The sequence below is a fragment of the Oncorhynchus nerka genome, linkage group LG15, assembly GCF_034236695.1.
Source record: "Oncorhynchus nerka isolate Pitt River linkage group LG15, Oner_Uvic_2.0, whole genome shotgun sequence".
NCBI classification, from domain to species: Eukaryota; Metazoa; Chordata; class Actinopteri; order Salmoniformes; family Salmonidae; genus Oncorhynchus; species Oncorhynchus nerka.
Genome location: NC_088410.1, coordinates 69,669,636 through 69,794,398, shown reverse-complemented (window position 1 = coordinate 69,794,398; position 124,763 = coordinate 69,669,636). Strand labels below are relative to the sequence as shown.

Genomic DNA, 124,763 nt, shown 5'->3' with positions numbered 1-124,763 from the left:
TAGCTGTGCTTTAGAAACCTCTCTACTCATTCAAGATCTAGAGTGTAAAAGAAGCAGAAGAGAGATTAGTGGGTAGAACGACAGCCTCAGAGACAGCTACAGGCTAATGAGCACCCTGTTCAAGGCCTACGCTTTTCTGTTTCTAAAATAACATGAAAATGTTGTCTTCATGCCATTTACATTCTCCATTCCAAGCAGCATGGTTGGACTGCGGACTGAGGTAGTGACAGCATACTGCCCGAGTGAACGTGAGAATCAGAGATGAGGAAGAAGACCGGTTGGAATAATCATGAGCTGAAGTTCACCCAGTGAGACAGACCGAGCTCTGACAGTCACTATCACACATCTCTTCCATGGGGTCTTCTGACCATCTCCCTCCATTTCTCTACTCACACACAACCGCTCTCAATACACATGCAGGTGTGTCATGTACACACACTACCCTCTCCTCTCCCTGTCATTACACACTTGCTCATTACATAAACCATGCTTTCATTACACACGCCATCCAGCCAGAGAGACCACATCACAGTTCAGTGAAAGAGAAGTGTTGGTTAAGAGGTGCAACAGTGACTACAGTCAACACCCAGACACATCTCCTGTTCCATAGCTGATTGACACAGGCCTGGTCTGTAAAACAACCTCTTGCCTGCCCCAAACCCTTCCGCATTACGGGGATTTCTTCAATAGATGACAGATGGGTTGAATAGAGAGTCAGGAATATTTCTAATCCACTCATCCCATTCTTTTAGATCTGAGGCGATAGGAGGAGACAGGGGCCTGTTCTGTAACTACACCTCCAGAAACGACCCTAATGGAGAAAACTATAGACAGAGGGAAGGACATTTGGGTCATTTAAATAGTAGTGTCATTCACACAAACAAGGCATGGCTGTGCAGGGTCACACATACAGCAGAGCTGGGCTGCTGGCATGGAGAAATGGGCTCCATCAGTGAGGAGAACACTGGGTTTTGTGATGCTACGGAATACACACCTCACACTGATCTTCACTTTACCCATCTACTACCCGTAGAACAAGCAAGACCAAGGTCGCAATAACGCAGAAATGGTCCGTTTTACTAGGGGGAAATCAGTAACCACAGAGAGGAAGTGGGAAGAAACCAACAAGCAGACAGGCAGACAAAGATCTGATTGGCTGACCTGGAAGAAGAGGGTGGCATACTTTCAATTGCAGCTATACATGTTTTGGGATAGATAAATATAAACGGATCAAACTGACCCAAGACACTGATTTGACAGCGAGGCCTAAATGCTTTATCATTAGCACAGCAACATCTAGTAGCAAATCAATAACCCATATCCACGCACAGTACTAGACAATGGCAGATGTTATTGGCACAACACATTTGAAATCAGCCTAAATAAAAATAAAACATTGTCTGTATACACACATCATTTACCATATTATTTCATGATAATATAGTGACGTCAGTCCCCAGCCACTGCAGGCCACTCACACAGACAACCAGGCCTGGAATTTTGTGATCTCAGGGGCATTTGGTCTTCAAGAGATTCCCAATCTGCCAGGGCACCAAGGCCATTAAACAAAATAGCCAAATAAATTGATTAGAAAACCGAAACACAGTAAAAATTCAGTTAAGAAAAGACAAGTCTATATAAAATGTTAAGGCTGACTCCAATTAGTCGACTGTTTGATCGTTAGGCTGTTGGTCGACCGAGATTGACTAAAACAAGCAGTAACAAATATACAGTACCAGTCAAAGGTTTGGACACCTCCTCATGCAAGGGGTTTTGTTTATTTTTTACTAGAAACCCCCCCAAAAAGTTCAATTAAAATATATTTTATAGGAGATTCTTCAAAGTAGCCACCCTTTGCCTTGATGACAGCTTTGCACACTCTTGGCATTCTCTCAACCAGCTTAGTGAGTTTGTCACCTAGAATGCATTTCAACTGACAGGTGTGCCTTGTTAAAAGTTAATAAGGAAAGAAATTCTGCAAATTATGGCAAGGACAGATCAATTAAGCAAAGAAAACGACAGTCCATCATTACATTATGACATGGTCAGTCAATGCGGAACATTGCCTTGAAGAAACTTGCAAGGTTCTTGAAGTCGCAAAAACCAAGTGCTATGATGAAACGGACTCTCATGAGGACCGCCACAGGAAAGGAAGACCCAGAGTTAGCTCTGCTGTAGAGGCTAAGTTCATTAGAGTTAACTGCACCTCAGAAATTGCAGTCCAAATAAATGCTTAAAAGTTCAAGTAACAGACAACATCAACTGTTTAGAGGAGACTACATGAATCAAGCATTCATGGTCTAATTGCTGCAAAGAAACCACTACTAAAGGAGACCAATAATAAGAAGAAACTTGCTTGGTCCAAGAAACACAAATAATGGACATTAGACCAATGGAAATCTGTCCTTTGGTCTGATGAGTCCAAATTTGAGATGTTTGGTTCCACTGCCGTGACTTTGTGAGACACAGAGTAGGTGAACGGATGATCTCTGCATGTGTGGTTCCCACCGTGAAGCATGGAGGAGGTGGGGTGATGGTGTTGAAGTGCTTTGCTGGTGACACTGTCAGTGATTTATTTAGGATTCAATGCACACTTAACCAGCATGGCTACCACAGTATTCTGCAGCAATAAGCAATCCCATCTGGTTTGGGCTTAGTGGGACTAACATTTGTTTTTCAACAGGACAATGACCCAATACACCTCCAGATTGTGTAAGGGCTATTTGACCAAGGAGAGTGATGGAGTGCTACATCAGATGACCTGGCCTCCACAATCACCTGACCTCAACCCAATTGGGATGGTTTGGGATGGGTTGGACCACATAGTGATGGAAAAGCAGCCAACAAGGGCTCAGCATGTGTGGGAACTCCTTCAAGATTGTTGGGAAAGCATTCCAGGTAAAGCTGGTTGAGAAAATGCCAAGAGTGTGCAAAGCTGTCATCAAGGCAAACGGTGGCTACTTTGAAGAATCCCAAATATAAAATATATTTTGATTCTTTAACACTCTGGGTTACTACATGATTCCATATGTGCTCTTTCATCGTTTTGATGTCCTCACTATTATTCTACAACATAGAAAAGAGTCAAAATAAAAACCCTTGAATGAAATGGCTACCCATACTATTTGCATCGTGTGAATTTTTGCTTTGATTCTTAGTGTATATCAATTATCCATAACATATACCCCAGGTTGTACATTTACCGTTAATTCCTAATCTACAATGTGTGTTACTTTGGTAATGCATTTCAATATTATTATTCCAGTCCTCCCATTTTCATTGTCTGAGAGGACACATTGTTTGCAGAGTTCACAACCTATGCTACAGTTGTGAGCAACAAGTTTGTTTATTTCATTCCATTTACGAGTTTCAACAATTTAGTCACCGTCTTTGGTTTGGAGTTCTCCTGTCAATGTTGAGTAAGGACGCGCACACATAGAAGTAAGCCTACATATAAACATATAAATGTTCCCTTATGGGGATCTGATACTATTTCTGATTGGCTTAACGCACCACCACTAATGACATTTAGAGCTTTTCAAGGAAACGTTTTCTTCACCCCAAACAGCAAGTAAATGAAGTCTTTTTTACATCCATTGAGAATTACAATAGTTCCACAATGTATTTTTTAAATCTTTCCAGCCCTCTCCCTTTTGATAACCACTCTGCGAAAAATCTCATGCTCTGACCCAGTGGAAACGTCATAAAATAGCCACACCCGATTACTTATCAGTGCTCGACTTGGCCTGAAATAGGTTCCGATACTGTTTTTGGGTGCTGCTACCGTTTATATTTAGGTGCAGGAGTTCCACAATACTTTTGAGCTAATATTCTAGAAGAGAAACAGGAGCTCAAGCAGTAGAACGTTTGAGGTGCCAGTACTCAGCTCTGGTGAGCTCCGGCCCAAGTCAAACACTGCTTCTTAAACCCTTGCGCAAATAGCCTACTGCTGCTTCTGTACGAAGCTCACTGGCGCTGGAAACTGAGCACCCAGAATATTTTATACAATGTTGCAAGTTTGCTAGCACAAGCTTCAGGCCAGACCCAAGTTAATAATTGATCATGTTTCAAGAAAAGTTCATCACAGAGTTCAAACTGCTGCATATACAGACACTGCTTGCACTGAATGCAAGAGAAGTTACAATTTCCCTAGTTAATATTGCCTGCTAACATTCATTTATTTTAACTAAATATGCAGTTCTTTATGTACTACTGTGCATTGATTTTAAGAAAGGCTTTGATGTTTATGATCAAGTACATTTGCGCAACGATCGTGCTTTTTTCGCAAATGCACTTTTCTTAAATCCTCACCCATTTGCGGAGTTGAAGTAGGCTGTAATTTGATGATAATTGAACAGGCATCGCATTGATTATATGCAACGCAGGACAAGCTAGTTAACCTGGTAATATCAACCATGTGTAGTTAACTAGTGATTATGAAAATATCCATTGTTTTTTTATAAGAGAAGTTTAATGCAAGCTAGCAACTTACCTTGGCTCCTTGCACCCACATGTACCACTAAGTAACAAAATATGGAAAAAGTCAAGGGGTGTGAATACTTTGAAGGCCAAACACCAGTCATGTTTGACAAATAATGTAGGATAATTCATTTTGATGCTGCACTCGTGTAACAGGTGTTCAGTCTGCCACGCAGTCTCCTTGTGGATTGCAATGTAATCGGCCATAATTGGCGCCCAAAAAGGCAGATTACAGATTGTTACGGGAAAAAATGTTTTATAAAAATCAGTCAACCTCTAATAGGAGATTTTACTAAAAAACACATAGGGTGTGTCTATGTATGGAAGAATATACGTTTAGAAATTGACCAATTGATTGGTCTAAAGAACAGACAACTTTCAGTCGACCAACATGTTGTTGTGGACAGCCCTAACAAATGTATATAAATAATTAGCCTACATGTCAAAGTGTAGGTGATAGACTATATGTATTGGCTACAGCTGACATGAGGGAGGCGCCAGAAACTACAGCCAAACTTGAACGAGACTTTTAATTACATATACAGTACCTTCAGAAAGTACTCACACCCCTTGAATTTTTACAATGTTGTTGTTACAGCCTGAATTTAAAATGTTCAAACACAATACCCCATAATGTCAAAGTGGAATATTTTTTTTTTAAATGATACTAGTTAATAATCTCAAATGTCTCAAGTCAATAAATATTTGACGCCTTTGTTATGGCAAGCCTAAATATGTTCAGGAGTCAAAATTTGCTTAAGTCACATAATACACAACATGACCAAAAGTACGTGGACATCTGCTTGAACATCTCATTCCAAAATCTTTGGCATTAATATGGAGTTGGTCCACCCTTTACTGCTATAACAGCCTCCACAATTATGGATATGATTTCCACTAGATGTTGGAACGGGGGAGTTGCTTCCATTCAGTCACAAGAACATTAGGGATGTCGGGCAGTAATATTGGGCGATTAGGCCTGGCTTGCAGTTCCAATTCATTCCAAAGGTGTTCAACGGGGTTGAGGTTAGGGCTAGTGCAAGCCAGTCAAGTTCTTCCACACCTATCGACAAAAACATTTCTGTATGGTTCTTGCTTTGTGGGCATTGTCATGCTGAAACAGGAAAGGGCCTTCCCCAAACTGTTACCACGAAGTTGAAAGCACAGAAACGTCTAGAATGTTTTTCTATGCTGTAGAGCTTGCAGAACTTAGAAAATAATAAATGGGTGTCGAAAGCTCATAGACTTAAGGCATCAGCATGATTCAGTTTGGCTAGCCGACCCCAACAAGTGTGCTCATACTCTTAAAAGACCTTTGCTTGATTTAAAAATAAAAAATAAAAGCAGTAATAGTACTGTTAGTCTGAATTAATCAAACATAAATCGGAAATGAATTACATTTCTTGAGATCTTAGTTGTGCAATTTTACAACTAAGATGTTTGTATTTCTCAATGAAAAAATGTGCAGGAAAACAAGTCGTCTCTTGTTGAACGACAACATCATTTATTGAAGAATATCTACTGTTGACCAATCACCGACGAAGGGACATAGACTCCGCTACAGAATAATGTGCCCGAAAAGCCTTCAAAATCTGTACCTTAGTCCAAACCAAACATGAAACATCACAGAAAGGAGTCATAATATGCAAACTCTTCTGAACAGTTTTGGCTGGAGAGCATGCCAAAAAGACTCACAGCTGTAATCGCTGTCAAAGGTCATTCTAACATACATTGACACAGGGGGTTGAATACTTATCTAAATCAAGATAGTGTTTAATTTTCCTAAAATGTTAACATTTTTCTTCCACTTGGACAGAGTATCATGTAGATCGTTGACAGAAAATGACAATTAGATTTATTTTAATACCAGATTTATTTTAATACCACTGCAAATGCGAGTGGTTTCACGGCAGAGACGGAAAGAGCTAAAGACTTAAAACATGTTCAAGTGACCAGGATTGTGTCTTTGGCTGGTGGACAACAAAAGAAAATTGAAAACATGAGAAATACTTGTTTCAATGGCATATGTGGACAAGTTTATAAAACAATCCCCTTACTATTCCTATGGTCGGAACTAGTCTAGGGAGGTAAAATAAATAAAAACATGTATTTGGAAAAAGCCACTGGATGATTTTTCAACACTGCCAATACTGTTGAAACTAATTCTTAAGTGTTTTTTATTATAAATTTGAATACGTGTAGCTACTTTAAGTAAAATACCTGCAGTCAACTTGTGCAATGGTTCAGGAGATAAAAAAAAACATTGGGTTCTTCATGTCACCCGTTACATTATTATGGCGCTTACTGTAGTCCCCAGTCACGTGATGTTTGATTCCAAGCACACAAAGATGAGACCCGAGCCTTGTGAATCACTAACTGTAGTGCAGCATGCGCCATGTGATCCAATTACAGTACGGAATACACAGCTAAATATCTTCAAACTATTCAAAGTTGACTGTCTAAAAATGTGCTAAATGCTCTGCAGTTGTGCATTTGGTTTGCTAATTTAGTAGCTAGTTAGCTATCTAGCTAAGTGGTTAACTCTTCCACAATCAACCATTCACTTGATACCAGCAGAAAATCCCCTCCTGGATCAAGAGCCTTGCTGGCTAGTATTTGTTTTGTGCGTGCAGCAAACCGAGTTGCATTTGAGTTACTTGTACAGATTCTGACCAAAAATATACAAAAAGTTCGTAGTGCGTTCATTAGCATTAAGTTAGCATGCTCTATGAGATTTTACATGTACTTGTTAGCATTGCTAACCTTTGGATTACAGAGTATCATTGGGGTTTGAAAACAACGCCCCTTGTGTTCAATGCAGGTATTACATATTACCTTTAGCACTTACACTGAACAAAAAAAAAAAAAATGAAATGCAACAAAGATTTTACTGAGGTACAGTTCATATAAGGAAATTAGTTCATTGAAATAAATTAATTAGGCCCTAATATATGGATTTCACATGACTGGGCAGGGGTGCAGCCATGGGTGGACATAGACCCAACCACTGGGGAGCAAGGCCAAGTCAATCAAAATGAGTACTCCTCAGATTCATCAGTCGGACAGCTGCAGTCAGCATACCAATTGCACACTCCCTCAAAACTTGACACATTTGTGGCATTGTGTTGTATGACTGAACTACACATTTTTAAAGTGGCCTTTTTACTGTCCCCAGCACAAGGTGCACCTGTGTAATGATCGTGCCGTTTAATCAGCTTCTTGATATGCCACACCTGTTTATTTCAGCTCATATATATAAGAGCGAGAGCGAGAAATGTGTGAGTACACAAACAGTCAAAAGAGGTCAAATGCCAATCCCCAGTACAGATAACTCATCCAGAGCTCTTTGACTTCTGGCAGAAAGCAATTCAAAGATATGATGGCAATCATTTAGTTGTGAATTGCATACAAATGTAGCGAGGAAGAGAGAGAAAGCAAGACTGCAAGTCATATTTCAAGTGAGCAAGAGAGCGTAGGAGTGAAAGAAACAGCGTGTGCAAACAAACTGGTCATGCACAGATGGACCCCATCCTTCCATACCACAACACCCTAAGGATGTGGTGCTGACCATCGTTCTGGCCCAGTAGGACACACAGCAGATTGATCAGGGTGTTCTCTTTCTACAGTGACTCCAGGCAGCTGGACACTGGCTGGGGTGAGTTGATGCAGATGCCAAGTTATGAGTGATAGCACTGTTTAGGTGGTCTGCACGAGAAGAACCCACAGACGTCCAAACTAGAGGTTGACCGATTAATCGGAATGGCTGATTAATTAGGGCCGATTTCAAGTTTTCATAACAATCGGAAATCGGTATTTTTGGGCGCCGATTTTTAAAAATTAAAAAAAAAAAAATTTTTATGCCTTTATTTAACTAGGCAAGTCAGTTAAGAACACATTCTTATTTTCAATGACGGCCTAGGAACGGTGGGTTAACTGCCTTGTTCAGGGGCAGAGCAACAGATTTTCACCTTGTCAGCTCAGGGGATTCAATCTCGCAACCTTACAGATAACTAGTCCAACGCAATAACGACCTGCCTCTCTCGTTGCACTCCACAAGGAGACTGCCTGTTACGCGAATGCAGTAAGCCAAGGTAAGTTGCTAGCTAGCATTAAACTTATCTTATAAAAAAACAATCAATCAAAATCACTAGTTAACTACACATGGTTGATGATATTACTAGATATTATCTAGCGTGTCCTGCTTTGCATATAATCTGACTGAGCATACAAGCATACAAGTATCTGACTGAGCGGTGGTAGGCAGAAGCAGGCGTGTAAACATTCATTCAAACAGCACTTTCATGCGTTTTGCCAGCAGCTCTTCGTTGTGCGTCAAGCATTGCGCTGTTTATGACTTCAAGCCTATCAACTCCCGAGATGAGGCTGGTGTAACCGAAGTGAAATGGCTAACTAGGGGGACGGAAGCTATACTGTTACAGTGGAAATACTAAAGTGCCTATAAGAACATCCAATAGTCAAAGGTTAATGAAATACAAATGGTATAGAGGGAAATAGTGCTATAATTCCTATAACAACTACAACCTAAAACTTATTACCTGGGAATATTGAAGACTCATGTTAAAAGGAACCACCAGCTTTCATGTGTTCTCATGTTCTGAGCAAGGAACTGAAACATTAGCTTTCTTACATAGCACATATTGCACTTTTACATTCTTCTCCAACACTTTGTTTTTGCATTATTTAAACCAAATTGAACATGTTTCATTATTTACTTGAGGGTAAATTGATTTTATTTATGTATTATATTAAGTTAAAATAAGTGTTCATTCAGTATTGTTGTAATTGTCATTATTACAAATAAATAAAAATAAATAGGCTGTTTAATCGGTATCGGCTTCTTGGGTCCTCCAATAATCGGTATCGGTATTGAAAAATCATAATCGTTCTACCTCTAGTCCAAACGTTGCCACATCTAGCCCCTCCACCCTGAGCGGTTTACCAGACAAAACTGGGACCCATTAAAGCCTATTGCTGCCCCCTGCTAGATTAATGAGCATGTTCAACCCACAGCCTGCAAAATGTTTTCTCACCTTGTCTGTCTAGTAGCACTGACAGTCTATCTGTCTACCCATATTTTACCCTGCACTGACACTGTCTATTTTTAACTAATCAACACTGTTAATAGCTAATACAATCATCATACTTCCAGAAGGGTGACCTGCATGACCAAAGCAGATGTCATGAGACGGCTACAGCTAATTCTGCCAAGGCCAAGTCAAAACGGATGGACTCAAAGTAGGCACAACAGCCTGGGGTTTGGGCCATCTAGTGGTTACAGACACCATCTTTGGTGCACGTAGACCCATGAGAGCATAGGATCCTATCCCGATCCCGGCGTTCCAAACACACACACACTTCTGTTCATCATTTGATATAGGCCAATAAAATGTACTGTTAAAAGGAAACTCCAATAGTTGCCAACCAACACCAAGCAATGTGGACTTTTCACCTGTGGACTCAAGACTACACTGAATCTGTCTGACTGTCAATACTGATTCTGTGGGTTTATCTATAAGCTTATTTCACTGATCTGGCTGAACTTGCTTCCGAGTGCTGGCTGGCCTACAAATACAAATGAGTGGATAAAGGCTGATGCAGTCATTACTACAACTGTAAAGTGTCTCCATCGCCACACACGCATCTAATGTTGAACTAATACTAGCGGGTGTTCGGCTATTCCAAGAATGTCTAAAGAGAAGATTCTCCATCCCACTCCTTTGTATTTGCAAGGGTTCACTGTAATAAAAATTCTGCAAGAAACTCAGTAGAAATGTGAAATTAGGCTACCCTTCCTAGCAAACCAATATGTCGTCTCATATCTATGGCACTTCTACAGTACGAAAAAAGTATTCAAATGTATGCACTCACTACTGTAATTTGCTCTGTGTAAGAGTGTCTGCTAAATGACTCATATTTTAAAATGTAGAGAGCAGGGGACACAGAATGTAGTTGTACAATTGTTTTCAGGGACTTCCTCCTCTTGGCTTACAGTTAAATGCTGTGCAGTAATAGGCTACCAAAACAAGCTCTATCTGCAAGGCGGTGTCTGGTATTACGCGGGGTTTGCTCACCCTGAAAGGCTTTAGTGATCATTCACAGCCTCCCTGTTTCCTTCCTACTGGCTATGTAGAAAAACACAGACTCACATACTGCTAACCAGCCCTTCAATCAAAGGTCCATGTTAGTAAAGACAGCCAAATTACTATTACTGCACACCACTGTACTGTCTGGTACACCAAGCAAATTAAATCAACGTACTACAGAAAGTCAATCATGTTCAGTTGGATCCCGTTTCTATTAGCACTGACTATATAGGGCACTGTGTAATAGGGGAAATCAGCTCTACACAAGACAATTTACCACACACACTTTCCTATGGCATGGATCAAGTTCAACTACCTTGATTAGAATTAGTCTGGGTAATTAGCATGGAAGGCCAGTCGTCGTCTGTTTTATTGCAACATCCAACATTATTGGATTATTTAGCTATGCAATCAATTTTAGTGCGGATTCAACATCCGGACTTCACAGGAATGCAGCATCATCAAAACATTGGCCGAATGTCAACCGTAACTTCTTAGCTGGGTAAATGATGAATAATGTCCTGGTAATAACATACGAGCTAAATAACGTAACGGATCGTACTAGTCGATGGCCTAATCTGTTTGGTGACAATTTTATCACATTGATAGGGAAATGTTCGACAATCACAACAATTTGCAAAATAATAACACGCCTAGGTAATATTAACGTTACATTTACAAACTACATTGTCTTGAAATAATTAAACATTGTGTGTTCTGGCTACCATCGTTTAGTTTCCCTTCCCGGCTCTCAGTAACGTTACTCTCCCTGGCAGTTTTCAGCAGTGAGCAACCATCGCCATTCGAGCTACTTAGTTATCCAAGTTCACAGTTAGCAACAGTGCGATCGGTCAATGATGAATAAATACATAATAACGTGATTTGTTTTCATATGAACCCTGTCATACCGGTTAGCTCATTTAGATATAATATTTAATTGAAAATGAATGATTACCGTTGACCTAGCTTGCTCTCAACTTCCTCTGCTGCTAGCTAGTAACGTTAGTTTGCAGTAGACTGGCTGGCAAGCGGATGCTGTTGTTAAATGAGATTGACAAAATGAAGCATTTTATCTCCAATTAAGTAAACAACCAGATACATACGTTGATAGTGACATGCTAGTAATAACAGTTTTTAACCACTCTTCGGGGGAAAATTATTGATGAAAAAGTGATTTTCCGTACCGTCTCCTCTCTGTCTCTGCGCGGGCGTTGGCAGGTTCGCGCTTGGGGGTTTCTAGTCCAAATTGCAGGGGCACGTTGCGTATGACGTAATGCGTGACATGCTAATCACAAATCACTTGTAGCTAAATGTATTGATTTACTACAAATTATTTACATTTCAATAACAGTGTACATTGATGTTTTCCGTAGTAAGACTAGTATAGTACAATACTGGATTTATCTTACCATGTGGTAATGAAAGTTATGAAAACACCTGCCTTTTCGCAGTCACCTGTATATTATAAGTAGATGGAGAGAATCTCATTCGGTTTCCAACGGAAACATTCGCACAAAAGATCATTATTTTGACCATGATTATTATTTTAACTCCACTCCACTCAATCAAAGAGACTAATGTAGTCTGATTGTATCTTTGTGAAGTGTCACAGGAAATATATGGCTACATTTGCATTGGCTACTATTTGCACATTGCTACAACACTATAGATAGCCATAAAATGAGAGTTGAAATGTCGCTATTTCTTTGGAACTTTTCTGAGTGTACTGTTTACTGTTCATTGTTTATTAATGAGAGTTGAAATGTCGCTATTTCTTTGGAACTTTTCTGAGTGTACTGTTTACTGTTCATTGTTTATTTCACGTTTGTTTATTATCTATTTCACTCCTTTAACAGTGGTGGTTGTTTAGATATTTGAGGCATTGGAGAAAACAATAAACAGAGTACGAAGAATACATTTCCAGTTCGTAAAAGGAGAGCAAATGTCCACAAAGGCTACTGGACTTGGTTTTCAAACCCAATATAAAGTTACATAAAGCACTTTTGTTGGTCGCTAATTTTGTGCCTCTCCCAACTACGGATTCATTAGTTTGTCTGTGTGTATATGTGTACCATTGGTTGCTTGTTTTCTTATAAGATAAATTGGGGCTAGTACAAGAAGAACCTGAACTAGTGCAATGATTGCGAAGAATGTGGCAAAACCTTCACTCTTGAGGCCTTTATGAGTCCAAAAACTCGGACCGGTTCCGAAATGGACCTGGGGCTTTCCCACCCGGACCCGATATGCATAAATTCATGTAAAAAAATATAGAGGCCCGTTCTGAACGAATCCAAGGACAACAAGACCCGATCAGTATAGACCTGCACTGTAAAAACAAACTAAATATATATATATATATATATATATATATATATATATATATAGAGAGAGAGAGAGAGAGAGAATCCGACAACTAGACCCGATCAGTATAGACCTGCACTGTAAAAACATATCTGTCATTTTACTGGACATGTAAACATGTTTCCCATGCCAATAAAACCCTTGAATTGAGTTGAGTGGTGGTGTCCTGTCGGCCAGGCAGTTGGCATGGTGCAGGAGCAGATAAGGTCAAAGTAGTGGAATGGGGTAGTGGGTAGGGTAATTAAAAATATATTTGTATTTTATTTTTCTCGTTTCCCGTTTTGTATCACAAAGGGTAATGGATTTATATTATAGTTCAGTTGGTGGCAGTAATGCAACATATTGTATGTTAAACTCCACCGAATAATCTGCTGAGTGTGGAGACGCGCAGGTTGGATAGATAGTGCTGTTTGTGGGATTGGAGAGGATTGGAGTGGTGGTAGCTTTTGCTGGGTTCCCGCCCATGTGGGTGTGTAGGGTAATGAGAAGGCTGATGTGGTGGCTAAGAGTGCGGTGAGGAGAGAGGGGGTAGATATTCAGGTCCCGCTGGGCCGCAGGGAAGTCAAGTCCTTGATCCGGGCTCAATCTTTGGCAAAGGGAGTGGGATGCTAGAAGTAAGGGGAGGCAATTTTATAATGTGCAGTTAAGGAAGAGGTGGGGAGTATGGGATGTAGGAGAGAGGAAGTTGTGTGGAGTAAACTACGGTTTGGGCACACAGGTTTGAATGCCACATTGTGGATGATGGGGAGACATGAAACAGGTCTGTGTGATGAGATGTTCTTAATGTTTGGTAAACTCAGTGCAGTACCAGTCAAATGTTTGGACTCAACTACTCGTTCAAGGGTTTTTCTTTATTTTTACTATTTTCTACATTGTAGAATAATAGTGAACACATCAAAACTATGAAATAACACACATGGAATCATGTAGTATCAAAAAAGTGTTTAACAAATCAAATATATATATTTTTTGAGATTCTTCAAATTAGCCAAATAGGGCTATCTTCTGTATAACAACCCTACCTTGTCACAACACAACTTATTGGCTCAAACGGAAATAAATTCCACAAATTAACTTTTAACAAGGCCCACCTGTTAATTGAAATGCATTCCAGGTGACTACCTCATGAAGCTGGTTGAGAGAATGCAAATAGTTTGCAAAGCTGTCATCAAGGCAAAGGGTGGCTACTTTGAGGAATCTAAAATCTAAAATATATTTTGATTTCGTTAACACTTTTTTGGTTACTACATGTGTTATTATTATGTCATAGTTTTGATGTCTTCACTGTTATTTTATTAGAAAATAGTAAATATAAAGAACCCCTCTTTAGTATTCAGACCCTTTACTCTGTACTTTGTTGAAGCCCCTTTGATAGCGATTACAGCCTTGATTCTTCTTGGGTATGATGCTATAAGCTTGACACACCTGTATTTGGAGACTTTCTTCCATTCTTTTCTGCAGATCCTCTCAAGCTCGGTCAGGTTGGATGGAGAGCGTCGCTGCACAGCTATTTTCAGGTGTCCCCAGAGATGTTTGATCGGGTTCAACTCCGGGCTGAGACTGGGCCACTTAAGGACATTCAGAGACTTGTCTCGAAGCCACTCACCTCTGTCATCATGAAGTGCTTTGAGAGACTAGTCAAGGATCATATCACCTCTACACTACCTGTCATCCTAGACCCACTTCAATTTGCTTACCGCCCCAATAGATCCACAGACGATGCTATCGCCATCACTTTGCACAGTGCACTCTGCACTATCCCATCTAGACAAGAGGTAATACCTATGTAAGAATGCTGTTTATTGACTATACAGTAGCTCTGCATTCAACACCATAGTACCCTCCAAGCTCATCATTAAGTTGAAGGCCCTGGGTCTGAACCCCGCTCTGTGCAACTGGGTCCTGGATTTCCTGACGGGCCGCCCCAGATGGTGAAGGTAGGAAACACCTCCACTCCGCTGATCCTCAACACTGGGGCCTCACAAGGGTGTGTGCTCAGCACCCTCCTGTACTCCCTGTTCATCCATGACTGCGTGGCCAAGCACGCCTCCAACTCAATCATCAAGTTTGCAGACGGCACAACATTAGTAGGCTGGATTACCAAAGATGACGATACACCCTACAGGGAGGAGGTAAGGACTCTGGGAGTGTGGTGCCTGGAAACAACCTATCACTCAACGTCAACAAAACAAAGGAGATGATCGTGGACTTCAGGAAACAGCAGAGGGTGCACCCCCTTATCTCATCGACGGGACTGCAGTGGAGAAGGTGGAAAGCTTCAAATTCCTGGCCGTACACATCACTGACAAACTGAAATGTACCACCCACACAGAAAGTGTGGTGAAGAAGGCGTAACAGAGCCACTTCAACCTCAGGAGGCTAAAGAAATGTGTCTTGTCACCTAAAACCCTGACAAACTTTTACAGATGCACAATTGAAAGCATCCTGTCAGGCTGTATCACCGCCTGGTACGGCAATTGCACTGCCCGCAACTGTAAGGTTCTCTAGAGCAGGGCTGCCCAACCCTCTTCCTGGAGATCTACCGTGCTGTAGGTTTTTAACAATTTAACACACCTGATTCTACTAATTAGCTGCTCAACAAGACCTTAACTAGCTGAATCAGATATGCTAAATTAGGGTTGGACTGAAAACCTACAGGACATTAGATCTCCATGAAGAGGGTTGGGCAGCCTTGCTCTAGAGCAGGGGTGTCAAACATACGGCCCGCGGGCCGGAACCGGCCCCCAAGGAGGTTCGATCAGGCCCGCAGGATAATTTGAAAGTGGAAAAAATGCATAAAAGACATGGAATTAATATTTTTAATTCGCTGCAATTCATGGATTATCCGCTAAGGGGCGCACTCTTTCCATCAGAGTAGAAGACAAGCCGCATCACTGAGACAGACTGAAAACAGCAGACGGTATCAATGCGCCATCTGCTGCTTGTTACGACGTTGTTAATACCTTGGTCTCTACCTCTCCGCTACACCCTCATTAGCCAAAATGTCGTTATCCAAACGGAGAAAAGTAGATAAGGAGTGTAGAATTTTCAAAGAAAAATGGACCACGTCCTATTTATTTACAGAGATGCACGGAAAACCTTCGTGCTTGGTGTGTTTGCAACAAGTTTCGGTATTGAAGGAATATAATATTCGACGCCACTACGAGACTCATCACAGCGAAAAATATGACGGCTTGCAAGGACAACTGAGAAGAGATAAGATTAACGAATTGCTGGCGGGTCTGAGGAAACAGCAGTCAACTTTCATCCAGAGCCGAGAAGTCAGTGAAGCAGCGGTAAAAGCCAGCTACCTAATTGCTAGCGAAATAGCATTAGCATCGAAGCCGTATTCCGACGGTGACTTTGTTAAACGATGCATGATGAAGGCGGCTGAACTTGTATGTCCCGAGAAGCGACAAGCTTTTGCCAATATTAGCCTGACGAGGAATACTATAGCAGAGAGGATTTCGGAACTATCGGCAGATTTAGACAGTCAATTGAAACAGAGAGTCAAGTCATTTATTGCATTTTCCGTGGCAATTGACGAGAGCACTGACATCACAGACGTGGCCCAACTGGCCATATTTATTCGAGGAGTTGATGAGACATTGACTGTTACTGAAGAGTTTCTTGAGTTGGTGCCAATGATGGACACCACAACAGCCGAGGACATTTTCGGCTCTGTCGTTGCTGCATTGGACAGAGTTGGAGTGGACTGGTCCCGCGCTGTCAGCCTGGCTACAGACGGCGCGCCATCCATGGTCGGAAAGAAAGCAGGTGTCGCGACAAAGTTCAAAGACAAAGTACAAGCCCTTAATGGAGGAGATCGTTTCTGGACATTTCACTGTATTTTGCACCAGGAGGCATTGTGTTGCAAGTCGCTGAAAATGGACCACGTCATGGAGGTGGTTGTTCGCACTGTAAATTTCATCCGGTCCAGAGGTCTGAACCATCGTCAGTTTGACAAACTTCTCAGCGACAGCAACATTACCCACAGCCTGCCATACCACACTGAAGTGAGATGGTTAAGCCGAGGCGCTGTGCTGAGGCATTTCTTTGATCTACGAGAGGAAATCGGACAGTTCATGGAGAAAAAAGGAAAACCGGTGTTGGAATTACAATCTCAGGAATGGCTACGGGACCTTGCATTCTTGGTTGATATTACTGAACACTTGAACAATCTGAACAAAATGTTGCAAGCTGACTTTGTGGGAGATGCAACTGGCAAATGGCAACCCTGCTCATTTCCCCTGTCTGAGAGATGTGTGTGTGACCAGACCTGATGCGGACATGAAACGGTACAAAGACAAAATTGCAGGACTACTGCGGGAGTTTGAGAAACGTTTTCAGGTATTTGGTGAACTTGAGACAGAATTTTCAGTTTTCGCTCACCTTTCACAGTTAAAGCTTCTGATCTGCCGGTCGAAATTCAGCTAGAGATAATTGATTTGCAGTGTGATGCAGATTTGAAGGGCAAATTTGCCTCTGTAGGTCTGGACAGATTTTATCAGTATCTACTACCAGGGTACCCCAAATTAACAGCCCTGGCTGCTAAAATTTTGTGCATGTTTGGGACAACCTACCTTTGTGAACAAATTTTCTCAGTGATGAATATCAATAAAACAAAAATGCGTTCAAGGCTCACAAACAAGCACTTAAATGACATTCTGAAAGTGACAGCTAGTCAGGACATGACACCTGGTGTTGATGCACTTGTACAGGCCAAAAGATGCCAAGTTTCAGGAACAAATACAAGTCCAGACTAGACTAACACCTTTAAAATGCTGCCTTAGATACTGTTTGCATTGAAAGAATACAGCTCTGTGAAGATGAATCCTTACTGTGGTGATTTAAAAAATGTGCACTTTAATGTTAGTCAGCAGCTTCAAAACAAAAGTTGTGTGATGGAATTCTACTGTTCATACAACTCCATAAATTTTCAATTTCGTGGAGCAGTGTAGCAGAGTATGGTATAATTTTAATGGTCCGGCCCACTTGACATCTCCCTAGGCCGTATGTGGCCCACGATGCGAAATGAGTTTGACACCCCTGCTCTAGAGGGTGGTGCGGTCTGCCCAACTCATTACCAGGGCAAGTAACCAGGGGCCAACTACCCGCCCTCCAGGACACCTACAGCACTCGATGTTACAGTAAGGCCAAAAAGATCATCAAGGACATCAACCACCCGAGCCACTGCCTGTTCACCCAGTTATCATCCAGAAGGTGAGGTCAGTACAGGTGCATCAAAGCTGGGACCGAGAGAATGAAAAACATCTTGTATCTCAAGGCCATCAGACTGTTAAACAGCCATCACTAGCACATTAGAGGCTGATGCTTATAGGCATAGACTAGAAAACACTGGCCACTTTAAGGAATGGAACACTAGTCACTTAATAATGTTTACATATCTGGAATTACTCATCTCATATGTATATACTGTATTCTATACTATTCTACTGTATCTTACTCCGTTCTGCTCTGACATCGCTCGTCCATATATATATAGTCTTAATTCATTCCTACTTAGATTTGTGTGTATTGGCTAAATGTTGTAAAATGTGTTAGATATTACTTGCTAAATACTACTGCACTGTCGGAGCTAGAAGCACAAGCATTTCCCTACACCCGCAATAACATCTGCTAATGCTAATCACGTGTATGTGACCAATTAAAGTTGATTTGATTTGCACATTGCTCCGTTCATATTTGCCTCGATCCTGACTAGTCTCCCAGTCCCTGCTGCTGAAAACCATCCCCACAGCATGATGCTGATACCACCGTGCTTCACCGTAGGGATCATGTCAGGTTCCACCAGACATGATGCTTGGCATTCATGCCAAAGAGTTCAATCTTACTTTAATCAGACCAGAGAATCCTGTTTCTCATGGTCTGAGAGTTGTTTAGGTGCCATTTGGCAAATTCCAAGCGGGCTGTCATGTGCCTTATTACAGAGGCTTCTGTCCACTCTACCATAAAGGTCTGATTGGTGGAGTGCTGCAGAGATGGTTGTCCTTCTGGAAGGTTCTCCCATCTCCACAGATGAACTCTGGAGCTTTATCAGAGTGACCCTCAGGTTCTTGGTCATCTCCCTGACAAAGGCCCTTCTCCCCCGATTGATCAGTTTGGCCGGGTGGCCAGCTCTAGGAAGAGTCTTGGTGGTTCCAAACTTCTTCAATTTAAGAATAATAGAAGCCACTGTGTTCTTGGGGACCTTCAATGCTGCAGAACGTTTTTGGTACCCTTCCCCAGATCTGTGCCTCGACACAATCCTGTGTTGGAGCTCTATGGAAAATTCCTTCAATCTAAAGGCTTGGTTTTTGCTCTGACATGCACTGTCAACTGTGGGACTTTATATAGACAGGGGTGTGCCTTTCCAAATCATGTCCAATTAATTCAATTTACCACAGGTGATCAAGTTCTAGAAACATCTCAAGAATGATCAATGGAAACAGGATGCACCTGAGCTCAATTTTGAGTCTCATAGCAAAGGGTCTGAATACTTATGTAAATGTGATATTTCAGTTTTTTTTTATATACATTTGCAAAAAATCTAAAAACCTGTTGTTGCTTTGTCATTATGTGGTATTGTGTGCAGATAGATGAGGGGGAAAACGATTTAATGCATTTTAGAATAAAAGTGTAACGTAACAACATGTGGAAAAAGTCATAGGGGTCTGAATACTCTCCGCATGCACTGTATTATACTGTATATACACTAAACGCTTGTTGTCACTTTTATCCTAATTGTTTGATATTTTTTTGTGGTCTACTTAAAGGATTGCTTTAGATCATGAGTAATTATTTTTCCTATTGCCTGTATTTAGTTTCTTTTCCATGGTAATTCTATATCCTGAGATTTTAGATTATTCTTAAAATATTTTTTTCAAGGGGAGCATTACGTTTTCAGTGTTGGTGAGGTATATCAGGAGATCATCTGCCAATAAGTTTATATGAGTTTATATTCATTTTTACCTGTTACGTTTGGGTCTTGTCTAATTCTTTCTGCAAGAGATTCGATTGCCAGTGCAAACAGGAGTGGGGAGAGAAGACATCCCTGTCTTGTGCCCCTTTCTAAAGCAATAATGTATTATTATCAGATAATGTATTATTTCTGTATATTTTTGCTTTAAGACATTTTATACAATATTTTTATGAAATGTATTACACTACATGCCCAAAAGTATGTGGACACCGGCTCGTCGAACATCTCATTCCAAAATTATGGGCATTCATATAGAGTTTGCTGCTATTACAGCCTTCACTCTTCTGGGAAGGCTTTTCACTAGATGTTGGAACATTGCTGAGGGGTCTTGCTTCAATTCAGCGACAAGATCATTAAAGAGGTCGGGCACTGATGGCCGATTAGGCCTGGCTCTCAGCCGGTATTCCAATTCATCCCAATGGTGTTTGATGGGTTTGAGGTCAGGGCTCTGTGCAGGCCAGTCTATGATCCAAGCCACAGACCACATTAAGCCTGACAAGCAGAGTCCTCCATCCCTCCACACACATACACTGTCTGCTACTCCTACAGATATGTTGTGCAGCTTGGTTTTATTTGGTCCTAATAGAATAAAGTAGTGATTAACTAATCTGCGTTGCCTTGGCCTCCACTTAAACTTAAGCTCTACACTGTAAAAAATAAACCCAAAGCATAATTTTACCACAGATACGGTACTATCTTTGATTTTACTTATGAAAAACTCACTCACACTGGACATTATGAGCTAACACGCTAGGTGGCAGTATTGCACAAACCTTCAGGCTCCAGCCTGCACAGGTGGACGAAAAGAGAATGGGTGCTTCGCCAAATATTTCCTAGTATGACTTCAATAGCTGCTTGCAACCATGAACTTATTCACCAAAATGGCTCGATTGGAATCTCTTAAGGTGTTTCTAGCCTTATGGAACCTTATTCTAGCCTTATGTTTCAAGCAGGAGAACGACGTGCACCTACCGAGCATGTTGGACGTTGCGGTGAACACTGAAACACTAATCTCAGGCCTGGAACTAGCTAGACTGGTAGCTAATTTGAAGTTTATGTACAATTTTCTAAAGTATACTCTGGACCTATCTTGTTCCTGGCAACAGTACCACAGTACCTAACCTATGTATTACTGTCTCTAACAAATCCATATCTGTCTACCACAGCTACTAAGTAGCTATAATTTGTCACTGTTGTGCACTTGAATAATGGTACGGTATCATCAACATAAGGTGTAGTTTGCTTTGATGAGGTGGATGCCTCTTAGATATTTTGTTCTATCTATTACTATTACCAATAGGTTGTGGGTCATTTTCACTATTTTATGCCCGATGGTCATTTGAACCAATAATATAATCTGTCTTTTCAGATTCTCGGATGCTCGCACTCTCAGGCTCCATAGAGGATCCCCATGACCAGCCGCAGGAGTGGAGCCACTGTCTGGGACAGGAGGGCAAGACCAGCCATGAAAGACGCACCTCAGTTGTCACATGCATACCGAACTGTACACTCATCGGCACTCGCTGACACAGCCTTCCTCAGAGGAAAACACAGACAGCTCCCCAGCATGGAGTGAAAGCCCCAGTGAGAGTGAGAGCCAAGGAAGTGATGATGAGTACCAACAACTGCAGACGGAAAACTCACGCAGGAGAGGAAGTGGAAAGGGCGGAGAGTAAGGGGTCAAAAGAGTCAAAGGTAAGCGGGAGGAACGGGGCAGAGACCTCCCAGGAGTCTCCATCCTCCATCCAGAGCCAACAACCCTCCTTCCCCTGTAAGGTCTGCAAGTCCTTCAGGCACATGGGAAATGTCAACGTGCATGTAAGAGTGCACACGCAGGAGGAGCTGTACCTCTGCAGTGTGTGTGGTAAACAGTGCCGGTCCTCAGAGGAACTGACAGGAAACTATGAGATCCACATCGGAGAGAAGCCCTACCGCTGCCACTCCTGTGGAAAGGGCTTCAGACAGGCAGGAGAGCTGAGGGTCCACACAGGAGAGAAGTCCTACAAGTGTTCTGAGTGTGGGAAAATGTTCATCTCGCCACTACACTCAGAATCCATCAGAAGATCCACACAGGAGAGAAGTCCTACAAGTGTTCTGAGTGTGGGAAAATGTTCATCTCGCCACTACACTCAGAATCCATCAGAAGATCCACGTAGGAAAGAAGTCCTACAAGTGTTCTGAGTGTGGGAAAATGTTCATCTCGCCACTACACTCAGAATCCATCAGTGGGAAAAGTCCTACAAGTGTTCTGAGTGTGGGAAAATGTTCATCTCGCCCCTACACTCAGAATCCATCAGAAGATCCACGCAGGAGAGAAGTCCTACAAGTGTTCTGAGTGTGGGAAAATGGTCATCTCGCCACTACACTCAGAATCCATCAGAAGATCCACGCAGGAGAGAAGTCCTACAAGTGTTCTGAGTGTGGGAAAATGTTAATCTCGCCACTACACTCAGAATCCATCAGAAGATCCACACAGGAGAGAAGTCCTACAAGTGTTCTGAGTGTGGGAAAATGTTCATGCCCCAGGACTACCTGACATGATGACTCTTTGCTGTCCCCAGTCCACCTGGCCATGCTGCTGCTCCAGTTTCAACTTCCACCTGACTGTGCTGCTGCTCCAGTTTCAACTGTTCTGCCTTATTATTATTCGACCATGCTGGTCATTTATGAACATTTGAACATCTTGGCCATGTTCTGTTATAATCTCCACCCAGCACAGCCAGAAGAGGACTGGCCACCCCACATAGCCTGGTTCCTCTCTAGGTTTCTTCCTAGGTTTTGGCCTTTCTAGGGAGTTTTTCCTAGCCACCGTGCTTCTACACCTGCATTGCTTGCTGTTTGGGGTTTTAGGCTGGGTTTCTGTACAGCACTTTGAGATATCAGCTGATGTACGAAGGGCTATATAAATAAATTTGATTTGATTTGATTCATCTCGCCACTACACTCAGAATCCATCAGAAGATCCACGCAGGAGAGAAGTCCTACAAGTGTTCTGAGTGTGGGAAAATGTTCATCTCGCCACTACACTCAGAATCCATCAGAAGATCCACACAGGAGAGAAGCCCTATTGCTGCGAGGTCTGTAGGAAATTCTTCACTCAGAAGGTTCACCTCAACGTGCACATGAAGGTCCATGTAAAGGCCAAATAGTGAGGATATATAGAGAGGAGTAAGGGATAGACTGCTTTTTAGGTCAATAGCATAAACTATTCTGACATGTGGCGTCACTCCTACGCAACGCTCGTTCCTCTGTTTAAAGATATTGTGTGAGACTGATTCCCTTCTCCTGATTTTTAAAATTATAATTATACTCAAAGAACATTTGCTATGTGAAAATGTGTGGTAAGTGTTAATCTCCAATGCTTCAAACCAGTGGCGATTTTAGCATGTAAATCTTGGCCCAAAAAAACGAAAGTAGGCTGCATTGCTAGCAAAGCCACTACACTACACAACACAACATTGAACAATACATTCATTGCACTATAACAGTGACAAACGGTGCCCACAAACTGTTAGGACCTACATAAAGCTGTCCCAAAAGCAGTTTCAACATCTTACCACTGCTACACCTGGCTATCAACGGAGCCTTGTCTGGCAGCGAAACAGTTCATTCAGCTTCATTTACTGCCTTTTAAAAAACATAGTTGATATGGCTGACTTGCTTAAACAAATGTGGTGTCTACTGACAATTGAGATGTACTAACTATGGCATAAGGGGACAACAAGCAGATAAGAGGCAATCAGTCATTTCTATGAAGACATTAATGAGCGAGCTAGGTCGGACGTAGTCAATATAAGTTCAGCACCTTTATAATGTACAGCAACATAATTCAGAACATGTGCTGTTCTTACAGTGTTCTCCATGTACACCAAGTCAGAACCATAGGATAAATAAAGGGGTAATACAGTATAAGCAGACAATGAAATCTCTTAAAATATTTGATGATTACATTTCTCTAAAAACAGGTTATAGGCTACATGTGCACCACCAAGTCAGAATATTAGGTGAAATTAAGAGGTGAAAATAGACCAAATTATTAGGGTGAGGCACATGGGCTACTAACAGCATACAACACAACATACACTTAATATTACTTTCTTAGCTACAGTATATATATCTCCCTGGCATATTACATAATTTATGCAGCAGCATACAAGACATTTTTGGACTCACCTTGTGCTGTGCTCACTTGAACAGGAAGGTGGCGCGGATGTCCTTCGTGTGACGAATTTTGTCATCAAACTTTGTCAACAAAGTCAGACATTTTCTGGCTTTATGGTGTTTTCAAGACAACTGGGAACTCAAACAAAAAAAGGGTTGATTCATGATGACATGAGTGATCTTCAGGTCGTATCTCTAGAAAGTGGCCCAAGTTCCGAATGTACAATTCCGAGTTGGATGAAAGTTCAAAACGTATTTTCCCAATCGTAGCTCGTTTTTCCAGAGTTCCCAGTTGTCTTGAACTCACTTAAGTCAAATTTTGCAGTTCTGAGTTAACTTGTTTTGAGCGCGGCACAAATCATGCTTCATTGACAGCATGGCCAATGTTGAATGTTTATCATTTTAAATTAGGAAATGAGACCCTTAATCTTAGACTTGGGACCACACAGAATAGCAGGATAAGTATTGCTTTGCAATGCTTGCAGTTAGCCACTGATTCCTTCCAAACCACTCATTGTTGAATTTGCGATTTCCAACTTGTGTAATGTTTATGTCCAATGGCCGATGAGCACTGATACGTTTTATCTATTATTTCTCTTAATTATTTCTCTTCATATGTCAAGGAATAAAAAGGATTTGCCAGTAGATTGTCAACTTGATTCACGATGATGACTGATAGCTAAGATTTGAAAGTATGATGTTGACATGATCAGTCCAATCTGTAGATATGTGATTTAATGTCATTTTATCTGTGGCCAATGACATTGAGCCTTCTTGGATGGGCACTTCTAATGTAACTCTATGGCAGCACCCAAGGGGTTTGAATTTTCTAGCTCCACCCTTAGACTTGGAGGTGACTTAGTGTCCCCATGAGTGACAGAACACTGAGTAAATCACGGCGCAACGCTCCGTATTTTCTGCTGGCTTGCCCCATCACAGAAAGCACCGAGCTAGGCTGAAACACTTGCATTTTGGAGCTGCCTTACTCAATAAACAAAAGAGACCATGTTTGTATGCAGCTTTAACTCAGTGATATCAGTTTGCAAACAATGTAAAAAAAAGTGACATATATTAATGTCAAAATAACATGCAAAACAGGAAAGACCCCCCAAAATGTTTTATTTTAGGCTCTGTCCCACCTGCACTGAATGGCCAGTTGCTACTGCTTACATTAATTTGGGATCCTAGGCCGAAAGCAGACATTTTGCCAATCATTAATAGACAGGACAAAATACATATCACAGAGACAATGATAAACAGCTGCCTCTGATTGAAAACCAATCTAGGCAACCATAGACATAACGACACCTAGACTGGAAAACCCCATAAACATACAAAAACCCTAGACAGACCAAAAACACATATATCACCCTCGTCACACCCTGACCCAACCAAAATAATAAAGCAAACAAAGACAACTAAGGTCAGGGCCTGACACTGATGGCAGCCCATTCTTGCATAATCAATGCTTGGACTTTGTCAGAATTTGTGGGTTTTTGTTTGTCCACCCGCCTCTTGAGGATTGACCACAAGTTCTCAATGGGATTCAGGTCTGGGGAGTTTCCTGGCCATGGACCCAAAATATTGATGTCTTGTTCCCTGAGCCACTTAGTTATCACTTTTGCCTCATGGAAAGGTGCTCCATCATGTTGGAAAAGGCATTGTTCGTCACCAAACTGTTCCTGGATGGTTGGGAGAAGTTGCTCTCGGAGGATGTGTTGGTACCATTCTTTATTTATGGCTGTACTCTTAGGCAACATTGTGTGCCCACTCCCTTGGCTGAGAAGCAACCCCACACATCAATGGTCTCAGGATGCTTTACTGTTGGCATGACACATGACTGATGGTAGCTCTCACCTTGTCTTCTCCGAACAAGCTTTTTTCCGGATGCCCCAAACAATCGGAAAGGGGATTCATCAGAGAAACTGACTTTACCCCAGTCCTCAGCAGTCCAATCCCTGTACCTTTTGCAGAATATCAGTCTGTCCCTGATGTTTTTCCTGGAGAGAAGTGGCTTCTTTGCTGCCCTTCTTGACACCAGGCCATCCTCCAAAAGTCTTTGCCTCACTGTGCGTGCAGATGCACTAACACCTGCCTGCTGCCATTCCTGAGCAAGCTGAATTAACTTTAGGAGACGGTCCTGGCACTTGCTGGACCTTCTTCACAACAATTGAACCGCTCTCCTTGAAGTTCTTGATGATCCAATAAATGGTTGATTTAGGTGCAATCTTACTGGCAGCAATATCGTTGCCTGTAAAGCCCTTTTTGTGCAAAGCAATGATGATGGCACGTGTTTCCTTGCAGTTATGTCACGACTTTGGCCGAAGTCGATGCCTCTCCTTGTTCGGGTGGTGTTCGGCGGTCGACGTCACCGGTTTTCTAGCCATCGCCGACCCATTTGTCATTTTCCAGTTGTTTTGTCTTGTTTTCCCACACACCCGGTTTTCATTTCCCAATTACTGGTCATGTATTTAACCCTCTGTTTCCCCCATGTCTTTGTGTGTGATTGTTATTTGTTCAGGTCGGTATGTTCTGGCTGGTTTGTACTGGGTGCTGTTTATCACCCATGCTTTGTGGCAACCGTTCTTTTTGCACTTTGTAAATGGTTTACTTTGTACTGTTGAGTAAAGTGCGTTGTTTCACTCATCTCTGCTCTCCTGCGCCTGACTTTATACACCAGCTACACCCACCATCCTGACAAGTTAACCATGGCTGACATAAGAAGAACAATAATTCCAAGCATCACCCTCCTTTTGAAGCTTCCAGTCTGTTATTCAAATTCAATCAGCATGACAGAGTGATCTCCAGCCTTGTCCTCGTCAACACTCACACCTGTGTTAAGGAGAAAATCACTGACATGATGTCAACTGGTCCTGTTGTGGCTGGGCTGAAATGCAGTAGAAATGTTTTTGGGGGATTCAGTTCATTTGCATGACAAAGAGGGACTTTGCAATTAATTGCAATTCATCTGATCACTCTTCATACCATTCTGGAGTATATGCAAATTGTTATACAAACTGAGGCAGCAGACTTTGTGAAAATTTATATTTGTGTCATTGTCCAAACTTTTGTCCATGACTGTATTGCAGTGTCACTGAATAATAAGGTATCTCTGTAAGATCTTGGTCTGTACCAGTGTTTTCAATAGGAAGTTATTTTCACCCACAATCTTACACAAGTGGCAATACATTACCCCACTCTACTCCATGCTGATCATTCATTTACACAGGAGAAGTAATGCATAGTGGGAAACGTACTGCAGTGTCCCCCATTAACACGATTCTGTCTGGAGAAGCCCCTGACTGCAGTGTGCAGTTCGGGGCAGGGCTCAGTGTGGGCGGAGTCAAACGTCGGGGCCGGGCTCAATGTGGGCGGAGTCAAACGCGTTTAACCAGAACCCTTACCGTCTCCTTCAAGGTCACCCAAGTTGAGGTAAACGTTGAAGGTATCAACGTCAATGAAAGCCAATCTTAATCGAACCTAACCTACATGGATAAAAATATAAACCCTGGAAGTAAGTGAGACTGTCATTATGCATAATGTACTTTGTAATATTCATGTTATAACAATACAGTGGTATATTTTTATATGACCAACTACGGCACCGATGTTAGCATAGCGTTAATTAGCACCCATTTTCACGTGAGCTAGCTAATTGCTCACAATTGGGGAATCTTATTCGGTTTACATGTACAGTTATGTAATCAATGTGATCATTGATTTTCTTCTGTGTTTCTTCAATGTCTGCCTTGTTGTGATTGGCTGGCTCTAAATGTGTAACGTTTATGCCATTCCCTTAGTTACACATAGCGAGTCTACACAGCCTACACACAGTATATACAATAATGAAATCCCCTGGTCCCAACATAAACTCAGCAAAAAAAGAAACGGCCCTTTTTCAGGAACCTGTCTTTCAAAGATAATTCGTAAAAATCCAAATAACTTCACAGATCTTCATTGTTAAGGTTTTAAACACTGTTTCCCATGCTTGTTCAATGAACCATAAACAATTAATGAACATGCACCGGTCGTTAAGACACTAACAGCTTACAGAAATGTCCGGTAGTCGTCACTAAGAAGTCACAGCATCCAGCTCTGCAGGAACAGGTACTGTAAAGGCTATTAGCTAAAGTAAGGTGCACTCTTTTACACACATCCCTAGAGGTTCCCTTACATTACTTAATGACCATAATCTGTTTTCTTTCTAGATGATACTGAAAACAAAATGCACGACAAACTGGGAGCTGTGAACTGGGTATGTAGATATAATAGTTGTGATGACTTGTTGAGTAGTTATAGATATCATTGAAAGCCCCTTTAGTAATAGTGTTTTTTGTTTGCATGGTGATATTGTGAAAATGGGGTGTAATTTGTCTTGATCACCCAATGAGGTACTACTCTTAATATTTATTCTTCCTTTTTCTTCAAGGAAGCAGATGTTCTTCTCAGGGACAGCCTAGAGGCAGCAAGGTGGTGCGAACGCCAAACATTTAAAGGCACCATTTCCCTTCCAGGTGTAATTGGGATGGATGGGGAAGACCACATCACAACCCTTAAAGAACTACGGCTGTATGATGGCCTGGACAAAGAGGAAAATATTCTCCTCAAGGAGCCATTCATGTTCTCATTCCAGTTAGAGAGATGAGATGTTCCATGTGGAGGCAGTTGACAAGAAAATGACTGTCTGCCTCTTCTGAGGAGCAGGAGTGAAGCCATTTTTGAGGAGTGGTCAAACCTTGTTTTTGTCTACTGTGTAAATGGTGTTATGTTGTTTAGTAAAGATGTAGAAGTCCCCCGAGTCTCTGATCTCTGTACTGAAGCTGGTATAACTCAATGTACAAAACACATTCAGCTTGTCAGTATGTCTATATGGTATAGTCTGTCTCCATTCTCATGAGGAAAGTAAATAGCATTATAAATCAGGATAGGTAGTAACAATGTATATATATATGTATATATATTCTCAATTAAATAATATAATCAAGTTATAATATTTATCAACACAATTTTAACAGTACATGACATAATTCTGTTGTTCACTGCAACAATATCAGTAGCTTGTCTCAAATATAGTATCAAGCAAAAATTGTTACAACACATCTGCTGGACCACTTTATATAATATTTCTTATGATCTTCAAAAATTAAATACGTTTGTATTCAATGTGTCTTACGCAAACGTGTGTTGTTTTTATTCAGTGTGACTGAAACCTCAGATGGACAAAGAAGTGGGTGGGGTCAAACGTGGGTGGGGTCAAACGATTGACTCCGCCCGCACCGCTCCGAACTGTACAGTCCAGTCAGAGGTACTGTCTGTCTGTCTGTGTCTGGTAGGGAATCTGCAGTAACTACCTCCCGCCCACATTGAGCACTGCCCCGAACTGCACATTGCAGTCAGAGGGTCTGTCTGTCTGTCTGTCTGTCGGGAATCTGCAGTAACTACCTCCCGCCCACATTGAGCACTGCTCCGAACTGTGCAGTCAGAGGTCTGTCTGTCTGTCTGTCTGTGGGGAATCTGCAGTAACTACCTCCCGCCCATAGGGGCACTGCAGCACAATCACTCTGCTTGTGCACGCGGAAGGCCTAGAGCGCGCCATTGAAGAGAACTCCAACGTGATTATTTCAATTTCGCTGTCGGACTGCGACTGAAATGTTTTGCTGAAAAAAAGGTTTTTAGACAACTAAGCGTTAAACCGACAAGGAGGATGGCGTACAGAGGACAAGGGCAGAAGGTCCAGAAGGTTATGGTGCAGCCAATCGTATCCTTTTATCATGAAATATTCTGTGCAGTATTGTGTTGTAACGTTAGCCTGCTATTTTGCTCTGAATCACTGTAGCTAAGTTAGCAGGGTGATCATAACTAGCTAGTGGTACGTAGCTAGCTAAGTTAGCAGTGTAATCATAACTAGCTAGTGGTACGTAGCTAGCTAAGTTAGCAGTGTAATCATAACTAGCTAGTGGTACGTAGTTAGCTAAGTTAGCAGGGTGATCATAACTAGCTAGTGGTACTTAGCTAGCTAAGTTACTAATTAATGAGCCGTTGCTATTAATACACATGGACCTTAGAGTTTCAGCAAGGAACTGAAATACTATGGCCGGGTATGTAGCTAACTTAAATTAACTATTGAGATAGTAATGTTGCAAATGGCCAGAAAAACCTGTGTAGCCAGTTAAGCAATATGTTTGTAGTTTCCTTGACCCTCCCCTCTGTCCACCAGAACCTTATTTTCAGGTATCTACAGAACGTAAGTATTACATTTTTATACCATTTTCTTCATTTCAGTCACATGATTTTATGTTCATGGTTGTAAATAGACCTCGTACTTTCATAATACGTTACCTATAGCGAGCGATCTCTCAAATGTATTCAAAGCCTCTCTTCTCCCTGCAGCGTTCTCGGATACAGGTGTGGCTGTATGAACAAGTGAACATGCGGATAGAGGGCTGCATCATCGTAAGTCCTCTTCCTCCTGTGTTTCCTCCCTTATTCTACTTGGCCAAGGCTCCTGAAACGATATCTTGGCTGCTGATGCCTAGCTGTGTAGTTGAAACCTCTCTCTCCCTCTTTCAGGGCTTTGACGAGTACATGAACCTGGTTCTGGATGACGCTGAGGAGGTCCACATGAAGACCAAGAACAGGAAGCCCCTGGGTAAGTCAGTTTTTCTGTCTTTCTTACCTCACATTTCTCAGTGTCTGTAACTGTGTATTACATGTTGATTCGTACACATTTCAGTAATAAGACTTGCAGGCTATTGTCCACATTCCACAATATCAGTTTGTCTGGGACTAGCCTCGGAGCCCCAGGCTTCTCACATTCTGTTTGAAAGCCTGGGGAAGTTCTCCTGAGGAAGATAATTTAAAAAAGGGCTGATACAGTGGGGCAAAAAAGTATTTAGTCAGCCACCAATTGTGGAAGTTCTCCCACTTAAAAAGATGAGAGGCCTGTAATTTTCATCATAGGTACACTTCAACTATGACAAATGAGAGAAAAAAATCTCATTGTAGGATTTTTAATGAATTTATTTGCAAATTATGGTGGAAAATAAGTATTTGGTCAATAAGTTTATCTCAATACTTTGTTATATACCCTTTGTTGGCAATGACAGAGGTCAAACGTTTTCTAAGTCTTCAAGGTTTTCACACACTGTTGCTGGTATTTTGGCCCATTCCTCCATGCAGATCTCCTCTAGAGCAGTGATGTTTTGGGACTGTTGCTGGGCAACACAGACTTTCAACTCCCTCCAAAGATTTTCTATGGGGTTGAGATCTGGAGACTGGCTAGGCCACTCCAGGAACTTGAAATGCTTCTTACGAAGCCACTCCTTCGTTGCCCGGGCGGTGTGTTTGGGATCATTGTCATGCTGAAAGACCCAGCCACGTTTCATCTTCAATGCCCTTGCTGATGGAAGGAGGTTTTCACTTAAAATCTCACGATACATGGCCCCATTCATTCTTTCATTTACACGGATCAGTCGTCCTGGTCCCTTTGCAGAAAAACAGCCCCAAAGCATGATGTTTCCACCCCCATGCTTAACAGTAGGTATGGTGTTCTTTGGATGCAACTCAGCATTCTTTGTCCTCCAAACATGACGAGTTGAGTTTTTACCAAAAAGTTATATTTTGGTTTCATCTGACATTCTCCCAATCTTCTTCTGGATCATCCAAATGCTCTCTAGCAAAGTTCAGACGGGCCTGGACATGTACTGGCTTAAGCAGGGGGACACGTCTGGCACTGCAGGATTTGAGTCCCTGGTGGCGTAGTGTGTTACTGATGGTAGGCTTTGTTACTTTGGTCCCAGCTCTCTGTAGGTCATTCACTAGGTCCCCCCGTGTGGTTCTGGGATTTTTGCTCACCGTTCTTGTGATAATTTTGACCCCACGGGGTGAGATTTTGCGTGGAGCCCCAGATCGAGGGAGATTATCAGTGGTCTTGTATTTCTTCCATTTCCTAATAATTTCTCCCACAGTTGATTTCTTCAAACCAAGCTGCTTACCTATTGCAGATTCAGTCTTCCCAGCCTGGTGCAGGTCTACAATTTTGTTTCTGGTGTCCTTTGACAGCTCTTTGGTCTTGGCCATAGTGGAGTTTGGAGTGTGACTGTTTGAGGTTGTGGACAGGTGTCTTTTACACTGATAACAAGTTCAAACAGGTGCCATTAATACAGGTAACAAGTGGAGGACAGAGGAACCTCTTAAAGAAGTTGTTACAGGTCTGTGAGAGCCAGAAATCTTGCTTGTTTGTAGGTGATCAAGTACTTATTTTCCACCATAATATGCAAATAAATTCATAAAAAATCATACAATGTGATTTTCTGGATTTTTTTCTCTCATTTTGTCTGTCATAGTTGAAGTGTCCTTATGATGAAAATTACAGGCCTCATCTTTTTAAGTGGGAGAACTTGCACAATTGGTGGCTGACTGAATACATTTTCTCCACTGTATATGGCGGAGTCCAGATGGAAACTACTGATGTGTTACCACTTATTAAACCAATCAATTGTTTTGCATGGGTGGAGGTCCAAACAGAGGTGTTTTTGAACATTTGTCTGACTTGCAAAAAGCTAGCTCGCGTAAGATATAAGATTAGCACAGGATAGGCTACTAAAACGTTGTCTGACACGATAGGAAAAGAGACACGGACCAAACAAGGAAATGCAAGGATGTAAAACAAGGAAATGCCTCTTCCGGTGGGGAGCACCTTGAAGAAAACACTTCCAACCAGATGACTCTTGTGGCCTAATGCCATCAAATTGATAAAGGCCACTCCAGTTGACTAAGTCTGTAGTTTCTCATTCGTTGTCGATGATTAGTCATCTTTTCTTTGTTGGCAGTCTGAACAAGTGTCTCCTGCTGAAGTGTCAGTTACTCTAGACTATTCACCTGTCTCTCTATCTCCACCTATCCACCTCCTCTCTCAATCCCTCCCTACATCTCTCTCTCAGGGAGGATCATGCTGAAAGGTGATAACATCACCTTGCTACAGAGTGTTGCCACTTAACTCAGCAGGACAACATCCATCTACAGCCAGCAGACGGATTTGTGGGAAAAACATCCATTCTATTTTGTAATATTTTTTTTTGTTTTTTTTTTGCAAACAATGTTGGCGTTTGGTACATGAATAATGTAATTTTCCATTTATTAATGTTTCCTCCTCTGAAATAAATTTAATTTTGTTTCTTAGTGGTTCTCATTTCAATAATGAAATATCTATTTACAACCAATTCCTCTTTATTATCCCAAAGGGAACATGGCGAGCAGGGATCATATACGCATCTCTTATTATTCTGTTGACCTGTATTCCTTCTGTTAATTGCAAAAGCCAACAAATACAAAACCGTTAATTTGAGTGTTCCTTGGTTTCATTTGGCTACAAATTCAATTGAATCATGCTGCTAGATGCATTTTATTTGCAAGCAATATTGACCATCATACTGGCATCCACTTTTATTGTCTTGGGTTAATACTGTGAGGATCCACCAGGTGGCGATATGCGCTGTGTACTGTGCAACTCATGAGAAATGTAGACATATTATCAGCAGGGATTCTATACTTCTCTCAATTTTTTTTGCATCCAGGAAACATTGCCTGTGACATTTTAGATACAAGACTGCTGACTGCAGAGTACCATTTACGTCAATCAACATTTCCACACATCTTACCATAAGTGGCCATAATATTTCATACGGTATTAATAGAGTATTATATAAAGCAGGATTGGCCATTTCACTGTTGGGTACAATATACCTGTAACATGATGATCGGAGTCAGCCAGGCCAGCCTTGAGTTTGCAGTTAACAATAGTATTAATAACATACAACACTAGGCCGGCTGGCTATCTGGGGGAAGTGTGATGGAAACGAGCAGCCGAGGACAGACGGGAGTTCACAAGTGGGAGAAGGAGCAAGGAGCTTCAGCAGCGAGGGCTGAGGTGTCGCCTTACTGGTCAGGAGCCCTGCGCCTCATCTTAAAAGGAAGGGGTGCCACAGCTTGTGGCAACATGCGTCGCTCATCAGGCATCGTTGTCAAGTGCCAGATGACTCTTTGTGCTATGAGGGGAGGAATGGGCTGACTCTCAATGCCACACGCCTCCCACACATTCTTAAGTCAGGCTGAGAACAGTGAGGCTCTACAGACGTTGGCAGTTGACTGTCACAGTGGTGCAGTTCAAGCAAACAAGTTTTACTTGAGGATTTCTGTATGTTGTAAGCCAATTTAAATGATTTTGGTGACCTTTCAGCCATAGAAAGCTTTACCAGACACACTCATACGTAACATAGCATGCATAACATACAATGACATAACATAGTCCTCCATAGGAGTGTTAGGGCCAACTCCCCTCCTCATCCCTCTCTGTCTCCCCACTTCCAGACAAAGGACACAGTGCACGGGTCAGATGCCCCCCTCCAGAGACTATTTCCCCTCCTTAGACCACTCCCTAAGCCACCTGACCCCTCTCCTACCTTGGCTTGGCTCAGCAAGGTGTGGGTCTGTATCCTGCCTACCTCCCTGCCTTTCTCTCATTCTGTCTATTCATAGCACCTTCATTGAACATGTTTTGGGGCTCAGACTTGTGTGGTGGTTATTTCTTTCAACCTCTGCTCTGTCTATGGCCTATATCAAAACTTCATGAATAAATGTCATTCAAAAAGTTCAAATACACAACATCAATACAGTAACAGATGTATTGTAATGGGATTGTTATTTCAACCTCTGGGTGGCCTTGGTACCTATTCTGACTCGCAGGGTAGTATGTTTGTTAGTCTGTGTGTCTCCCTCTAAAGCCAGCACCCATTGATAGCATCATATCATGACCTGGACTGAGACTAGGAAAGAATAGGACCAATAGGTATTATATGCATGTTTATTTTGTTTATTCAAAACGTGGGTTGGAGGTCCACCTCTTGTTTATAATAAAAGGTGCTTTCCTTGGAGTTTTTGTTTTGTTTCTTGATTTTTTTTTTGGTTTATGTTTCTCACAAATAAAGCGTTCAAATTCATCTAACCAGATATGATGTGTTTTTAAGTCAAACTGGAGCAGCAGATGCAGCTAGCGATAGCTTGTGGTAATGAAAATACTACTGACTGTGTCAGCAGAAAGATAGACAGCCATCTCTGTCTTTTTTTGTTTGGGGGATAGAAAGGGGGAATGTGTGTAAGTTTGTAACATTAAGCAACGTTAATACAACATCAGTTTAGCTAGTGCTTAGCATGATGGAATGGCGATAATTCATTGAGAAAATGTATAAATATAGTACCTCAGATTGCTCTCTGTATGTTCATCTCCTCAGAATCAATCAAATGTACAGGTGTATGTATGACATCTTACCTGCAGAGATGCATTGTGTCAAACATAGCAATCTGTCACCATCTCTGACAGAATCCAGGAGAAACTGTCAGAGCAGAGCTGGGGAACTTCCAGACTGTTCACCTCAGACAGGCAGACTTGGTCAGAGCAAAAAGGAAAAATAATCTGTTTTCAACTTGTTCACAATCTTCATACCAAACAATCCCATTGAATGGCCATCGGCTTGGACCTGTTCACGAGGCCCTTATCTTGTTTTCACAGGGCCGTCGCGATGCACAATACATGTATTTCCCCCCAATTAACACCGTGAATAATACGCAGGTCGCCTTTTAAAAAAAAAAATTTGTGAAAATGAGGAAATGTGGAGGCTTTTTAATTGTGTGACTTTGGCTGGAACACAGAATCTGATCTACAGTGACAGGTTTGTTGAGGCCAAACCTATACCAGAGGTGGGAAAGTCACCCCAAATTTGGGGAAAATAGGCTGCAGGAATCATGTTAACATATGAATCCTGATGCTTATTGATCCTCTATGATCAGTTATTCAAGGTCTTAACGGTCTGTTGATATCTTACTGAATCTCATGTATTAGAGCTAGGCTGGGATGAAGGCTAGCACACATAATACAGTAGCTCTTCAGGACCAGGGTTAGTGACCACTTCTGTGGTTTACTGTGTTCAAACAAGATCTATTGATTTACAATGGATATTTCATAACAATGGAAAAGGTCCTAGCTGTGCACGGCCATGCGATAAGCCTGTGAATCGTTAGATACTACTTCTCTCTTCACAACGACCCATTATTTTCTCTGCAGATACTGTATATGTAGCTGTTTGTAGCTTTTTGTGATGTTACAGAATGAGAGACATATCTTTTCAGATGATTTACTTCCTGTTTTATCTCATCATGAAACTGACACCTGTTTAGCACACAGACACACACACACACACACACACACACACAGAGAGTGGCGGTGGCTCCAAATGAAGTGCCTAAATGTGTGGAACAAAAGATCTGCAGGGGAGCAAAAGGAGAAGCGGAACAAAAAACAAACGAGTAATGAAATTATAACAATACGGAGAGAGGGAGAGGTAGAGAGAGAGAGAAAGAAAGAGAGTTGGGTGCGGGTGCCACAATGGCAGGGAACAATCGTGCCGCGTCAATGGAAAAAGAGAGGTGGGGGAGGGCTATCTGGACAATAGAGCCGGTGACAGGAGCACAATGGCTGCAGTGTTTTCAATTAGACATTATCTCATAGACAGAGTGGCAGGTCTCATTGTGTGAGAGGGCTATTTCAGGGCTGCCTTTGTGTGGGGCAGTGCCGTACCCACCTTCCCTCAATCCCCCTCAACCCTGCCGAGAGACTGTACCCCTCCTGCGCCCCTGTGTGTGTGTGTGTGTGTGTGTGTGTGTGTGTGTGTGTGTGTGTGTGTGTGTGTGTGTGTGTGTGTGTGTGTGTGTGTGTGTGTGTGTGTGTGTGTGTGTGTGTGTGTGTGTGTGTGTGTGTGTGTGTGTGTGTACACCCATGGAGAGAGAGCAGGCCTTTATGCAGCCCTCCGTCAGGACAGGGGAGAATGTGGGTGGCTACTGCGACAGACAGACAGACAGACAGACAGACAGACAGACAGACAGACAGACAGACAGACAGACAGACAGACAGACAGACAGACAGACAGATAGATAGATAGATAGATAGATAGATAGATAGATAGATAGATAGATAGATAGATAGATAGATAGATAGATAGATAGATAGATAGATAGTGAGAGAAACAGAGAGACAGAGAGAGAGATAGATAGTGAGAGAAACATAGAGACAGAGAGATGGATAGATAGTGAGAGAAACATAGAGACAGAGAGATGGATAGATAGTGAGAGAAACATAGAGACAGAGAGATGGATAGATAGTGAGAGAAACAGAGAGATGGATAGATAGTGAGAGAAACATAGAGACAGAGAGATGGATAGATAGTGAGAGAAACATAGAGACAGAGAGATGGATAGATAGTGAGAGAAACATAGAGACAGAGAGATGGATAGATAGTGAGAGAAACATAGAGACAGAGAGATGGATAGATAGTGAGAGAAACATAGAGACAGAGAGATGAATAGATAGTGAGAGAAACATAGAGACAGAGAGATGGATAGATAGTGAGAGAAACATAGAGACAGAGAGATGGATAGATAGTGAGAGAAACAGAGAGACAGAGAGATGGATAGATAGTGAGAGAAACATAGAGACAGAGAGATGGATAGATAGTGAGAGAAACATAGAGACAGAGAGATGGATAGATAGTGAGAGAAACATAGAGACAGAGAGATGGATAGATAGTGAGAGAAACAGAGAGATGGATAGATAGTGAGAGAAACATAGAGACAGAGAGATAGATAGATAGTGAGAGAAACACAGTGCCTTGCGAAAGTATTCGGCCCCCTTGAACTTTGCGACCTTTTGCCACATTTCAGGCTTCAAACATAAAGATATAAAACTGTATTTTTTTGTGAAGAATCAACAACAAGTGGGACACAATCATGAAGTGGAACGACATTTATTGGATATTTCAAACTTTTTTAACAAATCAAAAACTGAAAACTTGGGCGTGCAAAATTATTCAGCCCCTTTACTTTCAGTGCAGCAAACTCTCTCCAGAAGTTCAGTGAGGATCTCTGAATGAACCAATGTTGACCTAAATGACTAATGATGATAAATACAATCCACCTGTGTGTAATCAAGTCTCCGTATAAATGCACCTGCACTGTGATAGTCTCAGAGGTCTGTTAAAAGCGCAGAGAGCATCATGAAGAACAAGGAACACACCAGGCAGGTCTGAGATAAATGTCTGTCCACTTCATGATTGTGTCCCACTTGTTGTTGATTCTTCACAAAAAATACAGTTTTATATCTTTATGTTTGAAGCCTGAAATGTGGCAAAAGGTCGCAAAGTTCAAGGGGGCCGAATACTTTCGCAAGGCACTGTATATAGATAGTAAGAGAGAGAAACAGAGAAGAGACAGAGAAGTTAGCTTGTCATCAGGCTTTTGCTCCAGCCCAGCAATAACACACCTGATTCCAACCATTCAACAGCTTTAACACACCTGATTCCAACCATTCAACAGCAATAACACACCTGATTCCAACCATTCAACAGCAATAACACACCTGATTCCAACCATTCAACAGCAATAACACACCTGATTCCAACCATTCAACAGCAATAACACACATGATTCCAACCATTCAACAGCAATAACACACCTGATTCCAACCATTCAACAGCAATAACACACATGATTCCAACCATTCAACAGCAATAACACACCTGATTCCAACCATTCAACAGCAATAACACACCTGATTCCAACCATTCAACAGCAATAACACACCTGATTCCAACCATTCAACAGCAATAACACACATGATTCCAACCATTCAACAGCAATAACACACCTGATTCCAACCATTCAACAGCAATAACACACCTGATTCCAACCATTCAACAGCAATAAGAGGCTTGACAAGCATAAGGGCCCTGGTTTGAGGCCTTCTCTTGGCTATCACCCAAATTGTTGTCACAAATAGATTGGCTGTCACATCAAAGAAAAAAATGTAATCAAATAAAAATAAAATATTTGTCATGTGCCGAATACAACAGGTGTTGACCTTATCGTGAAATGCTTACTTACAAACTCTTAACCAACAATACAGTTCAAGAAATAGAGTAAATAAAATATTTACTAAATAAACTAAAGTTTTAAATCTAATCAATCCAAAAAGTAACAGGACATTTACATAACGATAGCGAGGCTATAGACAGGGGGTACTGGTACAGAGTCAATGTGCGGGGTACAGGTTAGTCGAGGCCATTTGATTAGTTGTTCGGCAGACTTATGGATTGGGGGTAGAATCTGTTAAGGAGCCTTTTGTTCCTAGACTCTGGTACAGCTTGCCGTGATGTACTGGGCCGTACGCACTACCCTCTGTAGCGGTCAGATGCCGAACAGTTGCCATACCAGGCAGTGATGCAATTGGTCAGGATGCTCTCGGTGGTGCAGCTGTAGAACTTTTTGAGGATCTGGAGACCCATGCCAAATGACGACAAGACCTCAAAACAATTTCTGTTAAATTGCCTGCGTTCACTAAAACGATCAGTTCAATCGGGTCCCTGCGGTCTGTCTCAATAGGGTCATGTTTGTGAGAGGGAGTGGCACTGTGGCCGTATGTTTTTCCGATGGCAGATGTGTTGTTTTGCTCGAATCTGCGGAAGTGGTGTCAGAACGGGGGTGTTGCGGTCCCTTCGCTTCTGAGAAATAATGCGAGCGCTTGTTATCGTTTAAACACGTATGACGCACACAAACACACACAAACACATACAAACACACACAAACACACACAAACACATACAAACACACACAAACACACACACAGGAGTGATGTTTTTGCTGTTCTCGATAACAGCCTACTTCTCCCATGCGGTTGGTGTGTGTATCCGTCCTCTTCTGTTTCCCACCCCGCCTTTTTCATGTTGGTGAAGACACCTTGGTTTGTGTAAGTGCACACATAGGCACATCTGCTTCATCGCTTTGGCTGCTATCAAATCTACTGGAGTGTCAGCTAAGCAAAATAAAGTCAACCTCACGAGGAGCCACACAGCTTTGACTGTTATCTCTGTCGTCACTGGGTCTTCCTTTGATGCTCACAAGATTCCATGGTTTTGCTTGGTGTTCTGGCTGACATTGTTAAAATACACATTCGCAATCATATTAGTCATACGGATGGTTATTCCATTTGGCAAAATGTGTGTGAACTCCTCAAGGAAAACATGACCCATCAGCCCCCTCTGCTAGGGTGAGTGATACAGCACAACAGGGCATTGTGAGTATGATTGTTCTTTATCCCCAAAACATGTAGAGGCCTATCATAAGCTTTTAGGATTGTCCTATGGCCCACTCATTACTAACCAAAGGCCCCTGCAGACCAATGTCATGGTTTTGGTGGTTTAGTGGTTAAGGCCTTCAGTACATTGTGTTGTTGTCAACACTGGTTGGGATTGTGGGTCTGCCGTGTTAGAGATGGACTATGTTCCACCAGCACCACAGGGAGAGGTAAACAGTGTGCTGATATTCACTTGCTTCAGTCCAACCCACCAGTGGTGCTGAGAGTGCTGTTAGATTAGACAGACAGGCAGGCTGACAGATCAGATGCAGGAGAGAACAGAGAGGCCCACAGTCAGATAGACATCTAATGGGTGAGGGCAGAGAGCAGGCAGCAGTGTGGTCTGATACAGATCTTAGCCATCAGGGAGGGCAGGGGGCTGCCAACCCCACAAAAAGGGGGCAAAGAAACAACCTGGCACACAGGAAGAGAGTGTGGTAATCTCAGTCAGTTTGGATCGTGTCTGTTATGACATATATCACATGGAGGCTAGGCGCTGATGCAAACACACATAACGGACATAAATTGTTTGGTTTGTGGGGATAGGTCGGCTGAAACCAATGTGAAATTTGACTCTTTACTTTGCCTAGGGCAATTCTGGTCCTAGGAGGCCATTGGGTGCAGGCTTTTGTTCCAGCCCAGCTCAACGCACACATACCAGATTAAACTAATCAAAATATACCAGATTAAACTACACACATACCAGATTAAACTAATCAAAATATACCAGATTAAACTACACACATACCAGATTAAACTACACACATACCAGATTAAACTACACACATACCAGATTAAACTAATCAAAATATACCAGATTAAACTACACACATACCAGATTAAACTACACACATACCAGATTAAACTACACACATACCAGATTAAACTAATCAAAATATACCAGATTAAACTACACACATACCAGATTAAACTACACACATACCAGATTAAACTAATCAAAATATACCAGATTAAACTACACACATACCAGATTAAACTAATCAAAATATACCAGATTAAACTACACACATACCAGATTAAACTACACACATACCAGATTAAACTAATCAAAATATACCAGATTAAACTACACACATACCAGATTAAACTACACACATACCAGATTAAACTACACACATACCAGATTAAACTAATCAAAATATACCAGATTAAACTACACACATACCAGATTAAACTACACACATACCAGATTAAACTAATCAAAATATACCAGATTAAACTACACACATACCAGATTAAACTACACACATACCAGATTAAACTAATCAAAATATACCAGATTAAACTAATCAAAATATACCAGATTAAACTACACACATACCAGATTAAACTAATCAAAATATACCAGATTAAACTACACACATACCAGATTAAACTACACACATACCAGATTAAACTAATCAAAATATACCAGATTAAACTACACACATACCAGATTAAACTACACACATACCAGATTAAACTAATCAAAATATACCAGATTAAACTACACACATACCAGATTAAACTACACACATACCAGATTAAACTACACACATACCAGATTAAACTACACACATACCAGATTAAACTACACACATACCAGATTAAACTAATCAAAATATACCAGATTAAACTACACACATACCAGATTAAACTAATCAAAATATACCAGATTAAACTACACACATACCAGATTAAACTACACACATACCAGATTAAACTAATCAAAATATACCAGATTAAACTAATCAAAATATACCAGATTAAACTACACACATACCAGATTAAACTAATCAAAATATACCAGATTAAACTAATCAAAATATACCAGATTAAACTACACACATACCAGATTAAACTAATCAAAATATACCAGATTAAACTAATCAAAATATACCAGATTAAACTACACACATACCAGATTAAACTAATCCAAATATACCAGATTAAACTACACACATACCAGATTAAACTAATCAAAATATACCAGATTAAACTAATCAAAATATACCAGATTAAACTAATCAAAATATACCAGATTAAACTACACACATACCAGATTAAACTAATCAAAATATACCAGATTAAACTAATCAAAATATACCAGATTAAACTACACACATACCAGATTAAACTAATCAAAATATACCAGATTAAACTACACACATACCAGATTAAACTACACACATACCAGATTAAACTAATCAAAATATACCAGATTAAACTAATCAAAATATACCAGATTTAACTACACACATACCAGATTAAACTAATCAAAATATACCAGATTAAACTACACACATACCAGATTAAACTACACACATACCAGATTAAACTACACACATACCAGATTAAACTAATCAAAATATACCAGATTAAACTAATCAAAATATACCAGATTAAACTACACACATACCAGATTGAACTACACACATACCAGATTAAACTACACACATACCAGATTAAACTACACACATACCAGATTAAACTACACACATACCAGATTAAACTACACACATACCAGATTAAACTACACACATACCAGATTAAACTACACACATACCAGATTAAACTAATCAAAATCGATGATAAATTGATTATTTGAATCAGGTGTTCTAGTGCTGGGTTGGAATAAAAGTGTGCCCACCCCTGGAGTAGGGTTTTCACATTCTCTCTCTCTCGATATGAAAGTGGTTTAACAACCTTGGCTCAGCTCAGCTCAGTTCGGTTGGTTTAAGCAGGCAAGGTAGAGAAAGATGCATGGCCTGAAAGGCAGAGGGGAGAATAAGGGTGCCAGATCCTGAGCCTGGCAAACAGTCTCACTGTAGCTCACTGACACCAGAGTGACTCACAAATAAACAGAGAGAGTAGAGTGCACAGAGAGGAGGGGGAAACAAAAAAAACATAAAAAACATAAAGGAGATGGGGAGAGATTGAAAGAGAGAGAGGGAGAGAAGAAAAGGAGAGAGAGCGAGGGAGAGAGAAAAGACGAAGGGGAGCGAAAAGGAGAAGTGGAGAAAGGGTTCTGTAATCCCGCAATAGTGGTGTTGGGCCGTCACCATGGTGACAGGCACAAAGGCCTGTGGTTGGCCATTGATGGCTAATTGTATTCTTCACAGCTCTTTTGTTAATTGTTGTCTGCCCAGCTCCTACTTCCTGCTGGGCCACAGCACAAAGGCAGGAACAGGGGGGATTAGAAATGGCACATCAGCTCCCAGCTAGCTAGCTATAGTCTCTCTCCCTCTCTCCGAGCCCTCGCCTCTCTCACTCCCTGTCAGTCCTTGCCTCTCTCTCTCTCATCTATCCGAGCCCTTTTCTTTCTTTCTTTCTTTCTTTCTTTCTTTCTTTCTTTCTTTCTTTCTTTCTTTCTTTCTTTCTTTCTTTCTTTCTTTCTTTCTTTCTTTCTTTCTTTCTCTCTCTCTCTCTCTCTCTCTCTCTCTCTCTCTCTCTCTCTCTCTCTCTCAGAGTCCTTGACTCTCTCTCACTCTCCCTGCCAGAGCCCTCACTTCCCGCTCTCTCTCTTTCTCTGACTGACTGATGGACTGACTGGGTGAATGACTGTCTAGTTCTGGCATAGGGCCTCACTGTATTTCTCTGTGCTTCTCTGGTCCACCACTGTATGGCTCCCATCCATGTAACAGATGAAGCACTATGTGGTACAACTATTAAAAATAGGCTTCTGTTTCTAGCTGCAGACAGTACTCTGAAGTCTTACTCTAAGGTGCCACTTTAAGGTGATAGTAGGCACACTTCCACTTCCACCCAGTGTAGACCAACATCACACAGAAGGTCATGGGGATCAAACACTTTTCTCAATGTTTGGAATACTTTACTCCAATAAGGGATGTTGTGTCCCATGTCTGTTCAGATTATACACACCTGTTGCTGAGCAGTTTTAGGTTTAGGTACTTTTCAGCCCTAATGTATGCTCTCCTTTGCTGTGTTTGTTTGTGTGTGTGTGTGTGTGTGTGTGTGTGTTGTTTTGGAGGGTAGGGGAATGGATACCTTATTGACAGTTTGATTATTGTGTCAAATGAGAATCGAGTGCAGAAAAGACCTTTCTTTCCAGTCTAAAGATCATATTGATTGGATACCCGGGCCCTTTCTCATTATCCTCTATCTTCCAAGCCCGCTGCCGCGACAGTTAAATGAGTCCTTTGCCTTTAAGGGGGAGGTGAATGGCAGGGAGCGTGAATGTTGGACACAAAACACCAGAAAGTAATCGGGAGAAAGCGGGGTGAGGTTGTGTGAGCGTTGGGGAGAACTACCGCGACGCTGATAGCAACTATAGGCGCTCATGTAACTCTGTCCTCGTCTTCTCTGTAGACCGAAGAGAACTCGACACAACGCACCCTCTTGTGCTTTGCATGCGGTGAGCGATCAAGCGCGAGGGCTCGGAAAAACAGCGGTGGAGACGGAAGTTTGGAAATCCCGGGCGCCTCAGGAGTGGTGAGTGAACAGCGCGGCACTGGAAAGCTCCAGACGCACATAGTATTTTTACATTTCACTTGATCCAGGATTGGTGTGATGACTCCCGACACACTGTCCTACTTGTTATCGACAACACATGCAGTATTATCTATTGTCTATACAATGACATAAAGCATAACTTTGGGTGCTTCGGGATGTTTCCCATCAAATAGAATGCGCCCATCCTGGATCGCGACTGTTTCGAATCCCAAAGGACAATTTGCAACTTTCATATGTGCACCATATTCACAGCTAATATCATATGTATCAATTACTCAGATCAGGCCATCTCGCCTATTCTTCAGTTTGATTCTGTGTGAGTGTCAGTTAGTGTTTTTATTGGCAGAACAGTGACGATGAACGCAATAAGCAAGAGGAGAAGATGCCAGTTCTGTTGGCAAATGCAAATGAAACTGTTTCATCTACTTTCCAGAGAATAGTTGCTAGTGTTAAAACGCAGATGTTTTAAATATATGTGTTCTCTCATGGGTCATGGCATAATTATTATATAAATACTTTGCTGGGGAGGTGTTGGGTGTTTGCAAGGGCAGGCAAGGCATCTGGCATAATGGCCAAATGCCAGACTGATAGTCCATTTTGGACTCATTGAGGAAAAAAGTGGGCCGGTGTGTGGGCATCAAAGAAAGAAATTGGCTGGTGTGTTTGAAATGCCAGGGCCGATTTCTGGTCCCAGTCCGCCCCTGGGTGTTTGGATGTGTAGATCTTTGTAGTTTTGGTAGAGTTGGAGGATTGGTTGGAATAGGTAAGGAAAGAGACCATGCTTCATAATTCAGTCAAGTTTGACCTTTTGTAGAGTACTAGACAGCAGAGACGTCTTCATGGACATTGTGTTTTATAAGCAAAGTATGTCACTAGTGTGCAGGGTCTGGGTAGGCATACCCTACTGTGTGTTTGGTTATGTGTGTTGAGCATGCTTGGTCTGGGTAGTGTGTGTGTGTGTAATGGGACTGTGTGTGTGTGTGTAATGGGACTGTGTGTGCGTAATGGGACTGTGTGTGCGTAATGGGACTGTGTGTGTGTCTGTGTAATGGGACTGTGTGTGTGTGTAATGGGACTGTGTGTGTGTGTGTGTGTGTGTAATGGGACTGTGTGTCTGTAATGGGACTGTGTGTGTGTGTAATGGGACTGTGTGTGTGTGTGTGTAATGGGACTGTGTGTGTAATGGGACTGTGTGTGTGTGTAATGGGACTGTGGTGTGTGTGTGTGTAATGGGACTGTGTGTGTGTGTAATGGGACTGTGTGTGTGTGTGTGTGTGTGTGTGTGTGTAATGGGACTGTGTGTGTGTGTGTAATGGGACTGTGTGTGCGTAATGGGACTGTGTGTGTGCGTAATGGGACTGTGTGTGTGCGTAATGGGACTGTGTGTGTGTCTGTGTAATGGGACTGTGTGTGTGTGTGTGTGTGTAATGGGACTGTGTGTGTAATGGGACTGTGTGTGTGTGTAATGGGACTGTGTGTGTGTGTGTGTGTAATGGGACTGTGTGTGTAATGGGACTGTGTGTGTGTGTAATGGGACTGTGTGTGTGTGTGTGTGTAATGGGACTGTGTGTGTGTGTGTGTGTGTAATGGGACTGTGTTTAGGTCTATGTGTGTGTGTAATGGGACTGTGTGTGTGTGTGTAATGGGACTGTGTGTGTGTGTGTGTGTAATGGGACTGTGTGTGTGTGTGTGTGTGTGTGTAATGGGACTGTGTGTGTGTGTGTGTGTGTGTAATGGGACTGTGTGTGTGTGTGTGTGTGTAATGGGACTGTGTGTGTGTGTGTGTGTGTAATGGGACTGTGTGTGTGTGTGTGTGTGTGTAATGGGACTGTGTGTGTGTGTGTGTGTGTAATGGGACTGTGTGTGTGTGTGTGTAATGGGACTGTGTGTGTGTGTGTAATGGGACTGTGTGTGTGTGTGTGTAATGGGACTGTGTGTGTGTGTGTGTAATGGGACTGTGTGTGTGTGTGTAATGGGACTGTGTGTGTGTGTGTGTGTGTGTGTGTAATGGGACTGTGTGTGTGTGTGTGTAATGGGACTGTGTGTGTGTAATGGGACTGTGTGTGTGTGTAATGGGACTGTGTGTGTGTGTGTGTAATGGGACTGTGTGTGTGTGTGTAATGGGACTGTGTGTGTGTGTGTAATGGGACTGTGTGTGTGTAATGGGACTGTGTGTGTAATGGGACTGTGTGTGTGTGTGTAATGGGACTGTGTGTTTGTGTGTGTGTGTGTGTAATGGGACTGTGTGTGTGTGTAATGGGACTGTGTGTGTGTGTAATGGGACTGTGTGTTTGTGTGTGTGTGTAATGGGACTGTGTTTAGGTCTATGTGTGTGTGTAATGGGACTGTGTGTGTGTGTGTAATGGGACTGTGTGTGTGTGTGTAATGGGACTGTGTGTGTGTGTGTGTGTGTAATGGGACTGTGTGTGTGTGTGTGTGTGTAATGGGACTGTGTGTGTGTGTAATGGGACTGTGTGTGTGTGTGTGTGTGTGTAATGGGACTGTGTGTGTGTGTAATGGGACTGGTGTGTGTGTGTGTGTAATGGGACTGTGTGTGTGTGTGTGTGTAATGGGACTGTGTGTGTGTGTAATGGGACTGTGTGTGTGTAATGGGACTGTGTGTTTGTGTGTGTGTAATGGGACTGTGTTTAGGTCTATGTGTGTGTGTAATGGGACTGTGTGTGTGTGTGTAATGGGACTGTGTGTGTGTGTGTGTGTAATGGGACTGTGTGTGTGTAATGGGACTGTGTGTGTGTGTGTGTGTGTAATGGGACTGTGTGTGTGTGTGTGTGTAATGGGACTGTGTGTGTGTGTGTAATGGGACTGTGTGTGTGTGTAATGGGACTGGTGTGTGTGTGTGTGTAATGGGACTGTGTGTGTAATGGGACTGTGTGTGTGTGTGTGTGTAATGGGACTGTGTGTGTGTGTGTAATGGGACTGTGTGTGTGTGTGTGTGTAATGGGACTGTGTGTGTGTGTGTGTGTGTAATGGGACTGTGTTTAGGTCTATGTGTGTGTGTAATGGGACTGTGTGTGTGTGTGTAATGGGACTGTGTGTGTGTGTGTAATGGGACTGTGTGTGTGTGTGTGTAATGGGACTGTGTGTGTGTGTAATGGGACTGTGTGTGTGTGTAATGGGACTGTGTGTGTGTGTGTAATGGGACTGTGTGTGTGTCTGTGTGTGGTGTGTGTGTGTGTGTGTGTGTAATGGGACTGTGTGTGTGTCTGTGTGTGTGTGGTGTGTGTGTGTGTGTAATGGGACTGTGTGTGTCTGTGTGTGTAATGGGACTGTGTGTGTGTGTGTGTGTGTGTGTAATGGGACTGTGTGTGTGTGTGTAATGGGACTGTGTGTGTGTAATGGGACTGTGTTTAGGTGTGTGTGTGTGTGATGGGACTGTGTTTAGGTGTGTGTGTGTGTGTGTGTGTGTGTGTGTGTGTGTGATGGGACTGTGTTTAGGTCTGTGTGTGTGTGTGATGGGACTGTGTTTAGGTCTGTGTGTGTGTGTGTGTGTGTGATGGGACTGTGTTTAGGTGTGTGTGTGATGGGACTGTGTTTAGGTGTGTGTGTGATGGGACTGTGTTTAGGTGTGTGTGTGTGTGTGGGACTGTGTTTCGGTGTGTGTGTGTGTGTGTGATGGGACTGTGTTTGGTGTGTAATGGGACTGTGTTTAGTGTGTGTGTGGGACTGTGTGTGTGTGTGATGGGACTGTGTTTAGGTGTGTGTGTGATGGGACTGTGTTTAGGTGTGTGTGTGTGGACTGTGTGTGTGTGATGGGACTGTGTTTCGGTGTGTGTGTGTGTGTGTGTGTGTGTGTGATGGGACTGTGTTTAGGTGTGTGTGTGTGTGTGTGTGTGTGATGGGACTGTGTTTAGGTGTGTGTGTGTGTGTGTGATGGGACTGTGTTTAGGTGTCTGTGTGTGTGTGTATGGGACTGTGTTTAGGTGTGTGTGTGTGATGGGACTGTGTTTAGGTGTGTGTGTGTGTGATGGGACTGTGTTTAGGTGTGTGTGTGTGTGTGTGATGGGACTGTGTTTAGGTGTGTGTGTGTGTGTGATGGGACCGTGTTTAGGTCTATGTGTGTGTGTGATGGGACCGTGTTTAGGTCTGTGTGTGATGGGACCGTGTTTAGGTCTATGTGTGTGTGTGTGATGAGACTGTGTTTAGGTCTATGTGTGTATGTGTGATGGGACTGTGTTTAGGTCTGTGTGTGTGTGTGTGTGTGATGGGACTGTGTTTAGGTGTGTGTGTATGATGGGACTGTGTTTAGGTGTGTGTGTGTGTGTGTGTGTGTGTGTGTGTGTGTGTGGGACTGTGTTTAGGTGTGTGTGTGATGGGACTGTGTTTAGGTGTGTGTGTGATGGGACTGTGTTTAGGTGTGTGTGTGATGGGACTGTGTTTAGGTGTGTGTGTATGATGGGACTGTGTTTAGGTGTGTGTGTGTGTGTGTGTGTGTGTGATGGGACTGTGTTTAGGTGTGTGTGTGTGATGGGACTGTGTTTAGGTGTGTGTGTGTGATGGGACTGTGTTTAGGTGTGTGTGTGATGGGACTGTGTTTAGGTGTGTGTGTGTGTGTGATGGGACTGTGTTTAGGTGTGTGTGTGTGTGTGATGGGACTGTGTTTAGGTGTGTGTGTGTGTGTGATGGGACTGTGTTTAGGTGTTTGTGTGTGTGATGGGACTGTGTTTAGGTGTGTGTGTATGATGGGACTGTGTTTAGGTGTGTGTGTGTGTGTGTGTGTGTGTGTGATGGGACTGTGTGTGTGTATGGTGGGACTGTGTTTAGGTCTGTGTGTGTGTGTGTGATGGGACTGTGTTTAGGTGTGTGTGTGATGGGACTGTGTTTAGGTGTGTGTGTGTGTGTGATGGGACTGTGTTTAGGTGTGTGTGTGTGTGATGGGACTGTGTTTCGGTCTGTGTGTGTGTGTGTGTGTGTGTGATGGGACTGTGTTTAGGTCTGTGTGTGTGATGGGACTCTGTTTAGGTCTGTGTGTGTGTGATGGGACTCTGTTTAGGTCTGTGTGTGTGATGGGACTGTGTTTAGGTGTGTGTGTGTGTGTGTGTGTGTGATGGGACTGTGTTTAGGTGTGTGTGTGTGTGATGGGACTGTGTTTAGGTGTGTGTGTGTGATGGGACTTTGTTTAGGTGTGTGTGTGTGATGGGACTGTGTTTAGGTGTGTGTGTGTGTGATGGGACTGTGTTTAGGTGTATGTGTGTGTAATGGGACTGTGTGTGTGTGTAATGGGACTGGTGTGTGTGTGTGTGTATGGGACTGTGTGTTTGTGTGTGTGTGTAATGGGACTGTGTTTAGGTCTATGTGTGTGTGTAATGGGACTGTGTGTGTGTGTGTGTGTGTAATGGGACTGTGTGTGTGTGTGTGTAATGGGACTGTGTGTGTGTGTGTGTGTGTAATGGGACTGTGACTGTGTTTAGGGACTGTGTGTGTGTAATGGGACTGTGTGTGTGTGTGTGTGTGTGTAATGGGACTGTGTGTTGTGTGTGTAATGGGACTGTGTGTGTGTGTGTGTGTATGGGACTGTGTTTGTGTGTGTGTGTGTGTGTAATGGGACTGTGTGTGTGTGTGTGTGTAATGGGACTGTGTTTAGGTGTGTGTGTGTAATGGGACTGTGTGTTAGTGTGTGTGTGTGTGTGTGTAATGGGACTGTGTTTAGGTGTGTGTGTGTGTGTGATGGGACTGTGTTTAGGTGTGTAATGGGACTGTGTGTGTGTGTGTAATGTGTGATGTGGACTGTGTGTGTGTAATGGGACTGTGTGTGTAATGGGACTGTGTGTGTGTGTGTGTGAATGGGACTGTGTTGTAATGTGTGTGTGTGTGTGTGTAATGGGACTGTGTGTGTGTGTGTGTGTAATGGGACTGTGTTTAGGTCTATGTGTGTGTGTAATGGACTGTGTGTGTGTGTGTATGGGACTGTGTGTGTAATGGGACTGTGTGTGTGTGTGTGTAATGGGACTGTGTGTGTGTGTGTAATGGGACTGTGTGTGTGTGTGGGACTGTGTTTAGTAATGGGACTGTCTGTGTGTGTGTGTGTGTGTGTGTGTAATGGGACTGTGTTTAGTGTGTGTGTGTGTGATGGGACTGTGTTTAGTGTGGGACTGTGTGTGTGTGTGTGTGTGTGTGTAATGGGACTGTGTTTAGGGGACTGTGTGTGTGATGGGACTGTGTTTAGGTCTGTGTGTGTGTGTGTGTGTGTGTGTGTGATGGGACTGTGTTTAGGTCTGTGTGTGTGTGTGATGGGACTGTGTTTAGGTCTGTGTGTGTGTGTGATGGGACTGTGTTTAGGTGTGTGTGTGATGGGACTGTGTTTAGTGTGTGTGATGGGACTGTGTTTAGGTGTGTGTGTGTGTGTGTGTGTGCTGGGACTGTGTTTGTGTGTGTGTGTGTGATGGGACTGTGTTTAGGTGTGTGTGTGTGATGGGACTGTGTTTAGGTGTGTGTGTGTGTGTGTGTGTGTGATGGGACTGTGTTTAGGTGTGTGTGTGATGGGACTGTGTTTAGGTGTGTGTGTGTGTGTGTGTGTGTGTGATGGGACTGTGTTTAGGTGTGTGTGTGTGTGTGTGTGTGATGGGACTGTGTTTAGGTGTGTGTGTGTGATGGGACTGTGTTTAGGTGTGTGTGTGTGTGTGTGATGGGACTGTGTTTAGGTGTGTGTGTGTGTGATGGGACTGTGTTTAGGTGTGTGTGTGTGTGTGTGGGACTGTGTTTAGGTGTGTGTGTGTGTGTGTGATGGGACTGTGTTTAGGTGTGTGTGTGTGATGGGACTGTGTTTAGGTGTGTGTGTGTGTGTGATGGGACTGTGTTTAGGTGTGTGTGTGATGGGACTGTGTTTAGCCTGTGTGTGTGTGTGATGGGACCGTGTTTAGGTCTATGTGTTTGTGATGGGACCGTGTTTAGGTCTATGTGTGTGTGTGATGGGACCGTGTTTAGGTCTATGTGTGTGTGTGTGATGAGACTGTGTTTAGGTCTATGTGTGTATGTGTGATGGGACTGTGTTTAGGTCTGTGTGTGTGTGTGTGTGTGATGGGACTGTGTTTGGTGTGCATGATGGGACTGTGTTTAGGTGTGGGTGTGTGTCCCTGTGTTGTGTCCATATGTATTCCTGGGACTGTGTTTTGTCTTATGGGACTGTGTTTAGGTTGTGTGTGATGGGACTGTGTTTTGTCTGTGTGATTCTGTGTTTAGTGTGTGTGTATGATGGGACTGTGTTTAGGTGTGTGTGATGTGATGGGACTGTGTTTAGGTCTCTGTGATGGGACTGTGTTTAGGTGTCTGTGTGTGATGACTGTGTTTAGGTGTGTGTGATGGGACTGTGTTTAGGTGTGTGTTTTGTCTGTGTTTATTCTGTCTGTGTGATGTGACTGTTTTAGGTGTGTGTTTTGTCTGGGACATTCTTGTGTGTGTGATGACTGTGTTTAGGTGTGTGTGATGATGGGACTGTTTTAGGTGTGTGTTTTGTCTCATTCTGTGTGTGTGATGGACTGTTTATGGTCTCTGTTTTGTCTGTTCTCTCTGTGTGATGGGACTGTGTTTAGGTGTGTGTGATGGGACTGTTTTAGGTGTGTGTTTTGTGGGACTGTGTTTATTCTCTGTGTGTGATGGGACTGTGTTTAGGTCTGTGTGTGTGACTGTTTTAGGTCTGTTTTGATGGGACTCTGTTTAGGTCTGTGTGATGTGACTGTTTAGGTCTGTGTTTTGTCTGTGTTTATTCTGTGTGTGTGTGTGATGGGACTGTGTTTAGGTGTGTGTGTGTGATGGGACTGTGTTTAGGTGTGTGTGTGTGATGGGACTTTGTTTAGGTGTGTGTGTGTGATGGGACTGTGTTTAGGTGTGTGTGATGTGATGGGACTGTGTTTAGGTGTATGTGTTGTGATGGGACTGTGTTTATTCTGTGTGTGTGTGTGGGACTGTGTTTAGGTGTGTGTGTGTGTGTGTGTTAGGTCTGTGTTTAGGTGTGTGTGTGTGTGTGTGTGTGTGATGGGACTGTGTTTAGGTGTGTGTGTGTGATGGGACTGTTTTTAGGTGTGTGTTTAGGTGTGTGTGTGTGTCTGTGTGTGATGTGATGGGACTGTGTTTAGGTGTGTGTGTGTGTGTGATGGGACTGTGTTTAGGTGTGTGTGTGTGTGTGTGATGGGACTGTGTTTAGGTGTGTGTGTGTGTGTGTGATGGGACTGTGTTGAGGTGTGTGTGTGATGGGACTGTGAAGCCTGAAGTTACATAATTTAAGATGATTTAAGGCTTTAATTTCCAGCCTATGGCCTCCGTGTGTATCTGAGAGAGCCATGTGTGTGTGTGTGTGTGTGTGTGTGTGTGTGTGTGTGTTCGCCTTTACAGTGACTGGCTGCACACAAAACTGTCCGTCAGTGGGGAGTCCCTGACCTTTCTGTCCATATCTATTCCTCACTCGCTTTTCTTATTCTCTTTTCTTTGCCGTCCTCATTCCCACTCTGTTTTCTCTCATTCTCTCTGTGTGATGTGACTGTTTAGGTCTCTGTTTTGTCTCATTCTCTCTGTGTGTGTGACTGTGTTTAGGTGTGTGTGTGTGACTGTGTTTAGGTCTCTGTTTTGTCTCATTCTCTCTGTGTGATGTGACTGTTTAGGTCTCTGTTTTGTCTCATTCTCTCTGTGTGTGTGACTGTGTTTAGGTGTGTGTGTGTGACTGTGTTTAGGTCTCTGTTTTGTCTCATTCTCTCTGTGTGATGTGACTGTTTAGGTCTCTGTTTTGTCTCATTCTCTCTGTGTGTGTGACTGTGTTTAGGTGTGTGTGTGTGACTGTGTTTAGGTCTCTGTTTTGTCTCATTCTCTCTGTGTGATGTGACTGTGTTTAGGTGTGTGTGATGTGACTGTTTAGGTCTCTGTTTTGTCTCATTCTCTCTGTGTGATGTGACTGTGTTTAGGTGTGTGTGATGTGACTGTTTAGGTCTCTGTTTTGTCTCATTCTCTCTGTGTGTGTGACTGTGTTTAGGTGTGTGTGTGACTGTGTTTAGGTGTGTGTGATGTGACTGTTTAGGTCTCTGTTTTGTCTCATTCTCTGTGTTTAGTGTGTGTGATGTGACTGTGTTTAGGTGTGTGTGATGTGACTGTTTAGGTCTCTGTTTTGTCTCATTCTCTCTGTGTGTGTGACTGTGTTTAGGTGTGTGTGATGTGACTGTGTTTAGGTGTGTGTGATGTGACTGTTTAGGTCTCTGTTTTGTCTCATTCTCTCTGTGTGTGTGACTGTGTTTAGGTCTCTGTTTTGTCTCATTCTCTCTGTGTGTGTGACTGTGTTTAGGTGTGTGTGATGTGACTGTTTAGGTCTCTGTTTTGTCTCATTCTCTCTGTGTGATGTGACTGTTTAGGTCTCTGTTTTGTCTCATTCTCTCTGTGTGATGTGACTGTGTTTAGGTGTGTGTGATGTGACTGTTTAGGTCTCTGTTTTGTCTCATTCTCTCTGTGTGTGTGACTGTGTTTAGGTGTGTGTGATGTGACTGTTTAGGTCTCTGTTTTGTCTCATTCTCTCTGTGTGTGTGACTGTGTTTAGGTCTCTGTTTTGTCTCATTCTCTCTGTGTGATGTGACTGTTTAGGTGTGTGTGATGTGACTGTTTAGGTCTCTGTTTTGTCTCATTCTCTCTGTGTGTGTGACTGTGTTTAGGTCTCTGTTTTGTCTCATTCTCTCTGTGTGATGTGACTGTGTTTAGGTGTGTGTGATGTGACTGTTTAGGTCTCTGTTTTGTCTCATTCTCTCTGTGTGATGTGACTGTTTAGGTGTGTGTGATGTGACTGTTTAGGTCTCTGTTTTGTCTCATTCTCTCTGTGTGTGTGACTGTGTTTAGGTGTGTGTGATGTGACTGTTTAGGTCTCTGTTTTGTCTCATTCTCTCTGTGTGATGTGACTGTTTAGGTGTGTGTGATGTGACTGTTTAGGTCTCTGTTTTGTCTCATTCTCTCTGTTTTGTGACTGTGTTTTCCTGTGTGACATGTGACTGTTTAGGTCTCTGTTTTGTCTCATTCTCTCTGTGTGTGTGACTGTGTTTAGGTCTCTGTTTTGTCTCATTCTCTCTGTGTGTGTGACTGTGTTTAGGTGTGTGTGATGTGACTGTTTATGTCTCTGTTTTGTCTCATTCTCTCTGTGTGATGTGACTGTTTAGGTCTCTGTTTTGTCTCATTCTCTCTGTGTGATGTGACTGTTTATGTCTCTGTTTTGTCTCATTCTCTCTGTGTGATGTGACTGTTTAGGTCTCTGTTTTGTCTCATTCTCTCTGTGTGATGTGACTGTTTATGTCTCTGTTTTGTCTCATTCTCTCTGTGTGATGTGACTGTTTATGTCTCTGTTTTGTCTCATTCTCTCTGTGTGATGTGACTGTTTAGGTCTCTGTTTTGTCTCATTCTCTCTGTGTGTGTGACTGTGTTTAGGTGTGTGTGTGACTGTGTTTAGGTGTGTGTGATGTGACTGTTTAGGTCTCTGTTTTGTCTCATTCTCTTCCTCTCTGACACGCACAGGGAGAGAGAGACACACTCTTGCCCAATGGTTGTGTTGAGTTCCAGTTGTCTTTAGCCTACAGAGCAGAGAGGGTCTGTGTTAAAGAAGGCAGAGAAGGGAAAAGGGACTGACAGTCTGTCAGCAGCAGAGAGCTGACTCCATGTTCACGCTGTACTGTCTCAGCTGTCACTGTCTCCACTGTCAAACATTTCAGCGGGCGCACCTACCTCTGTAGAACCACACACACACAGTTCCACCTACCTCTGTAGAATCACACACACACACAGTTTCACCTACCTCTGTAGAATCACACACACACACAGTTCCACCTACCTCTGTAGAATCACACACACAGTTCCACCTACCTCTGTAGAATCACACACACACACAGTTCCACCTACCTCTGTAGAATCACACACACACACAGTTCCACCTACCTCTGTAGAATCACACACACACACAGTTCCACCTACCTCTGTAGAATCACACACACACAGTTCCACCTACCCCTGTAGAATCACACACACACAGTTCCACCTACCTCTGTAGAATCACACACACACAGTTCCACCTACCTCTGTAGAATCACACACACACAGTTCCACCTACCTCTGTAGAATCACACACACACACAGTTCCACATACCTCTGTAGAATCACACACACACAGTTCCACCTACCTCTGTAGAATCACACACACACAGTTCCACCTACCTCTGTAGAATCACACACACACAGTTCCACCTACCTCTGTAGAATCACACACACACACAGTTCCACCTACCTCTGTAGAATCACACACACACAGTTCCAACTACCTCTGTAGAATCACACACACACAGTTCCACCTACCTCTGTAGAATCACACACACACACAGTTCCACCTACCTCTGTAGAATCACACACACACAGTTCCACCTACCTCTGTAGAATCACACACACACAGTTCCACCTACCTCTGTAGAATCACACACACACAGTTCCACCTACCTCTGTAGAATCACACACACACAGTTCCACCTACCTCTGTAGAATCACACACACACAGTTCCACCTACCTCTGTAGAATCACACACACACAGTTCCACCTACCTCTGTAGAATCACATACACAGACAGTTCCACCTACCTCTGTAGAATCACACACACAGTTCCACCTACCTCTGTAGAATCACACACACAGTTCCACCTACCTCTGTAGAATCACACACACACACAGTTCCACCTACCTCTGTAGAATCACACACACACAGTTCCACCTACCTCTGTAGAATCACACACACACAGTTCCACCTACCTCTGTAGAATCACACACACACACACACACAGTTCCACCTACCTCTGTAGAATCACACACACACACACAGTTCCACCTACCTCTGTAGAATCACACACACACACACAGTTCCACCTACCTCTGTAGAATCACACACACACACACAGTTCCACCTACCTCTGTAGAAACACACACACACACAGTTCCACCTACCTCTGTAGAAACACACACACACACAGTTCCACCTACCTCTGTAGAAACACACACACACAGTTCCACCTACCTCTGTAGAAACACACACACACAGTTCCACCTACCTCTGTAGAAACACACACACACACAGTTCCGGTGTGGAAGTGAACCAGTAACTGACGGGCTGTGTGCTGCTCTAACAAGGAGAGGGTTGACCTCTAGCATCCCCCCTTCTCTCTCTGAGGATGCGCTTCCAGGTGAAAGGGTTCACACAGGATGAGAGGTGACCTGGATGCACTTTCTCTCTCCATGTCCGTCTTCGAGTCACCTATCCAGTTTGACCTATCGGTCCAGTTCTATTGGAAGAGTCTTTACACCTTCTTGCTAAATAAATCATTGTCAATGATTACCTGCCGAATAGAGACATGATGAATGACCTATTGTTGAAATGTATCCAGCTGCTCTATAGGCTGTCTCGCTAGCTCTCTGAGTGTTGGTCTGTCTCGCTAGCTCTCTGAGTGTTGGTCTGTCTCGCTAGCTCTCTGAGTGTTGGTCTGTCTCGCTAGCTCTCTGAGTGTTGGTCTGTTGAGTGACACGTGGATATATGTTTCTGCTCCACTTCATTTCTATTGGCAAAGTTCAAGAACTCAGGGCAGTGTTTTTCTGTGTGTGTGTGTGTGTGTGTGTGTGTGTGTGTGTGGCCCATCTCCTCTACACCAAGCAGGTCCATAAGGGCAGCAGAGCAGACAAAGATTGTCCTCTTTCTTCTCCTGTGGCAGTCTGCATTGTTCTCCCTGTCCTATTGAACCAGGGGTCCACAGAGACACACCACTGTGGAGACAGAAGTGTGTGTGCTCCCCCTGTGTGTTGTGTTGTGTGTTCAGATCAAATAAAAAGTCACAGATTGGTTGCTGTGATCCATAGAATGTATTATGCAAATGTCCTTGGATCATCAAGTCATTAAACAGTACGATGAATTTGTCATTAAAAACTGAATGCACATGGAACACACACTTATTCAGTCCTTGACAAGTTAAGTGGATGTTTTAAATCACCTCTGATACCTTTTTTTTGTTGTTGTTGACATTTGTGTGTCAGTGATGTTGTGGGAAGGGTGTCACAGGGCAGAGTGATAAGGCCTGCTTGTGTCTATAATGAGGGGAGTGAAAGGCCTGTGGTGAAATGGAAGTGCATGTTGTCTCCTGTTGGATCTGAGACTCAAACCCCATGATTAATGAGCCAGGCAGATTTCTGTATGTGTGAGAGAGGACGAGAATGATAGAATATTGACAAAGAGGGCAGTAATCATTGACTACATTTTACTAAGTGTGTTCGTTCAGTGCAAACTAGGTTCAAGAGGCATTGCAATGGAAGAAAATGGTTTTACACACCATTGCTCTGTGTGTGTGTGTGTGTGTGTGTGTGTGTGTGTGTGTGTGAGAGAGTTCACATGGTTTTGGGCTATCTCCTTCTTGAGGCATGATATGATTTAGAGAGATCTTGAGGTAATATTTTATAATATGCTTTGATTTCATTAGCTACCTGATCTTTGTACCTAACTCTGAAATGCACCACTTCAGGGCTAGCTATCTTAACACAGTGGTTTGCTCGAGAAAAGGGTTGTGTCATGATGCTGGCTTTCAATGGCCTCATCACAGGAAACCCAGTTTAGTGTGGTGTTTCACTGATTGGTCGATGCAGACTTCATACTCTGGAGGAGAGTTAGAAGATCATTGACTTTTGATGAATCTCCGACCCCTCCCTCTAACACCTCATCTCATGCGTACACACAGTCTCCACCTGTTGTCTCGTGGTGAGTGGTACCTTATTGGGGAAAACAGATGAGGATGTCTCAGACTCGGCATTGCTTATAGAGCTCTCAGAGACAGTAAACTCGGTTAAAATAGCTCAGTCAGTAGAGTCCAACAATAGAGAACACATCTTACCTGCTGCCCTGCATATCAGCCTCTCTTAGACATTTTAAGGTAAGACTCCTTTCCACCAACTGGTTCCACTTCAGTCATTAATATACAGTATTATGAAGCAAAATGACTGAAAATAAGTTTAATCCATGAGTGTTTTCAACTTGATGTTCTAAAGTTCCAACTAAAACAGTAACATCTTGTTTGTGGCGCACTGAACTTTGTTTGTTTGTTGGGTTAAAGTTGCACTTTGCCTGTGACTGTATTTTTCTGTTTTCCAGTCATCTCATTTGCATGGTGTCTTTTCGTTAGATTTTTGTGCCAGTTATTAATACAGCATAATGTCACAACGGTCTGTAACAGGCATCGTCATCTAGATTCAGCCGCAGGCCAATTTCTTTCTTGAGGGGATGGTCAGGGGCCCGGAGCATAATAATAATTTGATGACTGCAAATTGACAGCAAGAAGCCCAAACAGACACTGTATAATATTTGACTACAACAATCATTTCAAACTGCGTTTACATTTGTATATGATCACATGTATCTTATGCGTGGGAATCACTTGGGAACAGATTCCCAACATTTTAAATCACTTTGAGCAAAAAATTGCTCAGAACTTGGCCTGCGGGTGAATACATTTTTTGTTAACCCCCACCCAAGTTTTGTCAGCAACTCTATATATTTTTCTTCTAAATGTTCCCCCAGATGGCGAACCCTTGTCTTTTAACATCATACAGTCTATGATGTCTTTTCTAAAGGTGTCTGAATGTGGTGTTGTTGAAGGATGCTTCATGGTAGACACATCTCTTCCTGTATCTCCTAACTCTGGTCATTTCTGGGAATGATGTCAACCACACCTGCTGTTGTATTGTGCATCTTTACCTTGGTGTGAACCGTGGGTGTAGATTCAGGGGTCTGTAGTGCTGTTAGAAGCTGGTGACGTGTTCTACTATAGGGAGATATTCACTAACGGTAATAAATCAGTCTGAACAAGAAAGAACGGAAGCTGCTGTGAAGGCTGCTTTGACTTTCTCATGCCACAGCTAAACCGCTTTTAATCCCTCTCAGAATACATACGTGTGTGTGTGTGTGTGTGTGTGTGTGTGTGTGTGTGTGTGGTGTGTGATCCTGTACCCGCTGTAGGTGTGTGTTAGTGCAGAGGGCACTAGGTGGGGCGCTGCTTCAGAAAGCAAGCTGCTACAGGACCAAGGCGTGTTTAGCCTTGCCTCTATCTAAATAGATTTCAGGAGGATCTTTTGTTGGTTAAAAGTTTTGTTTCGCCCATTTCATTGTTTGTGTAACGTGAGCGATGCAACATCAGACAGTGGAATTTGACTTAATTCATTCGGCAATGTGTGACTGACTCTTCTCTCACAAGTCTATAAGAAAAAAACAAACGATATGGAATTGCCAAACATACTATTTAAGTGTTGAATTGTTAATTTGTTTAGACAACCATAAGCAATATATTTTAGACAGTCTTCCTGTAAAATCCAACCACATAAAATAACATGTATTATTTTCCATCACCATAAGTTGTTAACGGTGCCTGGTGTGACTGTAGGTAACAATATTCGACTGCTCTCGCCAATGCATTTTCCAAGACACAGATGGGGAGAGGCAGTACATTTCACACAATACAAATCGTTCCATCTCTTTATGTTGTTCTGTGGTTAATGGAATGTCACTGTATAGTCCTTGTATGGATGATTGTGATGCTCCCTGTTCATAAGTAGCGCACCTCAACCATTCCTTGTCCTGGGACCCCCTCCCAGGCTAACTGGCGACCCCAGGGGCCACCATCATATGTCAGCAAAAATATATATTTTTCAGGTCTAGTCTTATCATCAGGTGAATGATCATGTCAAGGAGAAGTAATCAACATTTTTAAAATGACTAGATTTCGTAAATTAGTTTAAATTATTTTGACCTTCCCGGAAGAATAATTTTCAACTCTAATATATCTAATATTTCTAGCTAATTGATTAACTCAACACGGTTTGCTAACAGCAGCTGATTAATGGGCCATGTGTTGGCAAAAATGTATATCCAAGTCAAGAAAGCTTACCAGCAGCTAGCGGCACTTTCTGCACTGGTAGCCTGTTCTGCACTGGTAGCCTGTTCGCGGGTGCTGTTGCAAAGCCTATGTCAGATACTCCAGTGAGTGTAATTGGCTCCAATGAGTGTAATTTGATCAATATGAGGAGACGAGATATAAAGTTGACATCATTATGAAGAAATTCTGTTTTTATAGGAATAACATTCAAAATGTGTTTATTACCCCTGCTATCAGAGTGCGCTCTGGGCCTTCTTAGAAACTCTGAGCGTTCAGAGTGCACACTGGACGCTCTGGCTGAGGAGTAGGGTTGATCTGAGCGTTCAGAGTGCACACTGGACGCTCTGGCTGAGGAGTAGGGTTGATCTGAGCGTTCAGAGTGCACACTGGACGCTCTGGCTGAGGAGTAGGGTTGATCTGAGCGTTCAGAGTGCACACTGGACGCTCTGGCTGAGGAGTAGGGTTGATCTGAGCGTTCAGAGTGCACACTGGACGCTCTGGCTGAGGAGTAGAGTTGATCTGAGTGTTCAGAGTGCACACTGGACGCTCTGGCTGAGGAGTAGGGTTGATCTGAGTGTTCAGAGTGCACACTGGACACTCTGGCTGAGGAGTAGGGTTGATCTGAGCGTTCTGACCTCACAACTGCAGTCAAGCACCCAAGCTAACTGGCCGAAGTTGCTAGCTTGCTACTTCCAGACACAAATGTGAGAACACCTCACTAAACATTTTACTCTCCCTAGCAGACCTGGTTAGTGTTCACGTTATCAAGAGGGTTAGTGACTGAACTGTGTTACTGGCAACAATTTTAATTCTGTTTAAAAAAAGAAATTTTTGCAGATGTTTACTGTTCATCTTTTATAACAACAGAGTTTAGGGCTTCTGTTAATTGCTCAATTATTCTGCGCTCTGGTACTCTCAACCCAGAGTGCTCTGAAATCAGAGTAGATTGCCAGGGTGAATTTACAAATACACCTGATTTATCTCAATGGGACTGGCCTTGTTCAATGAAGTCTAAATATATACACAAATAAATATACATGAACTATTGACAGAATATGCAATATCTTAATATTTAGTAACTTTACAGTATTGTACTGTAGAAGTTCTTGGAGTAGTTATAGTTAAAAATGGCCTACTCCCAAAATATTCTGAATTTGCTTCTGATACACTTTTTTTGTTATTATTAACCATGAACATTTGCATAGTTGCCGTCCTGGTGTGGCCCCTCAGATACAAATATATGTGTGTTGTGGCTGTCAGGTGTGTGAGGGGGGTGAATATCACCTGTTGGTTGTCACAACCCAGTGTCCAGTGGATTTGTTTATCTCCCATCAGGAGAATTCACAAACACTCTATTGATCAGCAACCACCTAAACAGCACAGCATTCTAGCCCACTAGTTTCCTGCTCCATTTACATGTCTTTCCCCTGGGTGTTTGAACAACATACACAACAGATTGCTTGTACCGTTAAGTTGAATTCCTCGTCGCCGGACACACACCTCAGTGTGTGTGTGTGTGGCAATTTGCAAATGACCAGAGACAGTTTTATTTTTTTTTCCACAGCTGTCTGAAGAATGATTTGCATCTCTTTTGGAATCAGTGAAAACGAATAAAGAACTGTGTGTTTCTCTCTTTTTGTTATGCTTTTTGTTTGCCGGTGAATGACTACGTTAATAAACAATCTGAGACAGCACTAAATGTGAACGGAACAGTGCTTAAATAAAGAACCTTAACTGTGGAAAAATAACCATATTACAGTCAATTCAGTAGGATTCATTCTCTCAAATCCTCCATTTAATTATTCAATTAAAGTAAACACATTTTGGATTAAGTGCCATCATGTATTTTTTAATTTTATATTATGGTTGTTTTTTAAGATTTCCACATATTATATAGGTGTATTCCAGGGGCAGACTGGGACCACAAATCGTCCCTGGCATTTAACACACTGGACCAGTTTTTTTTCTTCTTTGAGGCCCCCACACCGGCCCAGCAGATAATGCACCGTATCAGATATTTATGTAGTTGGTGCTGTATATTTAAGCAATAAGGCATGAGAGGGTGTGATGTATATGGCCAATATTTCAGGGCTACGGGCTGTTCTTAGGCCCGACACAATGCCATGCTGGCCATATATCTAACCCCAGAGGAGCCTTAATGCTATTATAAACTGGTTACCAACGTAATTAGATTAGTAAAAATAAAATGTTGGTCATACCTGTGGCATATGGTCTGATACACCACGTTTTCATCCAATCAGCATTCAGGGCTCTAACCACCCGGTTTATAATAACTAACTTGACATTTTTTGTTTTCAATTGTACAAAAAGACTGCCAGAAAGCCAGATTGCAAGACCGTAATTTTGATGACTCATGGTTAGCCTACTGTACATGGTAAGCTAGTGCACAACAAGTTGTACGTTTTTAGTATGGAAAACATCTGAGGATTTTTATGCAATATTCAGAACATATTGACACAATTACATTTTTTATTGAATAATAATCTAATTTCCTCAATTACATGTGGAAAAACATATTTGAGTGAACAGTATCAAGCCAACAGCTTCTCCCTGGTTTTAGCTTGTGCTTATCACTGTCTAGCTGACTAGCTTTAGGATATTTTCTAGCCCATACCAGTGACAAACTTAGTTATGGTATCGATACGTCAGTACACAAACTAAATCTAGCTCATTTTATTTTGCCTGTTAGAAAGAAATAGCCACAAATTCATTCAGAAACGGAGGAAGATGATAGCTAGCTATAGCAAGCTAATGTTAGCCGATGCCTCTTCAACAAGAAGCAACTGTGACAACATTGATCCTAAGATGATTAAAAAAAAGAGAATTCCCACTGAACAAAATCCACAATCCATCCCTCCAAAGAAAGCATGTCTTCTCCAAAAGAAGCACCACAGACACCATCCAACGGGTCATCCACACACACACCGAGAGCCCAAGTGCAGACAGCCAAAAACACAACTCTTGCGGCAAGCTACAGAAATAAACTTTGAACAAAATCCACAATCCACTCTTTTAAAGAGAACCTAGCTCCTTTTCTCCGGAATGCCATCAGATCCATGATCGAAAACAAAGGCGACACGTTGCATTTCGTTTTAGCCCGCCATCCCCACACACAGACACGCATACAGGTTTGGCCCCAACCACAGGGCTCTATACAGAAACATTGACCTCCGTCTCAACCAAAACTACTCTTTCCCATAGTACAAGTCCATCTATAGTATGACAGCACCAGCAGTTAGATACTAACAGCTGGCAGACAAGATCATATGGTTACTTTAGCGTTATTTAGATGAGCTAAATGCCGTAGCTCTATAGCTAGCTAAAGTTAGCGTAGAGGGAGCTCTTTCACTTACCCGGTAAAGCCCTGATAATGCTCTCTCTTTTGGTGCTGCTGGCTGTTTGTGATACTTTATATGCCATGCTGTTGGTAATTATACCCAATTCGCCCAACTCATTCTCACAAATGTAACCCTGGTCCTGGAGTGCCGCTGGCACTTCTGTTTTTGATTCAACCAACCTAGAAGACCAGGTATGTTTTTAATTTTTGTTGTTGTCAATAACTGAACTGATAAATTAGCTCAGTTGGTCTGCTGTGGTGCCTAGTTGGAGAATGTTGCAGTACCTGGTACTCCAGGAACAGCATTGCCTAACCCTGTTCTACATTAACAGACAGAAAATGTCACACTGTAGAGTATTTCTTAGAGTGTAAATGTAGCTGGTAAGCTACAAGTGATTCATAGCCTATCTTTATCCATCATAGCTATCGCACCTCTATTTAAATATGGATTTGGACAGCATGTAAAATACCAGGAAACACATCTGAAAAATAATCATGTATTGTTACTGTAAATCTGTCCAAGACCATTTCACCAATTACAAAGTTTGTTCAACTGATAAGCAGTGCAAAAGAGTATATTATAAATCCAGAAAACAGGCTATTTTAGGCTATAGATTAGACTCTAAATAAAAACTTGATCAGAGCAGAACTTTAAAAAAAATAATCTTTATTTAACTAGGCAAGTCAGTTAAGAACAAATTCTTCTTTTCAGTGACGGCCTAGGGGCAGAACAACAGATTCGATCTTGCAACCGTTCGGTTACTAGTCCAACGCTCTAACCACTAGGTTACCTGCAGCACCCTTTATCAAAATGAATTACCCTTCATTCCATCTTGGACAAAGCAAAAAATAACACTTATCTCATCACGTGTTGAAAACAGACTTTTAGCCCTAAGTTTCCATAAAAGAGTGTTGATTCTTAAACCATCTTTATCTGTGCACACCCCTTTAAAGAATTGGATGATTGATTGGTTAATTGGGTTTCTTGTTGTCAATCCATAGCCTATGACCTTGTCTTGTTACTTAAGTTGCTCTCTGACTGCAGAGGCTTTGATGTTTGTTTAATGTAATTTATGTCGGTATCTTTCTGACATGTATGACAGTATATGCGTATGGCTGGCTTTGGCTCAGCCAAGTTTATCCAGTCCAAGGAGAAGAACCAGTTTTGTATCTCTCTCTCTCTCTCGCTCTTTCTCCCTTTTATAGTAGATTTCACAATACTAAATGTGATATGGGGGGTTTTACACTCTTGGAGTTGAAGATATGATAAACTCTGATGCGTGTGCACACACACTCTCTCTTTCGGTGAGGTTAGATACATGTGTGTAAAGCAGTGTGGCCCGGTAAGCCCAAGCGATTTTAGACATGATCTGTGTATAAAGGAGCTAGTTAAGAACTCTGGGCCAAGCTGGATCCTAAAACGGCTAACACCTCGTATAATCTCACTCACTCACTCACTCACTCACTAACTCACTCTCACCTCCCGCAGTTCTCAATACTGAGACCAGCTCAGCTAGCCTTCTTTAGAATCACCTGTTGTGCAACTTACTGCACAAAGACATCTCCATGGCAACGCCTTAGAGCCATGGCCTGTCAGTCTATAAGGCCCTCAGCAAACAGGGATCTATATGGACACACACACACACACACACACACACACATCCTCTCTCTCAGCCACATATGCTCTGTGCACACATGGGTGCCCTAAAGTAGTCGTCCTGAATGGGGCTAGGATATAAAGTGTGTCGGGGCTAAAGGAAACAGCACATTGTGTGTGCCTGCCCCTTTTGAGGGAGGAGGGGGCAAGGGGAGGCTTTCTGCGAAAGGGGCCCTTCATACACATCCTTTCTTCCCCTTCTCTTGTTCTTTCTCTTTATTGGGGAGTATGTTTTGTCCTCCTCCCCCCCTCCTCTCTTTTCTGATAAATACCACAGTACCCTTCCGCTATCCACCACAATACATTGCCTGTTCCTAAGTTGGAGAGAGATGACAGAGCGAGAGAGAGAGGGATGAGAGAGGGATGAGAGAGGGATGAAAAGGCTGCTTTTTAACCTGCGTTTCTGAAAAGCAGAAGAAAGGAGCCACTGCACCAGAGCAGAGTTCCTTTCTCTTCTCTTTTCTTTTCTCTCCTTTCTCTCTTTTTGTGAAAAGTGCAGTTGTGTCATCAGCCTATTTATATGTCTTATTTAGAAAGCCTCCTCAGAGAGAGAGAGAGAGAGGACACAGGGAACGCAGAGAGAGAGAGGACACAGGGAACGCAGAGAGAGAGAGGACACAGGGAGAAGGAGAGGACACAGAGCGAACAGAAGGAGAGTCGAGCCCTTAAACTATAGGTTTAGATAAATAACAAAGTGAACATGTGACAATGGTAACAGAATGTGTTTTAAGTTTTAGATGTTGAAAAGTCAAGGGTAATCTACTAAGTTATTTGAATTAGTCGTGTGTGTGGTAAGACAGAGGGGGAGTCCTTGGGGCTGTCCCTATGCTCCACACGGAAAAAGCTGAGGGAAAATAGTGTTTATTATCACTGTATCCTGGAGCTCTCAACGCTGGTCTTTGTGTGGTGAGATCTGGCTATCAACCACAGAGAAACACGAAACTGATTCAACCTCGACTACCTCTCCTCTGCCCTTATCATGCTTTTACAACTCTCATCGTGTGTGAGTGAAAGTGAATGAGTCTGTTGTGTGAGCGTATTCTGTGGCCAGAGTGGAGCCCCCTGGGATTGGCACTCTTGACATCAAAAGGCCAAAAGAACAGAAAAACAGAGAGGAAGAGGAGAGCGAGGGAAGGGAAGCTTTTGTGTGTGTGGCCCTGAGAGCTCAGTTCCTAATGAGACACAGTCAGCAACACAACACAATAAACCTGCTTCAGGCCCTACCCATTCAAAGAAGGAAAGCAAGAGTGTGCGTGTGTGTGTGAGAGAGAGAAACATTGTATGCCGGCATAACACTAAGAGAAACATCCATGACATCCACAACGCCTGTATCGCATTTAGTTTCTGTCGTCTTGCATCTAAAATCTCATGTCAAATATAGACACTCACACAGCAGCCGCTGTCAGACAAATGGATGTGTTGACGTTGTTCTCTCACTACAAGGCTTAGTATACTAAATATCTGACACATGGTCTGGGTGTGAGGCTGTCTATGATTCAGGGGAGACTGAGAGAGGGACATGGTCCTGGGAACCCACTGTGGATCCAGGTTTTCATCTCAACTCAGTTAATTAGCCCGCGTTAAACTATTATCAATATTATTGGTAAATATTCTTAGAGATGGCATTTGTCTGTGTGTATTTTGGGGAGAGAATCTCTAAAATGAGGGATTCAAAGTTAATTGGTGGCCTTTAAAACAAGGCAGATCCTAATTGCTGGCGGTCTTCAGTGAGATCCAGCATCCACAGTGGGCACCCAGGACCAGGGTTGAATCCATAGGTGCATTGTGTGGGCTGAAGAGAAGCAGAGGGAATATGTTGCTTCACCAATGAAAGGCAGGTGAATGTCTGTCCGCCTGCTCTTTGCTGCTGCCGAGCGTGATCTTCATATAACCATTAAACAGATCTTCTTCCTAAACTCTCTGACTCCACAGTCACATAATCACACACTGATCACCAGGTCAATTAAAATCATGCTTGGGAGCAGGAAGCACATATGCCTTTATTTTCCTTGACATGTTGTTTCTAGTCCAGCTCCTGTGCTATATTTGAATGTGTGATTTTCCTTCTTCTGTGGTGTCTCCGTTTCAGGCAGGTGGCCAGGAAACACACTTAGTGCATAAAGGTGACATTGTTAGGTGCTCCTGGACATCCCAGCGCGGTATCACACACCTGGATCACACCTGTGGGTCCAACTATTTGATTATCACATGTTAATGTTCTAGATAGGCTCACCGGTTGCAAAACATATTATGCAAATTAGTGGATTGTTTGGCTCAAAGATGCCAAAAAGAGGCTCTTTGTCACAATAACGGGAGGCGGGATAGAGGGAGATCGAGAGACTGGGAGGGCGCTCTGTCACAGAGTTGAGACTGCAGAGTGGCTTTGGGCTGTGCTGTCCTGAAAGAGGGAGAGGGAGTGTGTTAGACGGTTGTCCTGTGTGTGACTGAAGAGAACATGACGTGTTACAGCATCACCAGTGCTCTACTGTGGAGGGGTCCTCTGGGTCTGGGGACCTCCACACTCACCGCACCAAAGAGGTACCTCTCCCTTACTGTACCTTGCTCTCTGTTTCGCTCTCTGACGGGGTCCTGAATGAGGAGAGACGGAATGCTTCTTTTCCATAGTTGTCATTAACTCTGAAAGAGGGGAAGGGTAAGGGTTTGAAGTGTTTGTCCTATACCTAGGATATATTTATTTTATTTATTTATTTAATTGTACCTTTATTTAACCAGGCAAGTCAGTTAAGAACAAATTCTTATTTTCAATGATGCCTAGGAACAGTGGGTTAACTGCCTGTTCAGGGGCAGAACGACAGATTTGGACCTTGTCAGCTCTGGGTTTTGAACTTGCAACCTTCCGGTTAGTAGTACAACGCTCTAACCACTAGGCTACCCTGCTACCCTATAAGAAAGCTCAGGAAATATATATATATACAGTATATTTTCTTTACATATTTAACCCCATATTTTTTGGGGCACACAACTACCTCCATACTTCCATGTGTTTTGTACTGGTTACATTGAGGAGCTCCATGACCCTGGTGGGGGTCGTAGAGCAAAACAGAGAACACCATCGTGTTCGTGCGAGTCTCCGCCTTCTCAGAAAAACAGTTTGACCTACAAAATATTATGGGAAGACTGATTTTCGGGACGTCTCATGGTCTGACAAACACTGCTGTAGCTCGGACACCTTCCCACAGATGTGGAAGGCCGACATGGGCAGATTCAGTGGATTGAGACTCAGCCCACGCAAAACAACTGATATCTCTAGCTTGAACTGATGGATTTTGATGGGGTTGTCTATTGACACACGCAAGGGTGTGTCAATAGACTCTTAAGGATTAAAAACTTGCTTGCGATATCACAAGTTAATGATTTGTTGTACTGCATAATTTATCTGGTATAGAAATGTAGACATTTCATGGTAAATATTTTCAATTCAAGTAACAGTCCAGTGTTTTCAGATTTCTATGAAATATGACATATAATGAATTACAATATGAGTTAAATAGTTTTCCTTCCAAAAAATTGTAATTAAGTATGTTAAACAGCTTGTCTGTGTTGGAATGGTGTGGGTGTACCCCAACAACAGAATGGTGTGGGTGTACCCCAACAACAGAATGGTGTGGGTGTACCCCAACAACAGAATGGTGTGGGTGTACCCCAACAACAGAATGGTGTTGGTGTACTGTATACCGGTCATTCAAAATATTCATGCAAGTAGACGGCTGATTGGCCAGCTCATCATCCTCAGGAAATGGCAAGCATTTTTTTTAAACCTTGTGTTTGAGTTACAAGTTTGAGGTGGGGCTTTTCAAGTTTTTTTTCCCCAATTGTCGTTTTGGCCACTTACGAGTATAGGATTCAACTAAATAATTTGGGTATTTATTTAACCAGGCAAGTCAGTTAAGAACAAATTCTTATTTTCAATGACGGCCTAGGAACAGTGGGTTAACTGCCTGTTCAGGGGTAGAACGACAGATTTGTACCTTGTCAGCTCAGGGGTTTGAACTTGCAACCTTCCGGTTACTAGTCCAACGCTCTAATCACTAGGCTACCCTGCCGCCCCGTATGAGTATGGTATGAGTCAACAGACTACGAACTTTTAAAAGTGAGAATTTCACTGGACAGCTACTTAAACAATTACCTTCCTCTTTGGTTTTTGTTTGGGATTCAGTCAAACCACCACCACAACGTAGAATGTAGTTATTTCCATTTGTGTACTTATTACCATGTTAACAGTAATACCAGCTGAGATGGGACTGTTTAATAAAGTGTAATTAAACATTAGGCAGAGGGAATGGCTGCAGTGGGGTTCCACAGGGTATCTAACTTCATTCCCCCAGGGAGGACCATGGTACTACAGTCCCACTAAGCGTCTGAACCTGTACTATAGTGCACCTGCTACTTTACAAGGGTTCTGTCCCAGCCACCAATCAGGCTTTAATGTTGCCATCGCCAGCCTCACCTGCTACTATACCAGCCCTCAGGGTTTAAGGGAATCAACCAGTCTCGGCTGGCAAACAACTGCATGTCAACATGCTAACTTTGCCAGAGTATTGAAACATTTCTAAAGCAGGATTGATTGAATCCAGCCATAGGCTTATAATGGCTTGTGGCACCGTAACACAACATTAAACAAACTTTTTTTAAAGACTTGTCTGTTTGTCTCTCTCTCTCTCTGCCCCAAGGAGTCCATGCAGAGCTTCTGCCTTTACATTTGTCAGTCTCAGAGTTCAATGGCAGTTTTTTTATTTGTTTAATAAAATAATTCAGTCACTTGATCAGCCGCCGTGTGCAGGAATGGAACGGACTCCTTGCTCAACTCCGTCTCTGTCTCTCTCCCTCTACTAGTCCCCTTCAGGCCATGTTTGGAAAACAATATACAGTTTTCCCAGCACTAACTGCTCCTGTCAGGGAGGGAGGGATGTGTATTTATTTTCCCTTTTGTACTTTCACTATTTGCATCATTACAACACTGAATAAATAAATAAATATATATATATATATATATATATATATATATACACACACACACACATAATGACATTTGAAATGTCTTTATTCTTTTGAACTTCTGTGAGTGTAATGTTAATTTTTATTGTTCACTTTTGTTTATCTACTTAACTTGCTTTGGCAATGTTAATATGCTTCCCATGCCAATAAAGCCCTTCAATTGAATTGAGAGAGAGAGGGAGAACAACAGATAACAATTGCATTGCAGATGCCCCGGGGTGAGATGTTGGGTTTGCATGTTACAACATGTTGTGTAACTGAAGCTTTTGTCTGCTGTTTAGTGTGTCGTGGGAAGTGTATGATTTCAGAGGTGTCGGAGCTCAAGACTCAGTGCTAATGTTATCTCTGCTCTTATCCTGCCTCCCTCCTTTCTTAGATGTAATCACTGAACTTGACTGGATTGGTGAAGGCAAGGTATTGGAACTTGCTTTCACCTTTCTCCGAGTTTCCATTCCATTTGAACTGTCGATAAGTGCAAACTGTAAAATAAAATCGTTTTTAAATGCTCCTGATAAATGCATGGTGTCATGACAGTCCCAAGCAGCTATATTCACCAGGAGTCTTACATATAGGACTGTGGTGAGGCTCATAAATACGTGTCCCTTTTTCAGGACCCTGTCTTTCAAAGATAATCTGTAAAATCCAAATAACTTCACATATCTTCTTTGTAAAGGGTTTAAACACTGTTTCCCATGCTTGTTCAATGAACCATAAACAATTAATGAACATGCACCTGTGGAACGGTCGTTAAGACACTAACAGCTTACAGACGGTGGGCAATTAAGGTCACACAAACTTAGGACACTGAAGAGGCCGTTCTACTGACTCTGAAAAACACCAAAAGAAAGATGCCCAGGGTCCCTGCTCATCTGTGTGAACGTGCCTTAGGCATGCCACAAGGAGGCATGAGGACTACAGATGTGACCAGGGCAATAAATTGCAATGTCTGTACTGTGAGACACTTAAGACAGCGCTACAGGGAGACCGGACATACAGCTGATAGTCCTCGCAGTGGCAGACCACATGTAACAACACCTGCACAGGATCGGTACATCTGAACATCACATCTGCGGGACAGGTACAGGATGGCAACAACAACTGCCCGAGTTACACCAGGAACGCACAATCCCTCCATCAGTGCTCAGACTGTCTGCAATACTCTGAGTGAGGCTGGACTGAGGGCTTGTAGGCCTGTTGTAAAGGCAGGTTCTCACCAGACATTACCGGCAACAACGTCGCCTATGGGCACAAACCCACGATCGCTGGACCAAACAAGACTGGCAAAAAGTGCTCTTCTCTGGCGAGTCGCGGTTTTGTCTCACCAGGGGTGATGGTCAGATTTGCGTTTATCGTCGAAGGAATGAGCGTTACGCCGAGGCCTGTACTCTGGAGCGGGATCGACTTGGAGGTGGAGGGTCCGTCATTGTCTGGGGCGGTGTGTCACAGCATCATCGGACTGAGCTTGTTTCCATTGCAGGCAATCTCAAAGCTGTGCGTTACAGGGAAGACATCTTCCTCCCTCATGTGGTACCCTTTCTGCAGGCTCATCCTGACATGACCCTCCAGCATGACAATGCCACCAGCCATACTGCTCGTCCTGTGCGTGATTTCCTGCAAGACAGGAATGTCAGTGTTCTGCCATGGCCAGCGAAGAGCCCGGATCTCAATCCCATTGAGCACGTCCGGGACCTGTTGGATCGGAGGGTGAGGGCTAGACCCATTCCCTCCAGAAATGTCTGGGAATTTGCAGGTGCCTTGGTGGAAGAGTGGGGTAAAATCTCACCACAAGAACTGTCAAATCTGGTGCAGTCCATGAGGAGGAGATGCACTGCAGTACTAAATGCAGCTGGTGGCCACACCAGATACTGACTGTTACTTTTGATATTGACCCCCTTTTTCAGGGACATTATTCAATTTCTGTTAGTCACATGTCTGTGGAACTCGTTTAGTTTTTCTCTCAGTTGTTGAATCTTATTATGTTCATACAAATATTTACACATGTTACATTTGCTGAAAATAAACACAGTTGACAGTGAGGGGGTGCTTCTTTTTCTGCTGAGTTTACATCTACACTACATGACCAAAAGTATATGGACACTCGTTAAACATCTCATTCCAAAATTATGGGAATTAATATGGAGTTGGTCCCCCCTTTGGTGGTATAACAGCCTCCACTCTTCTGGGAAGGCTTTCCACTAAATGTTGGAACATTGCTGCAGGGACTTGCTTCCATTTAGCCACGAGCATTCGTGAGGTCGTGCACCTATGTTGGATGATTAGGCGTGGCTCGCAGTCGGCGTTCCAATTCATCCCAAAGGTGTTTGTTGGGGTTGAGGTCAGGGCTCTGTGAAGGCCAGTCAGGTTCTTCCACAACGATCTCAACAAACCATTTCTGTATGGACCTCACTTTGTGCATGGGGGCATTGTCATGCTGCAACAGGAAAGGGCCTTCCCCAAACTGTTGCCACAATTTTGGAAGCACAGACTCATCTAGAATTTCATTGTATGCTGCAGCATTAAGATTTCCTATCACTGGAACTAACCATGAAAAACAGCCCCAGACAATTATTCCTCCTCCACTAAACTTTACAGTTGGCACTATGCATTCGTGCAGGTAGCCTTCTCCTGGCATCCGCCAAACCCAAATTCGTCAGTCGGACTGGCAGATGGTGAAGCGTGATTCATCAAGCCAGAGAACGCATCAGCTCAACTGCTGTGCCCTATAATAATAATTTGAATGATTTGAATAATTTGATCTGCATAGTCTCATAAAGAGAAGCATGTTAAACTAGCCCAGAGCCCTAGGTAGTCTATTAGGCCACTATCAGACACTACTCTGCATACTCAGCCTATTGCATATTTACTTGCTTCAAGATGTCCAAGCAAGCTAAGGTAAATGAACTAAATGACTATTGCCCTGTGGCATACCTCTGTCATCACGAAGCGCTTTGAGAGGCTGGTGAATGACGAAATCACCTCCATCTTGCCAGACACACTAGGCCAACTACAATTTGAAATCGCTGTTGCACTGCACATCGTCCTATCCCACCAGGACAACAGGACTACCTATGTGAGAATGCTGTTCATCGACTACAGCTCTGCTTTCAGCACCATAGTGCCCAGCAAGCTTGTCACTAAGCTCAGGGCCCTGGGTATGAACCCCACCCTGTGCAACTGGGTCTTTGACTTCCTCACGGGCCGACCCCAGGTGGGTGTATGGGTAGGAAACAACACCTCTGCCACGCTGATCCTCAAAATGTGAGGCCCCCCAGGGATGTGTGCTCAGCCCCCTCCAGTACTCTCTGTTTGCATTTCCTGTACTCCCATGACTGCATGGCTACGCACAACTCCAACTCAATCATCAAGTTTGCTGACGACTGCTTACAGGGAAGAGGTTAGAGCACTGGAGGAGAGGTGCCAGGAAAATAACCTCTCCATTAATGTAAAAAAACAACAAAGGAGCTGATTGTGGGCAACCGGAGACCGAGGAGGGAGGACCTGAAATGGTCCCACCACACCGACACCAAGAAGAAGAAGAAGAAGGTGCATAAGCACCTCTACAACCTCAGGCGGCTAAAGAAATTTGGCATGGCCACTAAGACCCTGACAAACTTCTATAGAAGTGCACCACCCTAAACTGAATGGCTCTCCAGAGGGTGGTGCGGTCACCAAGAGCATGCTGATTTCCCTCCAGGACACTTCCAGCACTGTGTCAAAGGAAGGCCAACAGATCATCAAGGACCTCTGCCACCCGAGTCGCGGTCTGTTCACTCTACGACCATCTAGCAGAAAGAGACAGTACAGGCGCATTAAAGCCAAAAGACTGGAAAAACAGCTTTTATCTGGAGAGTATCTACTGCTGTACATATCATTCTTAGTATATACACTGCTCAAAAAAATAAAGGCAAAACTAAAATAACACATCCTAGATCTGAATGAATGAAATATTATTATTAAAAACTTTTTTCTTTACATAGTTGAATGTGCTGACAACAAAATCCCACAAATTATCAATGGAAATCAAATGTCTCAACCCATGGAGGTCTGGATTTGGAGTCACACTCAAAATTAAAGTGGAAAACCACACTACAGGCTGATCCAACTTTGATGTGATGTCCATAAAACAAGTCAAAATGAGGCTCAGTAGTGTGTGTGGCCTCCACGTGCCTGTATGACCTCTGCCAACTCCTGGACAGCCTGTGGTGCAGCGTGGCGTTGGTGGATGGAGCGAGACATGATGTCCCAGCTGTGCTCAATTGGATTCAGGTCTGGGGAACGGGCGGGCCAGTCCATAGCATCAATGCCTTCCTCTTGCAGGAACTGCTGACACACTCCAGCCACATGAGGTCTAGCATTATCTTGCATTAGGAGGAACCCAGGGCCAACCACACCAGCATATGGTCTCACAAGGGGTCTGAGGATCTCATCTCGGTAGCTAATGGCAGTCAGGCTACCTCTGGCGAGCACATGGAGGGCTATGCGGCCCCCCCAAAGAAATGCCACCCCACACCATGACTGACCCACCGCCAAACCGGTCATGCTGGAGGATGTTGCAGGCAGCAGAACGTTCTCCACGGCATCTCCAGACTCTGTCACATCTGTCACATGTGCTCAGTGTGAACCTGCTTTCATCTGTGAAGAGCACAGGGCGCCAGTGGCGAATTTGCCAATCTTGGTGTTCTCTGGCAAATGCCAAACGTCCTGCACGGTGTTGGACTGTAAGCACAACCCCCACCTGTGGACGTCTGGCCCTCATACCACCCTCATGGAGTCTGTTTCTGACCGTTTGAGCAGACACATGCACATTTGTGGCCTGCTGGAGGTCATTTTGCAGGGCTCTAGCAGTGCTCCTCCTGCTCCTCCTTGCACAAAGGCGGAGGTAGCGGTCCTGCTGCTGGGTTGTTGCCCTCCTACGGCCTCCTCCACGTCTCCTGATGTACTGGCCGTCTCATGCTACCACTAGAGTGAAAGCACTGCCAGCATTCAAAAGTGACCAAAACATCAGCCAGGAAGCAGAGCATATTGGGGGTGTCTTGCTAAATGCCTATAATTTCCACCTGTTGTCTATTTCATTTGCACAACAGCATGTGAAATGTATTGTCAATCAGTGTTGCTTCCTAAGTGGACAGTTTGATTTCACAGAAGTGTGATTGACTTGGAGTTACATTGTGTTGTTTAAGTGTTCCCTTTATTTTTTGAGCAGTGTATTTTGGGTGTATATACGCATAGATTGCATTTGGATAACTGATAGTGTTATTTGGGTGGTTAACTGTATTCTTCCTGACATTCCTGAGTTATTATTTTTATAATGGATTGTTATTATTTGTGTACTTGTTTTTGACATTTTTACTTCATTTTTCAGAGGTAGTAACATACTCATTTTGCTGCACCTGCTATAACATATGCTAAACTGTGTAAGTGTTGATATTCAACTTATTCAAATCACACTTTGCAATTCACAAATCCACATGCACACAAGTTCCGCATGGATGCAGTTTGTTATAAACATGGAAGGTGTACATGTACCTTAGATTTGTGTGGAGAGCACTGATAAGCTGTGGAGGGCTGAGGTGAGGCGAGCCCAAGCATTGTCTGAGCTGTGACGCTACGGCATTGTTTAACTCTAAGATTAGATGTGTTGGACCCCAAACTCAGAAAACACACACACCTTAATGCATACCTGGCTGTCAGCAGGTCTGTGACTCAGATTCTGGGCATGCCTTTGTGTTGGACACACAGGCAGAGCGGTGAGACACCCTCTCGCACGCACGCACGCACGCACGCACGCACGCACGCACGCACGCACGCACGCACGCACGCACGCACGCACACACGCACACACGCACACACGCACGCACACACACACACACAAAACCAACCACTTTGGAACGCTGATGAGAAGCCCAGGAACAACTTCCTGTGCTCCACAGCAGGATGCTGAATGCCACCAACACCCCCACAGGGAAACCTCATCACTCCTTAAACATAGGAACAGTAAAATGAACAGAGTGTTTGAGGTGAAGAAGAAAAGCTTGAGGTGTGTAGAGGAAAGGGATTTGAGTGGATTCTGAAGGTTGTTGCATGTTTGCCCATCCTCTATAACCTAGTGGTTAAGGGGGTTTGGCCAGTAACCGAAAGGTCGCTGGTTCGACTCTGATTCAGCAAGTGGAAAAATCTGTCATTCTGCCCAATAACCCCCAACAGCAACTGCTCCCATGATGTCGATTAAGGCACCCTCCTGATTCAGAGGGGTTGGGTTAAATACGGAAGACACAGTTCATCTCCACCCCCTCATATACACACCCTGGGACTGGTAATCTTCAGAACCCCCCCCATATTATTTAAAAGGTTTTGGTGAATGGATTGGTTCACATCTCACTCACTCACTATAGCACTCACACACAGGTTTAGAGCCGTGGCCTCTGGAAGGCAGGTGGCTTTGTTAGAGACAGAATATGAGAGGGGGAACGGGGGGAGGAACTCTAATCACTATGCTCTCGGCAGAATGGTGGCGCTCTGCATTTTCCCCCGGTCCCGGAGTCGGTCGGCACATTCCGCTGGCATTGTTATCTGCACTGTTTCCTGCGGCCGCGGCTTTTGTCCGTCTTTTGCCCATTGTCCCGGCTTCCTTTGTTCCCTCCGTCTAACAATGGCTTTTTTCTCTCCCTTTATTTCTATATATGTGCACTTTTCGCCCTGTGTGTTCTGTTTGTTTTGTTCTCCTGTCTGGCGTGCCTTTCTCTCCTCCTGCAGCGGAGGTGCCTTTCTCTCCTCCTGCAGCGGAGGTGCTTTTCTTTCCTCCTGCAGCGGAGGTGCTTTTCTTTCCTCCTGCAGCGGAGGTGCTTTTCTTTCCTCCTGCAGCGGAGGTGCTTTTCTCTCCTTCTGCAGCGGAGGTGCTTTTCTTTCCTCCTGCAGCGGAGGTGCTTTTCTTTCCTCCTGCAGCGGAGGTGCTTTTCTTTCCTCCTGCAGCGGAGGTGCTTTTCTTTCCTCCTGCAGCGGAGGTGGGGAAAAAACGCAGCTAAAGTCAGAGTTCATTAAGGTTCAGCCTCTCTCTCTCTCTCTGCTCTCTTAGCCTGTCCTTCACTCCATCTCTCTCTTTCACTCTTTCTCTCCATCTCTCGGTGTCTTTCTGTTCGTGTGTGTTTGATGTGCAGAGTCTTCGCCTTGTCATGATGATTAACTTTCCCTGAGACCTACAATGTCTCCCAAACTAGAAGTTTGGTTTTCAAGGTACAGTTGACTTGTGTTTGTGTGACATATTCACAGTATGTCTTTGTTCCCTACGCAAAGCAGGGGTTTCTATACACGCGCACACACACCCAAAGCTCAGAGACCCAGAGATGGTCACGCCTGGAAAGCTTATGGTCACATTACAGAGAAAGGTGGTCTGTGTGTGTGTGTGTGTGTGTGTGTGTGTGTGTGTGTGTGTGTGTGTGTGTGTGTGATGCGCGGGTTGCAAACTTTACCAATGTCAACTAGATTGAATCCTTCCTTCTATCGATCTATTACATTATTCTGTTGAGCAGGTGTTAATATAACGTTAGTCTTCTCGGGCAACATAATGACAAAAGAGAAGCTACATTTATCTAATTGTAGACAAGTTGATTAACACAGCCTACCAAACTGTCAGAAATTATAAGCAGAAACATATGTATATCAGGCCCCCCAAAAATATCCTGCATCCCCTGTCAAAAATGTGTGCTGTTGTGCAGTCACTCTGGTAAGGCTAGAGGCATGAGGGCAGAACAGCATTCGCGTTGCTTTCCCCCTACGTCAAATCAAATGTTATTTGCCACAAGGGCCGAATAAAACCAGGGTCGTCCTTACAGTGAAATGCTTACTTACAAGCCCTTAACCAACAATGCAGTTTTAAGAAAAATAAGTAAGTAAAAATAACAGATAATTAAAGAGCAGCAGTAAAATAACAGCAGTAAGGCTGTATACAGGGGGTACGGTACGGGTACAGAGTCAATGTGTGGGGGCACAGGTTAGTCGAGGTAATTGAGGTAATATGTACATGTAGGTTGAGTTAAAGTGACTATGCATAGATAATAAACAGAGAGTAGAAGTAGCAGCATAAAAGAGGGGGGGGGGACAAAGCAAATAGTCTGAGTAGCCATTTGCAGAGTCTTATGGCTTGTTAAGATCCTTTTGGACCTAGACTTGGGGCTCCGGTACCGCTTACGGTGGGTGCAGTAGAAGAGAGAACAGTCTGAGTAGGGTAGCTGGAGTCTTTAACAATTTTTAGGGCCTTCCTCTGACACCGCCTGGTATAGAGGTCCTGGATGGCAGGAAGCTTGGCCCCAGTGATGTACTGGGCCGTACGCACTACGCTCTGTAGTGCCTTGCGGTCGGAGGCCGAGCAGTTACCATACCAGGCAGTGACGCAACACTCGATGGTGCAGCTGTAGAACTTTTTCAGGATCTGAAGACCCATGACAAATCTTTTCAGTCTCCTGAGGGGGAATATTCCATGTGAGCAAGCCTATCTATTCACCTGAACGGTTCTTCTGCCCCTCACACCACTATTTGTATTCCCCCCCCATTTTCCTCCCAGAATGGTGGAGCCCAGTCCCCCAGCGCTGCATCTCCATGCCAGCGGTGATGTCAGCATGGTGGGCGTCAGTGTGAAGTTGGAGGAGTCTGGAGGAGAAGGGGGAGGAGCCCATACCAGGGCAGAGCAGCTCTCCTCTCCTGCCTGTGATTGGTCAGGACATCAGCCAATGGAACGACCAGAGTCTAGACAGCTGACTCCTCCCCTCTCCCGCTCACCCTCAGTAATAAACTTATCCCATTTTTTTCATGTTTAAACAATCTTTAAAAAAAAAAGTTTATCCAGGTCTGCTTCCCAATCCCACTAGTCCTTGCCTATAGGCACTTGTGCAGATCTGGTTGTACTATGTTTATCACAGACAAGCTAGCTACAGTTTGTTAGCTATATGATTGTGTTCTAACAATGTTTTCCCCTGTCCTTGGTAGGAGGGCTCTCCTGGTAAGGAACAGCTTCTCAGACAGAGTCCTGTTGGGATGAAGGGGGGCAGCAGGGGGTACAACCACCGACCAGAGGGACACATGCACCCCACTGTCAGCGAAGGTATGGCAAACCTACACCTCGTCTGCGCCCCCAGTGTAATCTGTTTCTGATCATCACTTTGCTCAATAGAGATCTCTCCCGTACATTGATAGAGGTGAAGGTGTTGAGTTCTGTTTTACAATGCATCCCATTTAGACTCTGAGAAGGCCAGAAGAGTTTTAGCTCTGTGTGCTCATGTTTGTGCTCCTGTTCATTGGCTACAGAATTGCATTGAATTTCCCTTGGCTGTTTTTATTTTTAAAGAGAAAGTACACAAAGTACCTTTCTATTGGAATCCTTACAAAGTAGCAGACCTTGAAATTTGAACTACTGCATTGATTCACACACGTACACAATCTAATTCCGTTGTTCATACAATATGGTGGCTGAACAACAACAAGTAACACATATTTGTTCTGCTTCCTGTTGGCAGTCATGCCCACCATAGAGAAGCTTCTGAGTGTGGACTGGAGGGAGAAATTTCTGGACAAAAGCCCCCTGGGAGGCAACCACCTGAAAGGTGAGCTTTTACCCCTAACCCTTGACCTTTTACCTCTCACCCATCAGTGCGTGTCCTTCCGGTCTCTCCACCTGTCTGTCAGTCTCTGCTTGCCTGCCCGTCTGCTTCCTATATCTAATTGTGTCTCTATGTATAATCATGTTTGTACTCCTTTCTCTTTCTTGTTCTCTCTCCTCCTTCCTTCCCAGGCACTCCAGAGTCTCTGGCAGAGAAGGAGCTGCAGTTGTTATTGATGATCAACCAGCTGGGTGGTCTGAGGGAGCAGCTGCTGGGAGCCCACTCTGAGCAGAGGAACATGGCTGCCTTGCTGCTGGAGAAACAACAGCAGCAGATGGAGCTGGCCAGACAGCAGCAGGAACAGGTGATCCTGACCTCTGACCCCTGGCACAACTCACACACTCTGACCCCCAAACCATAACATTGACCATCACCTGAGTGTACCTGGACTAAGCTTTGTGTGGTTAATTCCAGATTGCCAAACAGCAGCAGCAGTTGATCCAGCAGCAGCACAAAATCAACCTGCTTCAGCAACAGATCCAGGTGAGACGAGACCTCTACAAATGACATGCTATTTTCATAACAGAATTTAGAAGTGACTTTGGGGTGGGACTGACCTTGTGCCCTCTGTCTGACCTGGTCTCAGCAGGTTAACATGCCCTACGTGATGATCCCAGCCTTCCACCCCAACACCCAGCAACTCCCTGTCACTGCCGACAACCAGATGACCATGCCTCTGCAGCCAATCCCCTGCAAGCCAGGTGAGTCACACCCGCTCTAGCTTTTTTGCTCGGTGTGGATGTTGCCTGTAATCCATGGCTTCTGGTTGGGATATGTATGTACGGTCACTGTGGGGACGACGTCGTCGATGCACTTATTGATGAAGCCGGTGACTGAGGTGCTATACTCCCTAATGCCTTTGGATGAATCCCGGAACATATTGCAGTCTGTTCTAGCAAACCAGTCCTGTAGTGTAGCATCCGTGTCATCTGACCACTTCTGTATTGAGCGAGTCACTGGTACTTCCTGCCTAAGTTTTTACTTGTAAGCAGGATTCAGGAGGATATAATTATAGTCAGATTTGCCAAATGGAGGGCGAGGGAGAGCTTTGTAAAGGTGGTCTAGAGTTATTTTTTTCTTTCTTTTTTTCTCAGGTTGCACATGTGACATTCTGGTAGAAATTAGGTCAAACGGATTTAAGTTTGTCTGCATTAAAATCCCTGGCCACTAGGAGCACCTCTTTTGGATGAACATTTTCTTGTTTGCTTATGGCCTTCTACAGCTCGTTGAGTGCGGTCTTAGTATCAACATCGGTTTGTGGTGGTAAATAGATGGCTACGAAAAAAATACATTAACTTTCTTGGTAGATAGTGTGGTCTACAGCTTATCATGAGGTACTCAGGCGAGCAATACCTCGAGACTTCCTTAATATTAGACATTGCGCACCAGCTGTTATTGCCAAACAGACCCCCACCCCTCATCTTACCAGACGTAGCTGTTCTGTCCTGCCGATGCCCAAAACCCAGCCAACTGTATATTATCCGTGTCGTCGTTCAGCCACGACTCGGTGAAGCATAAGATATTATCGTTTTTAATGTCCCGTTGTTAAGAGAGTCTCGAACGGAGATCATCCAGTTTATTCTCCAGTGATTGCACGTTGGCCAGTAGAACGGATGGTGAAGGCGGGTTACCCACTCGCCGACAAATTCTTACAAGGCACCCCGATCACCGCCCCTTGTATTTCCGTCTTTTCTTCACGTGAATGACGGCGATTTAGGCCTGGTCTCGGAGAGGCTGTAAATCCTTTGCGTCGGACTCATTAAAGATAAAATCTTTGTCCAGTTCGATGTGAGTAATCGCTGTTCTGATATCCTCAAAGCTCATTTCAGTCATAAGAGACATTAGCAGCAACATTATGTACAAAATAAGTGTCAAACGATGTGAAAACACACCAAATAGCACAATTGGTTAGGATGGCTCCCGTAAAACGGCAGCCATCCTCTCCATTAATTCCAAGGCCCAGCTGCAGTGCTTCCAAAAAAGGAGGGTAGATTGGGGCCCATTGGTGGGCTGTGACATGGTTTAGATTACTCACTGGTTCATTATAAACACTCAATCCTCTCATACACTATGAAAACAAAAAAGTTACATGCTGACATCAAGTGATCTCTGCAGACTTTTAATGTATCATCAATGTCAATCTGAAACAACAAAACAATGGTCAATTTAGCATCTCTGTTTTGTTTATCTTGTTGCTATGTACTGTATAAGTTGCTATAGAAGGAGCAGCAGTCCCTTTCAGATTGTATTGTGGTAAGTAACCTCAGTCAAACCCCCTTTTCCCCTGCTCATACACTTCAATCTGTGGTGGAGTCGGCATGATGATAGTACAGATAATGTCTAGATGTTATTGATTCTGTTCCCTTGTGACAGAGATTGTGAAGCTTTCATCTCCCCCTTCTTATTTTGCAGTGGACTATCCCATGCAGCTGCTGCAGAACTCTCACTCCACCCCTGTGAAAAGGCCCAGTGGTACCTTCCGTCAGGTAGTGCTTTTCATCTATTACTATACTAAAACTATACTATACTGTACAGTAAGTCCTTTTCCAGATGGAATAAAATAAGGTGAATTGGAAAGTAACCAAATGGTGTCAATAAAGACAGGTTAATGCTTTCTCTGCTTTATACAGTGCATACGGAAAGTATTCAGAACCTTGACTTTTACATTTTGTTACTTTACGGCCTTATTATAAAATGGATTAAATAGTTTTTTCCCCCTCATCAATCTACACACAATACCCCATAATGACAAAGCAAAAACTTTCTTTTTTTGAATTTTTTGCAAATGTAATAAATATTAAAAACGGATATCACATTTACATAGGTATTCAGACCCTTTACTCAGTACTTTGTTGAAGCGTTGTTAAAGGAATTATATTCCTATTTAAAAGCACCTTTGGCAGCGATTAGAGCCTTGAGTCTTCTTGGGTATGACGCTACAAGCTTGACACACCTGTATTTGGAGAGTTTCTCCCGTTCTTCTCTGCAGATCCTCTCAAGCTCTGTAAGGTTGGATGGGGAGCGCGCTGCACAGCTATTTTCAGGTCAAGATGTTCGATCGGGTTCAAGTCTGGGATCTGGCTGGGCCACTCAAGGACATTCAGAGACTTGTTCCGAAGCCACTCTGACGTTGTCTTGGCTGTGTGCTTAGGGTCGTTGTGCTGTTAGGTGAACCTTCATCCCAGTCTGAGGTCCTGAGCGCTCCGGAGTAGGTTTTCGTCAATGATCTCTCTTTACTTCGCTCCGTTCATCTTTCCGTTGATCCTGACTAGTCTCCCAGTCCCTGCTGCTGAAAAACATCCCCATAGCATGATGCTGCCACCACCATGCTTTACCGTAGGGATGGTGCCAGGTTTCATTCAGGCGTGACACTTTGCATTCAGGCCAATGAGTTCAATCTTGGTTTCATCAGACCTGAGAGAATTTTTTTCTCTCTCTTTGGGGCCATGGACTCATGCTGCTTACGCCAAACCCCGAATTGCTCAGTTTGACCGGGTGGCCAGCTCTAGGAGGAGTCTCGGTGGTTCCAAACTTCTAAGAATGTTGGAGACACCTATGTTCTTGGGGATCGTCAATGCTGCAGACATGTTTTTTGGCACCCTTCGCCAGATCTTTGCCTCGACACAATCTTGTCTCGGAGCTCTACAGACAATTCCTTCGACCTCATGGCTTGGATTTTGCTCTGGCATGCGCTGTCAACTGTGGGACATTTTATAGAGACAGGTGTGTGTCCAATCAATTACATTTACCACAGGTGGACTCCAATCACGTTGTAGAAACATTTCATGGATGATCAATGGAAATCTGAACTAAATTTCAAGTCTCATAGCAAAGCGTTTGCAAAAATGTTTTTGGTTTGTCATTGTGTGTGTAGATTCTTTCAGATTTTTTTTTTTCCTCATCAATTTTAGAACAAGGCTGTAACGTAACAACATTTGAAAAAAGTGAAGGGGTCTGAATACTTTCCGAATGCACTGCACCTACAGCTGCAACCGTTGCACAGGTTACATGCCTAATACAGCACTATAGTACATGGATATTTGTATTTTGATAAGCATGTCATGTTTTTGGTAAAGGCCTGAGGTACGTATGTACCTAGGAAGGCATCTCTCTTAATACTACAGATACAGGCTGGGAGATCTTTGAAAATGCTGTCAAAACAATGCACTCCAAATGAACAATGCATGTTTCTGGTATCTGGGACAGTGAACAACTGAACAAATACACCACACCCTGTTCACAGTTGTGTGTGTGTGTGCCTTTGCGTGCACAATGCAGTCATGCTCTGTCTGCACTGTTGCACAAGTGGAAAAGGGCATCACGTAAATCACTAGACAATCACTAAACAAAAGAAAGACCGGAGAGAGAAAGCACAGACAAAAAAAAAGGCTAGACTAAAGAAACACTACAGTGAAAGGAAAGCTGTGACACACCAAATCTGTCATTCATAACCCTAACACACACACACACCCCATACATGGGTGTGTTTGTTTTTTTTGACTTTGATGAGAATTGGAAGTTGTGTGTGCGTTTATATTGACTGAACTAAGCAGTGTATTCGGAATGTGTTTTTTTGTGTTGGGCTGACACACCGCTAATTGTCTACTCTTTTGTCTTTCATCCCCTTAGGAAGCCAGCCAGCCTCTGAATCTGACCTCCAAGCCCAAGGGGATGGACATGGGGAAGAGCCCCAGCCCGCAGATCTTTGAGCTGGGCTCGCTGACTCTTCAGGGTGGGTACAGACCCAGGGACAACCATAGAGACAGCCCTTCACGGCCTGCACTTAACCTAGGTCAGTATACACACACACATACACTACATTCAAAAGTTTGGGGTCACTTAGAAATGTCCTTCTTTTTGAAAGAAGCACACATTTTTTGTCCATTTAAAATAACATAATCATCACAACATTCTTTTTGTGCTGTTCTGTGGAGGGTGTAGTAAACAGCGTTGTACGAGATCTTCAGTCTCTTGGCAATTTCTCACATGGAATAGCCTTCATTTCTCAGAACAAGAATAGATTGACGAGTTTCAGAAGAAAGTTCTTTGTTTCTGGCCATTTTGAGCCTGTAATTGAACCCACACATGCTGATGCTCCAGATACTCAACTAGTCTAAAGAAGGCCAGTTTTATTGCTTCTTTAATCAGAACAACAGTTTTACGCTGTGCACATGATTACAAAGGGGTTTTCTAATGATCAATTAGCCTTTTAAAATGATAAACTTGGATTAGCTAACACAACTTGCCATTGGAACACAGGAGTGATGGTTGCTGATAATGGGCCTCTGTACGCCTATGTAGATTATCCATAAAAAAATCAGCCATTTCCAGCTACAACAGTCATTTACAACATTAACAATGTCTACACTGTATTTCTGATCAATTTCATGTTATTTAAATGGATTTTAAAAAAAAAATTCTTTCAACAACGAGGACATTTCTAAGTGACCTCAAACTTTTTAAAATGGTAGTGCGCACACACACACGCCGGCCAGTTTGTTAGGTACATGAAAATGCTACACATGGTTCACTCCTACAGACAGTCACAAGGCCGTAACTTGCCATATAAAGTAGACAAACTGGCATTGAGGCATCCGGTTACTGTTTGATTGAACATTAGAATGGGCAAAACGAGTGACCTAAGCAACTGAGTCTGTTATGATCGTCGATGAAAGGCACGCCATTTCCAGTGTCTTAAACTGTCGACCTACTGGGCTTTTCACGCGCGAAAAGGTTTACCAAGAATGGTGTGACAAACAAAAAGCACACTGTCGCTGTGGGCAAAAACAGCTCGTTGATGAGCGAGGTCGAAAGAGAATGGCAAGAATCGTGCAAGCTAACAGGCGGGCCACAAACAGACAAATAACGGTGCTGTATAACAGTAGTGTGCAGAACGGCATCTCAGAATGCACAACTTGTCGGTCCTTGTCGGGATGGGCTATTGCAGCAGACGACCACACCGGGTTCCACTCCTATCAGCTAGAAACAAGAAGAAGCGGCTCCAGTGGGAACGCGATCACCAACACTGGACAATTGAGGAGTGGAAAAACATTGCCTGGTCCAACGAATCCTGGTTCCTGTTGCATCATACTGATGGCCGAGTCAGGATTTGGCGTAAGCAGCATGAGTCCATGGTCCCATCCTGCCTGGTGTCAACTGTACAGGCTGGTGGTGTATTGGTGTGGGGAATGTTTTCCTGGCACCCCTTAGGTCTTTTGACACCAATTGAGCAATATTTGAAAGTCACACCTTGTAGAATCCACTCCCCGAATAATTCAGGTTGTTCTGGAGGCAAATAGGGGTTACGGGCCGGTACTAGATGGGTGTACCTAATTAACTGCCTTTATGTATACGCACACACACGCCTACCTCCGCTCATGCCATTCCTCAGCTTCAGACATGTCAACACCCTGACTATGTGTGTGTGGTGAGAGAACCTGTTCCTCCTTTGACTTCAGGGCTTGTGCGCTACCATCCCCGTTTCCTCTCAGATGCAATAGGTTGTACTCTGATACGTTGACTCACTTTTATATTGACATTTGCAACCCGTTGTCGGTGCCCTGCCCATTTGAGCTGTTAATGACAATTTTTCCCTGATTTTTCTTATTTTTTTCTTTCACTCACTCACTCACTCACTCACTCACTCACTCACTCACTCACAGGTTTCCTGGGAGAGGGGGATGTGGTGACCCAGGCCATCCACGATGCCCAGCAGCTGCTGTGGAGTCATGGGCCGGGCGGAAGAGAGAGGGAGCGAGAGAGAGACTGCACTGCCAGGATGGTAAGCCATTGTCTAAAGTCACTCTCTCCTGTCACACACGCAGGCTTAGGGTCGTGGGTGGGTTCAGGGCCAGGTTTAGGGTTACAGGGATCCGTGGTCTCACAGTGGCTGTTATAGACTAGAGAATGTCTCAGCTACACACACACACTGAGAAAGTCTCAGCCATGTCCTCAAGCAGGAACAACAGCTGCTGTAAACTCATAAGTGTTTTTATAAACACTGGTGATGACTCACCTTTCTCCTTTGTCCACTGTAACACACCGCTCCCCTCCTCTCCGCCTCCTTCTCTCTCTCCTCCTCCTTTTCTCTCCAGAGTCATAGATACAGTGTTCGGCCATGAGTGTTTGAAATGTAGACTTTTCATGGACTCCACAGCGGCACCAAAATCTCCAAGACAAGTCCTTTCTTCAGCAGTGACAATGTCATGTGGAGCATTTGGTGCCATCATAGAGGAGAGTCCTTATGTCTTTCACCCCTCCGCCATCCTCTCTTTCCTTCCCTCAGGTTGAAAACACAATTCTCTCCTCCTCATCCCTCTATTTCTTGCTTTTGCGTTTCCACCCCTGCTTTCAAACACCGGCTGACATGAGAAACCTCTCCCTGCTCAGCCAGAAAGAGTGCTGTTCAACACACACACACACACACACACACACACGGAAAATGATAAATGCTCTCTTCAGACCTCTTTTTACGGCCACAACATTCAAATTTGTGTACCCATGTGGGTACAGGTGTAGGCCTGTGTCTGTCAGGTGTGTGTGTATAACTCTCTCTGTCTCTGTGTAGGAGCATAAGGAGTCTGGTCGCAGCGACAGGCTGCCACACCAAGACCGGGGAGAGAACAGACAAACCCGCCAAACCAACGAGGACCACCACAGCAGTGACTCTGAGGGTAGGCCCTCCAAAACTGCCTGATCAAAAATAACATGTGGTTTAGATGGTAGAGGGCAAGCATCATAGTAAGTCTAGAGCTTAAATGTGTTCTCCTTTCCTTTATCTACACTGGTCTGAACACACAGAGCAGGGGAAAGCAACATGGAGGATTTCTTGTCCAGTATTTGTTTTCACCTTTCCTGTTCTTTTACCAGTGAACTTGAAGGAAAGTAGATTTGTTGTTGGCCACTGACTGTCCCCCTCCTGCAGGCCCCCTGTCTGCTCCTGGTGTGGGGTTGTTTGCAGAGGTTCGCAGTCCCCCCTCCTCCGTCCACATCAAGAGGCCCATGAACGCCTTCATGGTCTGGGCCAAAGACGAGAGGCGACGTATACTACAGGCCTTCCCTGACATGCACAACTCCTCCATCAGCAAGATACTGGGTGAGCATGGACACACACACACACGGGACATAAAGCATGCACTAATTGGGATTAATAGAGTCGTATGAAATTGAATTGACATGCAAAACACACACATGCTGTCAGTCAATGAGCATTGTAATTGTGTGTTTGTGTATAGTCTTTGTATAAATATTGTTTGTGTGTGTGTATCTATTCCGGGTGTGTCACCTCCTGTAGTCCTGGCACAGAGGGGACAAGCGAGGGCACGATCTGCCACCTGCTTCCCCCGGTGACAGGAACCCCCCCGCCCACACACACACACAAATACAACCACGCACCCCTTTCCTCTGACCAAACACTCACATTCCATTCCATTGTGGAGCACTGGAGACACTCATGCTATCCCTCCTCTCCTCTCCTCTCCTCTCCTCTCCTCTCCTCTCCTCTCCTCTCCTCTCCCCTCCCCTCGTCCCCTCCCTCCTCGTCCCCTCCCTCCCCATCGAAAGTAGTTAAGCTAACTCCTTTCTCTGGAAGTCTGTGTCCAACTAGTTTCAAGTCTTAATGTCACGAGCACAAGTGCAGTGGAATGCTTTCTTGCCAGCTCTAAACCCAACAATACTGTAGTACTAAAAATAACAGAAGGTAGAACAAAAAACATACGAGAAATAAAATTAGAAATGAGAAGAACAGGAGAAAGTAAGAAGCTATATACAGGGTCAGTATCCAACATTATATTTACAATGTGCAGGGATACTGGAGTGATGGAGGTAGATACAGTTGAAGTCAGAAGTTTACATACACCTTAGCCAAATACATTTAAACTCAGTTTTTCACAATTCCTGACATTTAATCCTAGCATAAATTCTCTGTCTTAGGTCAGTTAGGATCACCACTTTATTTTAAGAATGTGAAATGTCAGAATAATAGTAGAGTGATTTATTTCAGATTTGATTTCTTCCATCACATTCTCAGTGGGTCAGAAGTTTACATACACTCAATTCGTATTTGGTATCATTGCCTTTAAATTGTTTAACTTGGGTCAAATGTTTCAGGTAGCCTTTCACAAGCTTCCCACAATAAGTTGGGTGAATTTTGGCCCATTCCTCATGACAGAGCTGGTGAAACCGAGTCAGGTTTGTAGGCCTCCTTGCTCACACACGCTTTTTCAGTTCTGCCCACATATTTTCTATGGGATTGAGGTCAGGGCTTTGTGATGGCCACTCCAATACCTTTACTTTGTTGTCCTTAAGCCTTTTTGCCACAACTTTGGAAGTGTGCCTGGGGTCAATGTCCATTTGGAAGACCCATTTGCGACCAAGCTTTAACTTCCTGACTGATGTCGCTTAATATATCCACATAATTTTTCTTCCTTATGATACCATCTATTTTGTGAAGTACACCAGTCCCTCCTGCAGCAAAGCATCCCCACAACATGATGCTGCCACCCCCTTGGGATGGTGTTCTTCGGCTTGCAAGTCTCCCCCTTTTTCCTCCAAACATAACGATGGTCATTATGGCCAAACAGTTATATTTTTGTTTCATCAGACCAGAGGATGGATGATCTTTGTCCCCATGTGCAGTTTGCTAACCGTAGTCTGGCTACAGCCACGCACCCCTTTCCTCTGACCAAACACTCACATTCCATTCCATTGTGGAGCACTGGAGACACTCATGCTATCCCTCCTCTCCTCTCCCAACTAACTTACAAGGGTCAACTCACTGGTAAATAGCTAACGGCTACAGTCTTATTTATGGCTTGGGCATAGAATCTGTTCAGGAACCTGTTGGTATCAGACCATATGCACCCGTACTGCTTGCCATGCAGAAGCAGAGAGAACAGTCTATGGCTTGGTTGGTTGCTGTCTTTAATGATTTTCCGGGCATTCCTTTCACACCGTCTGATATAAAGGTCATGGATGGCAGGGAGCTTGGCCCCAGTGATGTACTGGGCTGTCCGCACCACCCTCTGTAGTGCCACGCGATAGAGGGCGGTGCTGTTGCCATACCAAGCAGTGGTGCAGCTGTAGAACTTTTTGAGGATTTGAGGGCCAATACCAAACCTTTTCAACCTCTGAGGGGGAAGAAGTTATGTCTCGCTTTCTTCACAACTGTGCGCACGTGTGTGGACCATTTTAAGTCCTTAGTGATTTGGACACAGAGGAACTTGAAGCTCTCGACCCACTTCAATGCAACCCCGTCTCCAATGCTGCCCCCCCCCTTTCCTAACTAGGAAAAGCCTATGTATTCTTGTACAGAAAGTCCTCTGTTCTTTAGTCTGACATTGTCTCTGTCTCTGTTTTGTCTGTGTCCCTCCTTCCCTCCAGGAACTAGATGGAAGTCTATGTCTAACCAGGAGAAGCAGCCCTACTATGAGGAGCAGGCCAGGCTGAGCCGACAGCACCTGGAGCGTTACCCCGACTACAAATACAAGCCCCGCCCCAAACGCACCTGCATCGTGGAGGGGCGGAGACTCAGGGTGGGCGAGTACAAAGCCATGATGAAGAGCAGGAGACAGGAGCAGAGAGGGGCATACACACACAGGTAACACACACTGGAGATGATGTTCTGTTAGAGATTGGCTCTGATAGTGAAGAGAACCTGAGTTGATTTTATGCAGAGAGCTCTTAGCGAAACAAACTCTGCTCTAGTCCCTCGTGCTTTTTCTGTAAGAACACAAACAAACCCACTGTGGTTAAATAGAAATGCAGGCCTACAGCTGGTTATGTCTTCTATCATAGACAACAATAGAGCAGAGTTTTATTCACTATGACTGTAAAACTGCTCTTGAGTAACAGCAGCTTCGAGGGGTTTGTTCTCTTCAGTCCAGTCCTCTTCTCTGGGTATGGACATGTCCTGAGACATGGTGGTAGACTCCTACATACAACCATGCCTCAGGGCAAACACCTATCCAGTCCTTTCAGATTTAGACAAGGATTTGGGAATTGTTGTACATTCCAGCACCAACGTCCTGTCTCTGTCTGCCTTCCAGTCAATCAGAGCCGCAGAAGCTGCACTACGCCCCAGGCGAGGGCCAATACCCAGGCGGCGGTGGAACGGTCTCCATGCCGACGGTGCCATTCCACCCCGCGCTATTGGAGCACTACCTGCCACGAGGGTTGGAGGCTCCGCCTCCTCGCAGACTTGACGGGCAGATCACACCCACTCCCCTCCACAGAGAGAGGGAGAGACCACCGTACAGCGAGGGGGAGGAGAGTGACAGAGGAGAGAGGAGTGAGGGAGAGCTAGTTCTCCTCACTGACTGAGTGGGAGAGAGGAAGGGAGAGTTTTTAATAGGGTTAAAGGAGTAAGGGAGAGCTAGTTCTCCTCACTGACTGACTGAGTGGGAGAGAGGAAGAGAGTTTTTAATAGGGATAAAGGAGTAAGGGAGAGCTAGTTCTCCTCACTGACTGAGTGGGAGAGAGGAAGGGAGAGTTTTTAATAGGGATAAAGGAGTAAGGGAGAGCTAGTTCTCCTCGCTGACTGAGTGGGAGAGAGGAAGGGAGAGTTTTTAATAGGGATAAAGGAGTAAGGGAGAGCTAGTTCTCCTCACTGACTGACTGAGTGGGAGAGAGGAAGGGAGAGTTTTTAATAGGGATAAAGGAGTAAGGGAGAGCTAGTTCTCCTCACTGACTGACTGAGTGGGAGAGAGGAAGGGAGAGTTTTTAATAGGGATAAAGGAGTAAGGGAGAGCTAGTTCTCCTCACTGACTGAGTGGGAGAGAGGAAGGGAGAGTTTTTAATAGGGATAAAGGAGTAAGGGAGAGCTAGTTCTCCTCACTGACTGAGTGGGAGAGAGGAAGGGAGAGTTTTTAATAGGGATAAAGGAGTAAGGGAGAGCTAGTTCTCCTCACTGACTGAGTGGGAGAGAGGAAGGGAGAGTTTTTAATAGGGATAAAGGAGTAAGGGAGAGCTAGTTCTCCTCGCTGACTGAGTGGGAGAGAGGAAGGGAGAGTTTTTAATAGGGATAAAGGAGTAAGGGAGAGCTAGTTCTCCTCACTGACTGACTGAGTGGGAGAGAGGAAGAGAGAGTTTTTAATAGGGATAAAGGAGTAAGGGAGAGCTAGTTCTCCTCACTGACTGAGTGGGAGAGAGGAAGGGAGAGTTTTTAATAGGGATAAAGGAGTAAGGGAGAGCTAGTTCTCCTCGCTGACTGAGTGGGAGAGAGGAAGGGAGAGTTTTTAATAGGGATAAAGGAGTAAGGGAGAGCTAGTTCTCCTCACTGACTGACTGAGTGGGAGAGAGGAAGGAGAGTTTTTAATAGGGATAAAGGAGTAAGGGAGAGCTAGTTCTCCTCACTGACTGACTGAGTGGGAGAGAGGAAGGGAGAGTTTTTAATAGGGATAAAGGAGTAAGGGAGAGCTAGTTCTCCTCACTGACTGAGTGGGAGAGAGGAAGGGAGAGTTTTTAATAGGGATAAAGGAGTAAGGAGAGCTAGTTCTCCTCACTGACTGAGTGGGAGAGAGGAAGGGAGAGTTTTTAATAGGGATAAAGGAGTAAGGGAGAGCTAGTTCTCCTCACTGACTGAGTGGGAGAGAGGAAGGGAGAGTTTTTAATAGGGATAAAGGAGTAAGGGAGAGCTAGTTCTCCTCGCTGACTGAGTGGGAGAGAGGAAGGGAGAGTTTTTAATAGGGATAAAGGAGTAAGGGAGAGCTAGTTCTCCTCACTGACTGACTGAGTGGGAGAGAGGAAGGGAGAGTTTTTAATAGGGATAAAGGAGTAAGGGAGAGCTAGTTCTCCTCACTGACTGACTGAGTGGGAGAGAGGAAGGGAGTGTTTTTAATAGGGATAAAGGAGTAAGGGAGAGCTAGTTCTCCTCACTGACTGACTGAGCGGGAGAGAGGAAGGGAGAGTTTTTAATAGGGATAAAGGAGTAAGGGAAAGCTAGTTCTCCTCACTGACTGACTGAGTGGGAGAGAGGAAGGGAGAGTTTTTAATAGGGATAAAGGAATAAGGGAGAGCTAGTTCTCCTCACTGACTGACTGAGTGGGAGAGAGGAAGGGAGAGTTTTAATAGGGATAAAGGAGTAAGGGAGAGCTAGTTCTCCTCGCTGACTGACTGAGTGGGAGGGAGAGAGAGAGGGAGAGTTTTTAATAGGGATAAAGGAGTAAGGGAGAGCTAGTTCTCCTCACTGACTGGCAGGGAGGGAGGGAGGGACAGAGAGAAAGGAGTGTGTGTGTAGACAACTGAATGAAAAGGTGTGTGTGTGATGAAGGGGATCTCGGTCCACATCAAGTGTGTCAGAGTTCAACGGTTATATCTTAGCCATGTGATATGACCATGTCAGCAGAGCCCATGACATGTTAGGGTTAGTAGGAGACAGTTGTTTGTTACGACGTTAAAGGTGTCTGACAGCTGAATCTAAAAGATCATTGGTCATGAATCATAGATTGGTCTGTCCATGTTGCTCGTAATAAAGGTACATTCACAATGTGGAATGAGTTGAGATACACTGGATTAGACTTGGGGTTCATTACTGTCACCAACAGGCATTGACATAGATGTTTCCCCTAAACACACATCTATTATTTCTAGAACATATCCTTAAAAATATTAGGGCCAGGGTATGAAACATCTGATCTCTCCCTAACGACGCGGCAGTGTAGCCTAGTGGTTAGAGCGTTGGACTAGTAACCGAAAGGTTGCAAGTTCAAATCCCCGAGCCGACAAGGTACAAATCTGTCGTTCTGCCCCTGAACAGGCAGTTAACTCACTGTTCCTAGGCCGTCATTGAAAATAAGAATTTGTTCTTAACTGACTTGCCTAGTAAAATAAAGGTAAAAAAATAATAATCTGATTTTGATTCTGACGGAGTGTGCTGCCCTCTGCTGTTTGGGATGGGCACAGCACCATGAAATATCCCGATCGCTAGAAAGTAAGATTATTTAAAACATTTTTTATTACCAATATTTACAGATGACAGAGGTTGAATAACCCCCATTAATAGCATAGGTAATGAGATGCACTTTCACTGAACCCTCATCTCCTTTCCAGACTCAGGCTGCACCAAAGTAGTCTAAAGTTTCAACTTGTCTCCTTATATCCTCTCCTTCATATGCACTGACAACAAAACAGGACAAGGCAATATGGGGGATTCCTTGTGCGAGAGTTTCTTTCACATCAGTGCAGGTGGAGTAAAGGAAGCCACTTTAGACTATCAGGATGCACCCAGTGTTTCAGTTTTTTGCACTTGCGATAGTAGTTGATCAGCAGTGACATCTAGTGTAATGAGGAGAAATGTCTAAGGAATCTCCCTCCAAGCCCTTATTCTAGATTGATCTCATCCTTCTCTGTTCTCTAGTTGTGTACAAGCTGTATGTGATGTGTGCATAATGTCTTTCAATCAATTTATTTTGAACGCGGGTTTACAATGTACTTGTCACAGAATGTTATACAAATGTTCTGTAAAATGTGTGTTTCTTTGAGTGTGTGTGTGTGGGTATTGAACGCAAAGGTTGGCCTGAACCCTTTGTCTGTGTATTCTGACACCCTGGCCTCTTGTCTTGACCACATCTGTTGCTCTGTCCATGTACTGCAGTTTGCCTTGACACAACAGTTCTCCATCTCAATAGGCTTAATGCCGCTTCGTCTCCATCTGCGCTGACCTGAAAGAACTGGACAGGTGAAATGAAGCTTTTCAACCCATGTTATCAAAAACAGAATAGGAATCCAGCCTTCATCACAATGTACTGGACAGAAGAGAGGTCAGATTTGTGGTGTAATCGTATTGTTAACTGAGGCAGGCCTGTGGTTAGTTGCTGTTACACTGTTGTAAAGCATTTGGTGAGCAGGATGAAGTGGCCACTGATCTACGGTCAGTTTGACAACTTTGCCTATAACGTTAAGGACAACTTCAACCCAGAGCCAAGGGGATGGCACTGTATAGAGACTGTATCAGAGAAACATGTTTATCTAATTATGACAGAAACCCAGAAGAGAACTGTCACCTGTTGTCACCCCTGCTGTTGTAAATATAGATAGATTTTATTTTGTTTATAAGAGCCTGTGTAATTTAAAGGTGTACCTTTTCTGTATGTTTTCTAAGTTGTGATTTTGTTTTTTGGAAAATAATAAATTTGGTTGTTATCTTTTCTGTGTGTTCAGCTGCAATCACGTGCTCCTATATCCCCACAGGAGTCCAATAATGAGTTCTTACCATACTGACTGAGGTTACCAAGGTGAATTTCCACCCCCAGTCCTCATTATGGTAACGATATTTAGGACCTTACATAAACAGTTGCTTATCAGCCGGGCCTATAGTGAAACTAGAAGGCAAATACACGGTCATAAATCATGATATATTACTGACCAAATGCATGGAAGTCAACTCCTATAGAAATGCAATGTCATCAGAGCAGTGTATTAGGATGTGTTTTAGAGGACATCTTCAGTAGTGGAGCCCCTTGGTGGTATTCCCAGGGCCAGACAGGTCGCAGGAAACTAGTGAAGCCAAAACCTATTACACCTTCAAGGTTGGTGTTCTGTCACTCACACAACAAATAGTTCAACGTTTAATGGAAATATTTACTGACCAATGTTACTCTCCCCAGCACTCAAGTGTGGAGGATCACTGTACAGTCAGATTCACAGTATTTCTTAGTATTTACAACCGCTGACTCCCTACACTCACCTAAAATTCAACAGTCAAAAAAGAAATTATGGAGAAAGTAGAATCTAGTTTTCTGTAGTGTTTAAGTTATTTGCAAATGAACTGCAAGCCTTATGAAGCTAACCATTTTGGTATGTGTATATAGAAAACGTAAAATGAAAACATGAATACACCCTTCAACACATCTCTAGTCTACAATTACCACCGTCAGGATGTAACCCTTCCAGTCAGCACATATCCACAGGGTTATGTTGAAAGAATAAAATCAAGTCCCACATTAGTGCACATTTAACTTCCTACATGTGTATTAATGGCTATTTTTCTAAATGGGGAACTTACTTCCTTTACTTCAAATGTAAAGTCTTCTAGGACACATTCAAAAGCTCTTTCAACGTTTGTCCAGTGAAGGCATGTGCTGTAGTAGTGTATAAAAACGCTACTTTATAGATTTTACTAGTAGACCTACGGGCACTGCGATTCTTGAACCCGCTCCTGCTGGCTTGCCCTCAAAGATCTGAGAGGATTGGATAGGTGTTAGGCTGGAGGGAGTTTCTAAAAAGACTAGTAGTAGCAATAAGCATAATCGTTTACATTTGGTGAAGGGAGTTAAGGGCATATTTAAGAAGAGGAAAGCAGCCCTAGCCTGCCGTAGTTGGTCTACCACTTCAATTATTGGGGTGCATTTCCATGAAACCCAGGGTCATTTTTGGTTGTGCATTCAGGAAGCAGACATTTACAGTCATCTATCTGGCCATGCTAGCATGAAGTAGGCTGTTGCTTTCTAATCACAAATCTCAACCATTAACCTATGTTGCCACTTCTGTTTGTTGTAGCTTGGCAATCTAGTGTCTGACTAGTTTAGTTGAATGTAACCACAGACCACCAGGAGTGCTTTGGTGCATAGAACATCTTGACATTCGACCACCTTGTCTCCATCTAGTGTCTCCCTCATACTCTTATGGTCAGTCTCCATCTAGTGTCTCCCTCATACTCTTATGGTCAGTCTCCATCTAGTGTCTCCCTCTTTTCTCCTTCAGCACCACACGTCTGAAAACAGGATGAAAGCAATATGGTGGATTCATTTGTCATCCATCTAATTGTTTCCTATTAGTGTAGATGAAGGAAAGGAATCCACTCTAAGATGATTGAGATGCACCCTAACAGGAATACAGTTAGTCTCACTGAAATTTTACAGTCAACTCAAAGGAAACACATTCACATATGTACATCTACGATAAACAGGAATTCATTGCACTTGGTCACCTGTTAGTTCAACCCTGGGCCGACATAGAACAGTTGGTGGTGAGCTGTGACTCACCTGAAGCCTTTCAAAGTGTCGTCTCTGTCCATAACGGCCTTTAAAAATGTATACAAGAGGGCCTTGACCATCCATTTAGGAAACACTACAAGATTCTCTCAACCAATTCCGCTGACTCAATGACATAAATGGTTTGGAATGTTGTAGATAGAAATGTACTGTATAGAATAGACACAATCCTACATCAAGTATGAGTCATTTCCATTTGTTGCATCAATCTACTGCTATGTTGCAGATGCTCTGCTTAACACTATTCCAGTAGTCAAAAACCCTGGTCCTGGACAGTTACAGGGTGTGCAGGTTTGTTCCAGCCCAGCACTAACACACATGATTAAATTAACCAGGATAATGATGATTAGTTGAATCATGTGTCTAGACTGTAGCTCTCCAGGACAAGAGTTGGTGAAAATGGCATCGACCCTCCCTGCCCGTACAGCTAGTGACAAGGGACAAAAAGGCAAGCTCTCCTGAGAGCCAAGAGGCTGCTCATCAGTCTCACCGTGTAGCCAGGCAACACATTTTGGAGTGTGCTAGGGGAACTAAGAGGCCTGGCAAGCATGGCTAGTGACTCATCACAACAGTCCTTCTCTTCAACACCTTCATAGAGTTGGCAGCCTCCTATATTGGTGAATTATTAACCCTGTCAGTAACAGGAGACAGCCAGGGATCACAGGACAGGCTTATGATATCCTAATACGGCTCTCCTCTACTTCCCCTTACATGTTGATCTTCTGATCTGAGAGGAAGGGAGGGGGGACCGGGATAAAGGAAGGTGTTAAGAGTTCCTCCAAAGATCATGATGTCAGTCAGAGAAGGAAGTGGTTGCTGGCTCAGTGTGGACTTTACCCTGCTGTCTTGTCCTTGGCCACCTCACTCACATCCTGATAAGCTTCAGAACAACATTGGGGTTAGTGATTCCACACCCTTTGAAGCACTGGCTCTGACAGTTTACGCAATAACCTATTGTATAAGATTCTGGCTCCTTTTTAGGGAAGTTATGACTGAATGGATGGAGGTTGGGATGTTACAGTGAATATGTGCACTTCAGGCAAAAGTCCCTCCACCACCTCAGCCAATCAAGAGAGTCGAGAGAGGAGGAAGTGTAAAAGGGCAGAGGGAGGTGAGAGAAAGGGAGAGGAAGAGGGGTCAGATACTGGGGAAGGCAGGGGTGATTGAGGTTGTGATTTTCAGAGTAGTCAGAGTGCAAAGTTTAACAGAGTGAGTCACCATAACTATAAAAGCTAAAGTGGTGGAAAAGAGGCAGAGGGAGAACAGGGCCCTGGTTTAAAGTCTAGCACCAGTGACACAAAGCTGCTCCTGGCCACAGAGGCAGCTCTGCTGTCACAGACATTAGTAAACGACCATATCACTGTCTTGCCGTGGCTAGCCCCTCTCTCCTACACTACACGCCTTGAACACAACCACAGGGAAAACTCAGAGCCCATAAATACAGAACTGTCTGCACACTGTTCTCCATGTTGGCACCAAATGCTCCCGGACTCAGCTAGTGTTTCAGCTACCCGTCTGCCTGGGGAATGAATCTTACGTCAGTAGGTCAATCAATTCTTCACAGAATAAATAAATAAAGACACATTTACACACAGACCACCCCTGGCTGTTTTGGGGAATCTTGATGAGCTTGACTGGTGAGACAGAGGTGGACAGAGTTGAAGAGGAATTAAATAGTATTTGCGCTTGCTGCCAGGGACCGAGTTTGGAAAAAATGTTGTGGTCCATCCACACTCGGCCCTCTAAATGTTATTTACCCCACCCCTCGACCCCATTAATAATGCTCAACCCCAACTTTTGTCCCTCATCCCCCAGCACAGCCCTCTCCTGCTCAAAGTGTGTCTGCTCCTCTGGTCAGTGCCAGTGATGGGGTCCCTCTCTTCTTCTCCTCTCATTCTGGGATCTGTAGAGCCATCACTGCAGGTTTGGTCTTGAAGTATTGGTTGAAGCGCAGCACAGCATACCTGCAGGAGATGGGGAGGGAAGAGATAGGGAAAGGAAGTGTTGAAAGAGAGCGGAAGAGAGTTCCATTTTGACTTAATGAGAGCACCAAGTATCCAATAGCAGCCATAACAATAGCCCAGACAGCTCCAATTGACTGGTTGTTAAACTGTCAAGAGCAATATGTCATTCATACAGGTGACCGGAGGGGACAGTTCTGTCGTCACTGCAGGACTGATTGGGTTGCAGACACTCAAACCACCAGGGTCAGTTTCACCTCTGCAGGCCCAAGACGAGACCGCTCTCACTCTCTACGCCATTTTCCTTTTCACAGGCCCTCTCCCCGCTTTCTCTACTGGTCAGCTTTCTCTGCGTGTGTGTTTGTAGAAACTGTGTTTGTAGAAACTGTGTATTGGAAACTGTGTTGTACCAGAGCTTGACCGTGCTGCAGGGTTCATCTTTCAGTCTGTCATTCACATTAAATGATCCCTTTCACTCACATGCACCACAGGCAGACAGACAGGCAGACCAACAGCTTTTAACATCACTTCACAGGAGACCATTACACACAAACACACTTACCCCAGGAAGTCAAAATCGATGGAGGAGTACTTGGCCTGGATGAGTGCCCAGAAGCCCCAGAAGAAGTGTGATGCCTACAGAGAGGTCAAAGGTTAGACAGGGTCAAACTAATCAAAGTTTCAGCCCAGCATCTACCAAGTCATCTGATGGAGAGAGTGTGTGTTCCTCACCAGAGCAAACTTGTTGACCTGTATGTAGAGTCTCTCCAGCTCTCTGTCGCTGACCTCCTCTCCTTTCTTAGTGGACAGTTTGTACGCCTGCAGATACACACGCAGCCACTCCAGCTGCATCTCACGGCTAGGATACAGCCCATAGTCCAGCTCACTCATACCTGTAAACACACAGGTTCACACACACATTACATACATATACACACACACACGTCATGACTAAGATACAGCCCATGTATCTCCTCTTACCAGCAAACTCGTTGAAGTGGTTCCCGATGTCAAAGGCCTGATAGTTGTAACTAGAGTATTCATAGTCTATGAACCGGACATGGCCTGGAGAAAATGGAGAGGTTGGAATCAGTAACATTTGGATGTTATAATTAAGTGGATGATGCGAGTTTGTGGATGATCACCTGGGTGATGTTCTAAACTGATGACATCTCTCATCCTCTTTGCTGTTGAGGATGATGTTCTAAACTGATGACATATCTCATCTTCTTTGCTGTTGTGGATGATGAGGATGATATTCTAAACTGATGACATATCTCACCCTCTTTGCTGTTGAGGATGATGAGGATGATATTCTAAACTGATGACATATCTCACCCTCTTTGCTGTTGAGGATGATGAGGATGATATTCTAAACTGATGACATATCTCACCCTCTTTGCTGTTGAGGATGATGTTCTAAACTGATGACATATCTCACCCTCTTTGCTGTTGAGGATGATGTTCTAAACTGATAACATATCTCACCTTCTTTGCTGTTGAGGATGATGTTCTAAACTGATGACATATCTCACCTTCTTTGCTGTTGAGGATGATGTTCTAAACTGATGACATATCTCACCCTCTTTGCTGTTGAGGATGATGTTCTAAACTGATGACATATCTCACCTTCTTTGCTGTTGAGGATGATGTTCTAAACTGATGACATATCTCACCCTCTTTGCTGTTGAGGATGATGTTCTAAACTGATGACATATCTCACCTTCTTTGCTGTTGAGGATGATGTTCTAAACTGATGACATATCTCACCTTCTTTGCTGTTGAGGATGATGTTCTAAACTGATGACATATCTCACCCTCTTTGCTGTTGAGGATGATGTTCTAAACTGATGACATATCTCACCTTCTTTGCTGTTGTGGATGATATTCTTGCAGAGCAGGTCGTTGTGACAGAGCACCACAGGAGAGCCCAGCTGAGACAAGTGCTCCTTCATCCACACCATCTCCTGCTCCAACACTGCCTGGCTGGGCACCTCCTGCTGGATCCTGGAGAGATGGGGGGGGCAGGAAGGGAGAGACGGTAGGAAGGGAGAGACGGCAGGAGGAAGTGGGGAGTAAGTTGGTTTATTGCTAGTCTTTATCTTAAAAGGATAATGTTTAAAATCAGACACGGAGTGCGTGTGTGTGTACTGTGTAGAGTCAGAGTGCCCAGTGGAGCAGTGCTGAGGGGAAACGGACACTGTCCTGTGTGGTAATGGGCTTGAAGCGTTCATCCAGAAGATTGACCAACTCACCCCTCTGTCCAGGGCCTGCCACCTCTAACCTTCTTCCACTAGTAGTACAGCAACTACTGGCTGGACTGCTCAATACTAGCAGTAACCTACCTCCCCATGGCCTATCACCACCGAGGACCATCTACCTAGGCCACCTCTCGCCAACTGAGTGGCCAAGTCCCCAGAGCCTCACCCAGCTCTCTTCTCCCTGCCTGCCCAGATCTCTGCTGTTGGCTGGGTAGAGCAGCAGCCAGTACCCACCCACAAGAAGACAGAAGCCTCCTCTGACAGTGCTGGCTGGGGCACACTTGTTGAGTCTACATGTGTGTGTGTGTTTGTACAGTGCAGGCAGGCTGGCTGAATGACGCATTAGCTCGCTACATTACCCAGGCATTCTAGGCAGGCTGATAAGTGGTATGCAAACATCGGTTATCCCAGTGCATACCTCCGCCTCCATAATCCACCTCTACCCTGTTGTTATGATCGCACTTATATAGGAGTATGTATAGAGGACTTAATAGCAGACCCAGGCATTGAGGACAGGACTGGGAGACAGCTGGCCAGCACATATATGAACAGTAAACTGTTTTAAGAAAATACCTTCTTGAGTAAGAGGGGGCCAAAGTGTGTGTTTGTGTTCAGATTAACTGGTACAGAGTATTGTGTTCAGGTTCCTCTTACCTGGCGTTGGAGGCTTGCTCTGTGAACTCGGTGGCGACCAGAGAGAAATATTTCCTCATCTTGATCCACAGGTTGGGTTTGGGGATGCAGCCGTTATGTGCGTGGATTGCATGGATACGAGCCATCTCCCTGGATATTAGCCTGAGGACACACAAACACACGATACATCATTCTACAAGTATGATGAAATAGACAATCATTACGGAATGACTCCTATCCCCCAAAAATAGGTTTGTGTCCTGCATCCTGTTCTGATCAATGAAAAAGTAGTTTACTTGACTGTTTTTTGACCTTTTAAATGGTGTTTACTCTACACAGTTCTTATTGTAGTTCCATGGTGCAGCCAACAGGGCTTAGGACTGCCTAGAGTCGCAGTCCCCCTGGACTCATTAGCAGTCAGCTATGCTAGGAGCTTGTATATTTACACATCAAACCAGGCTTTCCCTGCAGACTAGACAGATACCAGGATCAGCTTGAAGATGGTTTTCTAGTAAAATGTCCTCACCTGAGTAAGATCGGGTCCCTGACGTCCTGTGTTCCGAGGGCGTCCCCCTGCATGAACTCGTAGCAGAGGCCATTCTGGAAGGTGCAGTATAGGCGCGGCGCACAGCCGTTAGCATGTAGAACCTGGAAAGACATGCAAAGGATTAGACACTGATGACCTCATAAGACACACCAGGAAGTAGCCTGCATATGGGTCCACGCACAGGGAGTTGAACTTGGCTACCAGTATAGATGCCCTTAGTTTGATAGTGAAACGCTCTGAAGTGTCAAATGTGTGAACTGTAAATGGTGTGTGTGTGTGTTTGCGAACCAGGAAGCTCTTGAGAACGTGTGTGGTGCACCTGGAAGCTCTTGAGCTCGTTGTCTCGGTCGACGATCAGCTCCGTCTTGTTCCCATACACACGCACCAGAACCACGTCCTCTGGACTGGCATCCACATAACAACCCACCAGCTTATTAGTGGTCCCATCAGTGAAGAGCTGAGAAAGGGAGGGAGGGAGATTAATACAGCAAAAATGCATCAGGTAGCCTGGCGGGTAGGGGTGTTGGGCCAGTAACCAAAAGGTTGCTGGATCGAATCTCCGAGCTGACAAGGTTAAAGTCTGTCCCTGAGCAAGGCAGTTAACCCACTGTTCCCCGGGCGCTGATGACGTGGATGTCCATTAAGGCAGCCCCCCCCACACCTCTCTGATTCAGAGGGTTGGGTTAAATGGGGAAGACACTGACTAGGTATCCCCCTTCCCCACCAGTGAAGGTATAGTTTAGTCGAGTCTACTCTAGTTAACTGTCACTAGGTCAGTTGAGGCACAAGCCTGTCCTTGCCAGGAGTCATATCAGGAAGCATAGGCCTAGATGACCATGAGAAGGTTGAGGGAGTCACAACAGTCATTTCCTAGAAGGTCTGACTAGCTTATCTTATGAGCTGAGATAGGTACAGTATTCTGGGTTATGTCTATACTGAAGCTGGACAACTGGGCCAAAGGGCAAGGACTTTCCAGCTAGGCTACTTGTTTAACGGCACCCAGACAAGGAAGCTGTTTGCATTGCCAGCCACTTCATTCAATGACTACTGTTGGGGGAGAAAGTAACACACAGGAAGTCATGGTCTGCATGTGTAGTCTTTAGTTACATGTGGCTTTCTTTCCCCATCTCCTTTCTGACCATTGAGATCCACCCAATGGCTAATAACTTACCATATTCATGCTCTCTGGAATGGGGAAAATCTGGACTAGTGATTTTACAGTGGGCAGATATCCATCCCCAAAGCTAGAGATTGCAGAGCGACTAGCCCCATCCACACTGGCCCGCTCTCTGGCCGCCCACCCCTACATAGCTGGCATTCCTAGCATGGTTGACCAGAGAGCTGGGCACACCGGCACCATGTTATGACCACACACACGTATACCGCTTTGGACTGCTTTATCCCGTGACAGTCTACACAGACCCAGAACACAATGGGTGTCTCCACGTATCACAGGCAATAAGCTCCAACACAACTGGGATAATTATTAACCAACATTCTGTTTTAAGTGACGTGTTCTTTGAATGAGAACAGAACGTCTGCATATCTTAGTAGGCCATCACTTTATTGTGGCTACAAATTAAAAAACCTTCTCCAGAGCATTGATCTTCTCTGTTGAGACTGAACCCTTCTCTCCGTTTCTAGCCATTCATGAGGCCATAGACAGTCAAACACGCAAAATATACGAAGTATCTCTTGCACACACACACATCAGAATTGGCAGAAGGCCACATGGCATTCATGTGTGATAATAAGCAGGTCAAAGGTGATGGGAATGGGATGTGACTGGGGTGTTGGTAGGTTCTGGTGTTTGTAGGGACAGAGGGCAGGATGTTTGGGACTGGACACTAGATATTTACAGTAACAGAAAGCCCCCCCGACCCCTTCCAAATCCTGTCCAGGTGGCTCAGTCAGTTCAGATCCAGTAACCCCCCCAACCTTCACTTCTATCCAACTAGTTTCTCACACGTTCTCCCAGCTCTCCATCCATATAAGTCTACCACTCAGTCTGTCCTCCCACTCTCGCTCAGTTTGTCCTCCATCTCTCGCACATACCCATGCCTGGTGGGGGCTGTATTAGGCTGTGTGGGTTACAGGGACAAAGGCAGGGGGACAAAGCCTGTTTGGCTGGCTCCCATTGAGAAAAGCTGTGTTGGGAGGTCAACAGTATCACGTTCTCAGTCACAGGGCAGCCGGGGGGCAAACCCAGATTAAGCCACACACACACACACAGCTGAGAGACAGTCACATTCTGGCCTCAATGTACCAAACACAGGATGACTGGAGTTAGACATGTCTAAGTTTGTCAGCACTAGGCAAGAGTGGGAAGTTAGTCTCACTAGCAAGGCCCTAGAGCTGGGCGATATGGCCACAAATCCACATCCCAGTAAATTGACACATTTTTCACGACAACCATAAATCAGCGACAAATAATTGATCGTATTTTTTGTGGGGGGAGCTAGAGTTGGGTGATATGGACAAAAAGTCATATCGCGATAAAGGTAACTATTTTGCTCGATAACACAACGATGAAACATTTCTTAAATGGATAGTTACTTTACATTAGCAGCAGGGCGCTACATTTCTTTTTTTGTGCCAGTGCCAAGTCAGACAATTGAGATGGTAGCCGATGATTAAAAAAGTAAGCCAACATATCCAGGAAATGCATTATTGATATTTTGATGTGCAACCTGTCAAAATAGGATCCAGAATGATCAGATGTATTTTTTAGCTCTTCAGAGAATTTGATAACATCTTTGTGCTTATTGACCTGTAGGCTACATTACTCACCACCTGAGGAAGTGGGAACTCAAAACCCTTAGCTAGATTGCTAACTCTAAATATGACATTGTTGCTAGCCATGTAGTCTAATTGAGTAATCAGTAAATGTAGGCAAATGTCTTACAAAAACTTTCCAGAACAACTGTAGTTGCTTTGAAAGCATTTTTTAAAGGTGTGGATCAGCTTAGTATAGCGGAAAGATTGTTGCTTCCATCAATGTAATTGTCTGCGTCATCTCCAATCCCCCATATATCTATATCTATATACACGCGTATATACACACGTATTTTTTTTTAGAATAAACCTTTATTATTCCCCACAAACCCTACCACCAATTGGAGTAAACAATAACACTGCATTTTCCCCCGCAATAGCATTTTTAGCAACAGTCCTGCTTCTCAGAATGCATCTCTCCCTCCGCCATGCACAGAGTGAGAAGGGGGAATGAGAGTCAGCAGCCCACAGCCAAACAGGGACAGAGATACTTTCATAGCAGGAATCAACATAATGCATACGCCATTACTGTTGACCGAATGATGGTTTTCGAACAATCTACAGGAATGTTGTGCAGCAAAAATCACTGAAAATGACCTGAGTAAACAGTGTCGGTAATTTTGGGTTTATAATCCCTGCTCTTCACGGCCCGAAAGAAACCAGTGTGTCATGTACCATTAGTGTCATCATCATACGTCACAAACACATTGCCATAAAACAGCTGACAAGATACAAGAGTCACCCGATAGCAGGCCTACCTACTGCTTAGTGCCAGTGAATAATGCATTTCCCCTTTCCCCGACAGGAACCCTATACGTGGAAGACATCACCCAGTGTCAGAAATAGGCCTAGGTATATTTATTTAACTAGGAAAGTCAGTTAAGAATAAATTCTGATTTACAATGACGCCTACCAAAAGGCAAAACGCCTCCTGCGGGGACGGGGATCAAAAATATAGTACAAAACACACATCAGTACATAGAGACCTAAGACAACAACATAGCAAGGCAACAACACAACATGGTAGCAACACATTGCAGCAGCACAACATGGTATAAACATTATTGGGCTGACAACAGCAAAGGGCAAGAAGGTAGAGACAACAATACATCCCACAAAGCAGCCACAACTGTCTGTACTGTCTGTCTCCAGTTGGTATGGAGATGAGTTGTGTCTTATGTGGGTGTGTGAGTGTAGCTGGGGGTGAGTTGTGTCTTATGTGGGTGTGTGAGTGTAGCTGGGGGTGAGTTGTGTCTTATGTGGGTGTGTGAGTGTAGCTGGGGGTGAGTTGTGTCTTATGTGGGTGTGTGAGTGTAGCTGGGGGTGAGTTGTGTCTTATGTGGGTGTGTGAATGTAGCTGGGGCTGAGTTGTGTCTTATGTGGGTGTGTGAGTGTAGCTGGGGCTGAGTTGTGTGTGTAGCTGGGGGTGAGTTGTGTCTTATGTGGGTGTGTGAGTGTAGATGGGGGTGAGTTGTGTCTTATGTGGGTGTGTGAGTGTAGCTGGGGGTGAGTTGTGTCTTATGTGGGTGTGTGAGTGTGTAGCTGGGGGTGAGTTGTGTCTTATGTGGGTGTGTGAGTGTAGCTGGGGCTGAGTTGTGTCTTATGTGGGTGTGTGAGTGTGTAGCTGGGGCTGAGTTGTGTCTTATGTGGGTGTGTGAGTGTGTAGCTGGGGGTGAGTTGTGTCTTATGTGGGTGTGAGTGTAGCTGGGGGTGAGTTGTGTCTTATGTGGGTGTGTGAGTGTGTAGCTGGGGGTGAGTTGTGTCTTATGTGGGTGTGTGAGTGTAGCTGGGGCTGAGTTGTGTCTTATGTGGGTGTGAGTGTGTAGCTGGGGGTGAGTTGTGTCTTATGTGGGTGTGAGTGTGTAGCTGGGGGTGAGTTGTGTCTTATGTGGGTGTGTGAGTATAGCTGGGGGTGAGTTGTGTCTTATGTGGCTGTGTGAGTGTGTAGCTGGGGCTGAGTTGTGTCTTATGTGGGTGTGTGAGTGTGTAGCTGGGGCTGAGTTGTGTCTTATGTGGGTGTGTGAGTGTGTAGCTGGGGGTGAGTTGTGTCTTATGTGGGTGTGTGAGTGTGTAGCTGGGGCTGAGTTGTGTCTTATGTGGGTGTGTGAGTGTGTAGCTGGGGGTGAGTTGTGTCTTATGTGGGTATGCGAGTGTAGCTGGGGTTGAGTTGTGTCTTATGTGGGTGTGTGCGTGAAGCCAAAGTTAGGTGTTTGTCGGGGATCAGAAGTGAGGCAATTAAGGATGGGGATATGATGTGGTTATCTGACAATGGTGACTCACAGGGTACTGAAATAGTCTGGAAACGCACACTGTTTTGCCACTACACTGTCCATCTTATCTGAGAGGACAGCTTACAAAGTGTCTGTACTTACGTGAAGCTATTGAGGCAGTGGGGAATGCAAATGAGATAGGAGCTTTTGACTGTTCACTCTGGTGTTCACTTTATAATCATGACATTTTGATCAACTGAATTAAATTGAAATATTTTTGCACAGATATCTTCCTTGATATGTTGTGAATAACGTGTGTAAGTGTCAATGTCTGATAAATCGTTTGTGAGCATGTCTCTGATATCGAAGGAGCTCCCTCAATCAGTGGGGCCAGAACCATTTGATACAACCACTTTGTGCTCTCCTGAAAATACAGTTTTCACATTCGTCCATTTAGATGTGACATCTTGTCCAATCAAACTATTTGACTGAAGTCTCGAAGAAGTTTTGTGGTGAAAACAAAAAAATTTGAATGATCATTTTGCTATGCTGCTAATCAAGATTTAATGAGCATCTGAGTCTCGTTTCATTTGGAATCTGTTCAGTTCTAAAAGCAATGTTTATAACAACCCATCAGTAGCCATCAACCCCAGCTATAACTTAACTGTGTCCTTCAAACATGTTCTTAAAATATGCCACATCTTGAAAGGTAAAGGTATGAATGATGCTTCACTCAGATGGAGTTGTTCTGGAACGACGTCTGGATGAGCAAGCATGGCATCAGTGGGCGACTCAATACTAAGTTTCCTGAAGTCCCAAACGGAGATAGAAGTCATATCCGAGGACCAGGCAAGGTAATGGGTGGATGGCAAGTAGAAGTGAGGCAAAAAGGTCCAAAAAAAAGAGGTCCAAACCCGAACTGACTGAAATATAAGCAGAGTACTTTCTCCTTTGGATCAAGTACAGGAGAGAAAAATGCATTTTACGCACCAGAAGACCCTGGCCAGTCGACAGAGTGAACTTGAAATTGATCCTGACAAAAATGAGGAGAAAGAACCTACGTCGTCAGGTGAGGTGAAGGCTTCCAAGCCACCCAAATGATCAGGAAAATGCCTGAGACGACTCTGGCCCAGTGGGAATACGATTCACAGAGAAAGTGGATCCATGCCTTTTGGCTGATTTGTTTGTGGTATCAGGCTGGGTGAAGAACAAGTTGGGGTCTGTCAATTCAGTCAAAGTACCCAGAGGTGTGTCTGCTGCTCAGAGGGAGAGGGTGCTATTCGTTTCGAGTCTCTGGACAAAAGTGGTGTCCTGCTTTGATCTCCGGAGTAGAGCGCCACTGAAAGGAGTGATAACTGGGGTGAGGTTGAGTGTTATACCCTGACTACACCGCTCGCGTCCTGTGCGCGATCGTGCAAAAGACATTTTGGAATCTATATTATTAAATTATTGCGTCAACGAGCGTCTGCGTTGCCAAGGGCTAAAATAGAAGTCAGTTCTATTAGTGACGCAGATCGCGGTGCAAGTCCTGCCTCTCCCATCTCCTCATTAGTTTATGGAAGCAGATACCCACGTGAATCTCATAAATTGGTTATACCCACGTGGGTGATTGAAAGACGAACTGTGTTGTCGGTCGTCGTGGTAATACTATGAAAGTTTAGATGCCAATCACCATATAAGTTCAAAGAAGAAAAAACCTGGAAGGAGGAAAGATGACTAGAAACGATTCGGTTGACCATTTTATGTGTGGATTAATTGTCCGAGTAGAGGACCTTCTGCATTTCAGGTAAAATAGCAAAAATGTTTAATGCTTTTCGACATGTCCCCAAATTTATGTAATTGGTTCAGAGTAGAGGTTCGACCGATTATGATTTTTCAGCGCAGATACCGATTATTGGAGGACCAATAAAGCCGATACCGATTAATTGGCCGATATTTATTTATAATAATGACAATTACAACGATACTGAATGAACACTTATTTTAACTTAATATCAATAAAATCAATTTAGCCTCAAGTAAATAATGAAACATGTTCAATTTGGTTTATTTAAAAAAAATAGGCAAGTCAGTGAAGAACAAATTCTTATTTTCAATGACGGCCTAGGAACAGCGGGTTAACTGCCTGTTCAGGGGCAGAACGACAGATTTGTACCTTGGTAGCTCGGGGGTTTGAACTTGCAACCTTCCGGTTACTAGTTCAACACTAACCACTAGGCTACCCTGCTGCCCCATAATGCAAAAACAAAGTGTTGGAGAAGTAAAAGTGCAATATATGCTATGTAAGAAAGCTAACGTTTCAGTTCCTTGCTCAGAACATGAGAACATATGAAAGCTGGTGGTTCCTTTTAACATGAGTCTTCAATATTCCCAGGTAAGAAGTTTTAGGTTGTAGTTATAGAAATTATAGGACTATTTCCCTCTATACCATTTGTATTTCATTAACCTTTGACTATTAGATGTTCTTATTAGAGGGCGACCGATTATGATTTTTCAACGCCGAAACCGATACCGATTATTGGAGGACCAAAAAGCTGATACCGATTAATCGTCCAATTAAAAAAAATACATATATTTGTAATAATGACAATTACAACAATACTGAATTAACACTTATTTTAACTTAATATAATACATCAATAAAATCAATTTAGCCTCAAGTAGATAATGAAACATGTTCAATTTGGTTTAAATAATGGAAAAACAAAGTGTTGGAGAAGAACGTAAAAGTGCAATATGTGCTATGTAAGAAAGCAGTTCCTTGCTCAGAACATATGGTTCCTTTTAACATGAGTTTTCAATATTCCCAGGTAAGAAGTTTTAGGTTGTAGTTATTATAGGACTATTTCCCTCTATACCATTTGTATTTCATTAACCTTTGACTATTGGATGTTCTTATAGGCACTTTAGTATTGCCAGTGTAACAGTATAGCTTCCGTCCCTCTCCTCGCTCCTCCCTGGGCTCGAACCAGCAACACAACGACAACAGCCACCACATCGAAGCGTTACCCATGCAGAGCAAGGGAAACAACCACCCCAAGGCTCAGAGCGAGTGAAGTTTGAAATGCTACTAGCGCGCGCTAACTAGCCAGCCATTTCTCTTCGGTCACACCAGCCTCATCTCATCTGGGAGTTGATAGGTTTGAAGTCATAAACAGCGCAGTGCTTGACGCACAACGAAGAGCTGCTGGCAAAAACGCATGAAAGTGCTGTTTGAATTAATGTTTACGCGCCTGCTTCTGCCTACCACCGCTCAGCCAGATATTTAGGTAAGTAGGCTACCCTGGGGCGGCAGTTTCTTGGCACAAAGCAAGTATCTTCTTCTTATTGGTGTCCTTTTAGTGGTTTATTTGCACCAATTCGACCATGAAGGCCTGATTCACGCAGTCTCCTCTGAACAGTTGATGTTGAGATGTGTCTGTTACTTGAACTCTGAAGCATTTATTTGGGCTGCAATTTCTGAGGATGGTAACTAATGAATTTATCCTCTGCAGCAGAGGTAACTGAGTTTTCCTTTCCTGTGGCGGTCCTCATATGACAGCCAGTTTAATCATAGCGCTTGACAGTTTTGAGATTGCACTAGAAGAAATGTTTCAAGTTCTTGAAATGTTCCGGATTTACTGACCTTCGTGTCTTAAGGTAATGATGGACTGTCGATTCTCTTTGCTTATTTGTGCCGTTCTTGCCATAATATGGACTTGGTCTTTTACCGAATAGGGCGATCTTCTGTATACTTCATCTACCTTGTCACAACACAACTGATTGGCTCAAACACATTAAGGAAATAAATACCACAAATGAACTTTTAACAAGGCACACCTGCTACTTTAAATGCAATCCAGGTGACTACCTCATGAAGCTGGTTGAGAGAACGCCAAGATTGTGCAAAGCTGTCATCAAGGCAAAAATAAAATATTTTTTGATTTGTTTAACACTTTTTTGGTTACTATATGATTCCATGTGTGTTATTTCATAGTTGATGTCTTCTCTATTAGTCTACCATATTTTTAAAAAATGTCAAACTAAAGTAAAACCCTTGAATGAGTAGGTGTGTCAACTTTTGACTGGTAGTATAGTATATACAGTTAGACGGCGGTGCAATTTCTTTTTGTGAACAAATGTGTAATGCACTTTCCAAACTGTGAAAGGCAGCAATACGCAACAAAGCGTCTAGTCTGCCGGAAAACCACACGAAGGGAGACATATGACCTTTTTGTCAACGTATCCATGGAGCACAGAATACAGACATGAACATTCGTTGTTGATTCGACTTAAGTCTCCAAGAACGGCGTAGTGACTGACAGCTAGTTAAATGCTAACACCACTAGCTTAGAACTCAGCTTGAATAACTACAAACGAAGTAACTAAATGCAAGAAAAGCCAGTGTGATGCACGAAATAAATGTTTTAAATGTATGCACGGGACGAGGACTATATCAAGGCCCCTGGACTGGTCTGATAGTTATGCTAACTTTAGCTAGCTAGTGATGATGGGCCATGGCGTTGGCGCATCATTCAGTGGAGAGATGTCGAACTTACCTTGGTCTTGACATGGTTTATGTCCCACGCTGGCCGAAGCTGCTTTACCAGCTTCATTGCCCCATCGGTTACGTTATGTTCCTCCACGAAAATCGGGAATTTTCGAATTACCGGCGACCCCACAGGCACGTGTATCTCCGTCTCCATAATGTGGTTTATTTTCCGTTTCGAATTCTTGACAGATATGAATGGAATTCGTGACATACAAAAAAAAAACAGAAATTGTTTGTGAGCTGGTTGGTATAAACGGCTAACGGTAGCTAAACAAGGTGCTTATAAATGGTTAAAGCAAAGGATGCAACTACCGGTGAGGTTCTCGTCGTCGCTTATCTCCTACTTGGCACCGCCCTCGCGTAATCATCCGACGCTAGACGCGCATAACCGCGAGCTCCGAGCAACCGGCGGACTGGGAGGGAGCACGCCAACTTTCTAAGCCCGAGTTTGTCCGAGTGGAGTCGAAGAGCGTCAGAGTAGCCGTTTAGTTTTTCGGTATTGTGACAAATAAACTCTGTGGGTGTATGCATATCCAAAGAGTCATTATCAAATAACATGAGAAAGGCGAAATTCATTACCTTGAATGAGAATTTACTTTTGATCAGAAAGAAACATTGTCATTGTTTTTAAGCAACATTTTAGGCCCATTGATTGGTCCCAGACATTGACAATAACTTGGTCTGGGGCGCCCCCTATTCTTCTCAATATGATTAGAAGTACCAATTTTAGTCAGAGTGTGTCAGTGTTGTAATGCCAGTCGAATATCAGTCGAGTACCAGCACCAGCAATGTAATGGCATTCAATATATTTTATAGGGTGTAAAACAAATAATGTATACCCTAAATATTTGCTAATTTAGGCTCACTCAAGCTCATTTCAGTTATAGTGTCACAAGTCATGACTGAGGGAAGGAAACTCATTCAGCAATCACAATTTTAAAAAATTGTATTCCCATTGTTATTGGACCTTGAACCCATAGGAGGCCATTTTGAAATGTATAAAAGCCTTATCCATTTTTCTGTCTGTAGCTAGGTTTCCATTCAATTGGGAACAGATTTTAATGTGAATATTCTAAAATCTGCATGAAAACAGTATGCATTTTCCCACCAGAGATGAGTTTATCAAACTGACTTGTTACAGATAAAAGGCTGTGTGTGATGACGTAGTGCACATACAAATACCTTTTGAGGTTAAATTCCCATGTACAGAATAACAAATACAAGTTAAGTGGGTTTCCATTGCATGTTCAACTCTACTATGGTTTTATCACAAGAAATGTTGAGTTATGTAGCTCACATCCTGGTATTGGCTGGCATGTACGCTCTAGCCAACACCTTGCGGGTATAGCCTACATCAGTGTTTCCCAAGTCAAGTCCTTAAGTACCCCCAACAGCACACATCTTTGTTGTAGCCCCGGACAAGCACACCTGATTCAACGTGTCAACTAATCATCAAGCCCTCAATGAGTTGAATCAGGTGAGTTTGTCTGGGGATACAACAAGTTGGGGAGTTGGGTAACCCTGGCCTACATACATGATGAGATTATTATTGGCAAAAGAGCTAGATGATTATTATTTGTTAAAAGGCAGCAAGCATCGATGATCATGTCACCAGAATGAGACCCTTGATATTTATACTTTCATCATAACTTATTTCATCTGTAGCCTAATAAACTGCATACATTCAAGACAAGTTGTAATGGGAGTGTCACACAACATGTAGTCGAGTGACTCCAAGTTTACTTTGATATGATGGTTATTATAGCAATATTTGCACATATAAGCGTTTCCACTGACATTTATCGCATAATTCAAATCAAATTTATTTATATATATATACCTTCTTACGTCAGCTTATATTGTGCTGTACAGAAACCCAGCCTAAAACCCCAAACAGCAAGCAATGCAGGTGTAGAAGCACGGTGGCTAGGAAAAACTCCCTAGAAAGGCCAAAATTTAGGAAGAAACCTAGAGAGGAACCAGGCTATGAGGGGTGGGCCAGTCCTCTTCTGGCTGTGCCGGGTGGAGATTATAACAGAACATGGCCAAGACGTTCAAATGTTCATAAATGACCAGCATGGTCAAATAATAATAATCACAGTAGTTGTCGAGGATGCAGCAAGTCAGCACCTCAGAGTATCTCTACCACTGCTGCTGTCTCTAGAGAGTTGAAAACAGCAGGTCTGGGACAGGTAGCACGTCCGGGGAATAGGTCAGGGTTCCATAGCAGCAGGCAAAACAGTTGAAACTGGAGTAGCAGCACGGCCAGGTGGACTGGGGACAGCAAGGAGTCATCATGCCAGGTAGTCCTGAGGCATGGTCCTAGGGCTCAGGTCCTCCGAGAGAGAGAAAGAAAGAGAGAATTAGAGAGAGCATACTTAAATTCACACAGGACACCGGATAAGACAAGAGAAGTACTCCAGATATAACAAACTGATGCAGATTTAAAGAGGAGTCCGTAATTTGCTTTCTAATGATCATGATCTTTTCCTCAAAGAAGTTCATGAATTTATTACTGCTGAAGTGAAAGCCATCCTCACTTGGGGAATGCTGCTTTTTAGTTAGCTTTGCGACAGTATAAAAAATAAATGTTGGATTGTTGCTATTTTGCTCAATTAAGTTGGAAAAATAGGATGATCGATCAGCAGTGAGGGCTCTTCGATACTCCCCGGTACTGTCTTTCCAAGCTAGTCGGAAGACTTCCAGTTTGGTGTAGCAGCAGTAAGGGCTCTTCGATACTGCACAGTACTGTCTTTCCAAGCTAGTCGGAAGACTTCCAGTTTGGTGTGGCGCCATTTCCGTTCCAATTTTCTGGAAGCTTGCTTCAGAGCTCGGGTATTTTCTGTATACCAGGGAGCTAGTTTCTTATGACAAATGTTTTTAGTTTTTAGGGGTGCAACTGCATCTAGGGTATTGCGCAAGGTTAAATTGAGTTCCTCAGTTAGGTGGTTAACTGATTTTTGTCCTCTGAAGTCCTTGGGTAGGCAGAGGGAATCTGGAAGGGCATCAAGGAATCTTTGTGTTGTCTGAGAATTTATAGCACGACTTTTGATGTTCCTTGGTTGGGGCCTGAGCAGATTATTTGTTGTGATTGCAAACGTAATAAAATGGTGGTCCGATAGTCCAGGATAATGAGGAAAAACATTAAGATCCACAACATTTATTCTATGGGACAAAACTAGGTCCAGAGTATGACTGTGACAGTGAGTAGGTCCAGAGACATGTTGGACAAAACCCACTGAGTTGATGATGGCTCCGAAAGCCTTTTGGAGTGGGTCTATGGACTTTTCCATGTGAATATTAAAATCACCAAAAATGTGAATATTATCTGCTATGACTACAAGGTCCGATAGGAATTCAGGGAACTCAGTGAGGAACGCTGTATATGGCCCAGGAGGCTTGTAAACAGTAGCTATAAAAAGTGATTGAGTAGGCTGCATAGATTTCATGACTAGAAACTCAAAGGACAAAAAGTTTTTTTTTTTTTTTGCGGGATGCACGGGGGATATGGTCACTAGTGTAACCAGGAGGTGAGGCCTCATTTAACACAGTCAATTCATCAGGCTTAAGCCATATTTGTCAGGCCAATCACGCCGAGATTGTGATCAGTGATTAGTTCATTGACTATAACTGCCTTTGAAGTGAGGGATCTAACATTAAGTAGCCCTATTTTGAGATGTGAGGTATCAACGATCTCTTTCAATAATGGCAGGAATGGAGCATAATTCATTTTACCAACATAAAAAGATCCCACCTTGTTTAGCGTATTTTGATTTGTCACGTGGAAAGTTTAACAACATATATTTTGTTTCCATCAGGCCTGTCATGATTTTTTTTTATCAGACATGCACTTTACTCGCATAAAAAGGTTGGATGGAAACCTGGTTTGTAAAATGGATTTTCTATCTATAAAACCCATTGGTTTTATCAATCAAGATTATTATATATTTTTTTATCAACTTCCACTGCTCTCCTAGCAGGGGTGGAAAGAGTATTGAAATAGTTACTTGAGTTACTTTTAAAATAAAAACATTGACCTTGGTAATTAGCTAATTTAACTCAGGTTACCTGAATGTTGTTACATATGATATTTTCCATACATTAAATTGAAAAAGGAAGCGAGGAAATTAATGATGGGATTTGATTAATGCCTGGGCAATTAAGGGAACCGTGTTAGTGTTGATTGCATTGGATTTGAAACCGGGCTGCCTCCAGGGCATGAGCTGGAGGCCTACAGCAAAGTCGGCTCAAAGCAAAGGGGATGTAAATTAAGCACGTAGAGTAGCCTAATGAGTAGGATTCTGTAGCACAAGCTGGATACCAACCAGTACTCTACTCTGCACCTTAGAGGCTGCTGCCCTATTACAAAAATATAAATGCTTCATGCAACATTTTCAAATATTTTACTGCGTTACAGTTAATAGAAGGAAATCAGTCATTTGGAATAAATTCATATGGATTTCACATGACTGGGCAGGGGTGCAGCCATGAGTGGGCCTTGTTGGGCATAGGCTCATCCACTGGGGAGCCAGGTCCAGCCGATAAGAATACATTTTTCACCACAAAATGGCTACGCAGTCGCGGCGTGGTTATACGTGGTCTGCAGTTAAGAGACCGGTTGAACGTACTGCTAAATTCTCTAAAATGACGTTGAAGGCAGCTTATGGTAGAGAAAGTCATTTTTACAACAATTGTTTACATACAGATTATTTCACATATAATTCACTGTATCACAATTCCAGTGGGTCAGAAGTTTACATACATTAAGTTGATTGTGTCTTTAAACAACTTGAAAAATTCCCGAAAATGATGTCATGGCTTTAGAAGCTTCTGATAGGCTAATTGACATCATTTGAGTCAGTTGGAGGTATACCTGTGAATGTATTTTAAGGCCTACCTTCAAACTCTGTCTCTTTGCTTGACATCATGGAAAAATCAAAAGAAATCCGCCAAGACTTCAGAAAAATAATTGTAGACCTCCACAAGTCTGGTTCATCCTTGGGAGCAATTTCCAAACGCCTGAAGGTGCCACGTACAAACAATGGTACGCAAGTATAAACACCATGGGACCACGCAGCCGTCATACCACTCAGGAAGGAGACGCATTCTGTCTCCTAGAGATTAATGTACTTTGGTGCGAAAAGTGCAAATCAATCCCAGAAAAACAGCAAAGGACCCTGTGAAGATGCTGGAGGAAACGGGTACAAAAGTATCTATATCCACAGTAAAACAAGTCCTATATCAACATAACCTGAAAGGCCACTCAGCAATGAAGAAGCCACTGCTCCAAAACCGCCATAAAACAGCCAGACTGCAGTTTGCAAATGTACATTGTGACAAAGATTGTACTTTTTGGAGAAATGCCCTCTGGTCTGATGAAACAAAAGTAGAACTGTTTGGCCTTAATGACCATTGTTATGTTTGGAGGAAAAAGGGGGAGGCTTGCAAACCAAAGAACACCATCCCAACCGTGAAGCACGGGGGTGGCAGCATCATGTTGTGGGGGTGTTTTTCTGCAGGAGGGACTGGTGCACTTCACAAAATAGATGGCATCATGAGGAAGGAAAATGATGTGGATATATTGAAGCAACATCTCACATGTTATTGTTTTAAACCAGGTAATGAGTGACAATGGCTATATTTTCACACCCAGTAGGACCCCGTCTACCTTCAGTGTGTACCAAGATTCTCTGATTTCTTTAACTATTTCCTCAGTGACAATATCTCTCATGAGTGATGTCATTTGAATATCATGTGACGTGTATGAGGCATTGTGGGGCATGGGGCTAAACACCGTGGCAAGTTCCTTGTCTTTCAGAGTATTACCATCATAGACAGAAAACGTCTACTGCCCTCTTGACACTAACGCGTCCAATGTCCCCCTCAGTGGTTGCTGGTTTGAAATAAGGAACTCAATGATGTCCACAATCGCCGACAAATACATGTGATTTCTTTCCAGCTGCCCATCATTAACAAGTGTTGACACCAATATTCCCAAGCACTTCAAACTAGGTTTTTCTTTCCGCAGTGCATTTCAAACGGTCCTTGCTTGACGGTGCCTAGCAAATCCTTTGGTACTATCAATAGAATTCTTCCAGTTAGAATACCCATCTTGGGTGAAGGCCTTGTCTGCATTATCATTGGACCCAACACAGAACTTACCACATGTGAAACGAAATGCAGCATATGCAGTATCTGAGTATTACTGCCACTTTCTTCCTATGAAGCAGTTTCTATTAAATGAGTGTTTTTGGACAGAACCTGCGGCTAGGGTATGATTCTAGGCTAACCTGGGCTGGCTCCTCTGTTCCAAGATAATCAGGAACAGTCAGAGGTGGAGGCTACTGTGAGCCATTATGGCGGTGTTTGTAAAAGGATGGGTAGGCTCTGCACACAGAACTAGCTGGAGCTCGGCAGAATTATCACTGTTGGGCTTTGCAGTGGCCCCAGTGGTTTGCTGCTGCTGCTCATTGCTCTCCTTCTCCTTTGTTTGGGTACTTTGGCAAAGCCAATTTCTGATATCCATCGTGGCAGATTAGCTGATTCGAGATAGCTAAATAGTCTGAGGCTAATACCACTAACACTTTTTACAGCTATAGCTAAGAGGGATGCAGCTTCAACTGTAAACTGGTGCTTAAGAACAGCCCTTAGGGCCTCCCGGGTGGCACAGTGGTCTAAGGCACTGCATCGCAGTGCTAGCTGTGCCACCAGAGACTCTGGGTTCGAGCCCAGGCTCTGTCGCAGCTGGCCGTGACTGGGTGGCCCATGGGGCAGCGCACAATTGGCCTAGCGTCGTCCGGGTTAGGGGGGGCTTGGCCGGCAGGGCTTGTCTCATCGCGCACTAGAGACCCCTGTGGCGGGCCAGGCGCAGTGCGCGCTGACCAGGTCGCTAGGTGTACGGTGTTTCGTTAAGAAGCAGTGCGGCTAGGTTGTGTTTCGGAGGACGCATGGCTCTCGACCTTCGCCTCTCCTGAGCCCGTACGGGAGTTGTAACAATGAGACAAGACAGTAACGACTAACAATTGGATACCATGAAATTGGGGAGAAAAAAGGGGGTAAAAAAAAAATAACAGCTCTTAGGCTTTAAGCAAAACATACCAAACATGTAAATAAAGCAGAGCGTTTGTGGTATATCGGCCATATACCACAAACCCCTGAGGTGCCTTATTGCTATTATAAACTGGTTACCAACATAAATAGAACAGTAAACAAGTATTTTTATTCATACCCGTGGTGTCTGATACAGTAAACACATGGCTCAAATGTTGTTTCAGCCACTCAGCATCCAGGACCCAAACTACCTGGTTTTTAATCTGTATTACACAGAAGCTTTAGCCATTACTCTATTCTGTTGTGTTTGTTACCAACATGGCACTTATCATACAGACACATTTATATACTTATACTTATATTGGACAAGAAGGATTAGCTATGCAAATCACTGAATGTTTTGGTTTTTTCTGTGTTCTTGGTCAGACTTGACATGTTTTGCCAGTCTAGTTCACAGCTTTGTAGAGGAGCACACCACTAGTGTGTGTATTGTATTATTCTGATTGACATTAGACACTGCTTACTCAACATCAGGTGCAGTAATTAGTTTATACTCTTTATTCATTATTTTTCTCATGGAGACGACAAATTTTCACACGAGGGACCTAAATGTAATATATTATTGTAATTATTGTAGAATTACATTCCTAAATAAACATCATTAAATGTGTATGGTGCTCTAGGCTAGGTCATTTCTTTCACTTTTCAAATCCATATCTACTGAGGTTAAATTAAAAAAAAAAAAAAAACAGTTGTCTTCCAAGATTCAGTGTTGAGCTGATACATTGCACTGAGACAGTTGTATCTCTGATAAGAGAACCAGGACTCAGTGTGTGTGTTTGGTTGTGAACCAGATGACAGCACCAAACATCTGTGTGTGTGTGTCAGAGAGCGAGCTACTCCCCTCTATCACAAGGACACTCAATAACCCATGTCATACATAACATTGCATCTTCAGAAAGGCATAACACACACACACAAAGACAGAGGGACTCACAGAAGACCATTGGATTACTGAAGAGTGGTACGAAATGATTATAGTCCTTTAATTCCAGCCATTTAGAAAGTCCTGCAGAGAGAGAACCCCACTACAGTCATGGGGTTACAGAGAGAGAGAGAGTGGAGGTATGTGTGTGTTTGTGTGTGTATATCTGTATGCATGTACAGTATGTATGGTGTGTGTGTGTGTTATGCCTTTCTGAAGATACAGTGTAGTGTATCACATGGGTATGGGTTATGGGGAAGGTTGATCAGTCCGTTATACTTTCTAAACCTCGGTGTCGTCCCACCACTGAGTCTGTTCCTAACCCAACCCAGAGTTTCCCTAGTCAGCGCCTTCTATTTACAATATCCATCTATTCATTTATGTTCTAAATAGAAGATTCTGGCCCCAGTGATTCCCAAACACTGCAGCCTTTACAGCCATGCAGCCTCTCTCTTAGACTGCTCATTCACTCATCAAATCAACAACATCAAATCAACATACATCAGTTATTACTCAAAGCTAATTAAAGAGATGCTACTCTGTGGTGAGCCTGGCTCCTGATTTGTTACTATGTCTTGAGCTTGGCTCTTGATTGGTTAAGGCCACCTATGTTTGGGCCCCTGCCCTCAGTGAGGTTCATGAGATATTAGGCACCACGCTGTTCTGTTCGTTAACTTAGCCGCTAATCTACCGCGGTTAGCGCTGAAGCTCTACTGGCCCGAGGCAAGAAAAAAGAATTAACAAAAAAAAAAAAAAAATGTGATAAACAATTACAAAAAACACCTTATTTATAGAATAAATATAGTATGTACAATTTGCTTTGTGTGCATCTAAAAATAAATAGACAAAGCATTCCTTCCCCTGAAGAAGTATTCACAACCTCTGACCCGTGCTGGGGCAGAACGCTGGCACAGGTTCACTAACATCCAGGCTTCTGCTTCAAGAATCCAGAGGACTTTCTAGAATAGAATCTTGGATACAGCTTCTAGAATCCAGAGGTTATAGATTATATAATCAAGGATACAGGTTTTAGAATCCAGAGGAAAGGTTCTAGAATAGAATCTTGGATACAGCTTCTAGAATCCAGAGGGTATAGATTATATCATCAAGGATACAGGTTTTAGAATCCAGAGGAAAGGTTCTAGAATAGAATCTTAGATACATTTTCTAGTATTCAGAAGGTATAGATTCTACAACCAAAGATAAAGGTTCTAGAATACCCAGGTTCTAGAAAAAAGAAGATTCAAGTTCTAGAATCTAGAAAACACAGGTCCTAGATCAGAATCTTGGATACAGGTTCTAGAATCTAGATGAAGGGAATGGTGAACAGAGAGGCGATCAGCACAGAGGCGATCAGCAACATGACATGTTGCACTGTCTCATATTCACACATATGACAATCTCTCCATCTGGTGTCTATGTGTATACTACAGTACTTTCCACACAGTGACACTATAATCCACTGGGGCTGCCTCAATTATAGACATGACATAATCATTCTCTATGACCAACACACAAGATGACAGAAGGATTAGGAAAAATAATCGAGTTAAAGAAAAATCTAACAGACTCAACTTCTACTTTGTAAAATGGGTCACAAACCTAAGCAGGAAAAAATTATAATTTTAAAGAGAAGGAAACTTAATTCATAACACACAAGTTTTGCATATTCATATTATGTGCCCTGCACATGCATTCTGCTGGCCCCTTAAAATCATAGAAATCTAACAAGCACCTGATAAGGAAACATCAGATGATAACACATGCATTTTAACATCAAGCTGGGCTCTGCTGCGTAGAGAATTAGTGTCTATACTGACAGTAGGTAGATGAGGGCGTCTATCTGTCAGATATTGTCGGTCAGCTGCACATTGTGTGTGACGTTGTGTGTTGTACCATGATAAAGAGAAAGGGAGAGAGAGAGACATGACATTTTGTTACACGATATCCCTAACAAAGAGATCGAGAGAGAGAGACATGACATTTTGTTACATGATATCCCTAACAGAGAGAGAGAGAGAGAGAGAGAGAGAGACATGACATTTTGTTACATGATATCCCTAACATAGAGAGAGAGAGAGAGAGAGAGAGAGAGACATGACATTTTGTTACATGATATCCCTAACAGAGAGAGAGAGAGAGAGAGAGAGACATGACATTTTGTTACATGATATCCATAATGGTGGGAATATTGGCTTGACAAATCATCCTTCAACAAACTTCAATTTTTGATAACGTTCATCTCACATCAGTTGACATCCTGTCTTTCCTCACTAACCACTGAAGCCCAGTTAAGTCTTCCAATCAGAACACACCAAACAAGTAAAGCCATCTTTTTTACAGATTCTCCTAATTTCTTGCGCTGGAAAACATGTCATACAATTTGGAGAGCAGATTTCACCTAGAAAGGCCTCTTTCTCAATAAGAGCTGTCTCTACCCTCTCTGGTCTCTCTCTGGCCTCCCAGTAGTGCCACTCTAACCTCGGTGAACCCTATGTGTGCATGGCCGCAGGAAGATGTTTTGGGCTGGGGGTGCTTGTTGACAGGGGGAGGAGGCAGATTTATCAGGGGGTGCTGCAGCACCCTCAGCACCCCTACCTCCTGCAGCTATGTTTGTGCATAACCGTAATCCTGCCAGAAACTTCGGCGGGCCGGACAAACATAGAGACAGAAATTTGGGCTAAGTGTTTGTGTGCAAAAAAAGTAAACAAAGAAACAACAATCTAATTTAAGACATTTCACTATCATAGCCCTTTGGGGGGATTTAGGGGAGAACAAGGAAGTGTTGACACTTAGTTGTGGGGCGCTGCCGCCCCAGGGACCACTAAGGACAGGGTTGGCAAGAACTGGGCTGACTTTAATTCAAGAAACAACCCTCCAACTGAGTGTGAAACATGATTGTGTATAGAGGTTCCTGGCACCTGACCTTACGACCTGGCACCACGTTAGTGACCTCTGTCCACATAATAGTTTGAAGTTGCCTCTCACTGCTGATATATGGTTAGGTATGTTTTCATCTCTCCCCAATGGTTCAGGTTAGGATTTGGGAAGGGTAAGCTGATCCAAGATCTGTGCTTAAAGGGCAACTTCTACCCAGAGATGTTAACACTTCCTGTTTCTGTTCAGGTTAGTGTTCAGATGTGTACTGACTGGGATGGAAGGTTGTTACCTAAGTGGATTCAGGTCTATACATTCTGATCCGGGTCCCTGTGCAGCATACCCCACTGAATCACTACTCTAAAGGCAAGGCAATGGGATGGTCATTTAAGGCCCTGTGCACTCCCCTTCATCAAACATTTTTCACATAGGGACCGATTCCGACTTAGGAAATTAATGCCTTTGATACGCAATTCTCAATAGTTGGTATTCAGACTTACCTTATGCAGGTACGAAACGGGCTTTGCACACGTGGTTCCCTTGAGCATGCTGAATACGTTTAATTAAACTGCTAAAAACCCTACCGCTAGTTGGCCAACAGATTTTCTTGTGCTGTTTTCAATCAATACGGTTTTCAGTACATTTGTCTTAAGACATCCCCTAAATACGGGGTATTTGAAATTTGAATTTTGTCAACCAACTCATTAGAATACATTGGTTCAGAATAAAGGGATCAATGAAAGAAAGCCATCTAAATACACTACCTGTCAAAGGTTTTAGAACACTTACTCATCCAAGGGTTTTTCTTTATTTTTACTATTTTCTACACTGTAGAATAATAGTGAAGACATTAAAACTACGAAATAACACATGGAATCATAAAGTAACCAAAAATGTGTTACACAAATCAAAATATATTTTATATTGGAGATTCTTCAAAAAGCCACCCTTTGCCTTGATGACAGCTTTGCACACTCTTGGCATTCTCTCAACCAACTTCACCTGGAATGCTTTTCCAACCATCATGAAGGAGTTCCCACATATGCTGAGCAATTGTTGGATGCTTTTCTTTCACGTGGTCTGACTCATCCAAAACCATCTCAAGTTGGTTGAGGTCGGTGGATTGTGGAGACCAGGTCATCTGATTCAGCACTCCATCACTCTTCTTCTTGGTCAAATAGCTCTTACACAGCATGGAGGTGTGTGTTGGGTTGTTGTCCTGTTGAAAAACAAATGATAGTCCCACTAAGCCCAAACCAGATGGGATGGTGTTTCGCTGCAGAGTGCTGTGGTAGTTATGCTGGTTAAGTGTGCCTTAAATTCTAAATAAATCACAGAAAGTGTCAACAGTAAAGCACCCCCACACCATAACACCTCCTCCTCCAAGCTTTACAGTGGCAAAAACACATGCGGAGATCATCCGTTCACCCACACCACATCTCACAAAGACACGGCGGTTGTGACCAAAAATCTCCAATTTGGACGCATCAGACCAAAGGATAGATTTCCATTGGTCTAATGTCCATTGCTCGTGTTTCCTGGCCCAAGCA

The 124,763-nt window shown here is 43.4% G+C and overlaps 4 protein-coding genes across 11 annotated transcripts in view; 2 read left to right on the top strand and 2 right to left on the bottom strand.

Moving 5' to 3' along the window:
* LOC115143242 (cell division control protein 42 homolog) overlaps window positions 1-11,847 on the bottom strand; it is a 24,677-nt gene extending 12,830 nt beyond the window's left edge. For 2 of the 4 annotated variants that reach the window (XM_029683415.2, XM_029683418.2), the window contains exons 1-2: window positions 11,768-11,847; window positions 1-37 (exon numbers count right to left, since the gene is read on the bottom strand). The exon at window positions 1-37 is cut by the window's left edge and continues 104 nt beyond it. In XM_029683415.2, coding sequence (XP_029539275.1) covers window position 1 — 1 coding nt within the window. In that variant the 5' untranslated portion in view covers window positions 2-37; window positions 11,768-11,847. Of the gene's footprint in view, window positions 38-1,421; window positions 1,443-11,538; window positions 11,616-11,767 lie in introns of those variants that run through there. The other 2 variants (XM_029683416.2, XM_029683417.2) reach the window with 2 other exon arrangements.
* Window positions 11,848-29,667: 17,820 nt separating this feature from the next.
* On the top strand, window positions 29,668-33,267 carry LOC115143241 (small nuclear ribonucleoprotein E). Its single transcript, XM_029683414.2, has 5 exons — window positions 29,668-29,845; window positions 30,305-30,331; window positions 30,478-30,540; window positions 30,658-30,736; window positions 33,030-33,267. Exons 1-5 carry the CDS (start codon window positions 29,792-29,794, stop codon window positions 33,083-33,085), a joined length of 279 nt encoding a protein of 92 aa, XP_029539274.1. The 5' UTR covers window positions 29,668-29,791; the 3' UTR covers window positions 33,086-33,267.
* An 11,234-nt stretch (window positions 33,268-44,501) lies between these two features.
* Window positions 44,502-91,831, top strand: LOC115143240 (transcription factor SOX-13-like). Of its 4 annotated transcripts, none has more exons than XM_029683412.2 (14): window positions 44,502-44,776; window positions 79,303-79,522; window positions 79,725-79,839; window positions 80,252-80,338; window positions 80,527-80,699; window positions 80,810-80,878; window positions 80,982-81,096; window positions 82,808-82,881; window positions 85,025-85,187; window positions 87,058-87,176; window positions 87,963-88,068; window positions 88,320-88,490; window positions 90,776-90,992; window positions 91,441-91,831. In XM_029683412.2, exons 2-14 carry the CDS (start codon window positions 79,304-79,306, stop codon window positions 91,712-91,714), a joined length of 1,902 nt encoding a protein of 633 aa, XP_029539272.1. In that variant the 5' UTR covers window positions 44,502-44,776; window position 79,303; the 3' UTR covers window positions 91,715-91,831. The 4 variants fall into 4 exon arrangements, with proteins under 4 accessions (XP_029539272.1, XP_029539273.1, XP_029539271.1 ...); XM_029683413.2 differs by lacking the exon at window positions 44,502-44,776 and adding an exon at window positions 58,600-58,719; XM_029683411.2 differs by lacking the exon at window positions 44,502-44,776 and adding an exon at window positions 68,087-68,267 and having other exon boundaries at window positions 80,985-81,096.
* A 4,114-nt stretch (window positions 91,832-95,945) lies between these two features.
* On the bottom strand, window positions 95,946-112,681 carry LOC115143239 (ethanolamine kinase 1-like). Of its 2 annotated transcripts, XM_065001857.1 has the most exons (10): window positions 112,614-112,681; window positions 112,309-112,482; window positions 103,105-103,242; window positions 102,765-102,886; window positions 102,260-102,400; window positions 101,209-101,351; window positions 100,326-100,409; window positions 100,077-100,237; window positions 99,907-99,980; window positions 95,946-99,347 (listed from the first exon to the last, which is right to left on the bottom strand). In XM_065001857.1, the coding sequence occupies exons 2-10, from the start codon at window positions 112,453-112,455 to the stop codon at window positions 99,275-99,277; spliced, it is 1,083 nt and encodes a 360-aa protein (XP_064857929.1). In that variant the 5' UTR covers window positions 112,456-112,482; window positions 112,614-112,681; the 3' UTR covers window positions 95,946-99,274. The 2 variants fall into 2 exon arrangements, with proteins under 2 accessions (XP_064857929.1, XP_064857928.1); XM_065001856.1 differs by having other exon boundaries at window positions 112,309-112,677.
* Window positions 112,682-124,763: the final 12,082 nt, after the last annotated feature.

Excerpts from the sequence above, each read along its gene's own strand:
- LOC115143241 (XM_029683414.2), top strand. The coding sequence starts at position 29,792 with ATGGCGTACAGAGGACAAGGGCAGAAGGTCCAGAAGGTTATGGTGCAG. Across the intron at positions 30,332-30,477 it reads TTTTCAGGTATCTACAGAAC|CGTTCTCGGATACAGGTGTG; the intron begins GTAAGTATTACA and ends TTCTCCCTGCAG. Across the intron at positions 30,541-30,657 it reads GGATAGAGGGCTGCATCATC|GGCTTTGACGAGTACATGAA; the intron begins GTAAGTCCTCTT and ends TCCCTCTTTCAG.
- LOC115143240 (XM_029683410.2), top strand. The coding sequence starts at position 68,185 with ATGACGTGTTACAGCATCACCAGTGCTCTACTGTGGAGGGGTCCTCTG. Across the intron at positions 82,882-85,024 it reads CCAGTGGTACCTTCCGTCAG|GAAGCCAGCCAGCCTCTGAA; the intron begins GTAGTGCTTTTC and ends TCATCCCCTTAG. Across the intron at positions 88,491-90,775 it reads CTCCATCAGCAAGATACTGG|GAACTAGATGGAAGTCTATG; the intron begins GTGAGCATGGAC and ends CCTTCCCTCCAG.
- LOC115143239 (XM_065001856.1), bottom strand. The coding sequence starts at position 112,512 with ATGTCACGAATTCCATTCATATCTGTCAAGAATTCGAAACGGAAAATA. Across the intron at positions 102,401-102,764 it reads AGGGACCCGATCTTACTCAG|GCTAATATCCAGGGAGATGG; the intron begins GTGAGGACATTT and ends GTGTGTCCTCAG. Across the intron at positions 100,238-100,325 it reads CCACTTCAACGAGTTTGCTG|GTATGAGTGAGCTGGACTAT; the intron begins GTAAGAGGAGAT and ends GTGTGTTTACAG.